Source organism: Lycorma delicatula, chromosome 1, assembly GCF_047948215.1.
Source record: "Lycorma delicatula isolate Av1 chromosome 1, ASM4794821v1, whole genome shotgun sequence".
Taxonomy (NCBI): domain Eukaryota; kingdom Metazoa; phylum Arthropoda; class Insecta; order Hemiptera; family Fulgoridae; genus Lycorma; species Lycorma delicatula.
In genome coordinates, this window is record NC_134455.1 from 222,458,714 (window position 1) to 222,602,892 (window position 144,179).

Consider the following 144,179-nt stretch of genomic DNA (forward strand, 5'->3'; position numbering starts at 1 on the left):
TGCCAAAATCTTTCAAATATCTTTGAAAGGATAATGAGCAAGCTTATAGGCCTGTACACGTCATTTGTGGTTTTAATCGGTTTCAAAAGAACAGTGAACTGCGATACCTTCCACTCCGAGTGGAACCTTATAGACTGGAGTACCAAATTAAACAGATGAGTTTTTTAAAGCTATCCGAAGATAAACTGGAAGCATACAGGAAGCGGGCTATCGAGAAACTCAAAGATCTCTTTGACAATCGTGTGGCATGAACACATTGCATAGGTGAATGACAAACAATTCCGCCTTTTGGCTGTCACTGCAACCCCAACCTCTGGTCCCCCTTAAATGCGTTACCAGAGTTTCTATGGCTTCTTGGTTTGCTGTTCGGTGATTTTGGCTATCAGTTGCGTGTGTACCTTCTGATAGTATCAACGCTAACTGACTGCATACTGCGGCTGCTGTTCAGCATAATTTATTGTAGACTTGTTACTTGCTCCTCTCTTACGGTGTATAAGGCACAGATTTCTGCAATGCACCGCGGCTGAAAGGTGGCAACGACTTCTGATCGTTACACCCCGTAAAAAGTAAGGAAATACTCCCTGTTGTCGTACTTGCCTTCTTTTTAGAACGAGGGCAGTAATCTGTGGTTATCTTATAACTGATCCAGAAGCGACTAAGAGGTACAAAGAGTGACAGGAGAATATGTCAGGTTTCCAGCTCCCCGTACCCGTTGCGGGCAGTCGTCCCACTCGTGGGCTTGCCAATTCCAGTGGTAGGAGGAAGACAGCGAAAGTTAGTTAGTCATGCCTAGTCAGGCTAGGGAAACTCCGGCCGTGCAAGAGAAAGGATTCCAGTTAGTCGTAAAGAGGTCCGGGCGGAAGAGGAAGCTGGAGTCTCTTTCTTTGACTTCGTCGGAGGACGAGATTTCCGACATGAATGCAAGAACATCCAACCGAGGTAAACCAAATCCTGCAGTTAAGGTGTTTGAAAAAGCAAAGGGCAGGCCTGGAAGTTCTGCCCCGCTGATCAAGGCAGCCCAGGGCGACCTGCACTACCTGATTGAGTTTCTTGAGCTCCCGGGCAGTGTGGGCTCAGGTGCGAGGAAGACAATTGTTCCTCGCTTGACGAGAATCAAAGAGGTCCTCTCTGCTCTGACAGAGGAGTACGAGACTTTGGCCTCTAAGCTCAAAAAGGTCAAGGTGCTACAGAAAGCGGTCCTAGCTCCAGCACAGACAAACCGCTATGCTTAAGTAATACGTGGCAAGCGTGAAGCCAGTCAAACCAAGAAACCCGAGTTGTTTTTCATCAACAAGCCGGAGGGCTCTACCAAGACCAGTGCCGACCTCAAGAAGGAGTTTCAGGCTGCTCTTCACGACAGCCGAGAAAGCTTAAAATTAGGGACACAAACAGACCTGCAAGGGTCTAGTTGTGGTAGCCGATAACAAGGAGACAGTCCGAGTCATTCAGGGCTCCGAGTCAGGCAGAAGCCTAAGGTTAAGGTTCACCCCAAGCGTAGTCGTAGGTCCCGTGTCATAATCTATGACATCGACCGCAGTCTCTCTGATGAAAAGGTTCTGACCCTGATTAGGGATCAGAACACCAACTTGGATGAGGCTGAGTTCAAGAAGGAATGCAGGCTAATCTTCAAGACAGGAAAGCGTAATGCCCCCACGGTATCACAGAATGTTCGAGTTAGGCGCTGGTCTCTTCCACACGAGGGTAGAGTCTTTTTGGATTTCACATCCTGCCACGTCAAGGAACACCTCGACGTACAGCAATGCTTCAAATGTTGTCGCTTCGGCCACAGGGTCAAATTCTGTAAGTATGCGTCGGTCTGCGCGCATTGTGATGAGGAGGCCACAATTGTGACGATTGTCCACAGAAAAAAGAGGCTCCGACATTCGTTAACTATAAAAGGTTGCGCAAGAGTCATAGGTACTCCGTAAATAGCAAGGAGTGTAGTTGTTACTAGACAGCAGTCGAGATTTATTTCAACTCTCTTGATAGTTAGATTCGATCAACTAAATCGATCAATTTGCCACCAACGATGGTGGCAAATTGATCGAAGTTCCGTCGCGCAACATCATTTTGACGTTTTTAATATAGCTGGCGAATTGTCTACTTTCACCGGTTCAGTCGAAGGGCGAACGAGCTTCCGTGGTACCAACATCGATGTTACCATTGGTAAGGATTTACCTGGTAGGATTCAGAACTGGTCCGTAGTCGATGATTTCGTGAGTGATCATCTACTATTTTTTTTTTATTTTGTAGGCGGGTTGCTCGATGTCTACAGAGGGTACGTCCCTGTTCAGCAAGAACGCTTTCTGCACAGGCGGGCGGATTGGCCCAAGTTTTCTAATATTCTTACATCTCGATTCCCCCCCCCCCCGAGGGGAGAAGAACCCACCTCGTAGCGTGTCCGGTCGCTACACCACCCCCTTCGTTCCTAGCCAGCAGTGGCTTTAACGGAGGACTTCTTCTCGCCCTCAAACTGATTGTGCCACACAGCTTTCAGTCTAGGCCCCGCTGAGAAGCCACCGATGCAGATGCCCCGAGGGACATCTACATCGGTAAAAGTTCACCCCGAGATAGATTTATGTGTTTATGCCTTCAGAATGAAGACAACGGACACCTGCAGCTACCACGTCGCCCTCAAGAACTAAGCTAGGAAACCTAACCGCGGAAAGAAGACCCCGCGCCTAGATCCTACTATAAAGAGCCACTTTCTGAATGTCTCAGATCCGCACTAACAACCTCATAATAAACTTCCCACTAAAGTTTGTACATCGAAATTTAGACCTAGTTCCCTTAAGAACCCCGCTTAATACTCAAAATGAGTTACTATCTGACTCCGCTCCGGTCTGCCCGGGAGAGGAGATTTAACGCCTACCCCCGCACAGCGCCATCGCGGAGTCCCGCGTGACATTCACCATCCTTCGCAATTGCCGTCGAGACTCCCCTACGTACCGCCTAAGCAGCACCCAGAGAAGCCCCGCCGACAGTGATTTCGGCTCAAAAACGCCCTCGTCGGAGCGCAACCGCACCCGCCGGGCAAGAATAGTCCGGCCCACCGACAACGGCCGCAACTCCGCCGACAGCCTGATTCAATGCATACCACAAATACTTCTAACCGAGGCACGCTGCCTAAGCGCCTACCTTCGGCCAGTCAACTGCCCAGGCGGTCCCTAGCCACCCAGGTTCCTAACACCTACTAAATTCCTTCGGCGGTCCTGCTCAGGGCGAGGAAGCGAAGGAAGCCAGCAACTATTTTCCATTCACTACGAGTCCTCCAGTTGACTCGTAGATCCAAAACTCTAATATTCTTACAGCCAAGATCCGCGATTTTGCTTGAAGACTGGACAAACTCCCGTTAGATAACCTGGTAGAGAATTTCTCTTCTGCGGTAGTTGAAGCCGCTGATCAGTAGATTCCCAGAGGGACGGGTTCAGAGAGAGTAGTTGGATGGTGGACTCGATGGACACGATGAAGCGAACTATGGGCCGGCTGAGGAGAGCCGCACAGCGTGAGGGTAACCCTAATCAGCGTGCAGCCTTGCTTGCAGACTATCGTCGGAAAAGGACCACGTATTTTCACAAGGTTAGGTCTTCTAAGCGTGATTCCTGGCGCTCTTTTGTACAAGAGCAGGGAAATAATAACCCCTGGGGTAACCCCTGGGGTGACCAAGAGTTCTTGGTCATAAGAAGAAAAAATACATTCTTCTGTCGGATCTCTCGACCCAGGATTGTGTTGTAATAGACAAAGATCGTGTTCTTATTCTTCTGATGAACAATCTGCTTCCAGATGATACTGAGGTTGGTGAAACCTCTTATCATCAACGTATTCCAAGGTAATTTGTAGGTTTTTGCTCTGAGAATCAGTCTTCTGAGATTACTGAAGCGGAAGTCCGCCAATTAATTTGTAACCGGCTAGGAATAAAGGCCCCGGATATGATTGTATCACAGTGGAACTCCTTTTTCGCTCGTTGCCAGTGATTCTTGGTCTCCTGACTTGGGTTTTTGACAAGATCCTTTTTGCTGAATATTTCCCAGCGTGTTAAAAACGTGGTGGGTTAAACTGCTTTTAAAGATGGCGACAAGGACCACTCTGTAAGTTCTTACCGGTCTCTGACGCTCTGCCTTGTAGTAGGTTTTCGAGAAGGTCTCGTACCTCCACATTAATAGCAGGCTGACTTCAAATCCTGTGCTGATTGACCACCAGTTTGGTTACCGTCCTGGCAAAAGCATAGAGGATGCTATTCTTAAGGTAATGGATTTGGCTTTGACCAGCCAGTGCAAATATGTACTCACATTCTTTTTAGACATATCCGGAGCCTTCAATAACTTGTGGTGGCCCTCTGCCTTGTAGCAGCGTGGGTGCACGCAAAATGAGTTTGAGACTCTCTCGAGCTATTTCAGCAACAGAACCGTCGTCCTTCGTGACGGCGCTTCGGAAGTAGGAAAGACCCTGTCAAAAGATTGTCCAACGAGCAGTATTTTAGATCCCCTTGTTTGGGTTATTGAGTTCGACTCTCTAATGCGGTTTCGGGTGCTCAGTGGCTGCCGCATCGTGGCTTATGGCGACGATGGGTTGCTACTGGTCGAGCGTAACTCGTGTGCTGCGATAGAACTCAAAGAGACTCAAACATGTAAGGTAATAAGGTTGTGGAGTCTTTAACATCAGATGGTTTTCAGTGCAAAGAAAACCACTATGATGTTTCTTAAAGGTCGTCTAGCCGCAACCCGTCACCCGTGGATCGCAAGAAGGCGGCTGTAGATGCCTTCTTTGGTGTTCTTTGAGTCATCCAATCCGATTGGGGGTTGAATTATCTTACCATGCGTATTCTTTACAAAGGTGTCTGCGAGACCACAATGTTGTACGTTGCACCTTGAACTCATCGTTTACAATTCCAATGTTATAAAGACATTTTATTGCGAGCCATACATCTTCTATTGTTAGCTGTTGTCGGAGGCTACAGAACTGTCTCGAGAGAGGTGGTCTCTGTAATCGCTGGCATAAAACCCACTGACATTCAAGCTACGAAACGTAGCAAGCGATATGTTTCTAAGAAAGAAGGCCTTCAAACTTCTGGGCGTATGCGAGAGATTGAAGACCAAGGTTTAAACTCTTGACAAGTTAGGTGGAACGATTCTTCTATTGGTTGATACACGCATTGTATATTTCCAAATGTTAGGGAACAGAGAGCAATTAGGTGGGTTTCCCCCAATCGTTACACAACTCAATTCCTTTCACGACATGGTGCGTTTAGGAATAGTTTGCCTAGGTTTGGTTTGACTGATTCGGGCATGTTCCCAGACTGTAGGATCGATGACACTGTGGACCATGTCCTTTATGTTTGTCCCCGGTACGAAGCTGAACGTACCAGAGTTGTTAGACCTTGGAAGTGTGGATTTCTTTCTTGATCTGCGACTCAACTGGAAGACACGCAGAGAATGGACTATCGTGGCTGGCTTCCTCCGTTTCTTCGTCCTGAACAGAACGACTGAGGGAGTATAAGCAGAGTAGCACCCCGGGTGGCTAGGGGGGTGGCTAGGGACCGCCTGGACAGTTGATTGGCTGGAGGTAGGCGTGTTGGCATCGAGCCACGGTTATTCAGAATAAGTAATGTTGATTATTATTATAATATTTTCTGTCGGTGAAACAACCGTCCTGCCAAGGATATGGGTAACCATGCAGCAGTGAGATGTAGCGTCGTTTTGACGACGACAGTAATTTTTGAATGAGTAAGCATCACGCTCGGCAGGGGACTGACTTCACTGCCGAGGGGATAGATTCCCATGCAACCGTGATGTGTAGCGCCATCTCGACGATGATAGTAAAGTGAAAGTAAATGTCACGTGGGACTCTGCGATGGAGCTAAGTGAGAGCAGCAGATCTGTCCACCTCTCCCTGGTAGATCAAACCGGAGTCCATAAATGAAACCAAGTCAGGGATATGAACCAAAGTTAAGTTCATTCAGGAAATTAGGAATAAATTTCGTTGTTTCGAACAACATTTTTGGTTGTATGTTATTTTATTCAATTGTCTCGAATATTATGATACATTTACACACAAATTGGGGCGATCTTATAGATGAAGATGACACCGGTAGCCTTTGAAACTTCTAGTCCTCCACAACGAATATTTACCTCCACCTAGAAGGGATAACCCATCGACATAGTCTCTAAGTTTGCTTTCTGACTGTCCTCAACAACCTCTTAAGTTTGCGGGAAGACCTGTTTAAGAGTATTTCTGTCCTCAGACAGAAACAGACACTGTTTTAGTACTCTACCACGGATAGTTAATAGTATAGAGCTCCAGTGGACGTGCTTTTCAATCCAGTCATCCCCTGAAATGAAGCGGCCTCCCAAGAAACGGGAATACTCAGTGAACATCCCATCTGTGATCATGTGAAGAGGGGTGGGGGCAGTAGATCGCAGAGAAGTGGCCCAACCCAAACTGTCAACTCAATTGTCAAGTCGCTTGGATACGGTTGTCCCAAAATGGCGGGAGTAGAATGTCTTGATCCCATTTCTAATTAGCAGCGTAATTCTTCCTGCTCCCTGCAGTATACGGAATAGCTACGAATTAGTTGCAATCGTTGTGATGCGTCTCAGAGATAACAATAACGTCGAGATTAGTCAGGACAAACGCCTCTAATTCTTCTTTTCTGTTCAAAATGCAATTTATGTCTCACGTTGCAATCTGCAAACGCTTCGCCATCACCAGATTATTTTATGATCCCCCTTCGTTAACAGATGTAAGAAGTTCCCACTTTGCTGCATCAAAACTTCAATGTTCGTTGACAAATTATCAAGCTTATCCAAATTAGACGAGTTTTAAAGTTTGTCACTGACCACCGCTTCAGCGAATGATCGCGGGCGACATTGGATTATTAGCTGGGTAGCCACATGTACCCAATTGATCTATACCTCAATCAGGCGCAGTTGTTATCATCCAAATCGGGGAGCCGCAATGCGGCTCCCTCGATCTTATAGATCAGAGGAGGCTTAATAATCGGGTAAAGAGTGCCCTCCTCCTCTGATTTCTCTTTAAGATTTCCTTATTAACTTTGCAACCCTTGTAATTCGCAGAGTAATCTGAGTAGCACAATGCACACGTTGCTGGATAACTCCCGCAGCCTTCCGGCAGTAATGCTAGAAACGGAAGAAAACGCTATAAACATGAAATATTTTATAGAGCTGTTGAACTGAACTTCATTCAAAATAAATGAATAGATAATGAACAGTGCAATTCAATTTTTTTTTTTTTTTTTTGTAAATATCTTTTAAAATATTAACAGCCGCTAATTTGAAGGGATAAAATTAAATATTTTAATTTTAAATGTAATTTACTACCAAAAACCTATTAATTCTCCCACAATTTCATTCACAAATTTTTAATTCTTTTTTAGTATTTTAAAAAGCTGACTCTGTTCTAGCGTAACTCTTTAGTATCTAGATGAAAAGCAGTTTCGGCTTATTTTAGAGATCGATCCAAACCAGTTGATTAATAATGATCTACTTCTAACTTGGTTAGATGTAACTAGATCCTTCTTGATATAACCTAGATTCACTCGATACAACTAAATATTTTATTTCGTTGAGTTGATCAGTGCGTATTTTCTTTACTGACGACGAGACAGACAGTTATAAATTTCGGTTATTTGTAATGGGAATTAAATTATTAAATTAAACAGAATGTGAAAGTAGTTTTAATATCAAGCAACCAGTAAAATAGCAAAGTTAACTTTCGAGCCTTATGATAAAGAGAAGGTGGTAAAACTTGGCGTTAGTAAAAAATTGTACTTACTTGAGTAATAGTTTAGGTAGATCGCTCCTTTATCGCTATCCACCCGTTTCTCTTTTTTCCATCTTTTATCTCCACCTAGCAGGGTTCTGTGAGTTTTAATGGATCGTCTTTAGGTTACGTGGAACGTTTTTAATCATTACGTTCTTAAAATTTGTGATTACAAAGGAACGGTTCTAATATGGACTTCCCTGGGATTCTTCTTCCTACCCAGTGACTGTACAGAAGGCCCAACCTGGGGTTCAGAAGTTTGTCGGGTAAAGCCAAACCATCTAATAAATAAAATACCAATAGTCATAATAAAAAAGCAGCATTTACAACATTATAGAAAATAAATACCCACTGCAGTAAATAAAATACAGTAAATAAAAAACAAATAGAGTTGAAAAATAATTTATCAGTGAAATGATTTTAAAAATAAATATAATATTAAAAAGAAATAGAAATTAGAATAGAATATTTAGGTTAAACACTCTTAATCATTTTACAGACTATATATATATATATATATATATATATACTGCAGAAGTATTAACTAAAAGTAATTATTTATAGTCAAAGAATCCGAATCACTAGATAAGCAAAAGACAATGTTGACATAAATTTTTGAAAAATTAATAACATAAATTGTTTTAATATTTATTATATAAAATATCATGTTCAAATAAAATAAAGCAAATTTTACACCGTAGTACAAATAATGCATAATGAGAATTTAGCGTGCAATAAATTTAACAATTTTTGAAATAAAACACCACGTAAAATCGGTTATTTGAATAATTTTCCCATCGTAGTTTTTATCAGTCAAAAGAACAATAATTTTAATCTTAAGAACGAAGCAATACGAAACACGCCGATCAAAAACATGGAACACTAAATAATTACTTTATTAAGTGTGGAAAAACATCGAAAAAAAAAATAAAAAGTTATTACCCTTTTAAATCAAAGCTTTGTTGTATGTAAAAGTTGTAATTCGAAGTAAATACCTTTTACGCGTAAGAAGGTTTATTTTTAATTCAAAATAATAATGCAGAATATATGTTATGCATTATTATATTTATTTATACTGCAGAATATATATTATCTCAATTTAAATTATAATTAGTACGCCTTAATACAGCTACATACAAAAGTTTTGTGCTTCAAGTTAGTGATTTGCAGTTAATTATATTCGTCAACAGAAATCCTCTGATCCATAAATCAGTTATATATTAGCAAATTAAAATTCCTACGATCAATTCAGTATCATGTTTCTTTTATTCTAATCAGAAAATTAACATCAATGAGAGTCCATTTTTTTAAACTTAATCTGAGTGGGGATATAAAGCTAGAAGTGTAGTTTTGATTAATGAAGTCAACTTAAGGAGTGTTTCTGTTTCTACTACTGAAGAGCAAAGCCGTTTTTAACCTCCGGCGCCCTGGGCACTTCAAATTGTTACGCCCCCCACTATTTAAAGAGCACCCCCCTCCATCAGTTCTTACCTTTAAGGGAGGGATTTTCCCTTAACTCTCTTACACTTTTCCCTTTCTTTGTTTTTGCTCTTTGGAGAGTCTTTCCATTATCCACCACCTATGGACCCGCCGTGTCCCGGATTGGCAACCGGCAGCCGTAAGGAAAGAATAGCGGCATGGTTTTGCTATTCTTGTTAATTTCTTACCTTACGGCATCGCGAACCAATTTTTTGTAAATTATACTGTAAATTAATGAAATCGTTTTCAATTACAGTATAGAATATACATTATTATATGAACTGTTTTCAACATGTTAATTATTTTTTTCATCGCTTATCGCTTTACTACCTTTTACTTTTAGACATCCTCATTCTTTGTTGAGTAACTGTCATTGCACTTGTACAACAAATGTTTTCTCCGAGCTTTGATCATTGCAAAATCATTAATGACATCATTGTAATCAATTTCCCTTCTAATATCATTTTGAGTGCATAGCAGCATCAAACCGTTAACAGTTTTTTTTTCATTTTATGGAAAATGAAAAACTTAAGCTCTTCATTTTCCATGGTAGATCTCATTTCAGTCTTTACTCTCTTAAGGGCAGAAAAGCTTCTCTCTGCTGTACAGTTTGTCACAAGAAGAGTCAAGTAAATTCTCATTGCGACTTGTAAATTTGGGAAGGTACTTCCCAACTTGTTTTTCTTGATGTAGAAAGAGATTCCTCTTGTTGATATTTTTTTCACCTTCATATAAATTTTGAAATGTTGATACTCTTGCACAAACTGTTCTTCGTCGATGTCTTTGGGGTAGCTTTGAGCCAAGTATTTCGCCTGTTTTATGACATCTTGGGCCTTTTCATGAAGATTTCTGAATATCTTGAATCTTGTGTTAAGACCTTCGTAGCAATCCCTTCTTTTGTTTAATTGTGTTACAAAATTGTCAATAATTGGTAAGAAAACTCCAACTCGAAATATCTGTCTTGGAGTCATTCTCTCAAATCTGGGTCTCTTTTCTCATCTCAAAAAAATTTCCTTTTTCTGATTTTTTCATAGCTGAGCTCAGGCACGTTAGCTAGTTGCCTTGTAATCATCAAAGTTTCTTTCTTGCCTTGTAATCATCAAAGTTGGATCTTTTTTCAGATAAAAACAAAGATAACGTCTGTAACTCCTTAGTAGCGCCAAGGAGATCAACCTCTTCCTTCTGTAGTATCTCACTGGTTTTGTCCACCCTTTGTAAGATTTCTTCCCAAATCACCTTTAACAAAGTAGTCTCAAAACTTTCTAGTGTTTTGCGGAATCCTTCAGCTGTGTCAGGTGTCTGAGTATTATCTTCAATTAAATCTTCAAGGTCGTTCTTGATTTCGTTACGACTGTAACTTGAGCTCTGAGAACATCTACCCTTGCAGACCATCTAGTTTCACTCAACGATTTCAACATAATAAATCTACGTTCAGTTTTCAGCTATTTTTCATTGCTTCTTTGTACATGATCTCTTAATACATTCCATCTAAGAGTAGATGACGAAAAAAACCGTAAAGTCCTTGTACAAAAGAAAAGAACACAGTAGCTTCAGTGCAGGCTTTTTCCGCAGCAAAACAACCAGCTAGGTTTAAGGAATGGGCTGCACATGGTACAGACTCAGCAAGGACATTTTTTTCTCGTATTCTCGACTGAAAACCTGAGTACACTCCCGACATGTTTGAAGCATTGTCATAACTTGCTAGCCAAAGAATAATTTTGTTGAAAGTTTGCATTTAATTTTGACGCCTTCATAACAATGTTCAGAATTAGAAAAATCTGCTTCTAAGTCTTGATTTAAATTTGAGTAAAGTATTTTGGATACCTGTACACTGTCTTTTGTATTCCATATACCCGGGTCCTCCAGCACGAAGCCACTGTCAAGAAGAATGTAAAGTGTTATAGGCTTAGTAGTGTCAGAGAGTCTGGGACGTTGATGGTTATTGTTTTCGTTCCGGGTTTCACTTCTGCCAGATTAACAATTTTGATAATGTGAGAGTTCAATTTCAGTAGACTCACGATTTGAAACAAAAAACTTGTTAACTTTTCCTTTTTTCTTCTTTTTTCTGATTTTTAGCTGCTCTTTTGCGGAACTCTGCTCCACTGGGTTTTTTCTTAAGACTCATTTTGTTTTATAAATATACTGTAATGTCCGTAATAATAGTCATAAAATTAAAAAAAGTGTCTGTAAACTGAAATTCGTTTACTGTGTGTATCAGCAAAACAGTGAAATCCAATTTCTTTTTAGTACTATTATTTACGATTGCTAGTAAAAACACACTAACAAAACTGTTCGACAGCCCCCTTTACTTCGACAGGGAAGTAAAAATACATTACATAAAATACAATAAACAACAATGAAAAAAGAGACTAGCTCAGAGTCAAGTAGCGAAAAGATGGTAGTGATTAGGGATGGCCCTTTGGGTTGGTGGAGGGGAAGGTATTATACCATTTTACAGATATTGAATGCTAGAGTACATAGTAGCCATTATTATAACCCTTACTACTGTTCAGCGTGAAGTATGTAGAAAGTAAACCAAACAGTTATTATCAAAACAATAGATAATTTTAATATAGAAATTAATGATATTAGAATAAATACATATGCATAAGAAAAGGAAATAAAAACGTGTTATAAAAATTTAACTTTCCTTCAAAATCGTTATTAAGAATTTTAATTAATAATTTAATAAAATTAAATTAAAAAATAAGTATCATAATAACATAGTAGAATAACCTGCGTTGACATTATGGGAGCGAACTATGTTCAACAGAAAATCTTGACAACTTTAATCGAATAGACAACAAAAGTAATCGGTTTCAGTTTCGGAAAACCATGATAGACTCTGGAAAAAACGCCAAGTAAGGAAAACATCAATCCCCCATAATTAAAAAATGAATCAGGCAGAAGAGATAAACATTTAATTTTTTTTTAAATTAAAGAAAAATAAAGGGAAGGTTTTACTGCCTGATTTAGGAAAAGAAAATAATGATAGTGAATTGTTCGTAAACAAATCCATATCCCCTGTCAATCAAGTGACTAAAACTAAAACTTTTCAACGTGCATATATGGGGCATTCTTTTACAAACCGTACAGATTTGGTTGAAAATTGACCGACACATTTTTGATTTAGCTAAAACTTTTTTTACGTGTTCTATACGACAAAAAAAGACATACCTATTCGAGGATTTTTTTTCTTTTCATTTTTTTGGAAAATAGAAAAGATTGAAAATTTAAGAATTTGGTGATTTTTAGCTTGTAGTATATTTTTTAAAAATTCATAACTCTGATTCTATTTGAGCTACAGATTTCATTTTTTTTGCATTTTAAAGGTAAAAGAACGAGCTTTAATAAAAAAAGTACTTGAAAAAACTTATTTACAAATTGAAATTGTTATAAACAATTAAAATGTTTAAATCGATTTTTAACAATTGCCCCCCCCCCCCGCACGTAACAAGTTTTTAATATTTCTATCGTGTTCTCTGTCAAATTTCCTTTCGAAAACGCTTTTTTTATCGATGGGGAAATAATTATTACTATATGAAAAAAATTAATTAATCTAGCGCGGTTCGTCACATCGGCGCGCGGGTCGCAGCGCGTATTGGCCGTTTCCGCTCTATCAGTACTCCTCGTGCGATTCAGTAGCTTTCGTCAACAGTTTTCGTCATCTTGTGTTTCTTTTATTCGTGACTGTGGCCTTTTGTGTGTAAATAAAACAATGCCAAAAAAAGTGTTAAAAACATTATAAGGAACAGGCATTCGTTCTGATAGATGTTTTAATCCTTTTAAAATAATTAGTCATCCGAAGAAACAACTGTCAAATTTAGAAAAGTGAATGAGCATCAGTTACGAGCACTTAATTTACCTAGAAAAACGGAGTCATTACAACAGCGAATTTGCGATTCCTGTCGCCGTTGTATAAAAAACAACGAAGAAAATATTGACGAGATCACAAATGCTGAAGTTGAAATGGTATGCATAAATTTATTTACAAATAAGTTAACAAAAGCCTGCGCATGCATAATTGAATACATAACCTTAAATTGCACAAAACATTTTGGCGGTCGAATCACATCTGATTTTATAGATAATCCAGGTACATAATAAAAATACAAAAGTAACTAGTTGTTGGCGCGAAAATTATGAAACATTGGTTTCTCAATTTTTAAATAACCGAGTTGTAAGTGTTATTAAACTACCTTCTTGTTTGTTAATATTGTGTATATTGTATTGAATATAAAGCATCTGAGAAAATAATGTTTATAGTTTTCTTTAATTGACTTTCCATCTTATGTTCCGCGACGCCACACTTTAACGTACGACTACCTGCGCACCGTTTTATGCGCGGGAATTTTGAAAAAAAGTCGTAAAACAGTCTATTTACTTTGCAATTATTTTGTGTTTCGATTGTGTTTATGAGTATTAATCGTAAAGTATTTTATTTTTTTCAGCCGAAAAATACAGAGGAGCCGTGTAACGAAGAATCAGACAGTAACACTGGTAGTGGAGAAACTTCTGTACTGTCGAGTGAAAGTGCAACGTTAATAAATGATCGCATTGAATATTTAAATAAGGGATTAGGTGTTTTAGGATCTTCACCGATCAAAAAAAGAAAATTGACTCAAAAAAGATATTCTGAAGAAAAAGTAAAAAAAATTACCGAAGTAATCAAGAAAAAAGTTTTTCATATAACTGACGATGGTCCAGACGATCTTGATGACGATGATGATGATATTGCAATTTTGAGAACTTTACAAGAAAGTTTTAACACTACAGAAGACCAAACACATAAAATTCAAATTTTGACTATTTTTAGAAATTGCTACTGCTACTCGACACATGATAACTGTTGCAAAAAAAAATTGCTCAAGAAAAAGGGATATTAAGTGGTCCAACTCCTAAGAGCTATCAATCTTTACAAGCAGATGTCGTTAATTTAATAATTACATTTTATCAGTCTGATGATTACACTCAGTTAATGCCAGGCAAGAAAGATTTCGCCTCCATTAATGTGAATGGCAAAAGAATTCAAATGCAAAAACGTCTACTCTTAAATAATTTAAAAGAATTGTATAAAATATTCAAAATGAATAATCCAACAGCAAAATGTTGTTTTTCGAAATTCGCTACCTTACGACCAAAACACTGTGTGTTAGCAGGATCTGCTGGTACACATTCAGTTTGTGTCTGCCCGATACATGAAAATGTAAAATTATTAATTGATGGGGCTAATTTAAAATCAATCACAGCTAATTCGCCGAGACCTATAGTAAATTATCATGATTGTTTGGATCGTATGGTATGTGATGAAAAATTAACAAACTGTTTTTTAGGATTATGTAATAAATGTCCTGGTATAACAAATATTATTGATCAATTAGAACAAAATTTTTTCCAACCTAACATGGGAAAGGTCCATGTGATGGAATTGATGGCACCTTGAAAAGACTTGCTGCTAGAGCTAACCTACAAAGAGTAAATAATCCTATTAGTACACCTGAAGAATTATTTACCTGGGCGACAGAAGCTCTACCAAACATTACATGTCGTTATTCGACAAATGAAGATTATAAAAAAGAAGAAAAACAGTTGTCAGCTCGCTTTCAAAAAGCTTTAACAATAAAGGGAACTTTAAAAGATCACTGTATGATTCGACTATCACTTCAAGAATTGGAAGCGAAGCAATTTTCATTGTACGAAAAAAGTAACATTGTAAAAATTTTTAAGTAAGAAATGTACATATTTAACACCATTATGTAATATAATACTGGACGAGGTGCTTGCTCACTGATTATGACGTATCGAAATATTAATAAATTAATTAACATTTTTTAATAATGATGTTTTTTATTTATTTATTTATTTCCTCAAATTGTTATAAAGTCTTCTTGGCTAACAAATAAGATCCTATAATAAGTTCCTCCAATTTACACGAAGATCTAACGCCGACCCGATAATATCGAGCCGGCAAATTGTCTCCGTGTGCATTAGCTCGTACTTAGAGCATACGTAAAGAACATGATAGACATCGTCCAACTATCCACATTGTGAACACATACCGGAGTCCACCAGGCCGAGTCTCTGCAATCTGTATCTGAGAGCGTCATGCTCAGAAATAAATTGTGTCATGTACTTGTTAGGGTGCACCGAAGAGGCGTCTCGCAAACCAACAACATCTGGAAAGAGATCATCCGTATAATTCCCACTCTCTGTTTCATCCCATCTGGCCTGCCACAAAGCATTGCCATGTTATTCAATTTCCCGCACTTTTTCTGAAGTCAACTCACCGGACTTCTTAGCAACATAACGCTGTTGCTTCTCAGACACAATCAAATCTATCGGTTTCACGCTTGCAGTCACCTAGATTATCTCCCGTGAAATTGTACGGTAACCACCTGCTACCGTTAACAATATAAGGCGTTGAGCCCTCAATAATATATTCCGATTGCTTTTGAATTTTAGCCTATCTGCCCAAACAGGCGCTGCAAATAGAAAAATAGCCCCTCATACGCCCTTATACAAGATTCTCATGGTCTTGAAGTTAAGACCCCAATCAGGATTGACCACACGTCGTATTCCAAAGAAAGCACTACAGGCCTTCTTAGCGACGTACTGAAGATGCTTCTTAAATTGCAATTTCTCATCAAGAAATACCCCCAGGTACTTTTGAATCTGAACATACTTGATACGCTGACCTGACATCGACTCCTGTAATAGTCCTCACCATTATTTATATACTTTAGCGTTTATCTTGTTTTTGTCAACAATGATAAAACTTTAAATATAGCTGCCATGTAATTAATTCATAAATAACACATTTAGTCAGCGCCACATGAATACATCAAATAATAAATGAATCATTCTTTCATTATTTACTGTAATATAAGAAGAGAGTTTTATAATTTCCACGCGTAATATTTTAAACTGTCTAATTCAACGCCTCGCGGTTTGTTTACAATTGAACAGCTCTTAAAGTAAATCGAGTACAGCAATATTTTCTTGACATATATATAAGTATTTTCATGTATTTTAATTTTTGAAATTTTTAGCTGAGGCTCTATAATATTTTTATGGAAAAGAAATGTTATTTTTTTCTTGCTTTTTTTACAATCAATCGACCTCTTCGGAGACAAAAAATAAAACCGTGAGAAAAACTCACTAAAAAGTATTACATTACTAGAACTTTAAATTCCTACTTTACGATGTCCTCTCCAAATTAAAAATAAACTACCAATAATTTACAAAAATTAATCTGGCATTGACTTCAAAATGAGGCATTTAAAACAGCTAAAAAGAGTATTTTTTTTATTTTTTAGTGTTTTTTTTTTTTTTTTTTTTTATTTATAGTGCTATTTTTTTATTCGATTTTATATTTCATTTTAATTTATTTAATTTAAAAATTACTAGTTTATTTAAAATTCTGATAGGCTTACAAGAATGCATTTCCTAGTGCATATTATAAAAGGCATGAAACACACTTATTTATAAAAAATGTGCAAAGGAATGCCAGGATGCAACGTAAACAGCGTAAATCTATAGCTCTCCAGAATCCAAATTATAAATATTTATATATTTTTTCGCATGTTCGTGGTTCGACAAGGATATTGAGAGATTAACAGAAGAAAAAATATTTTTATAAATACAATTTATTACTCTAAAAATAGGAGAAATAATAATAATAAATATATACTTGTATAACATACAAAATAATAATTTAAATAAAAACAAAAGATTGATTTAATGACAATTAAATTACCACTATAAATACCAAAATTCAGTCCAATTTACTAAAAACGTTATAATGACTAATAGAAACTAAAATTTCACAACAATAAGATAACAATATAGAAATCTAAAATTCAAAAATTCATACAATTCACTTTTATTGTTTACAAAAGTGAATGAATGAATAGAATACCCCACATTATGAATGAATAGAATACTGTCACTTTCACTCCTAATTACAAATAACTCACCGAATGGTTTATTGTTTCAGCCACCGTCCAAAATGTAATACTCCTGACGCACTCTTCAATCGTTACCACACGCTTATTGTTATCTGACCCCACTCCGAACTCGGTGTTCGCGCTTCCGCGGACTCGGTTGGCTAGTTCAGAGATGATATTGTAGGAAAAGAAGAGTGAAGATGTCCGAAAGAAGCCTAAAGCGAAGGCGTTGGCTGAGATAATTATTTTTACTGACGTAAATGCCGAGGGATTTGCGTCGGTGGCATATTTCACCGCGTTGATTAATAAACAACAACTCGTTTACCTCAATATGAAATAAAAAGAGTTTAGGCCATAAAATATCCACTTTCTCTGGTTAAAAAATAAATCAATTTTTCATTAATGTGTAAACAAACCTGATATATATCCTTTGAGACATCTTTCTTTCGTTTCGGAGGTTACTGCTTGTATACGCGGTACCATACTTATTAAATACCAAAGCATCCAACATAGGAAAATAAACAAATATTTTTTCCCCGCAGCTCACTGTAACAGAATACATAAAGATTAATTAATAAAACAGATCATATTATTTTTACATAACATAAAGGATTAAAAAATGTACTGTTCAACAGTACATAAAAAAAAATCCTCCGACGGTTCAATTCAGACTATCACTATCAAGAATATGAAAAATGTTACAGTCCTAAACAAAAGAATTAATTAAGACAGAATTTGTCTACAAATTTTTCTTTAATAAATTGATATAAAATATCAGCAACACCATACACTTTTACCCCCTAAGCTAAATCCGTAGCATGATTCTATTCTCTTCAATTTCCAATCAAAATTTTCGAGTTGCTGTTACCTCCCATTTTCTTTGAAATCGTCAAATATTATTTTCAATCTCCTTTTCTTCGCAATTCCTTCTAAAAGTATTTTAATCAATTCTCCTCCTCTCATAATATTTTTCAGTCAGTTATTTTCTATTTTAGATCCCTTAACTATTTAAGTATACTTTTATTTTCATTCCCTTTCCACAATGGTTCTTTCTTGTTACGAAAAGTGAAGGAATATTATCTATTTTACACTCAAAAAATAAATACTTTGTCTACTTAACATGTGTTTTTTGTTTGTTTTTTTTTTGCGAAGAGACCATCACAGAACACGCGAATATAATTTGTTATCTTTTTATTTATTTCTTCTCAGAATTTCTTTATCTTTTCTGATTTAATTTTTTTTATCTTATTCAGCTCTTTTCCTGCAACTGGGCTTTTTCTGTTTCACAGGTCTATTGAAATTGAACAAAGACTTTTTAAAGTCATTTCTGTTTGAGAAGCCTTCATGATTTAGATTGAATTTTACATCAATTATTTGATGTAACCTTGATAGTTTTTGTATTTCCAAATTTTATCAAAGATTTGTTTGTTCAAACTAGATTCATTCATTCTCATCATATATCCAAGAATTTCTTAAAATTCTTTGTGTACTAGATTCTTATTTTTCTAGTGTATTGATATTTTGGTAAATTTCTTTATTTTATGTTAACTTATAAGTATTTTGGCCCTTTTTAGGTTCATATATTTTTCTCAGGACTCTCCTTTCTATTTTTAACATTTTTTCTAGATCATTAAAGATAAATGGTTCCATATTCTAAAGAATGACAGGTTTAATTATTATTGTATTCGAATATCTAATTTGGGAGTTATAAATAAATCTTTTTTTTATAGACATTTTTGGTTAGAAATGATAATTTTTCTAATTTTACCAACTTAGTGTGTGAGGAATTTTTGTCTGTTCCATTATTGTTGACTATTTCTCCTAAATATTTAAAAGTTTTAGTTTCTTTACATATCCGTTTGGTATGGACTACTTTCTTGTAGAGATTTTTTTATGTTTGTCATGATTTATTTTATTTAGATATTCTTTCGACGATATATTGCATTGTCCATTTAATATACTCAAATCCCACATATTAAACTCTTCTACATCTGTCCGTTCCTTTTCCCCGACGTCTATACATTTCACATTTATTCAGGAATACATGCCAAAAAATTCATAAAACGTTCCTTCAAGTCTTAACTCCGTCTTATTATATAGTAACTATTTCTTATTATTAAACTCTTTCTTAGACGTTGCTATTTTGCTTTATAATTTATTTTCTCTTTTGTAATCATCTATTTACAAGCTTGTTAATTACGTTAGGTTCCAAGTGCCATGGTTTTAAGTGCCATGTCACCAACTCAATTCTTTCTTAATTTGTGTAAATCTTCATTAGCTTCTTATTTCCTTTTCTACTTTCATTACTGCTGTTATCATCATATCCAGATACATTTTGACGTCAAAAGTCTTCTAATTTTGAAATCATCTGTGGTTTATCCTGTACTTTATATTTTAAAAATTCCATGTATCTGCAAATTGTACAATATTCTCCTTCCTCTAAATGCTGATACCTTAATCGTTTTCTTGAATGTGCTTTTTTATATCTACAATATTCTTAATGAAATAACAAGATCTTTAGCTCAAAAACCAATGCAAAAACTAAAAATCGCTCTGGTTTTTGCCGTTTTAATTTATGTTACTGGAAAATTCTGTTTCTTACATGGACCAAAGAAAAAAAATCCACGAAAAATAATCAAATTTTCACTACTAAGAGAGAATCTCAACTTTCTTCATAATTAAAAGATCAAATTATCAAAGGCTAATCAAATTAAAGAATTATTTTAATCTAGTATGTGAATTTTTATCTTTAATATTTTTTAAAAGTGTACCTCCAATGAGTATATTCTATGATTTAAAAAACACTCCATTTACTTATTATGTTGAAAAAAAAACTAAATTCTATGAAATTTTTCTTCTTTTAAACAGAATAGAAGAAATCTACAAATCTTTAAGGCCAGAAAAAACTTTGTGTTATAAAAGTTTTTGAGCTGCTGTTAATTAACTTATTACTTAATTCAGGATAAATGAGATCCGTATGTGGACTCTATCGCTAAGAGATTGTCATTATGTATCAGGCGATAAAAACTGAGCCTAACTTTCAATCTATCTAGCTGAAAATGGTGTCTTTTACGAATAAGCAGTCCGTACGCTTTTGCGGCATATTACTGCAGGGTAGCTCGTCTACTTCTTTAAGTAAGTAGATAGTCATTTAACTATAGTAAGTAGATAGTCTTTCCAACATTTTAAGATGCAGCAAATCTAAACAATCCCGGCCCTTACGCATTTACGTAATTTTTGTTTAAATATTCAACTAGTTTTAAGTAACATGAAGGAGAAAATTTGAGAGCAGAATATTAATGTTTACGAGGATAAGAAGATTTTTTGTTTTGTTAATTAGTTATGTTAATTAATCAAAGTTATGTTTTATTTTTCAATTGAATTATTTCTGTTTTTTTTTTTAACTCTGTATTTGTTATTTATTGTATGAAAACCCCTGAAAAAGTGCTATGTCAGTTTAGGGATCAAATAAAAATGAAATATACATTTAAAAAACTAATACTAATACTACTATGAATAATAGTAGTATTAATAATATTAATTCTAATACTATTACTGCTTCTACTACTGCTACTGTTTGTAATTCTATCAACTACCAAACGCCGAACGCTTGTAATACATGTACATTTTAAATCTATTACAATAAAATCTAACTTAACTATTTTATACGTAAATAATCATATAATTAACCACTCTGATTACTTCTCTTAACACGGATCTTTGTTTCTTTGGTGATTACTTTCTTAAAACATAAATTTGTATTTGAATTGAAAAAAATATAAACATACTAAAACGTTATTTTAATTGTAAAAAGATTATTATAAATGTAATTAATGTACCCGTGCGGGGAGTTGGCAGTTACCTCCATCGGGCGCGTTCTGTGGGAATCAGGGATGCTTACTAGCTCTATAAGATTTGAGCCAGGAGGTAGTGGTGAAATAAAATAGTCACTGTGAAACATAAACCGCCCCTGTCCGGGACAGTCCCACCCTGTGTAGATTTTAAGGGAGCAGATGGGCGTTCCTACCCATCAACCTGGGTAATACTCCCCACCACACTTGTGTGGTGAACAGGTTTCCTGCACCTTTTTCCGATCTTCCTTCTTACTCCTTTAAAATAGATTTCCAATGGTCAATGGCTTCGACGGTGGTTGGGGAGAAATTCTCAACTGTGGGGAAGGTGGAAGATCCTAGGAGGTGGGACTCCGAATTTTAATCCCAGAGCAAGTTCAGAATCTTTAAGATGGCAGCCTCATCACTGGACTACCCTACAAGGCGTTGGTAACACCTTTAGGGGAATTAAGAATTACTACATCTCTGCTTTGTAGACTATGATAAGGCATTCAACAGGGTATGAAGAGGTAAAAATATGTATGCAAAGATATCAATAGTAATCGTCTGTGATGGGAGGATGACTGAGGAAATTGTTGTAAATAGAGGTGTACGGTAGGGTTGTCCTCTTTCTCCCTCTCTGTTTAATATATATATTTTTTTTTTTTGTCTTCAGTCATTTGACTGGTTTGATGCAGCTCTCCAAGATTCCCTATCTAGTGCTAGTCGTTTCATTTCAGTATACCCTCTACATCCTACACCCCCAACAATTTGTTTTACATACTCCAAATGTGGCCTGCCTACACAATTTTTCCCTTCTACCTGTCTTTCCAATATTAAAGCGACTATTCCAGGATGCCTTAGTATGTGGCCTATAAGTCTATCTCTTCTTTTAACTATATTTTTCCAAAAGCTTCTTTCTTCATCTATTTGCCGCAATACCTCTTCATTTGTCACTTTATCCACCCATCTGATTTTTAACATTCTCCTATAGCACCACATTTCAAAAGCTTCTAATCTTTTCTTCTCAGATACTCCGATTGTCCAAGTTTCACTTCCATATAAAGCGACACTCCAAACATACACTTTCAAAAATCTTTTCCTGACATTTAAATTAATTTTTGATGTAAACAAATTATATTTCTTACTGAAGGCTCGTTTAGCTTGTGCTATTCGGCATTTTATATCGCTCCTGCTTCGTCCATCTTTAGTAATTTTACTTCCCAAATAACAAAATTCTTCTACCTCCATAATCTTTTCTCCTCCTATTTTCACATTCAGTGGTCCATCTTTGTTATTTCTACTACATTTCATTACTTTTGTTTTGTTCTTGTTTATTTTCATGCGATAGTTTTTGCGTAGGACTTCATCTATGCCGTTCATTGTTTCTTCTAAATCCTTTTACTCTCGGCTAGAATTACTATATCATCAGCAAATCGTAGCATCTTTATCTTTTCACCTTGTACTGTTACTCCGAATCTAAATTGTTCTTTAACATCATTAACTGCTAGTTCCATGTAAAGATTAAAAAGTAAAGGCGATAGGGAACATCCTTGTCGAACTCCCTTTCTTATTAGGGCTTCTTTCTTATGTTCTTCAATTGTTATTGTTGCTGTTTGGTTCCTGTACATGTTAGCAATTGTTCTTCTATCTCTGTATTTGAACCCTAATTTTTTTAAAATGCTGAACATTTTATTCCAGTCTACGTTATCGAAAGCCTTTTCTAGGTCTATAAACGCCAAGTATGTTGGTTTGTTTTTCTTTAATCTTCCTTCTACTATTAATCTGAGGCCTAAAATTGCTTCCCTTGTCCCTATACTTTTCCTGAAACCAAATTGGTCTTCTCCTAACACTTCTTCCACTCTCCTCTCAATTCTTCTGTATAAAATTCTAGTTAAGATTTTTGATGCATGACTAGTTAAACTAATTGTTCTGTATTCTTCACATTTATCTGCCCCTGCTTTCTTTGGTATCATAACTATAACACTTTTTTTAAAGTCTGATGGAAATTCCCCATTTTCATAAATATTACACACCAGTTTGTATAATCTATCAATCACTTCCTCACCTGCACTGCGCAGTAATTCTACAGGTATTCCGTCTATTCCAGGAGCCTTTCTGCCATTTAAATCTTTTAATGCTCTCTTAAATTCAGATCTCAGTATTGTTTCTCCCATTTCATCCTCCTCAACTTCAAGGATATCAGAAGAGAGTTAAAAGTTCTACCCATGTACGACACAATAGTACATGGGAAGAGTACATAGGAAGAGGTGGAAGGACCATGTTAATAGGATGATAGGATGGTAGTAGGAAGGTTCCCCAAGGAAATAATCTATCGACCGAAACTAAAACTATCGACCGAAAAGCAAACGAAGTGGGACGGCCAAGAAAGAGCTGGTAACCCTTTGAAACTGGAACAGATGAATCGCCTATACCGTGATGGAAGAAGAAGAATTAATGTAATGATTTTTCTGTTTTATTTCTCTGATATTTTTTTCTGTTTTTAAATGTAAATTAAGATAATGAAGATGTATATTGAAATGTTTGATGGAAATTAATAATTTGAAAAACCTTGAATTTTATCAGCAGCAGACATCGAGTAGGAAACGTGGCAATTCTCGTAAAATTTTCTAAAATAAAAATAATAACATTAAATAACTATTACAATTACCATATTCCAGTAGTCATGATGTTCTTCATTATTATCGTAAACGAATTTTCTTCTTTTCAATACACTATTAATAATAGAAACATTTGTTTTTAAATATCGATTTGTAAAATTAAACATGAATTTCAAAAATATAATTATTTACACTTTATAATGAGTTTAACTGCCCAAGAAACTTAAAAACAAAGTTATTTAAATTCCGTTCTAAAGTTGCGATATTAATATTTTTACGCCACCGCTTTTTTCTAGACCAATGTTTTCAAGGGATATACTGCAGTGCAGACAAGCGTTGTTCCATAATCCACAATGATAAATTCGAACCCCTTGTTTTCATCATCGTTTCGGGAAACTACCCTCGTATGTTTCACCTATTGTTATTAATTATCGTCTTGAATTTATTACTAAACAGCAATTTCGTTATTTTACTTACAACCGCGTATGTTGTAACAATCTGCGGTCTGCCTTAGGATTATGCTTATTTTATAAATGCCATATAAATACTTCTGTTGTTTCAAAATCCATTATTATTACCACTATTACAGTGAAATATGGGAAAATCCATATTCTAGGTTGTTTTTAGAAAAAGTGTTTTATAGCCCGTAAAAATTAAGCTAAAATTCTCGTAAATCAAATTTATTTTATTTTTTTAAATTTGAAACTAACAACGAAATCTATCAAACCTCATTATCAATCTTAACATTTCTACCAACAATTTTATGCAAAGACTAAGGAACATATCGGGAGATTTTGAAAAGTTTAAAAACTATCGGTTTGTGTACGGTCGTATTATTTCTAAAAGAATAGATTACTTTGACGTTCTTTATATAGCAATCTATAGTACTCATGATGTGTTAACGTATTACAGAAATATTAATTTATTTATACTTTCAGCATTATTTTTTATTTATATCGCTAAGCCGGTTGAAATTAAAAAATAGTATTACCTAATAGGCCCCTCTTCTGATGGATATTTAATTTTTTTATTATCAACACACGATGTAAATAGTTAGATTTTCAGTCTGATTTAATATGTTGAAGTGGCGGTAAGTTAATAAAATATATTTTTTTAAATAATAATTTTAAAAAAGGTTTTTTTTAAAATCTTCGAAAAAAATGTTTACTCAGCATATGTTTTTGAACTCGTCGAGAACCAGTTTTATGTTAAACGAATAATTTTTTTTTTAATTTTTTTTTTTTTTAATTTAAATTTTAATTTTTAAATTTATTGATTGAAGAAAGGTTACGATAATGTCCCGCAAAGATGACGTGGTGTACCTTGGAGGATTGTAGATTGAATCCGGTGTTTGTAGATATGTTACGGTAAAACCCCGAATACCGGTAAATCTTAAGTTTTACCGGTAAATTCTAACATTTACCAAGTCACTTGGTAAAAATCCGAAAAAATCTTGAAAATACATTTATTTCGGCCTTTTACCAAATAGTTTTGGTCATTATTGACATTTACCATAGACTGTTGGTAAAAGTTGACAATTCTGTAATGAAATCACTCAAAAGTATGAATTTAAAAATGCTCTTCCCAATTTCGGAATTTCAGTGCACTGCGGGTGAAAAATGAAACAGGTTTTTTCAAAAGATTACAAAAAACTTTATTTTGCTATATAATACTAAGACATTTCAAAAACTTTACAAGTAATTAATTCATATACACTAATATTCAGGAATGAATAATTTTCAGCAAACTTCTACAATGGTAAATAGCAATATGTTCGTTGTTATAATTAAATGAATCCTTAGAATGGTTTGAACGAACAAAATGACTGTATTTAATGAAAAACGTTCAGTTGGGATTCAAAACTTTTTTCCCGCAGCAAAAATTGAAAATAAATTGGGTTAAAAAACAATCCGGTTGTTAGACCTAGACTGTACATTTAAGAGTTAACTTAATTGAATAATCAATTCTCACGTTTGAAAATGATTAATTTTAATGCAATTTTTGAACTGAAATCCCGAAATTGAGAAAAGCATTTTTAAATTCATGCTCTTTCCTATTTAGAAGTGATTTCGGTACAGAATTGTCAACGTTTACCAACAGAATATGGTAATTGTCAACAATGAAAAAAACGATTTGGTAAAAGTCCGAATTAGATGTGTTTTCAAGGTTTTTTCGGACTTTTACCAAGTAACTTAGTAAGTGTTAGAATTTACCGGTAAAACTTAAGATTTACTGGTATTCAGGGTTTTACCGTAATAGATATAGGCTGAAAGTAGTTTATAAGGATTATGTCGGCCGGGTCAGGATCGAAAGTGAAATTTCGGATTTCTTTGGGTACTCGTAAGGTTTGAAATAGAATCGTTCGATATCCCTGACTCATTTCTAAGTTTATTTGGTTAAGATATTAGAGGAATGCAAAAAAAAAGGTTTGGAAGTACGAATGTATTTATTGATGGTTTTTATTCCGTAATCTATTCTTTCCGGACGGTCAGCTGATAACGACTACAGGTGGCTAGACACATATAAATTATATGTTTAAATGCGTGGAGTTTATCAAATTTTGGAGATAAATTATGAAAAGACTAAATAGATGTAGATGTGATTATCATCACAGAATCCTGGCATACGAAATTGTGGGAGTCTGTAATGAAGGCAAACATCTTGATATCACAATTACGAATTTAAATACGGTTGATAAAAGGTAAGTAATAAGAGACTAGAAAAGAAAGACGATTCAGATATTGAATTCAGTGTAACGGAATAGATCCAAACAGGAGAAATTAGCAAAACAGGAAAAGGACAGTAATTGAAAGCATAGTGAATTAAGGATCTCAAATATGGGTGTTGGGTGAGGGAATGCATAAAAGATCGATAGCTATGGAATGAACTTCTGTCGTAGATTTTGTGGTATTTCAGGACCAGCAGGATGAGGAATGAAGTAATAATATGGACAATGAAAGTGAATTTCTTTAAATATTGATACCATAACTAAAAGATAGCTTACTTATTAAACTTAAAAGTAAGCTACTTAAAGTTGATTACAATGGACATAAATAGAATATCAGATGAAAACTGTCACATATATTATCTAATTTGAAAAAATATTATTTAAAAGGAAAAAAGGGAGGCCCCGAATGAGAGTGTAAGCAAGGTACTGAAGAAGGAAGATCGAGATTTGCTGGAGGGTGATTGAATGATAAAAAACTGTAGATGTTAATAAGCGTTAAATAGCAGATCTTGTGGAAAGTTGTGGAAGAAACAAATATCAAAAGATACGAACGCTCATAAATAAGCGCGCGCGCGCGTGCATGTGTGTGTGCGCGCGCGCGTGCGTGTGTATGTGTGTGTGTGTGTGTGTGCGTGTGCGTGTGTGTAACAGTCACCAAATTACGCTTGTAATAATACAAAATAGTAAAATATTGAGTTTTCACCTCACAAATATATTTTATACATCCTGTCCTCCGTAGGGGTAAACATCTACCTTGTGACGATCCCGGTAGCCGCAAAACCCCCTTCGTTCCTAACCCTGATGGGCTTTAACGGAAGTTGTCTTGTAGACGCTCTAAACTTGACAAGACAGCACAGTCATCAGTTTGGCCTCTGTCAGGATGCCACCGATGGACCCACCGCGTTGGTCTAGTGGTGAACGGGTCTTCCCAAATCAGCTGATTTGGAAGTCGAGAGTTCCAGCGTTCAAGTCCTAGTAAAGCCAGTTATTTTTACACGGACTTGAATACTAGATCGTGGATACCGGTGTTCTTTGGTGGTTGGGTTTCAATTAGCCACACATCTCCGAAATGGTCGAACTGAGAATGTACAAGACTACACTTCATTTACACTCATACATATCATCCTTATTCATCCTCTGAAGTATTATCTGAACGGTAGTTACCGGAGGCTAAACAGGAAAAAGGAGGAGGATGCCACCGATGAAAATGACAATTCTATCAGTGTATTTACACATCATATCGTAACATTAGAGAGAAATATGTAAAATATTTTGTCTTAATTTCCAGCGTAATCTTCAGAAAAATAGAATAAAATGCAACACAGTTCAATCCTCATTAAGATAGAAATATCCTGAAATTTTTGTTCGCTATCTTTGATCCTTTTATTAAAGAAGATAAAAGTAAAATTTGACATCTGATAATTTCAACAAATTTCACTTTGACCTAAGGTAAAGATTAAAAAAAAAAATTACAGCGATTAACTGTAGCTCATTTTGACGGATATGCTTCGTTTTTATTTTCTTAAAAAAACGCCTAAAACCTTTTTTCAGTTTTTCGACAAAACGACTGAGTGATATTGAATTTAATTTAAAGTTAAATTCAGATACAATTTTTACATCGACCAAGAAAACCGAATATTACGAATCACCATTATTTACTTTCGAGGGGTATGAATGACGTCTCTGCTTTCATTCCCTATTGTATATTCCGATAAGTTTATATATATATATATATATATATATATATATATATATGATAAAAACTGATCGGAATATATATATATATAGAGTGTGTAATAAAAACTGAAAAAGGTAAAAAGGAAAGTGGTAAAAAAAGGAAAATGGTATAAATTTGTTGTGTATATATATATATATATATATATACCATACAACCACGAAAAAGCTTCAAGATGCAAAATTAATTCTAAAAAGTTAATTTCTTAAATAATTTAACAGACTTTTACGTTTTTATTTAAGCTATTTTTATTTACTCTACATTATATAAAGCACAGTGAATTTAAAAATTTACTTAGTTTTAATAAATGAATTATTCTAATTTTATTCTGCACTAATTTTAATAGCCGATACTAGAAGCGAAATTGAAATGGTACTCCATCTGTAGTAATGCTCGGGCAATTTTTCAAGTCTATGATTAATTTAAATGGATTAAGAATAATGTTATACTTTGCGACTTCATATCATACTCGTATTTCTAGTTCATTCACACGGCCAAAGACAAGCATAATCTTGACAAGACTATCCGTTGAAATTTCTCACCGTAGCGGTATTTAATATCCTAGTACTATTTCAACATCCGATATAAAAGGATATTCACACTCTTATTAGAATTCAGATCTGTAGTTCAGTTGTGAAGGTTATTTTCATTTAGAGAAAACATCGTAATAAAACAGCAATCTATATTTCGCAGTATGAAAAATTCAATATACTACATCAGTAGTATGAACGACGACAACAGATCACGATGGTATTTTATTTTCAGTATACACAAACGTTGATTTTTATAGCCTGAATTATTTACTCTTTTACTTTTCTTACATCCCGTTGCGTCGGGAATATTTTATAATATTACTTCATCCTTTCATATCATCCTTCAGTAAAAGAATAAGCTCATCAAACCAACACAAATGTACATTCTAAAGCCCGACATACTTGTAGAACGGAAATATGGAAAAATAATAATAATATGGAAAAATTTGTTTATGTTAAAAGCAGTAAAAGTAAAATGGAAAGAAAATATTTTCCTTCAAATAATATAACACAATTCTCTTATTTATAAATAATAAGATATTACAAAAACATCTTATTCTGTACGTAGAATGAAACTAGAGATACAAACAATTCATAATGCCTAACTTACTAGTTAGGCCGTTTTACTATAAATCCTTACAAACGGGTAAACCGAAATTCGATTTTAAAATATTAATAGTGCTAAACCTTTAGATACAAATTTTTCTGTTAACCAGAATCTGTCATCAGTAAGCCGCATCCTACGGCTAATTTCAATTAGGTAATGAAATAATATCGGTTTTTATATTTCTGCAAATTCTGAAATTCGATCTTAAAATTGAAAAAACAAGGAAACCTAAATTTTAGTGAAACTCAATCCTATAATCTGACGGGGAAGCTTATCGATCAAGTTGCTTAAAATTATTTCCTGTCAGAAGAGCAGTAAAAAACTTCTTAAAAAAATGGCATAGACAGTCAAAACAATAAAACAAAAGATGAGTACTACACGCAACTACGCTTTTCGTTTATTTCTAATTTATTATTGTCAAAGATCATTCCATACTCACATTAGAGATATGAACGCTGACATTTTTCCTAGGTTACAAATAAGAGATGACTTTCAAATATTACTATAATGTTTTATTTTTCTGACAAACTGTTAGCTGATACTTAAAATCTGCTTTACTTGATTTTACGTGAGGTCGAAGATCTTTTAACATTTTAATAGTGTAACGCCTAAACGTTTTTTAAACCGTAGCAATTACGATCAAAATATCTTTCGCAGAATAACATTATCGCTGAAAGTACATTAGTACTCGTTTTATGAGTCCCGAAGATTGTTACTCAATGAATTAGTTGTTTCACATTTTTCATGAAGCAAGTGTATGGCTGAAATGATTTAACATACATCTCTATTTAATTTACATTTAGAATAAAATCGAAAACTAACGTTTCTACTTGTAATTCATGGCATAAATTATTCTTACCACTAATCGTTGTCATGTGTATGATTTGTGTGCTTGTGCGAATTGGATTCTTTACTGATTATCTTATTTTTATAATACGATATTTAGTTAAAAATATAATATTTACTTAATTTATTTATACGATGCATACATACGAATTTATTTTACTTTATCATTTACACGGACTTACTAAACGATTATTATCTTTATTTAAGTAGATTCTTCTGAAATGTGTTAACCTAAAAAATAGAACATTTCATAGACATGACCGCATATACATTGCAGACAAGTCTCAGTCAAAAATAGCATCACTAAAAAGCTAAAATATCGCCTAAGAATAATTTAAAATTTAATTCTGAGTAAAATACAAATACACGCACACACACACACACACACATATTTATATATATATATTATCGTCAATTGGCTTCGACGGCATATTGAAATTAATAACCTTATGGTAGCCCTGAGAAGGACTGTTTTGTCGAATGGCTTCGACGGCTCATAATTTATAACCTTGTGGTGGCCCTGAAAAGGACTGTTTTTTGCGTTAGCTCTGAAAAGAGCTGTTGGGTCCAGAAGTTGGTCCCCGGCGAAGTCGGGGAGTTGTGGCTCGTCCATTGAAATCAAACCGGGCTTCCCCTCAGCGGCAGTTGGGTCCCCACTACAGCGTGGCAGTGGTAGCCCCTAGAGCCCCGCAGTGTCGGATCGGCATCGGTCGTCTTCGCCGGCGCGGCGGAGGCGGTTCTCCCCGAGCGATCCCACGCTGGGCCGGCTCCTGCTCCGCCGGCCAGGGCGATTGAAGCCCGGCGAGCAGGAGCGGGAAGGTAACGTCTGCGTCCAGCGGCTTCCTCGGCGGGCCGGCCAGGCCTGCTGCTCCAGCGGGAATGTTGGCATCCGCGGGGAGGTTCCACGTTGAGGAGGCCAGGGAACTTCTTGTCTTCTTCCATTTTCTTCTTCTTCTTGGTCTTCTGCAGGTGGTGGTCGACGATGAATTAAAATTTCACTCTCGTGTACACTCTTTTATTAGAGCCTGAGAGTGATGGGTCCGCAGCGCCGCTGTGGTGGGAGAACTGTGCGGTCATTTGTGCGGCGGGAGTGATGCTGCATCAGCGCGTACGTATACTGTGCTCCAGCCGACATCTTAGCTGCTATCGTGTTCGTCCGCCGATATTAAATTAGGCATATATGTGATAACAATTCCCTCCCTCCACCCCCGCATACACAGCACATACAGCATATCTACATCTGATGGATCTTGCTGTAGTGAGTTGTCAGGCCGTGGTGTGCAGATTTCAGCCTGGAGACGTGTACCTTTAGCCGGGTGTCTAAAGGTAAATTTCATAAACTTGCCCTATTTGTTGAAGGACAATGTACGGGTCTTCCCATGGAGCCTCGAATTCTGCACGTCGACCATCGCAAGCAGGGCCGGCGAGCTGTCTGACGAACACTTGGTCGTCTTTTTAACTGTCTTCCAATGAGCAGTTCGCTTGGTAGCGTGCTGGTCGCGGCGATAGCCCGATTTCTTAATGCGAACACCACTCGTGGCATACGAGTGCAATCCCAGGTTAGATGTTGGACATCCTGCTCGAGTGCTATTCTCAGTGTTTTCTTTACCTCCTCATTACGACGCTCCGTGGGATTCGCCCATGGATGGTACACGGGTGTAGTCCAGTGTGCAATTTGTCGTTGGCGGCATAACTTCTTCCACTTCCGGCTTGTGAGCGCAATCCCGTTGTCTGTCAGGACGGCCGCAGGATAGCCCCAGCGCCAAAACACTTCCTCCTCCAAACAGATGGTGTCCGTCTTAGCTCGAGGAACGCGCCTACCCTCTTCCCAGCGGGAAAAGGGTCAATCGCCACCACTAGGAACCTGCTACCTCGTTTCTGGGTATGGACCCATTAAGTCACCCGCCACATGCTTTCAACAAGCTGTAGATCTCCGGGATCGCTGATTGTCGGTGGAGTGTTTGGCCCTCGTTTGTAGCGGGCGCATGTGTGGCTCCCGTATGTACTGCTGAACGTCCTTCGTAGGGCCTTGCAAATTGTAATACTGGCGGATCGCCCACCAGGTCTCTTCTGCTCCAGGATGACCGGCTTTTGAGCGTGGTGGTAATGTCGTATGACACCACTCCCACTGATTGTGGTCCCTCCCTGTGCTGCGTCCTGCTGTCCATATGATGCCGTCTTCGTCCACTCAGAGATGGGTGCCTGGAGCCGAATTTGGATCCTGGCGTAATCGTTGGCACTCTGGGTCGGCTTTTTGTGCTTCCCGCATCTGTTGGAACAGAGAAGTAGTAACGACTTCTTGCAGTCGGGGAGTAACCGCTCTCTCTTCTTGGCCGCGTTCAGTCGGGTGTAGTCTATCTTCATCCCGCACCATCTTAGTATTTTTTTTCTTCCGCCGATTCTCTTTACAACAGATCTGGTAGTTCATTCTCCAGACTCTAATCTAAACTTGAAACTTTCAATCAATAAGGCCCAGCGAGCATATTTTGTTTTCTGATCGGTGGCCTGCCTTAGCCATGTTGCCCGTTCTGAGGATGAAAGTTCGGTCTTCGACGTATGATCAATAGCGTTTGACTGCCCACATCATGGCGAGACATTCGAGCTCATTTGAGTGATATTTCTTCTCTACCTCTGAAAGCTTCGTGCTGGCGTACGAGATGACTTCGCTCCCCGTTTTCGGCTTACTGGTAAAGCACAGCTCCCAGCCCTCGCTGGCTGACGTCGGTTTGCAAGACAGTAGGAAGCTCTGGATCCGGCCAAAATAACGTCAACGCTCTGCTGAAGGCCTGCCGAGCAGCTTGGAAGGCTTACTGTGTGGTTTCTCTCCATTTCCAGTGTTTACCCCGCAGCAGATCAATCAGCGGCGAGGAAATCTTTGAGAATCTTGTGATGTATTATCGCACCCAGTTACAGGTGCCGAGGAACTTCTGCAACTCTTTTCTTGACCTAGGATTCTTGTGTTCGATGATGGCATGTAGGTGTTGCTGCTGCGGAATATTGCCCGTGGGTGTGATTTTATGGCTCAATAATGACACCTCGTCTCGGCTAAATTGGCATTTCTTCAAAGAGCACGACAGATGGTGAAGTTGTAGGCGTTCAAGAACCAAATCTATTTGGCGTAAGTGTTCTTCCCAGCTACTGCTGTAAACAATAATGTCGTCCAGGTAGACCAGGCAGTACTGGCGGAGGAGGCCAGTGAGAACGTCCTGCATTACATACTGGAATGTGCTAGGTGCATTTTTCAAGCTGAACGGCATGACTCGGAAATGGTATCGGACGCCATCTGGAACAGAAAAGGCTGTAAAACGTTTGGCTGATTTCTCCAGGGGTATCTGCCAATAGCCACTTTGACGGTCGATTGTTGAGAAGACGCGGGCGCTTCCCACGTCTTTAATAGTCACATAGATCAGTGACAGTGGTGAGTCCACATCTTCCGTGATGTTGTTCAGGCGCCGGAAGTCTACACAAAAACGTGGTGAAGAGTTCTTCTTCTTTACAATGATTACTGGAGAGTTGTAGGGCGATGTCGACGGCTCTATCACTCTTTCCTCAGCATCTCTTCTACTTGTTCTCTTATAGTCCGTTTCTTTTCTTCGATGTACCGGTAGATCGGTAAGCGAAACGGCCAGCTTCCTTTCCGAAGTCCGATCACATATACGCTGACCGAATTGGTTGCAAGGGAGTGCTGGAAAATCCTCCCTGGTGTCGCTTCAACACCGTCTCCTATCTTGTCTTTACCTCAGGGGGTGCTGTACTTTTCACTGCCAACCAGTCCAGTTTCGATGTCGCAGGTTTGGGTCGATCGTGCCAAAAATCGGTTTTTCGCGTTTCCCTATCCAAATAGAGGCAGCCACGACTGTAGTTCAACACGGCTTGGTGCTTCTTCAGCCAGTTTTGTCCCAAGTTGATTTCTTCCCGCAGTCCCGGAACTAGCAGAAGCGTTGTGGGCATTTTCGTGTCGCCGCAGAGAAGCTCTATTTGCACCACTCCCGTGGTACGGCAGGAAATAGAATTCAATGCCAGATCTATCTTGATGTCTGTGTTGGAACTGGCTTGCCACGGTAACAGCTCAGCTCTTCCTAAGGTGAAGTTGGCTGCAGAATCTATGGCCGCTTTCGTGAGTCGTTCTGCTACTTCGACAGTGCTTCTACGGATTTCTGAACCTAGTTGAGGGCCCCGGTTGGCTTCACAGCCAGAACCCTTACTCGTTTCCCTGCTGCGACTTCCTTATTGGGCAGTCCCTGTGGAAATGGCGCTCCGGGCAGTAATGACACCACGGAGCCAAGATGCTTCTACGTCAAGTTGCTTTGTCATTTGTTCTAGCCAAAAAAGTATCTGGTTGAAGCTCACCTACTCTGTCCAGCGAGCTCCGCCAGAACTAACGCGGATTTTGTGAGTACTCTTTAACATTGTAGCTTGGATCTCCTGTTCGTCTGCTTCAATGATGATGGCCCGATGCAGCAGGTCATCAATATCATGGATGGTTGCCACGATAATCTGTCCTAAAGATCCTCACAGTTATTTTACCCCTCAACGCAGCATATGCAAACAATTATCTCAACAATGTACTACAACCCCCATTTCTTGGCAGACTAATCAAACACTAGATTGTAATTAGATGGAAAAGAATATTCATTGTCCATGAGTTAATTTCAGAACATTACTTAGAGAATTTCTGATTCTGGAATGATAACTAGAAGTTTAAAAATTAATTATAAGCAGGCAAATCCTACTAAAACAATTATATACTTTTTCTAGTGTTCCCTAAAATGTAACCAAATAATTTTTTTATATATCTACACTACAAAGTGACACTGTAAATCAGATATTTTTAAATAATAATGATTGAACTGTAACATTTATAATATATGAAACTGTTCTCATAAATGAATATTAATGTTTTAAAATTTTTATTAGATTTTCATTTACAACTTTCATGTAAAAAAATATTGTAGTGTGGGCATAAAGAAAAAATACTCATTAGATAATTGCAGATTTCCTTTATAAGTTCCTTGGTGAGTTAATTACAATAAAACTAAACCTCTTCAAAGACGATCATTGCCTTTATTCGTTGAGTGAAAGGGGTTGAAATAAAAAGGTTTAGAAACTCAGAGGAACAAGGATAATAATTACACATTCTATGATGCTACATTCCTGTATATTAAAATATAAGGTAGTACTCCAAAAACAGAAAAAAAAGAATTAGCATTCAATTTAAATAACTTTGAATTGCTCAAAATATAAAAGAAAGCAAAAAACATCTTAAATAAACATTTATCATAATAAAAAGAACAGTATTACTGTTCAAGTAAAAATAAGTATAGACATCTATGATGCATATGCACTAAAAAAGAATGAAGGATTTTGAATTTGGATTCACAGAATAGGAATATTAGTGAATAAAGTCATGTAGTCGCTTCCGGTAGTGTTTTTAACAGATGACTGTAGTAGAATTTTCAAAAGTCATGCTCCTCTTGCTATGAACACAACTGATATTTTTAATATATTTCCTTTTGGAATACTTTTGCCTTTAATAATTATTATTATTATATTAATGCATTGAATATTTTTTTGTTAATTAAGAAAATGAACACAATGTGTATTTTTATTTCCAAAAATAATCACTCCTGATTAAAATAGTAGTGCTTGAAAATGATGTTTTATTGGAAAATCATGCTTCAACAATTTAAAAAGATATACAGGAAACAAATGGTTAGTAATTAATACGTATATTGTTATTTTAGAAATTTTTGGGAGATTTTTCATGGATGTAAATCTGAATTGCTTCAAAATATTTAAAAAATAGGGGGCTTTTCTTCAGTTCTCTTCAATTTTTCAATCAAATTTTAGTATTTAAATAAACTGCTAGCTGACAATTTACAGGAGATAAAATGAGATCTCTCTTGATTTTTAAGACATGAATTGAGTTACTAAGCTCCAGACCTGTCAATGATATAACATGTTTATAATAGACTGAATAAAGTGAGACCACCTTATCTTACAGCTCAAGCACACATATTTTAAGAGATATGAAATGAAACAAATTTCTTCCATATATTAATATTTATACTTTATGTTTATAAAATATTATTTAGGTTGTAATATTTATATTTTTAATAGCTTTATTTTTATTTTAGACTAATTCTAATGACAATTCCACCACCACAGTATCTACCTACATTTCTGGTCCTATAAATCTGATCATACAACATGTAATACTTGCAAATAAATAAATTGACATGTAATTCTGTATTTTTATGTAAATAATAAATGTTTTTAGTACTCAAATTAAAAATAAAAATCACTTATCCTTTATTTATTTAAATCATACCAGATAGGTTCATTAAGATAATACTTCCAATTACTAAAAGGAGTAGCTGTCTAAAAATAAGCTGTGATCTGTTGGGAATCACACCCCACTTCACATGAGTTTACGTTCATTCCCTTAGAATCATGATTAGTAATCATAGGATTAAATCATTAACATATTCACCTAAATGGAGTCTGCAACAAACTTTAGCCTTAAAAAAGCAATGTTAACTGAAGTTTAGCAATCTTAAAACTGACAACTCACTATTAGCTTTATTTTCTATTTCTTATTGAACTACATCCTAAATGAGTTATAAATGTGCAAATGGAACTCACTATTAACTTTATTTTCTATTTCTTATTGAACTACATCCTAAATGAGTTATAAATGTGCAAATGGATTTTTAAACAAATCCTGAATACCACTACTGTTTAGGATTGTTTTTAAGCATTCCAAAAATAAAACTTACTTTCTCAAATTCAAAGGATATAGTATAAAAAAAAACATGATGACAATCCAAGAATGGAGTCCAGTATTTAAAAAAAAAATCTTGGGATCCAAAACCGTCACTGTTAAGCAATAAATTCCAATAAAATCCAGTATATCCAGTAAATTGTATCCAGCTTAAGTGTAATGAGTAGATTCATTCTTTACATCTCCTGTTAAATCTGTATTCTATCCAATCAAAGCAATACATATTTGTTGTAAATAAAAGGATCAACAGTAGCAGTCACTACAGTTTAATCTCATCACTTCTGGGCTATATTTTTATAGTATGTTTTTTCCTTAACGTAGTTTTATCATAAGCTGCATCATCTCGTACACATCCACATCACCTGATAACTGCAATACAGAACTCAATACAACTAAACATATAACAAAGTTTATAACATGTGTTATAGCACAGACATATATATGAACAAGAGAAGTTTCTATCTTTTCTTTTATATTAAAACCCTGAATAATATTAATATATCATTAAAAAATCATTATTATTAACTGTAACAAAAAGATACATTGGCAAACCTGACATAGCATGAATACGAGATGTAAATTCTATATAGACTGCTATTGACTCAGAACTGTTCAGATAAATGAAAATAAAAAATTAATCAGCAATCAAAAAAAAAAATTACCAATAATTACAATCACAGAAATTTATTAAAAAAGTGCATGCAATTTGTAATTAAGTTAAAGAAATTGCAATCATTTCAATTCTCTATTGTGAATATATTTTATGTTTAATAAATTTATGAAATGTATTGGTAGGTACTACAAAACTTGTAGGATACCTGTTTTGAATTATTTTTTTTTTATTATTTCTAAGAAAAGATGATAAACCCAAATGTTAATTATTGATAATAAATTAATTGCAATGAAATAATAATGACGTACTGTTGTGACTGAATAATCTGTCATAATAAATTACTTATTGTTACAAAATTACCCTGTGTATGTGATATGATTTACATGCAAAACTACACTTGTTTGCATACATTGAGTTGCATCCATTGAGTTTCTCAGCTTGCTTAATTATTCATACATAAATAGTTCAATTCCTTATTTCATAATAAAAGATTATCTAATTCTGTTTCTTTTTTGTTTTTCTTATATATATAAATTACATTATAACCTTCAAATTAATCACACAACATAAAACTTTAAAAACTATTAAAAAAATTTGTGAAAGAATTTTAGACAATTTCATTTTTATTATTTTCATAATTATTTTTAACACTACTTTCATATCATCTACAGTCTTTTTACTAACAGGAATCCACAATTACAATTTCAAAAAAGATTGCTACTGGCATAAAAACAAAAAATTAAACACATAAGCAAAGCTTGGAGTAAACTTGAAAAACTTATGAAAAAATATTACAATACTTTCAGGCCACCAGTTCTTAAAATAAGAGAGCACCATTTCAGTAACTCAGCAAGTACTATGTGCCTATAGAAATAACTTTTGTATACAATGATAAATTGTTTGATGAAAATTCTACTTTGCATATGTTTGCAAATTTGCATAATTTTTTTTTATTTACCTAATTTTTAAGATAAGATGTCACAAAACAGTTCTTCCTCTACATGCTTAAGAAAATTGGACCAAATCTAGCTTCAGTTAGATGGATTAAAATAAAATTAAAAATCTAATGTTAAAAAATACAAAATTCTTAAAATCAAAAATCACACAAAATTTTCTGTTTTCAGGAAAGAATTTCTTCACTTGTAGTTTACCAACTATAAATATAGTTGGTAAACTACAAGTGAAGAAATTACTAAGTAAAATTACTTAGGGGAAAACCCCTCAGTGTAAATGATTGTTGTTTTTTATGTATTGCTTTCTAAACTAAAAATAATATATTTAAGTCAAAACAGAATAATGAAGAGAATAGTGAAAAAATTTTCCAGAACTTATAAGTCGAGGTAAAGATCAATTATTATATAGTTTATTTGAATAATTAGCTGCAAAAAAATCCAGTTTGAACAAAACCTCCTCCAGTAGGCTGATAATTTTGTAAATTAAATTGAAATCAAAATTATAATTTAATTGAAAATGAAAATGAATCAAATCAATGAACGATCATTATTTTCAAATATTTGAATACATAATTGGTCTGTTAACCACAATAACCACAAAATATATAATCTAACTGGTGAGAAAACATAAATATTGCAATTTATCTTATTATGACCCATTTTCTTACTTATCAGTCACTATATATGCAAGTATAAATTAATCAGTTTATACTCAAAACAATCGTTTGACAGATTGTAATAGACAATTGAATAAAAAGGACTGAGTTCTTTCAATAAACTGTTAGCTCTGAAAATATCATATAAGGTAAGTACAGCATACTTAAAGAATCATATATGTTCTCAACATACATTTTTAATCATATATATAAAACACTACCTTAAGTTATGAAAAATATTTAATTACTTTTACATATCCATCTATTAATGTTCTGAATGTAACATTTTTTTTCATTGACAATAATTAATTATTATTGTAGTACTGACTACATGAATTTATAAAACAAGCACTTTATTTAATCAGATTCCATTCTTTTATTGAACCTCTCTTAAAGAGAATTATAATAAATACATCATTAACATATTATAAACCAAAAAATGGAAAAAATAAAACAAATTATAAACAGTTATTTTATTTTTATTCTGAGAAAAAAATGTTATTACTAAACTTTTATAAGCTACTTTAAAGTTGCTAAACTTTGTAAAAGTTAGTTTCTGAAGTAGGTCATATAACATTATAAATTGTATTCTAAGAAATATTCAACAATATAATGTTGAAGTAAAAAATTACTTAACGCTTATGCACTGAAGTGTCTGTGCCTTTCTAAAAACTATTATATATTTCTCCTCATAAAAATTTTCTAGGTTTATTAAATAACTTCTTTACATTATAGACAAATAGTAAAATTCCTTATAATTAAAAATGTTAAATTTTTATTAAATAAACAAAATAATTACTGGGTATATTATTTTATTTTAGTCTTTCAAACCAGTATAAACAAACCTTTTTAAGAGTTATTAAAATAAAAGATAATTCATTAATAAATACTACAGAAATATTTTAAAATTACTATAAAATATGTAATTTAGCAAGTAAAATATGTCATACCAAACAAATCCTGCTATTATAATGATAAACAGTAATATAATTAATGGTTGATGAAAATTATTTAAAATACCATATTTATTTGGTTAAAATTTACCTGTATAAATATGGACCATTAGAATACCAGGTAAGTGTGATGCTAATTTAAGTTTAAATATGACTATTTTAATACATGTAGTGCTTTCTAGCTTGTACTTTTAGTTTATACCCACTGCATTACTGAAATATTGTCGCTTAAGATCAATAATTGCAAAGGTAGTAATTGTCAAATGAAGGAAATATAGAAATATTTAAGTGGAAAAGCTTAAGTGGTTCAAATGCTAATAAAGGCAGTTATTTTTACATGGATTTGAATACTCGATGGTGGATGCCGGTGTTCTTTGATGGTTGGGTTTCAATTAACTGCACATCTTAGGAATGATCGATCTCAGATTGTACAATATATCTTATTTTTTATATATCTTATTTCATTCATCCTCTGAAAATAATACCTTACGGTAGTTCTGGAGGCTAAATAAAAAAAGAAAGAATTAGTGGAAAAGCTTATAGTTGATTTATATTTATAAATTTTGGCAAGAGACAGAAAAGAAAACATTTATAATTATTACTGCTAATGTGCATGAGCTTGCTATCATAACATTAAGGACACTGCCATCACCAAATTTACAACCAAAAAGTTTAACATGAACTCTTTTAAAGAAATACAGGTACTATAAATAACTCTTTTTATAAATGATTAATCTTAAAATTGATGTGTTGCAATAACATTGTTTGCTTATTCTTTTAAGATAGTAAAGGGATTAAAAAAGAAACCTGTTAAAATTTAAGCTAAATGAATTATATAATAAATAATTTCATCAGCTTTATAATTTTATCACTTTTGCATCTGTTAAATTTTCTGTAGATTAATATAAAACTCTTGTAAAATATCACATTTACAAATTTACTCCTCCACTACTGTAATAACTATCTGCATTCCTTCTAACCACTCAGAGTATGGAATACACTAGTACTCATGAGAAGAATAAAAACTGTTACAATCATCTATGAAAATTTTTATAGGCATTCAAAATCTGCTTATACCTATGCTCCCAGGTTCTATTATAATGGTCTTGAAGCATGGTAATTTGTTTTTATTCTACATACTTATTTAATAAATGTCTAATTATGAAAAATTTTAAGTTATTTTTCTTTTATTAAAAAAAAGGTGAATTTTTTTACAAATATAATGTTATATTTCATAAAACACATTTTTATATAAAACTGGTTATTTCTTATTTCATCAGACAATATATTATAGTACAGTACATACTTTCAAAAGTTTTAATCTGCAATTTCAGTTTTTACAGACAACTTTATAAAAATTTTAAGATGAATTACTTCATATATTTCTAAATAAAGTGATATACAAAGGCCATTATAACAAACTTTTTTAAGATATTTCGTATGGATATTTTTATAAAAAACCAAAAGCAGTTCATAGGATAAGCATGAATTTTTGCTTGCAAAATAACTTAAAAGAAAATATGGTAGATGTGTGGGTTGAAAACTACACTTATTTTTTAAACAATATTTATCTTATTTCTGAAGACCAATTTTCAAAGAAGTTTACTCAGGTAAACTACAATAATATCCAATGAAATCTAAATTTCCAAGTTTCCCACTTTACGCATTCTTTATTAAAATTTTTCACCTTTACTTCTATTTTACTCAAAAGTTATTGCATTTACAGAAACAACAAAAAAAAACTTCCTCTTTTACATTATTATCTCAGTCTATATTATTTTATTTCTAGAAATACTTACAAAAAATAAAAAACACTACAATTTAGCCATATTTTTTAACACAATGTCTATAGCAATATTCTTCAATTCTTAAGATAGAAACAATTTTATCTACAGACTTTTATATATGGGTAGATGTCTGCTTTAATGAAAAAACTCAAATTTGATTGAAGACAAACAATGAGTTGTGGTTAAACCACTCAGTACTGTATTCCAAGCTTAGTTACATAAATGTTATGGTACAAGATACTCTGAATTATTCACCATCAAAACAGAAAGAAGCACCATCGTAACGAATGAAACTTTTTTTCATCTTCTTTATAAGTTATCTGACTTCATAAAAAAAAATTAATTTACACCAATAATTCAGTTATTGTCAGACAAATTTGGTTTCCTTCTTTCTCATTAATCATTTAAAATACCAGTGTTCTTTAAATTCAATTTGAAAGCATTAAAAGTGGTTACTTAATACTTTCACTTATTTGTATGTGTTACTCATAGTCAAACAAATGTAACTGAAAATGAAAAAGTTTGCAGATGCAGACTTATACTATTTTTTTTTTATTTTAATTGTTTAAATTATAACGTAATGTATATTAATTTTATTTTAATGTAACGCATATAACTTCACTACATGTGAATTTTTATTTCACAAATGGAATTAATTTACTTTTATTAAATTTTTATGCAGAAAGATGAGTGTTCTGGAAGTAGAAACATTACATATGTATCCACTTGAAAATGCCCAGCGACATCATACAGACCTATATGAATTAGTTCACAGAAATAAGCCAACTCCAGTACTTCGCAGAGGACAGTCATTCTTCATCGTATTCAAATTTAAAGATCGTAGCTACAATGATAAAGTAGATGTTGTACGATTAATTTTTAATTATGGTAAGTGAAAATTAAATTAATTAAAATAAAAGAGTACAATATTAGCTCCTTATTTGGTAGTAAACCAGTGATTTTGAATTACACTTGAAATAATGCAAATAATCAAATTTCATGGGGATTTATCTTCAAGATATCAATCATTACCTATGATCATCTTCCTGAGATCAATACTAATATGAGGAGGTGATAGTAGCACATGATTACCACACTTACAAAAATCACACCACTCTTGGAGAAATTACACCCTTGTCGGCTCCCAAGTCCTAGCAAAGTTACAAAGTTAATTTACTTAAAAATTGTAAATTGATTTCTTTTCTAATAATGACCTTCTCAATAAAATTTACAGAATACTTATGAGACAGAGATTCATTAAAATAAATATCTGTTATGACACTATAAACTATATATTTAATTTAAAATTAACTATTTTTTCTATCAATTCCTAATTAAGTCATCACATTGGTTACTGTTCACATGCCCTAGAAAATACACATATCTTGAGTTACCAATTATGTCCTGAAGAGAACATATTTCAAAAACTGAATTTATTCCTTTTTTTAAGCATCTCGACATCCATTTCTAAATGCCTATCAACCTCAATGGATTGTTGACATAATCTAAGTTGAGCATATTCTTTAAAAAGATTTATATTAATAAATTACTTCTAAATATAAAATATCCAGTTAAGATAATAAACCCATCATAAGAATCCTTATGGAGTCATTTTCAAAGACCAAGAAAGATATTGTTGGGTTCTTCAATAAGAAACCTGTAAACCACTTTAAGAACAGGATTCTCCAAAAATTCTTTACCTTCTAAGAAACCAATTGTTAGACTGCTGTTTTAGCTCATGTCATGCTGTCTCTGCAGGTTGACTCAAGGCCAATAAACGTCACTAAGCATAGTCTCTTCTACTTTAAAGTCAGCCTTCTTTTAAATGAGTTAGCGATTCAGTGAAGTTCAGCCAGCTTAATTGAGCTGGTTTGAACCAACAGCCTTACTTCTGGCCAAAAATGTATCCAAAAATATCCAAAAATGTGATTATACATCTAGCAACACATTTATTCAGACAACAGTTATACGCATTCAGTCAAAATTTCATCAATTAAGTTATTTAAAATTTCATATTAATATGCTTCCAGAAAATCTTCTTGGAGCTGTAATCCATCTGCTTTATTGTTAATGAAGTTGGAGGCATTGTTATTATAGCATCTCTTTAAGACAGAAATTCTATAAATAGAATAAATAACTGTTAATGATATTCATACAAAAAATAAACATAAATATAAATTTCAGGAACAAGACCGGTAACTAAGTTTGGTTTACCAGTTAGTGAAATCGGTGTGGCAGTATTAAACTCAAATGAAGTTAATGAAGATATACATGACTGGAATGTTCATATCAAAGGTCGTGACCCAGATGCAATAACATTAGAGGTAAGTACATATGCCAGTTAAAGAAAATGAATACATATATTTCTTAAACAATTAAAGGATTACAGTAATAGGGTCAAAATAAAATATATTTGGATAAATTGGTGAACAGTTTCATGATGTATAATTATGCTTTTTAATTACTGATTAGATAGCTGATTTGAAATTTACCAAATCTCATTCATTGTATTGCCCACAACCCTAGTAATATATAGGAAGTGCATTATTAAACAAAGAATTCAAAAGCATTACAAGACTGGCATGCATCACAATGTAACAATGAATTATTACATGGATAACAAACACCACACATATGTGCAGCCATAGGAAGATGACAGAGAGTTAGGAACAGTGGAGAAGAGGAAAATTGATTAATGATAGACAGACCCCGTGATTGATTAATGCAATAAAACCAAGACTAGAATATCTCTAACCCAGCCTTTCTGAACATAAAAAGGTTCAAGGTAATCACTTAAAAATTTTGCAAAGCTTATTCCAGTTCAGTCTGATAAAAGACGTTTCATTATATTTTTAAATTAATTTACGTACATTATTTTAATTATTGTTTTATTAAATGAAACAATAACAATAAAGTTGACACCCAGTTACAGTTAGTTTTCTTCTATTTTTATGATGGATGAGAAATAAATTTTTTTAACTTGTGAAAAATTCCAAGCTTGGCCAGGATTCAAACCAAACCTTCCAATCTCTTTTTTCTAGATGAAAATAGAGATGCTATCAAACCACCATGAAGGACAATTTAACAGTTAGTAGAACTGGTTTGGCAATGAAATTCAAACAATGTGAATAATATTTATGATAGGATGTTTGTATCAAATGTTGTGTTCCAGATGCATTAACATTAGAGATATAGCATTAATACTGCTCATTCTTCAATTTAAAGGAGACTTAGGAAATCAGTGATTATTTTCATTAATAATTCCAAGAGTTATTTTTTTTTTTTTTTTTTAATATTATCCATAATTTTTCAAATAAAATCTAGTTTGGTAGGATTTTTAAAAACAAAAAAATGGTTTGTCAGGAAATGGAAATTTAAATGAAATATTAGATTTTCATAAAAAAATTTTCTATATAATTTTTTACATTTGTTTCATACGCATTACTTTCTCTACAAAATTGAAAAAAGTAAAGAGATTTTCAAAATGTCAAAAAAGTTGTTCATTTTATAGTTTCTTATATCAATTCATATTATGGTATTCTATCTGATACAATTAACTAAAATGCTTTTTATTTTTTTAATTAAACTGAGAATTTATCAAGCTGTATGATTGATTACCAGAATTATAAGCAAACTTTAAAAACATAGTTACACAGTGATCCAAAACATAGCAACTATGCACATTTTTAGAAGTACAGCCTCTACTTAGAACTAAAAGGTTTCTCAGTAGTTTATTCTAAGTATCAGAATTTTAGCATTACTGAATTATTAGAAGAAAAGTTACTATACTACTACTGTTGTCATTCCAGCTGACAAATATTAACTTTTATAACAAAATACATGCAGAATGTTAAATTTTTTTGTGTAAAATATTTTTTTTTATTTTATTAAAACTCCAACGATGAATACTAGGATTCAGAAAGGCATAGTTTGAATTAAAAAATATTTATTATGTATTGTTAAGAATATTTATTTATGTATTTTGTATGTAGTGTTTTTGTATTTTAAGTGGTATCATCATAAAGGTATATTACTAAAGTATTTTAGGCATGATTTTCACTGTGTACAAAGATTACCCACATAAAAATTACAAACAATTTAAAAATATCTAGAAAACTAACAACTACAAAAACTAACTCACACTTTAAATCACTTACCTACTTATTAGCTATTAGAACTGTTATCCACCATCTACTTAACTCACCCATGAGTTCATAGAAGAACTGAACAGAGAAATATGTATACCAACATAGTCTCTTGACTATTTAAAAATCAAAACAAAAAATTACCATTTACTTATAACACAAGACTTAAAAAAAAGTTATTTTAAAAAATTGTAGATTAAAATTGCCTGATTTATTTATAAAAAACAAGACAAAGCACACAGAAGACATATTACGAACATATAATAACCCTGGAGTTCATAAAGTAAACTAATCTGACTCACTGAGCAAATAGAATATATATAATGAAAATACAAAACCTCTCTATAATAATATAAATGGAATTTCTCTACCATCTTATAGAAACAGTTCACAAATGCACCATCATTAAAAGCAACCTGGACATTTCTTATCCACACAGAAAGTGGATAAGTAAGGTGGATAAGTATCCACATCTTGATACTTATGAACATTATGAAGTATACAAACTACAATTAAGATGTATTATACAAACAGGCACAGTCCATACCCAATAATTTTTATGATCCTAAATTTATGTTTTCATGACTGAAACAAAAAATCACACACAATATAATTTAGCTGACACTACGATGTAATAAAGCATACATTACATCATTGATAGTGACTGAAGCATTAGAAAATGAATTGAGAAGATTTTTAACCTTAATCTTTTTTTTTTTTATTTAGATAATAATTAAAATCATTTATGTACATAAAAAAATATATGTTCATCAAAAGTAATCAAGTAATAATGTAAAAAAAAAAATAATTAACAAAAGAATAATAATAAACAATAGTTAAATGTTTTATAATATGGAATTTAAAAATAGAAAAAAATAGTAAATATGTCTTCATTTTCTTCCAGTAATCTTAGCAGGTAATGGATTGTAGACTACTATTTTGTTCTGTCCCTCCTCTACAACCAATTCCATCATTACAACCCTACTTGTAATATCCAATGACTGTTTGAGGTGGTAATACTAAATACATATAAGAAATCACATACACACACACACATACCCACCCTGACTCCATAGGGGAAGACACCCTCCAAGAGGCAGACGCTACCCCCTCTGTACCTAGCCCTTATGGGCTTTACCGGAGATCATTTTCAAAACCTTGACCAAGGCTCTCAGCCTTGTTCTTGCCTAAGTCAGGATGCCACTAATGTGAATGCCACATGTGACATTCCCTTTGGTGTACTACTATCATTAAGGACTCTCAAGAAAAGAAAACAAAATACATCTAAACTAAGTGTCTCAAACAAGACTGATTAACAAAAATAAGGAACTGAAATCTACTATCTACCGAAGTAAGGAGCTGATTTCAACATGAAATAACAAAGAATACGAAAACATAAAAACCCATGAATACAAAACAACAATAAAAACATAACAACAATGAAAAACAAACATAAAGCAGGAAAGCCCAAGTGATACCTTAGACCCCCTCAACAATCCTTTCTTTTGCCAAGTAATTTATGAAGTTCTCTAGTATGACCCATTCGGCTGGTTTCGTCAATTAACACTAAATTCTAACAACAACCCAATAATATCGAGCCAACAAATTGTCTCTGTACACATCAACTCATACTTGGAGGATTCATACAAAACATGATAAACGTCATCCAACAATCCACATTGCAGACACATTCCTGAGTTCAACAGGCTGAACCTCTGCAGCCTGGCCCTAAAAGCACCATGCCCAGAGAGATATTGCGTTACGAACTTGTTCAGGTTTACCCAAGAGGCACCCTCCAAACTAACATCTGGAAAGAGACCACGCATATAATGCCCACCCTCTGCCTCATGCCATATCTGGCCTGCCGCAAAGCATTGCCATATTGTTCAATTTCCCGAATTTTTTCAGAAGTTAACTCACCTAACTTCTTGACAACATAACACTGTTCCTCTCTGACGCAAGAAAATCTATCGGTTTCATGCCCACAATCACGAAGATTGCCTCCCATGAAATTGTGCAGTAGCCTCCCACTTCCATTAACAATATTAGGTGTTGAGCCCTCAACAATATATCCCAATAGCTTTTGAATTTTGGCCTATCTGCTCAGACTGGTGCCGCATACAGCATAATTGCTTCACAGACGCCCTTACACAGAATACTCATAGTTATAAAGTTAAGACCCCAATCAGGATTGACCACACGTCAAATACCAAAGCCACTTCTCCACACGGGGCTTCTCCATGACGTAGTGAAGGTACTTCTTAAATTGCATTTTCTCATCTAGAAACTCCCCAAGGTACTTTTGAACCTGAACATACTTTATGCACTGGCCTGCTATCAAACCACAGACTCACTGCCAAACAGCCTTTGAGGAGCATCATTGTGGTCTTCTCCAGGCTGAACGTCATCTTATATTGATGACCCCACAGCTTGAGTACCCTGCAATCCTGAGTGGCTCAGAGTTCTACCTCCCTCCATGAGCATTCTTCAACCAGCAGAAGCCCATCGTCAGCATAAGCCACAATGCGACATCCACTGGGCAACCTCAGCCACAGAAGAGAATCAAACTCCATCACCCACAACAGAGGACCCAACATGCTGCCCTGGGGACAACCCTTGGACAGTGTCTTGCCTACCTCATGGCTGCCCTCACGAAGCAGCACATCCCAATCACTGAAGTAACTTTACATGACCTGCAATTCACTCACAGTGCATTCTCTTCTTTGCAGTTGATAAATGGTTGAGGACCACCACAGATTATTAAATGCCCCAGAAATGTCCAAGAGTGTTCCTAATCACAAACACACATGTGCATGTGCGTACACACACACACCCTTACTTTTATTCATAAGTTTATTCCATGTCAATCATGAAAAGGACAAAGCCATTAACGACACTGGTTAATAATGATTTTCTAACATGGTCAATATTTGACCATAATGAAACTTATGTATTTTTGAGCAGTAATTCCAAATACAAAGTCAGAATTTTCCTCAGATTTTTACATAACTGTCCTTTCTATTTTCCAGTAAGTACATGTGCATGAACAATAAAAATACAATATATTATTTATTTATTGCAGCAGTTAAGTTGCTAAATAAACTATAATATATTTGAGTTGATAAAATAGCCATGAAAATAAGTATTATTATTACTTTACAATAATTAAAACTACAAATGATACTCATCTAATTCATGTCAAATTTTTCCTAAATGTAATTATGCCACCCATTAATATACATTAACACATACAGTATTGAGACACTGCACAGTGTATATTAATTTTTTTTTTTTTTTGTGACTCAGTGCTGGATGTAATACTGTAAACAATAAACAATGTATCATACTGGCTAAGAAAATCTCATCCACAAGATTGTAACCTCTTTATTGTGTAACGTTTAGTGTACAGCTACTTTTCCTACCAATTTGTGATTTTATTTTTCACTGTAATGTCAATATATACACTACATTATTGTGTGCATAAAGTGTTTAAATTTTCTAATATGTGTTTGTGAGTGTACTGCTGTGAAATTTTTAATAAAACTGGCACACAGTTGCATAACTATCCAGAAATTTCTGCTACATTTGTGGAGATGTAATATTACAGTCTCAGAGGAAAAATATAACTCCACTGATAGAATAAACTATATGAGCTATACATTGGGTGTAAAGTAAGTGATCAGAGTCGGTCCGGGGCTCTTCATATTTGCTGAAATTCATGAGTAGCCCTGTTGGGTGAATGGATCTCATCACACAACATTTGCAATTCCAATGGTTTGGAAAGAATCAAAGGATCTTTCATGAACTGCTATTTTAGTATAACAAAAATATCAGGGATAACAGCTAAGACTAGACATACTGTTAAATTTCCTAATATTCCCTCTGCTTTAAGTCCAGTGCCTCACAGTTCATAGTTTCCAATTCACTAGCACCAAAAACATGGGGATTAGATGAAGCTGAAGTTATTGATGTTGAAGGTTATACAGATTTATCAGATTATAAACAAAAGAGAGACCCAAATTTGTTAGAAAATACAGATATTGAACCACACTTAACTTTTCAGTCAAAATTAAATGATCTCATTTCTAAATTTATCCAATAATCAAACAGAAATTCTCCCATCATAACTCAAAGAATGGAATCTTTTACAACACAATATTAAAATAAGTGCTTTCCTTGAGAAGCAATGTGAATTTGAAGTTTCTTCTTCCAGTATGAGGACTTAGTTTACGATAATGATGTGGAATCTTTACTAGAAGCTTTGGGACATAGCACCACCCTGAATAGCATCTTTTTATAAACTTCTTAAAAGCATATTTTGAAAGCAGTCCTTCATTTAGAAATAACATCCCATCAATCCCTTTAACTCGTACAGCTCACATAAAGGAGTCATATGAAAATATGAACCTTGTATTGGATATGATTCAATATGAGAAACATTTGTGAAGACCTGCACAAATGCTGCCAACAACAGTGCTGCAAAGCACTATTACTTGGTTTAAAACTTGAGTATAAAAAATTTTGTTGCTTCTTGTGCAAGTGGGAGAGCGGAGATAGTAGGAATCATAATGTTAAGAGAAAAAAAGAGTGGCCAAAAAGAGAAACATTGACTGCAGGAGAAAAAAGTAGAAAAAAGGAGAAAAGTTCAGCACTAGTAAAACATGAAAAAGTTTACCTTCCACCAAATATTAAGCTAGATTTAATGAAAATTTTTGTTAAAGGAATGAATCATGATGGGACTGGATTTCACTCTCTAAAGAACAAGTACCCTTAAGATAATAATCCAAATTAAAAATAAAATTATTCAAATAACAATTAAATTATAATATCAAAATACAGTACTGATTTACTAAAAATTTTGTAATAACTAATAGAAATTAATTAATAACACAATCTACAATCACTACATCTACAATTCACTTTGCAATTATTCACTTTTTACTGTTTGTAAAACAACTACCCAACCCTCTATGAATGACTATCACTTTGAGTCCTGTTCAAAAATAACTCATCAAACAGCTTCTTGTTTACAACAACTGTCCAAAATGGAATACTTGTGACGCACTCTTCACTCCTTTGTTACCAAACATTGACTGCAATTGCTTTCATCGCACACCGCACTGAACTCAATGAAAAACTAACTGTCTTTCTGCTGGTCCCTGGCAGTATTTATACCTGCTGGCCTGCAGAACCAGTATCCAACCTTCCTTTTGATTGTTCAAGTGTAATAATTTTGATTGTCCAGCCTGCTACCACTTTTTCATAAGTCCTTTTCTAGAAAGAATTCCTTTGTTATTTCTTCTAGATTATTCTTTTTTTATTTTTTCTCTCTTTCTTCTTTCTGGAAGCTTCTCTACCCAATCATTGTATTTGTTGGACTGCAAGTAAGAAAATTAATGAATGATATTGAATTTGAAGACACTTTGAATGGCTGTAAAGTTGCTGCATGGAAATTTTTTTTAAATGTTGTAAACAACCCTTGAAAATCACAAGGCTGATAACTATAAAGAACTTATAACAGAGCTTCTTAAAAACTATAAAGCACTTGGATGTAAATGAACTAAAGATCCACTTCTTAGAGTCTCATCTGAATTTTTTCCCCACCAATCTTGGAACGTGAGTGATGAACATTGAGAACACTTCACCAGGAAATATCCACCAAGGAAACATTCTACCAGGGAAACTGGATCCCAAGAATGCTGGCTGACTATTGCTGGAATCTCAAGACTGATGTAGTTACAGCAAACTACACCAGAAAATCCAAAAGAAGCAGATTTTAAGCTTATAGAAATTGCACGTATAATATTGTTATATTACCAACATAATCCTTTTCTCTTACAAAAACAATGGTAATTACAAAAAACCATGACTGATAGAAACTACTTACATTTCAAATCGGTATCAAAAATACTATATGATTCAGTTATTAACATTCTCATAACAAACAAAAAACAAAATTCTGTTGTCCAATGCAATCACAGGTTTTTCTTTGGTTTTTTCAGCTCAGAAAGAATTTGGATTTTAAACCGGCACATAATAACACAATACAATGTATGTTATTATGTGGTACATTTATTACCCACAGTGTATGGAAAAACAATGTTATGTTATCCTATGGAAAAAAATTTAAACAGCAAAAATAAACTTTTAGTTTATCAGGTTTTCCAAATTTTTAATATTCAACACAAAATCATAAATTTAAGTTATAAATTTTAGAATAAATTTCATTTTCAGTAAAAAGTTACAAGAAAATTTTAATCAAAGGCAAAAATAAAATGTATACAATGGTCTAGTCTCCTCTAAAGCAGCTTAGAAAATAGCTGTTTTTCTGTTTAGATCTATCTGATCAGCCCACACTACAGTTACTCAGCATCATACTCTCAAAGACACAGATCAAAAACATCATATTATTCAACACAGTAAACTTACTCATTTATATTGTAATTTATAAACCATTTTTAACTATAAATCATAATTCTAGAAAATCAGTTATTTCCTATTATTTCAGGACAATAATTAAGTTTTAATTGAAACAAAAAAGTGAACAGCAGCAAAGAAAATGAGAAAAAAATAATGGCACTAAACAAAAAACTCTATCTTCATCTCAAATTTCAAATGAAAAATCAAGTTATAAAAATATTAACAAAAATTTATTTTCAGCAAAAATTGTTTAAATTTTTAAATATCAGCCCAATGCTGATGTTATACTGACACTACATAATTGTTTCCTGTTAAAAAATGAAATTCCTTCATGTAATCTCAAAATACAGTGCATTCAGAAAGTTGCTGTGCAATAGAATTATGGAAGTGTAATGACAAAACTTTCTTAATTATTACTTTGTATTTTATTTCATTATTTTATGAAAATGGATATTACTGGAATAGATTATAAAAGGTATTGAAAATGACCTCCTCCAACATCAATGCAACACTGCACACATTTTAATTTGTTTTCAAATACTTTAACCAGGTGATGTGGTTGAATGTTATGTACATATATCAATATTGCAGTTTTGAGTTTGTCAATTGTGTGTGGTCTATTGTAATACACTGTTTGTTTTGCTGCCCCCCCCCCCCCATAGAAAGTAATCTGGGAAAGCCAGATCACACAGTTGTGCACTCCTTGAAATGATTATTCGCTCACTAAAGACATTTTGTAAAAAAGTCATTGACCAGTTAGCTGTCTGCACCATCTTGTTGGAACCAACTATGATTGATTTTCAGTTCTGTTAAGCGACTAATGAAGTTTGTTAAAAAAAAAACAAAAAAATTGCACAATAACGATTAGTATTAACTGTATTTTCTAAAAAGATTGGACCCACAATGCGCGTTCTACTCACATTGACCCAGCCTCCAATTTTCGCTTCAGGTAAAGATTCTACATGCAATTCATGGGGTTAGTTGTTGACCACAATCATGTACTTTGTGAAATAATATACCCTTCCAGATGAAACCAAGCTTTATCTGCAAAAAATATAATGTCTACAGAATTTTGGTCAATAAAATATTTAAACTATTGACAATAATTTAGTATTTTGGAATGATCTGTATGTTTAACACACACATTGCTTTGCAGGAGAAAAGTTTCAGTTCTTTTCTTACAGCTTTATGTATGGTAGCAAATCTGATATTTTGCTGCTATACCAACTTAAACATTGACTTTGATAGACTTTCGACCATAGCATCCGAAATATCAAGGAGCTTCTGTTCGTTCAGTTTAGTTGGTCTTATCAGCATATTCAATAGACCCTGTTGCCTGAAATTTTTCAATAAGAGTCCAAACTTCATTGGGGTGAGGAACAGGAAACTTTTCAGAAAATTTCTGTTTCATTAAATCAGTATATCTGTCACCTTCACGAAAGACGTGTTCAACAAGAAAAATGTGTTCCTCTACCGAAAGAACCATTACATCTCCCCCAACTACTGATTCTGTTAAATGAAACAAAATGAAGTAGTACATTCAATCGCAACTCAACAGCTGATGTCTTGGTTTATTACTGAGCAATACCCAACAAACTCACAGGACAACGAACCTAATGCCAAACGAACAGAATTCTAAAGCGTACTAAACAGCAACTTTCTGAACATAGTCCATAAATGTGTCGGTTACTGTATTGATTAATATACAGTTACACATTAACATATACTCCAAACATACGTTCCCGTTAATCAAAAAAATTCAATGTACATACAAAATTCAGTGGTATAAGTGATTTAAAAGGAGCAGTCAATATTAAAAGTAATGGTATGTTTTGTATTAAACAAGCCTTTAGCATTAAACATTGTATTAAATAAGCCTTTTTTTTTTTTTTTGTTTAACCTCCACCATTAAGCATTGCTTCAGAGGATGAGATGAATGATTTGTAGCGTGTGTGAAAATGCCATGCCTGACCGGGATTCAAACCCAAGACCTCCGGATGTGAACCTAGCTGATTAAAAGATTACTGTTCAGAAAATTAGAAATATATTAACAATGTAGAACATGTATACCTGTATATGAATTAATATAATTATTTCTGGTTGTAAATCTTTTAAATGGCAAGTAACTATCTATAATCAAAAAATAGTCATAACTAAAAACATTGTATAGTACCCCTATTCAGAACTAAGCAGAATTTATTATTGTAATAGATAAGATTGTACAGATCAAGCTAGCCTCAGAAATAATTATACAGTAATATAGTTATATATAACAAACTGAAAAAAAATTACAATCATAAAACTGCACTAATCATGCTAAAAACTAGTCACTCACTTTTTAAGAAGTATGAAATGAATTAAAAAAGAATTCATTAGATACTTCTGAAAAACAAACAATTTTTGGGGGGAATTGAAAATAGTAGTAAAGAACTTTAAAAAATAATAAAAAAAGGTTTCCTTGTTTCAGGCCTAACAGTAGGTTTCATTTCAAAACTTACTATTGAGGGATATTTTCTTCCTAACATATCTAACTATATTATTACATTGTTGAAATCAATTTCTTACAAGTATGTTTCAGTAGCATTTACCTAAGTAATGATAAAAAAAATTTCAAAAATGGATTTTCCTGTTCATAGGTACGAAGTCCAGTCACAGCACCAGTTGGAGTTTGGAGACTTACTGTCGAAACTAGTGTAATTACTTTTAATAATGCCGCAAAGCAAATTTATGAATATCCTGAATTTATCTACATATTATTTAATCCATGGTTAAAAGGTAATTTTCATCACTACCATAAACTTTACACTCTTTCATGTGTATTAAATTATTCAATGAATAAATGTGTATCTATTGATAATGTAATAACATAAATAAGGAAATAATCCTACTTATTTTACTTTAAAGTAGAAAATTATACTTTTCACCAACACAATGAGTAGTCTGTTGCAACAACATAACAACTATTCCCTTGAGTCCCCAAATAATTGCCAAATAATAATGCCTTCACGGTATTATAGGACAAAGTCAAAAACATTTTCTTACTTATGAATTCTCAACTTTTGTGAATAATAAACATGTTTAACAGCAGGTAGTTTTCACATGAATTTGATTTTTTTAAAAACTGGTGTATTTTTTCCACCAATCTAGTAGATTATGCCAACCCATTAAAAAATTCTACCAATATATTATTATGACCTATCTAAACGTATTAAATAATGGATAAACAAAAATATCTTTCTTTTGAAAATTAAAACCAACAAAACAAGCACTCAATCTAAAAATTAATGCTTTGTATCTTTATTTGATTTTAACTATTACTGTTTTTTATGTTTTTATTTTTCTTAAAAAATAGGTTTATTTTAGTTTGTTTTTAGCTTATTTTTATCTGCATTATGGGCAAAAATCAGCCAATATGAAAAAAGTAATTTGCATGAAATGAAAAAAAAGGAAGCAGCATTTTTATTAAAGTAAGAATGGAATGCACAGCAATTATTTAAAGTCCATCATTGTGCTTAACTAACTCTTCCTGAAATTCAACAATATGAATTATATTTCTACTGAATTTTGACAAAAATAAAAAAAGGATTGCTGAGAAACAATGTATTGCAACTTCTGCTGTGCATAAACCAAGAGTCTCAGGAATGTTGGAGTACATATTAATGTTTACATACCCCCCAGCATTCTACAACAGCATTTTACCTAAATTTTCCAACTAACTTTCTTGAATTTTCATGTAAAAATAGTTGAATATCAGAATGTCAGGAGGCTGTGTATGATCAGGCTATCACAATCCAATAATAAATGACATAATAATAAAAAAGAATTAAAAATATCTTCATATATTGTCTAAAAAATTACAGCCAATAATGAATTTTTGTGAAGGAGCATTGTCAACATTCCTTTTCTTAGTTTTCATATTCAGTAGAAATATAATTTGTATTGCTGAATTTTAGGGAGAGTTAGCTGAACACAGCAATAAACTACAAAATTGCTCTACATTCCATTCTTACTCTAATCAAAATACTGCCCTCTTTTTAGCATTTAATGCAAATATATTTTTTTCATGCTGGCTGCATCTTTGTAGGCCTACCCATAATGCAAATCAAAATATGCTAAAAATTGAAAGTAAAATAAAGATATTTTGATTTTTTATTAAAAAGTCTTCCACTAGCAATGTGGAAAAACTTACATTAGCATCCCCAGATGAACTTTCCCACAAAATAGAAAAAGTATCATCAAAATTGATCCAGTTAGTGAAAAGTTAGATTTGAACATAATGAAAAAAAGTAAAATGAGAACCTTCTTTTTAAAGTTAAATGAAAATATGTAATCACAGCTAACCATATAATATATCGTTATTAAATAACCATATATTTATATGGTTATTAAATAACCATATATTTCTCCTTCATAAACAAAAAATAATCCACACAGAGAAGATCTGTAAAAGAATAAAGACAACTGAATTTTAGAATTTTGACCAGTGTAAAAACTGAATTTCAAATGGAGACACTAACTTATTTTAAAGTTCCTAAACATGTTTTTTAACAAGAGAGAAGCATATAGATAGTTGTTAGATTTAATGGTATCTAAAACTTAAATCACCAGATTAAGTTCACTCAAACTTTGTGTATATAATCAAAGACTCCATACTAATTAAGAATTTTTTTTTTATTTTGATCCCAGTCCAAATATTCAGGTTCACAGTCAGAAGGAAATTTTTTGTTTCATTTTTTTCAGTTTGTGTCAGTAAATTTACAATTTTGTTATTAGCTGAAATAACTAGGAAGGATAGTATGTTTTAATTTTAAGTCATAAGTAAGTTTTATAAAAAACTTATATACAGCTGTGGGATACAGAATCAAAAAATCTATGATATATTTAAAATTGTTGGTATTGAAAAAGTCAAACAAGATTGATTTTTACTGTTACCTAATTTGCATTCACAAGTCTTAAAGGAATAAATAAAAAAAAATACTTTTTTTAAAGTTTTTAATTTGTAAAGATATTTTTTATTTGTCTTATTTTGTGTTGTAAACCATGAGTAAGAGGTATGAATAAGAATGAGCAAAAATAAACTTTCTTCATTTCTTAATAATGTAATTAATTTTTTTCATGTAGAGTTTGTCTTCTTTTTTGATAGGCAACAAAATAATCAGAGATTAAATATGGTACACTTAAATTGCAATAAGGTTCAAAGCAATTTCACTTTCAAACTAAGACAAAAAGAGAATCAAAAATTTAATTTTATAGTCATTTATAAGTTACTAAGTTACCATTAAGTTTTAATATACTGTAAAAAATATAGCTTAATTCAATGCTTTATTTTTAAAAAAAGTTTACTAAATGTTATTTTTATGTCTATGTCGTTTTTATACTACTGGATTGAACAATAATCTAAATAGAGTACTGAAATCTGTCCAAAATCACCTCAACATTAGCAAAGCAAATTATGTATTTTTATTTTATCTTCTTTTTAATATCTTTTCAAATGTTACAGAGGATCTAGTTTATATGCCGAAGGAACAGTTATTGGATGAATATGTACTGAATGATGTTGGTAAAATTTGGGTTGGCCCAATGGGAACTACAAGAGGTAGAGAATGGGTGTTTGGACAATTTGATGCAATTGTCCTTCCAGCTGTGATGCTATTACTTGAACGCACAGGTTTGCAAGCAAGTGCTAAAGGAGATCCAATAATGTTGACAAGAGCAATATCAAAACTTGTAAGCAATAAACATTTTAACTAACTTTGAAATAAAATTAGAAATATATATATATATATAATAATCTGAGAATAACTCAGAATTACAAACCAAACCATTCTAATATTCTCTGGAATACTTTACAGTTTTTGAGGCTACAGTTTTACTTAGCATCTTGTATGCAAAATTTAGGCAATATAAACATTTAAAAAAAATTTATTTCCAAACAATAACTATCTTTACAGTTTTTAGCACAACCTAGCCAAGAAGTTAGTACCATTTATTAACTACTTTTTAAAAAGGAATTCTACCCTGATCCTTTAAGCTATTGACACACCTACCAGCTAGTACTTGGCGTGGTAAAGTATCCAAAAGGAAGTAACTCATGTTTGTATGTTATTAAATAATATGTTATATTACAAAATATATCATAATTTTCAAATTATTAAATAAACTTCTGCATTTTATATACATAAGACAGGAGTAAGAATGTCTTTAAAAAATACATAAAGTTGAAAAAAGCACTTAGAAAAATTAATAATTAAACTGCTGGAGAATTAACCATAAGTTAATAATTATATTTTAAAAAACCTACTGTAATTAAATTTACTACATAATTAAGAATATGCTAAATTAATACAAAATTTGTGCTGCCATTAAAGGAATTAAAGGTAGATTATGGTTATTGAAATTAACTTCACCGAAAATTAGCCAAATTTTATTATAAACCATGCATTATTTTTTTATAATTCTAATTTTATTTTTTTAACAAATTGGATAAATTATTTAATTTTTTTTTTTTACTTTTAGTTAATTATTAAATGATTTTCCAATAGTTTAATTTACAAAATTTGTCTTTTAAATGAGAGTAATTCTATAACCCACTTTTATTTATTTGTATGTATTCCAATTATACAATTATAAAGGAATGTATGTATTCCTTTCTATACAAACCCCATTTTCACTTACACACAGATATAGTCCTAATGCTTGTCCCTTTCTATACAAACCCCATTCTCACTTACACACAGATATAGTCTTGTTTTCCGTTGGCCAAAGGCGCTGAGCAAATCAGTTTCTTTCAGTTATTTTAGCAAATCTACTATTGTCTTCTATATTGCATAAACTACTAAAAATGTGATCGTTTAAGCACAGATTTCACTTTAGGGAAAATAAAAAGCCATCTAGTTCCAAATCTAGCAAATGTAGGAGATGAGAATGTATCAGTATAGTAATATGTTTGTCAGTCAAAAATTGCTTCACAGAGAGTACTACATAAGCATGGGCATTATCCTAAAGAAGAATGAAACAATTTTTCCATAGTTCTGGTCATATTTTTCTTTTTTCTCCCAACTTTGTTAAAACTTCCTTATAATAATTATGGTTCATTGTTGTGCCTTCTTGAACCCATTCTTCCAAGATTATGCTCTTGACATCATAAATACAATGTGCATGGCTTTCAATTTGGATTTACTTTGGCAAGTTTTTTCATTCTTATCAATTCATGACTGTCACTTCATCTCAGAACCACACTGGAAGATCCAGGTTACATTGATAGTAATAATTTTTTGACCATCAGTTTGCTGCAGGTTGTCAGAGAAAATTTCCTTCCAGCATTTGTTTTGCTCTGGTTTAGAATACTTGGGATCATCCTGCCACAATTTCTTTTTCATTTTGAGATTCATAATCAAATCTTTTACAGTGTCTTTCTCAATGTTCATGGTTTTAACTATCAGACACTGAATTCGCAGTCATGTCAAACAACCTCATTAATTTTTTTGCATTTTGTTTGGTCTTTGAACTGGAAGGTTGTCCTGGGTATTCATATTCATCATCTTTCATGTTCTGACATCTTTCACTAAATCTTTTGTGCCTCTCAAACACACAGCTATGAGACATTCAGTCTTCCTCATAAGCCTCAATAATCAATTTAAAAAACTTTTGATCAGTTTTATTAATAATTTCAAATTGATATGTTGCTTAGCTTTTAAATTCAGCATTATTCCAGCACAAAACAGAAAACACAAACATACTAAATGACGATTCACTACCAAGCCCCACTCACAAAAATTCTATAGCAACATTTTTAGAAATTTCTGTCAGGGGTAAAATCACATTTAAGAACGTTTAAAAAAAATAAAAATCTGTTACTGAATACACATTTTGATCATTAAAAATTATTACTAAGTGCAAGAAAATTAATAAAATTAAAAATAGAAAAAGAAACATTAAAATATTTATTTATAAAATCATCAGCATGACATAAAAATTGAAGCAGTTATAAAATTACCTGTATTTTTAAAACAAAACAAAAACTCTGTAAATTAAAGAATAACACAAACTCTTCTGAACAGTCCAAGTTCAGAACAATAAATTAGCTTACAAGTGTAGTCTGTATCAACAGTTCCAAACTTAAATTTCTTGTGACTCATCTTCAACAATAGATTATCTTCGTAATAGTGGCAATAGTTCATTTTGTTTGCCTCTAAATATATTGGTGCTGGTGACTGGGAATAATGGCATATATATATGAGGATAGGATAGGAAAGGAAATGAGATGGGCTTCTGCTGCCTGCAGAATTCACACCCCCAGGCAACATGTGTGTATTTTGCTCCACTTTGGTACTGCAACAGAATATTCCTTAACTACATATAAAATACCCTTTCAACCTATGCGAAAACTACACTTATAAAACTTAGATTTACTGTAACTTGTTTTAAATTTCATTAAATAACATAAGGCTAGATTAGATAGTTCATGATATTCCAATAACTTTTTTTACAAAAGTTAATTAAAATTTTTACATCACACCAAATTTCTCTTCATAATTCAAAGTTTGGGAATTGCTATCTATTCCATCTAAACTACCTTCACGCTATCTCTTCATGTGAACTGATGATGCTCCAACCTTAGCATCAGTCAATAATCATTCTCATCAGGTCACATAATGGTCAAACCTCTGTTTAAAGTCACCTTACACCAAATAGGATGAGATAGAGATTATCTGCTATAGCTGTAAAAAAAAATGCACTCTTTTTAACATTATAGAAATAGCTCTCTTATTTTAAGAAAACTCATACAAAATAGTTTATTTAATGTTCTAATGACAGAAATTCATAATTTTTTGTTTAAATTGTCAATTCTAAAGCTTTTTTAGACAATGACTCTACATCATTATTAAACAATGAAGTTTTCTGACATTGTTAATGAAGTACGTTTCCAATTCTGCAAGGTTATCACTTATTTCTGTGTTCTTCCATCATTTAATTTAATTTTTTTAATTTAGACTATACAACACAGCATTTTTAAAAACCAAGCTTCTGTTTTCCTTGGACTTCCCAGTAACTTTCTCTAAGCTTCTATTTATTACCAAAAATAATGTCGCTCCACAAAAGTTGAATTCTCTTAATTGGTTTATTTATTTGGTGGGTTTATTTCTTCTTCTTTTTTTTTTTGACTTTTTTATTTCTAGGATGGGTCTCTCCTGTTTTTACTTCTTTTGTGGCCATGTTTTCTCCTGCATACTCTTCTATGCTCGTAATAGTTTAATACTATTACGAGTCTTATCATATCAATGATGACTATTGAAATACCCATCTTTGTTACATTTCTAACCTTACTATTTCTTGTTAGGCTTCAGTTAGTCCCCTAACATCCATGAGTATTGCTTTCAACCTTTTATTTCTGTTTGTTTTAATTTCTGTTAATTAGGGAGGTAGCACACCTCCCTATCATATATGAGGGTTATTTTTTCTTCAAGGTCCGATCGGTCGCAAAATAAAAACCTATGCAAAAATTGGATGAACCTTTGCGCAGCGTCTCTAGTATGGCCTTCAATCACGCCGCGCCGTCTCTAGTATGACCTTCAATCACGCCGCGTCACTTCATTTAGTTCTGAACACACAGCTAGCACATAAAAATGTCTACAACAATAGCATCTCCCACCAAGTGTGAAGTGCATGCAGTAATTCAATTTCTTCAGGATGAGGGTGTAATGCAGCTATAAATCCATTGATTAATAAGTAATGTGTATGGTGAAACTTCAATGAGTGACAGCAAAGTGCAACAATGGTGCAGGAACTTTAAAGCAGGATGTACAGATGTTCATGATGCAGATGGTCAGGGAAGGAAGCAAGTGTCAACCAATGATTTAGTTGAGCGAGTGGATGAGGCAATTCAAGAAAATCGTCGGTGCTCAATTTCTGTATTGAGTGATTTGTTTCCTGAAATTTCAAGGTCAGCTCTCTACACCATTGTGAGTGAGAGGCTTCAGTACTGTAAACTGTGTGCGAGATGGGTTCCCAAGATGCTGTCCGACCATCACAAAACAATGAGAATGGATGCCTCCCTAACGTTTCTCCAGCGCTACCACAATGAAGGAGAAGATTTTTTGAACAAAATTGTCACAGGGGATGAGACATGGGTCCATTTTGAAACTGAAGAAATAAAAGAACAATCCAAACAGTGGATGCATTCTCATTCTCCCAGTAAACCAAAGAAGTTCAAGCTAACCTTCTCCAACAGAAAGTGTATGGCTACTGTGTTCTGGGACCTGAATGGAGTTCTCTTGGTGGAATTCATGGAACATGGCACGACCATCACTACAGCCTCATACTGCATGACTCTTCAATGTCTATGAAGGGCAATTCAGAATAAGCAGAGAGGAATGTTGTCATCAGGCATTTTCTTTCTCCATGACAATGCTCGGCCGCACACTGCAGCTGTAACAAAGAAGCTCCTGCAGCATTTTCGTTGGGAAGTGTTTGATCACCCACCATACACCCTGGAATTGGCTCCAACCAATTTTCACCTCTTTGCTCACATGAAACGCTGGCTAGGAGGACAACATTTTGGCACAGACATCGAGCTGCAGACCAGCGTAGAAACATGGCTGAAAACACAGGCGACTACATTCTATGATGAGGGTATTGGAAAGTTGGTACCATGCTACAACAAATGTCTAAATTGGAGTGGCAATTATGTAGAGAAATAGTGTAACTATGTAAGTACTTGTTAAAAATTTGTGGTTTTAATTTCGTGACCGATCGGACCTTGAAAAAAAAATAACCCTTGTAATACACTACTTTCTGCAATGGCTTTATATATACTGTCTTCATTTTCTTATCACTAATAACATGAATGAAGACTATAAAGGCACACAGAACTGAGCATAGCTGTCTAGTTGTCACGTAGGCCTTCCTAATCACCTTTTTTATGTCTTCTCAACTGCCTTCTTTATTTGAGATTACTATTCCTAAGTATGTGTAGTTCTGACAGCACTTAACCTCAGACCTATTCTCTATAATCACATCCAAATCTGTTTCACTAGCAATTGAATATTCCACTTTTTTAAATCTTATTTGCAGTCACCAATTCCTATACAGATCATTTAACTTTATCACCATGTATTATGAACCATCCTTGTCTTCAACAAGAATTACTTGATCATCAGTAAAGTATAAATATCATGTCATCAAGCACTTTTACACCCATGTTACTACATTTTCATCTTCACTTTTCAGCACCTCATGTAAATCAATTTTAAACATGGTTAGAGCTATATAGCAATCACATTTTAATACTTTAATCAGATTACAATGACATTCAAATCTTTATGCAACTAGTATACCCAGTATGTAACCTTTACACAGTTTTTACATAAAATTTACTAATACCGTATCTTTTTGAAGCTTGCCTTACAGATACACTGTTATAGGTCTTGTGTAAATATACACCAAATAGGATTCTTGGTCATGAGTTCACCTTTCATCTATTACCTAATGAATAATACAGATGTCATCAACATGTGAATACCCAATCCCAAAGCCTCCTGATACTTCCAAATCACTTATCTCGCATTCAACCTTAAGTGAAAATTTTGCTGTAAAGTCTACCTATTGAACTTCATACTTAATGATAATTAGAGTGCTCATCCTTGTTTCCTTTTTTATGTATAAAACACTACTAAACCCCTTTTTGAAATCTACTGTTACCTCATTATTTCTCAAGATGCACAAATTTAACAGTTATGCCAGTTGTACAAAATTGCCATCTGAAGTTGTTTTTATAACTTCACATTTACCCCACCAGTGCCTGAAGCTTTCTACTTCATAAGAGTTTTTTTTTTTTTTTAAATTTCACTCAACATTACATTCTCCACATTTTTTTTTCAATCACAGGCAATTTGTTTGTCTTCTACCTGATATTTCTTCTCTTAAAACAATTTCAGTTTACACTTTGGATGCATGGAAATTTCAAAGCTTATTTACTCTGTTTTCTTCAATTTTTTATTAGATTTTTTAAAACGTTTCAGGCCTCTCATGATTTAGTTCAGCCAATAAATGAATTCATTTCATATAAAATGCCTTTATATTTGCATTCCCATGTTTCATTTTTAACATTATCACCTATTTCCTAATTTCTCAATTATTTGTATTATATTATATATGTATATTTCTATAATTCTTTATATGTAATAATTCTTTTATATCTAATGACAATGGTTGTTTAGTAATTGAAGTACACATTTAGTTATATGTTTTTACTATTGCTGTTTATTCTTGTGCATTATTATGCAATTATATTTCAACAATCACCTTGAACAGCTCTTTGTATTTATAACTGAACTCAAACCAACTTTAGGAAACTATTCTTTACCTGATTTCCTCACTCACAATGCAGAACACCTATGAAGCAATGAATTCTTCATTGAATAACATGTTGAAAAATGAAGGCTTTTAATAATAATTTTAATAAAAGATGCATCCTCCATCTCAAAAAATACAGCAGCTAATATATATTCAATCAATAATGATATATTATTTTGGTTATATGACAGTGAGAGAGAGCCTTTACTGAGCGTACCTTTTGCCTGTTATTACATATGAGAGATAAAAACTCAGGTTTAGTTTACTGCACAATTTCACTTGTAGATTTTCTTAAATCTATTTTACATATTATAACAAGATTTTTATTTTGTGACTTAAAAGTTCAGTTCACTGAAATGCAGATGTCTTTTAATTAATTTTTAAGTTATTCTAACAGTACAGTTTTATTCATTTTTTAAGTCATTATAACACAAACATCTATTTCATTCATAAATTGTGGTTTAATAAGCAGTTTTCTCCAAAATAATTTTTTCTGGGAAAACTAACAGTCTGTTTTTCATACCATTTTCCTAATATTTTTTCTCTATGTAAACAAGTATTATTAATTCAGATACTTTTTTTATTGATCGCATCCTTCCTTTTCCATTTGATTTTCCACCATTTATTAATAACAGGATCGTTAGATAAGGAATGGTACCTACACAAGCAGTAATATTAGAAGAATTGAAAAGTTAATGCACAGTTAACCAATATCTTACAAAACGTTATCTAAAATACTTATCAAACACTTGAAATTAACAATTAAGGATCTCTTTGGCAGATTGGTAGTATCTTGGTCTTTCATCTGGAGATCCTGGATTCAAATCAGTCAGGCATGTAATTTTTCATACACCACAAAATTCAATTTCTACATTCGCACAGATAAGCCTTAGGCTTATGTGTGAAATTAATTTATCAGTCAAAAAATACAACAGTACAATAGCTTTGTTAAATCTTATATATATATATATAAAAATGTATGTTTGTCCGATATGCATTCCTATACCATTCATCCAATTGCAATGAAACTTTAGTGAGCTGTTGTGCACACGCCTGCAAAGGTTTTCGAATTAGTTTGGAATTAGCTAGGTGGCGCTGGAAAAATTGCATTTATGGTCCGATTTGGCTCATTTCAGAATATACATTAGTTATGTAAAAAGAAATATTTTTGCAAAAACTATACCTTCTGGGTGGCATCGGTGTAGAGATATTTACAAAACAAACAAATATATTAACAGACTTTCATCTTCAACATATATATGTCCATATGTATGTTCATATGTATGTCCACTATAGACTAAAAAAATACTGGACCAATTTATGCGCAGGGAAATAGGGGGAAAAGGAAAGTGGCATCAGATGATCGTGGTAGCCAATTAATTGGTCCACCACATCCAACCCAGTTTAAGAAATTAGCATTCAAATGATTTCTAGCTACTAAAGAAAACTCAGCAATGCACCATTGTGCTAGAAAATCATTTGCAATCTAGTTTGTAAAGGTACATCCTCCAAAAGAGTGGCCAAATTATTTTTCAAGAAATGAACGCATGCATCTCCCATTAGGTTTTCATTGAAAACAAATGGTCTCAGAATTTTGTCATAAATAATGCCACACAAAACATTAATGTGAAATATATGTTGGAAACTAGTAACATGTGGATTGTTACATGTGGATTAGTAACATGTGGATTGTCTTCGCTCCATAAATGACTATTTTCAGAATTGAAGACTCAGTTTCTCATAAAAGTGGCTTCATCAGTAAATAAAACTGAATTTACCTTGTCATCATTGTCTAGAAGCCATTGATAGAAGTTTAACTGCTGGGGGGTAATCTGCTGGCTGCAAATTTTTAACCTTCTGCAGGCGGAAAAGATAAAGATTTTCTTTCCATAGGATGTAACCACACTTTTTTTGACAAACCAGTGCAACATGAAATTCACCTTGTACTAATGCCTGGACTAAGCTGAATCACACAATGTTCATCATTAACACGATAATTTATTTGGCGTTCAATATAAAATGAACACGTTGGAAACGTTTCGTTCGTAAATGCTGATACACCGAAGAAATATTTTTCATATTTGGATTCCACTTTCCAGGAAATCTTTCCTGATGTTCACGTCAAGCAGCTTCACTATTTCTGTTTCAAATCCAATAAACAAAAATTATATCGGCGTAATTCTCATTAGAAAATTGAAACTGCATTTTTACACTAGGATATGATAACACTTCACTTCCTTTATCTGTATGATAATTTATGACAACACATTCAAAATAAGTAAATTTTATTGTTGACTACTTCTTAGAAGAAAAAAAATTAAACTTTACCACTGAGAACACTAATCAATTCTGCTTCTAAGTATACAACAGCGCAGAAGATAAATAAATGGTTATGAAACAGTATTACCTGTACATGATGCAGATTAGAGTGAGAGGACACTCTTCTGGGCTGAGCTTTACTTAATTGTATGTCCAGCCCATGGAAGTAGAAGATATACAAGATGCCAATTAATAAAACTACAAACAGAAGCAAACCTGAAAAGTACTAATTAAAAATAATGAATACTAAGAAAGCAAGAGTGTGAAGAGTTGTACCATATTAATATTACAATGAATCAACAACGGTGGAAATCTAAGAACAAATGACACAATTTACATTGTAGCAATGAGTTAGGCCTTGTATTCAGTAGTTTTGTCTTTTTATGAAAAGGTTTCCATTGTAGTTAAATGTATATAAACTGGCGATTTCCAGTACATTTAAGGTTATATCATGAGGAGGGATACCTAATCCAACCATTTCCTAGGGATGGCTAAAGAAGTGATTTAGAGGGCATAGTAAAAAATTCATAAAATTACAATTTATACATTTTTAGTATAACTACATCATTTTTAATTATTACTTATTACTTAATTTTTAATTATAATTACTATTACTACAAAAATGAAAATTCTTAAAACCAGAAAATTTTTAACTTCTGCTAACCAATATTCTGACTGACATTTCCTTTCTTTCTTTTTCCTGTTTAGCCACTGGTAATTATCGTTCAGATAATACTTCAGAGGATGAATGAGGATGATATTTATGAGTGTAAATGAAGTGTAATCTTGTACAGTCTCAGTTCGACCATTCCTGAGATGTATGGTTAATTGAAACCCAACCACCAAAGATCACCGGTATCCATGATCTAGTATTCAAATCTGTGTAAAAATAACTGACTTTACTAGGACTTGAATGCTGGAACTCTCAACTTCTAAATCAGCCAATTTGGAAGACGCAGTTACCACTAGAAACCCCAGTGAGTCTGACTTGACATTTCCTGAGATTCATACTCATTAACTTATTATTTTCTGTTTGTAAAATCAAATCAAAGCTCAACCAAATGCATTAAAATGAATAATTTTAATTCGGTGATAATCATAATTGATTATCATCAGTCATTTATTGGCGATATTATTATTCATAATAACCTATTGATGATCATTATACCTGAATAATAATAAAACAATGTCACTTCATATGACAACAGTTATTTGTGACAATTAGTCAGTTATTTGATTTAGGACGTTTACTTAAACATATTATTTTCAAAATTTATTTATTTATGGAATCTTTCTGCTCTGCCTTTTACTTCTTAAGAAATTGTTCACGAAGTCAATTTTGAAAATGCCTCCATTTCTTTCAGATCTTACACCTTACCTAATTTTGCAGGTTAATTCCAATGATGATGATTTAGGAGTTCTGCAAGGTAAGTGGGATGGAGAATATGAAGGTGGTACTGCTCCAGCTGCATGGACAGGATCAGTTCCAATTCTAGAAAAATATCTGGAAACTAGAAAAGAAGTTTTGTATGGTCAGTGCTGGGTATTTGCTGGAGTTGTTACTACAGGTAAGTAAACCAATAATTATTACAATTTATGACTTTCTGACATTGCCAAATGAAGTTAATAATTAAGTTAATATTATAAACTATTAAATTATAAACTAAGTTAATAATTATTACAAATAATTTATAATTTACTAAAGAAACTGTGATGTAGTAGGTTGTGACTAGCAAAAAGCATTTGACAGGCTAGGCTCCATGAAATCAAAAAAAATTGAACTTTCTAATCAGCATAGAAACTATGCTGAAGGAGAAGACTCTTTCAGGTAAAGAGTTTAATATTTCCTGTCAAATGGAAGTAGGTTGAAATACTACAGCACATTTGCTGTAGTGCTGATGCACTACAGCAAATTTTGTTTTTATGCAGCCATGCATTTATGAAATAGAGTTCTTGTGGACAGCTTCACAGACACAAAAATGGCGATTTGCAAACCCACTACTAAAAGCAGTTTAAAGGTTTAAAACATATTCTTTTTAAATAATCTCTTTAGCAGCCACATACATAAACCAATGACAAACACACAGGCAAAGTAAAAAGTGAATTTAAAAAATAATTTTCACAATTCAACAAATGAAAATTAATTTATTCAATCGGTAGAAGCGGGAAAAAATTAATTTTTACAATTAAACAGGAACTGAGGAAATTGTAAAAAGATACCTACACCAAACCAGTTAAAATTTTCATAACAGATTTTTCATTAGTTCCTAATTTTCAAATAATTATGACTATAACTTCAGTTACTTTTCATTAACACAAATCATTTCAATTAAACACAATCTTTCTTTTTTTTTACAGTATGTAGAGCTCTGGGTATACCATCACGTGTGGTATCAAATCTTGTATCAGCTCATGATGCAAATGAATCATTAACAATTGATCGTTATTATTCATCAAAAAATGATCCATTACCCTTTGATCCTAATAACCCATTAGGTGAGGATTCTATATGGAACTATCATGTCTGGAATGATGTTTGGATGGCAAGACCTGACTTACCAACAGGATATGGAGGATGGCAAGCTATTGATGCAACTCCACAAGAGGAAAGTAAAGGTATAAAAACATCTAAAAATTCTAATACTAGTTTATCCATATTTTCAAACAAACAAATTATTCAACACAGATGTTTTTCATCACAAATAATTAAATTTTTATTCAGTGATTTAGCCAAACTCATTTTCTATCACTTTATATAAATGACACAAACAAAAAAAAGAAATTTTTTCATTAGTAATTTTAATAATTTAATGACATTTTTGCATTCCTTTCTACGGCCTTAATGTTTAAATTTCAACACACCTAATGCATTAAACAATCTGAGCACCCTATATATTCTAATCCTTATTTTCATTTAGTCTTTAATCTTCAACCTTCCTTCACAACCAAATTGACTAATCCTGGATATCTTAATATATGATCCAATAACTGTTCTTTTTGACAGGTTTATTTTACAACTCCCTCTTCTCTGATTTTTCTACTATTTCTTCTTCATTAACTAATCTAATTTTCTACAATCTTCTACTAAAACTATGGCTGCAAAATACTTTATCTCATAGTCTGTTGTATAATAGTATCTCAACTATTTTATTAATAAATATTGAAAGATGCAGCTAGATTTTTAGGATTAATGTAATCCAAGCTAATTATTGTATGTTAATTTCTTAATTCACACTCAAAATGCTTTACTTTTTCAATTAATTCTGACAAATTTAGATGCTTAATGTCAGGAATTTTAAATTATCAATAACTATAATCTGTCTAAATATTATAGTAGCATTTCTTTACATATTATATAATTAGCATTTCTGCGCTCAGTCTAAAGGCTTGTTTGATCTACTCCAAGCTACAATCAGCTACTATACAAAGCTTTGGTATTATTGTAGAAAATACTAGGCCAAGAGTTTTTTATATAATTAATTAGACTTGATTCTATAATTAGAGAAATAGATTAACAAACACTTTTTTGTGTGAATTATTTTGTTTGCTGTTAATTAGTTACAGCCCATTTTTAAAATTCCTTTTTCAAAAAGTATGTACAAGATTTTTACACTAATGCAATCACATAAATTCAAAAATTCGCACAGGTGCACATGCACAATACACACACACACACACACACACACACATACACGTACAAACACAGCCTGGAACACATTAGAAACCAAATAACATAGAAATTATGTACTTCACCAAGTTAACAGATAGTAAAAAAAAGCACTACAACCCATTCAAGAGTACACAGTCCACAGGAAAATATCCTATGGGTTAGATGAAACTAGTCAACAACCAAATTAAACAATTATAAGTAAAGATTATTCGTTTATTATTCTCAAGTGTAAAATTGTAAACTATAGATATTCATAAATTTTTCATATTTTATATATTTTCCTGAATATATAAAATAGCGAGTTTACTACCTCATCACGAGTTGTACAAAATGTAATTAAAGTTTGAAAGTTGTTCTAGCCCAGTCTCAGGGCGCTTTAAATGGGACTTGTAAATTTACTTGTCATAAATTTAAATGTCCAAATTAATGATGTTTTTTGGTTATTGGGGTTCAGTTTACAGCATAGTTTCATGAATGGTTGACCTGAGACTGAGCAAGACAAACTATTGATTTGTAACAATGCCTGCAGCCCTTTGTGAAGCATCTATTCTCAAAATATATCTAATAGTTGCCAAGACCACTACAGGTTTGGTGATATGATGTGAAACACTCACTCCTGAAAATGACAAACTCATTCTCCAGAATAACAATCACTCTATGATAGATATCATGGCAAGTAAGGAGAAAAACGGTTATTAGTTCCTTTCTTTACTAATATGAATATACTGTTAAATTATATCCACAATAGAAGTAGCCCATCAATAAACAAGTGGCATGCTTCCTATGGATCATATTACAAGCACATAACATAATATGTGAACATACCATATAAGGATAAGTATAGAGAGTAAAAAGACTCTAAAGAGGATGAAGACAGAAAACTATATCATCTCTTTAGAAATAAAGTTAATGAATTATATAAAACAGCAAGGGAAAGATATTTGATACAGAGATGTAGATAAAGTAGAGGAAAATATGAAAACTGGGAAAGTAGATGCATCATATACAGAATAAAAATATGAATTCAAAATGTAACTTCTATTTATAGTTTCCTTCTGAAATTAAAAAGTTTCCTTCTGAAACTAAAAAGTTTCCTTCTGAAACTGATTCAGGAATCGGTGAAGGAGATACATAGAAGTAATATAGAGATTGATGAATAAATTTGAGAACAGAATAAAAATCCAAGAAGAAAAATTTGAATGAGTAGATTATCTGATAACATGGTTCTTTTGACACCAAAAAACAATAGTTACAGACATTCTGAATGACATGAATTTATTGCTTGAAGAAAAATTCAGAAATTTCAGAAATTCATATTGAGAGATTGACAGTTGAAAATGTTTATATAATTACAATTTATTGGTTTAAACACATAAGTAAAAGATGACAAATCAATAATAATGACAATAGTAATAATAATAAGCGACAATAACAAAGAAACTCACAATAATAATTAGAATAATGACAATACATAAACAAATAATGATCGAAGTAATCACAACCACAACAATAATAATAAATGTCAATTATAATAAACAGTGGTTACATACAAAACAGAATTTAAAGTAATCTTCACGATTTATTCACAGGTAGATAAATAGATGGAAAAGCAAAATTCAGTCACATTGACAAAAGACATTAGCATGATTGCTAGTCTTAAGACTTTTTAACCACTAGTCTTGAATTAACAACAATAGTACAATAGATAAGACAGTTATAAAGTTCCTTTGCTGTTCACAAATAAAACTACCCTAACAGTTTGTGAATGAAATTTAGCACATTATCTCTTTCACTTAGTCTTACAGGAACTCACCAAACTGTTTCTTGATTTTATGTGCTGGAATTACTTGAACGTCACTGTAATCGCGCTGAACCTAAACTAAAAATTCAGTCCTTCACTGACCTCCTCGCAGAATATTCTCACTGACTGATATCTTGTGAAACTCATTTCTCACAGACTCCCATATCACAGACTTTTTCCTTTCTTTTTCCTGTTTAGCCTCCAGTAACTACCGTTTAGATAATTCTTCAGAGGATGAATGAGGATGATATGTAATGAGTGTAAATGAAGTGTAGTCTTGTACATTCTCAGTTCAACCATTCCTTAGATGTGTGGTTAATTGAAACCCAACCACCAAAGAACACCGGTATCCACGATCTATTATTCAAATCCGTGTAAAAATAACTGGCTTTACTAGGACTTGAACGCTGGAACTCTCGGCTTCCAAATCAGTTGATTTGGGAAGACACGTTCACCACTAGACCAACCCAGTGGATTCCCATATCACAGACTGAGATCATAATGTCTCACTCACCTAGACTGATTCGCAGAACTCACATCTCACAGGTCTCATCTCGCAAACTGACATCATAAAGTCTCACCTAGACTGATTCGCTGAACTGATTTTTAACTGGTCTTCCCTGGAGTATTTATAATCCTATCTTCTTTACCTGTTGGATTGGACTCAACTCAAAGCGTAAGAATGATCATCCACCCTCACATATTCCCATGAAATTCCAACTCTGGTCTGGCAACCTTTCTCATGGTAGAAACATTTCTTTAGCTTTGTCAATGAGCAGTATTACAAACGACAACTGTTAAATTGACCTGTTACCTTTACTAAAAGGGTTTATTTTACCCCCTTTCTGGATTCCTCCCATTATTATATTTTCTGCTATTTTCTTCTTAATTGGAAGAATCCATTACTCACGTCCATTATACTGATCTTGTTACTATATATATATATATTTATATATGTACATAACGGAGAGAGAGAGAGAGAGAGAGTGAGCAAAAGAGAAGAAAAAATACATAACTGCAAAGGTTACCTTAAATCTCTCAGTCACAAGTAATTTTTTTATTAATATGCATTTTTTATAATGTTTTGGAAGATATATATTCAACTCTTTTAATCCAGAAACAATAAAAATTAAGTAAATAATAATCAAATCATCAAGAAATTAAAAAAACAATTCAGAAGTAAAGAATTGATCATTTTTACTAATATGCCATCCAGTACAAAGCTATCTAAATAGATTTCAATTTTTTTTTTAATTTATATTTAATGATAAACAATAAGCAGAATATTGTTAAATATTTGTTTAAATTATGTTTAGGTTTTTACCAGTGTGGTCCAGCATCAGTTGAAGCAGTAAAACATGGAGAAGTTGGATTAAACTATGACACTAGATTTCTTTTGGCATCAGTAAATGCTGATCTTGTTAGATGGAAAGAGGATCCAGATAGCCCAGTTGGATTCAGAAAAATAGAATGCAATAGATATCAGTAAATATGTTTTTTTTTGTATAATGTTATAATTTAGAGGTTTTAAACAAACTTCCAATCATGTGTAGGAATGCATGAGCCCATCAAAAATAAAATTCAAAATAGATACATATTTCTACTGGCAAATTATTTTCTTACTAAATAAAATTTGAAAGTTGGATTGGTGCTATGGTAAGCACTTATCTTTTCACGTGGGAAGTAGACAGTTCAAGGCCAGAATGAATCAAGAGGATTATTATTAATACTAATGGGTTCTTGATATTGATTTCCAGCTATCAGGTCACAAATCCAGAAAGGTTCCAAATCCAAAAATCTGTACTAGTCACCTAGGATTTTCCAGGAGCCCGAGCTGGTCTAGTGGTTAACTTATCAGTGCAAATCAGCTGATTTCGAAGTTGAGAGTTCTAAGGTTCAAATCCTAGTAGGAGTTACTTCTATATGGATTTTAATACTAGATCATGGATACACCAGTGTTCTTTGGTGATTGGGTTTCAATTAATCTTACATCTCAGGAATGGTCAACCTGAGATTGTACAAGACTGCACTTCATTTACATTCTTACATACCATCCTCATTCATCCTCTGAAGTAATACCTTATGGAGTTCTGGAGGCTAAAAAGAAAAAAAGGACTTCCAGGAGACCACACCAAGTAACATTCACTGAAATGTAACTAATCTGATGGCTCAATTATCTTGCAAGAAGTTATTATTTGAACATCTAATATAAATGAAGAATTATCATAAAAGAATGGTGGGTTCTAAGGAATGAATTAAATAAAACAAAAATACTTAGTTATGTTGATTTATTTTTAAAATTCTCAATCTCAAATAGTTTTGTTACATAATCAATAAATCTCAATATGTGCGCCCTTTGTTGTTTGGCAAAGGTCCAATTAATATTTAGTTTCTGTTCAAATACAATGTAACTGATATGATTATAAATGCTTTCTTAAGTATTTCCTTTAAGTGATTCAGGACACATAATTTTTGTGAGTAAACAATGTTTTTAATGTATCCCCATGAGAAAAAACCACAAGGGATTAGATCCAAAATTCTTGGAGGCCAGAATATAGAGTCTTTTCAGCATATCTACACACATATCTGCAAATTTTTTATACCAACTCTGGTTAATGAGTGCATTAAAGTGTTGGAATGCACCACTTTGTTGAAAATAAATTCAGTATATATTTTTGAGTTCATCTAGTTGATGAAAGCAATAGTTATTTAACAAACAAAGATAAATAGTTTCATTAATAGTCTTTACAGCAAAGAAAAATAGCCTGAATACACAATTTTACATTAAACTGCACAAGAAATATTAGCATATACATTTAGATGTATCACGTGCATTTTCAAAAAATTCATGTTGGTTTTCAGTTCCTATATTCATAATTTTTTGTATTAAAACATCCATTAAGGTGAAAAGTAACTTGAACCTCAAAAATAACATCATTAAAAACTGATTTGTTTTCACTAATTTTGATAAAATTTCAAAAGTAATCTGGAGATGAAATTCTGTAGCAGGTAGTTTATTTCTTGTAGTAGCTGAATTTTATATGCTTATAATGCCAAACTTTTAATGTAACTTTATAAATTGTTGTTTTGAAATTATACCTCGAGACTGACAAGCAATGAATTATAAGGATTACTAATGGTAGATTAATTCCTTACATTTTTTCTTCTACTGTTGGCCGTCCAGGTGATTTCTGTTTGAAAACAGAAATCTTATTTCTTTGAACTGACTGAATCAGAGTCCTACATTGTGAACAGAAAAAATATTAAAGAAAGAAACACAGCTCAGCAACAATACAGAGACTGATAAAATTGTTAAAATGGATGTTACATAAACTTTTCTGGTGGAGACTTCAGACCTACATAATTTCTTAAAATGTTACTAATGCCTTGATCTTTTTTGTCTGTTTAGCCTCCACAACCACCGTAAGGTATTATTTCAGAGGATGATTGAGGATGATATGTATGAATGTAAATGAAGTGTAGTCTTATACAGTCTCAGGTCAACCATTGCTGAGATGTGTGCTTAATTGAAACCCAACCACCAAATAACAGCGGTACCCATGATCTAGTATTCAAATCTGTAAAAAGTAATTGCCTTTATTAGGATTTGAATGTTTTCAACTGTTGATTTGCAATGACATGTTCACCACTAGACAAACCCAGTGGATTACTATTAATACCTTGATCTGAGCAAGTGAAACCCCACCATTTTAAGATGATTCCCTATACTGCAACACATACCCATCTAGCATGCTGAGATACCATAGACACAAAAGGAAGTTAGTATTGAACTATGTTGTCAAAACTTACATGAGAATTCTTTTCCAATCGTCTTTGTACCAGAAATAAATTTTTACTGTGTTTCTTGAGTTTAACACAAAGATTTTTACCAGAATACATGTCCTGTTAGTGATAAAGACAATATACTTATGATTACGTTCAAATCAGAAAGATAAAACAAACAGATATTGGCAATTTTAACTAAATAAAACCAATCAAACCCACTGGTAGGCTGGCTGGGAAGGAATATACCTCTGCCCCATATTCATAAAGTATAATTACTAAATAGTCCTAAAAAAACATTTTATTATCAATCATTATTCCAACAGAAAGTTTTTTCTGTTTTTTTTTTGAGAATGGAATCATGAAGTAACTCAGCTAACAAATAATTTTTCCTAAATCCAACTACAAAATTAAATCCTGAAGTAAATTATCTGAATAGTATTTATTTATCTGAATAGTATTTATCACTACGTATATAGTATTTATCACTGTTGTGTAAATTTCTGTCACTGAGCCAGTTATCTTCTAATTATATAATGAATATCTTACAACAAGATTTATTCATTTAAAATTAATCATGAAATACAATTACAATACCAAACTACCCAAGATAGAGGAAATAGATATATCAGATTCTCAAAGAAAATAAATAAATTATGCATTATTCGATATTCATTATCACATACAGAATAACTTTATATTGCATAATCAAATAATTAATCATAAATATTGATTTACTATTCACGTACTGAAAGATAATTTGTAATGACAAATGCCTTTTACTGTGAAGAGAATGTTTGAAAGAGAGTTGTGGTAGCTATTTTAGCATTTTATAATATTATTTTGGTGTTAATATTTTCTAATATTGTTTTAAAAAAATAGCAAATGGTATTTTAATATTTTATAGTTACACTGTTTATTTTTTCTAAAATATTGTAAAACATAATCTTTCTATCAATCACTTATAATAAAAAAAGTATATTTATAATAACTGATTTTACAATTTTCCATTTGAAATTAAATTCATACGCATATGTGCTGCAATTATATTTATTTGAGCACATATGTGTGTGTGTGTGTGTGTGTGTGTGTGTGTGCATAATTTTGTCAATTTTTTGGTGGAATTGGCACTGCTATGTCTGGACCATGAGGAACCAGGCTTAAAGCGGATGGCATATTTCGATAGACGATTCTTTTTTTATTCTTCAAATTGAGACCGTGAACACCAGTTGAACAAAAGTAACAATCATTGGTGTGATTTTGTGGCTCTCGCCACAGCATTGAAACTCCATATCTGAACACTTCTTGTTCATCTTTTGACCGCCATCTAAGTCCTTCAACACATATGTAGCAAACAGAGTGGGGTGCAAATTTTGAATTGATCTCCTATTTTCACTTCTAAATACGTGAGGTGCACTTGTTGAACAAAACTTGTTATATTTATTTTTTTCCTTTCTACCATTAATTCATCACAAATGTCACAAAAAGAATCTGCAGAATATTTGTAGCCTCTTGAAGCCATTTTGAAAATGGAAAGTTTGCTTTATGGCCTGAAAATATATTTTCCACCGACAAAATTGCATTTGATAATGGAGGACAGAAAAACTTGATTTTCGCACACTGATAGTTGAAACACCACTGATAGTAGTTGGGGCATGAGTGGTGCAGGTAGCTGCCAATAAACAAATTACATCTTGTTAAGTCTTGTCACAACCTGTCAGCCAAACTCTCCCACTGTCTCGTCATCTTCAACCCAAACTTCCCCTTCAGATCATTCAAGGTTTAGCTATAAGCCAAAAAAGTTAATATATTATAATAATCTAATATAAAAAAAAAAAAAAAAAAAAAAAAAAACATTTTATGTCATAACATTTTGTGTATAATTATAGCCATATTCTCAACAAAAATAATAAATATAGACGAATGACTAATTTCCTAAATAATAAATATCACATTTTCACAATTTTTCAAGTTTTTATAACTTTTGAAATTTGCAATTTGTGAAAATTCCTGACATGATGGGAAAAAATGAAGGTTATTTTCAGATTCAGCGCTAAGAAATACATAGGACTCAATTACAAAAGTTAGAAAACATTCCACAATCCAAATTTTGCAGACTTGTGGTATTATGCTTAGTGTGCAGCCACTTACAAGAAACAAAAACCACAAGTCAATCCTCAGGCAGCCTGTTCCTAAGAGATACTAGCAATGCATTGACTCTTCAGTCTCAGCATCCTCAATATAGAGAACTCAGCACTGCCAGACCAGCAACCACAGAAAAAGTAATAGAAAATAATGAGTGTGAGAAAGTATAATCTGCTCATTAGGATAGTTTAATTACATACCAAGGACCAATAATTAGCATGAAATACATAATCAAGTGGCATAATCTCAATCCTCACTGAAATCACCATTGATTGTATAGTAGCTACCATACAAAAGTAAGCTAATCATATGAAAATTGTTAAGGTAAATAATAAAAACTATTTCTTCTTTTGGTCATGCATAATTAATTATGTTTAGAATGTTTATGTTCCTATACCATCTGTATTGCCAGTAAGCAAGTTTCTTTTACCTCTGTGTGCCAATCTAAGCATACTCTACAATGGCCGTACTGATTAACTTCCTAGGTCTAAGATTAGCATTACCACTACACTGGTGTTGGTCAACACATTTATAAAATTTACAAACCTCTTTTATCAGTACCTCAAAAGAAATTAAATAAAACCAACAAAAATATTTTTATGAAGCATATATAATTTAAAAGACAATTTATTAGATTTACATAAATTTTTCAAAAGTTATAACACATTCTATCATGCAAATCACTACATTCATTTTAGTTAAACAATCAGAAATGTGAAATTGTAAGTTATTTATCGTTGTTCTTATAAAGACTGTTATTTTCAGCATAGGTCGAATGATTATAACAAAACAACCATACATATTTGATCCAAATGGGGATGGTGACAGACAGATTATTACTGAAGAATACAAGCCTAGTGAAGGTAATTACTTTTAATACTTTTTTTATGTCCATATGCATATAATAAATCTTAAAAAACTGCCAAGCAACTTTCTTTCTTTTTAGTTTGAAAAATAATAATAACTTACCACTTGATACAATCTCCAGCCAGTTCTCTCTATATTTAAGCTAAATCAGTTTTCACCTCTATTTAACACTCTGCTAGTCAAAATGTACTTTAAATGTAAATAATCTCTACATTTCTAGCTGTATATCTTATGAAGAACTAGTTAGAAATACTAAGCCGATTAATTATGATAAATTTTCACAGCAATAGTAGTAATGGTGTACTTCACCATTATTGCATTAATTTAATTTGTTTGATTCATGGCCTACTATTCTTTTTCAGCTTACACTGTCCATGAAAGCTCACTGCATTAAGCTCACTAAATCCACTCCATTAAAAAGTAAATTTTTTTGGAGTTAAAATACAAAATGAACAAAATTTCAAAGAGATAAGCAATTTTAATCAACAAAATTTGAATTCTTTGATATTTAAAATAGAATACACAAGTTTTGGTGATGATTCATGAACTAATTATTAATTGTATTATTAATTGTTATTTTAATAACAGGTTTTTTACATCTAATTCCTTTCTGCTATGTGTATACATTAAGGAATTTTTATATTTCAGAAGTTCAGAATATTTTTGCTATTTATTCAATAATAATAATATGTTGCTATTTACTGAATAATAATCAAGTTATCTACAAACATACATGAGGTATATGCCTGAATGAGAGTACACAATTATAATTGTCAAGAAAAAAAATCTATACAAGTATATAAGCAGGCCACACAATGAAGTAAAAAGTTTTTTTAAAAACAATTCTTTACATACAATTTTTTGCACACAATTCTTTAGTGCAAATATTTAGAAATTTGATACATGATTTGTTTTACAACTTGTTCTTTTTTTAATCTTTTCAAGTAGAATTACCATTATGAGTTGTTTTAGAACTTTATAGGTATTAATAAAGCAAAGAGGCATCCCATTTTTTAAATATTTCACATTTAAAACCATGCACTGGTATAATTTTCAGTACAAAATAATATCAGTTGTAGTTCTTAAATCAACTGTGTCTTTCAGTGAAATTCTGAACAATATAAATGCAATTTTAATATCTAAGTAAATATCTGTAATTAAATAAAACTAAAATTAAAAAATTGACATATTGCATGACCCAAAAGAATAAAATTAATTAATTTTGCTGAAAAAGACATTAAATTTTTGTAATGTAAAAGAGTATCAACTACCTTATAGGTTGTGGCCAATTCATCTGAAACATGAGTTTAGCATTTTACGCCTCATATAAGAATTTTAAAAATTCAAAAAAATAATTTAACAAGAACTATTATTATCAATAAAAATACATACTTATGAAACAGTTTCCTGCCTTCATCTGTCTCCTACATTCTTCAATAATTAATCCATTAGTAATTAAAATATTCTGATACTTTTTGAACTCTCTGTACTTTTCATAAAGTAATTCTTTGTTGATAAAAACAAAATATACAAATACAAACACTCTTGGAAATAATGTTCCACTGATCAAACCAGAAAAGTCTAGTTGTTCACAGTTAGACTGTGAAAAATCTGGTTATACATATTTACTTTTTTTTAATTAATTATTTTCACCAACTGATTTTTTTGTTAACTCAAGTATTATGAGTTAAAAAATATAAAAATTATTATTTTTTTTTAATGTTTGATTTTGTTTATTTTTAAATTTACAATTATTTATGACCATTTTTACTCTATTTATAACCATTTTTGGTTGTTAGGTGTTCATTAAAATAAAGTTGTTCATTTAATTCTTATCTATACAGTTTAGGATTTTATTAACAATATTAATAACTTCCTACTGTTTTGGTGATATGAATTTATTATTAATTTTTATTGACAACATTGGATATTGAACAATTAGATATTAGATAGATATTCAGATTAAATTATTTTTTTTTTTATGTTGACATCTAAAAATTATGCTACTTTAAGATCTATTTTTAAAGTCCATTCAATATTTGTATGTAGTTTATTTGTTTTTTTTAAATAGTATATTATGTTCACTCCATTGACTTTCTTATTGTATTTATACCAGAAATTCATCAATATAGATAATCTATAATTTTATTTTATGAATTTTTAAAACATTGGGTGAGGTATTTAAAAGTATTTAAAACTGCCAACCACTTATAGGAAAAATTATTTCAGACCTTATGTTACCCAAAGTTGGCATAGCCCAGTGTTCAACCTTTTTTACTTTTTAACTAATTATCACTAGTTAAATCAAAAATAATTTGATTTTTGCAGTGAAAGTCATATTATTTCATTGCTTTAATTCAATTCTATAGAATTGAACACAGTTTTAGGCTTTAAATTAAATTTTATTTTTAAGTGGAGAGAAATATAGAGAGTTTATAATATAAGAAAGATCAAGAAGCAATTTTTCTCTTAAAAATTTAAAAGTTCAAAAAGTGTAAAAGCTGAAAGATTGCCATGTTTATACATTTTTCATTTATTTATTTTTTTTTTTTTTTATTAAATCTTTACAGTTTTTTAAAGTATAAGTTCTACATTACATTTATTTTTTAAATAATTTTTTCATAGTTTTATTATTTTACAAATGAATCTTTACTTGAATATGTATGTGAAACATTTACTTTCCTTTATTTGACTTTTTTATAATTTAAAATTGTTTTTAAAGTATATTTTTAAATATTTATATTTTTTTATTTCTGAAATATTTTGCAATATCAAATTTATTTTTGTTTAAAATAAAATCATTTCAGTATAAGCAACTTTTATATATTAATAACTTGTTACAAATTTCCAGGAACTCCTGTAGAGAGACTGAGTCTTTACAATGGAATAAGAGGAACTACAAGAGCAAAACGATTTTATGAACTTCCTGATGCCGCTGAAAGTGATGTAACATTTGAACTTGTAGATATCACTAAAATTAATATTGGAGATAACTTCAGTATAATTGTTAAATTGAACGTAAGAAAAATAAAATTCCAACTTACCTGACAAAAACTTTTAAACTATTAGTTGAAAGATGCATTGCTATATATATATATTTTTTTTTTTTTTTTTTAATTATGAAGTAATCTTATTTCATAACAACCAACTTCTTCTCTTTCTACTAACTTATCTTGCATTATTAAAACAAATATTTACTTATGTGAGTATTTATTCTTTCTGAGATTAGACAGCTGTTTATCAATATATTATTATTACTATTAGACTGAATAAATATTGAAAATAGATTTTCAATTAATGTATAAGTACAGAATATTCAGTGGAAAAAATTTGCATATTTACAGTAGTACAATTTTTTCGTTATTACTTTCTTTAGTCTTCATTAATTACATCTGAAATTGAATCCATCAGTAGAACTTAAATAAAATTAATAACATGGACATTCACTCCATTTACATACTCACTTTGAAAAATGTCCATCATATTTTGAATTTTAAAAGAATATCCTGTAACTGAGTCAGTGGATCCTAAGGTTAACGAAGCAGTAAAAAAATCCAAGAGTACTTTTGTCATAAGTTTGCTTCTATCTTAGGCCTATCCAACTGTTTTCCTGAAATAATCATCAAAATATAGTTTCATATTCACATATTAATTATTGTGTGAAATCGTCAACTCCTATAATTTTTTCCAAAGTATGATTTTTTACAATTTTTCTTGAAATAATCAAAATGTAGTTTCATTTCAACATATTAATAATTTTGTTCAATCTTCTGATATTGTGTGTAACTTACTTAATTTATTTTCTTATATTTTTTCCAAAGTATTTTTTTCTACAATTTACAGCCATATCACAAAAAAATTGCTACACATAGCTTTGTTAGAAAAAATGCATATAAAAAATAATTGAAATCAATATTATTTTGAATATGATGCATTATCATGTTTTGATTTTTATCACAGCCATATAAAATAAAACGAAATAAGAAACATAGATAGATATACTATATGTCTGTACATAACTCACAAATAACAAACTCAAACATGGAAGTTCTTCAAGAAAAAATATATCAAGTAGTTTAAGACTACTTGTTTCAGTTAGTACACAGAATGAAACAAGGAACTGGTGTTGATTTATTGAACCAGATACATAATTCCCAATTAGCCTCATAAGGCAAGATTCCCAATTATGATGAAACATTGATAAAATATTACTAGAATCTGGCAACTGGGTGTGTTAGAATCTCTTCATTACAAAGCCTTTATGCAGAAAATTTGATTCTCTTCAGACTTCATTGTAAAAAAAAATTAATTAAATTTTGTTACCAAACATTTGTGACTGAATGTTTATATAATATTTTAAAAGTTCATTAAATATTTAATCATTGTTTGTGCTAATTATCAAAAATATTACAGAATACATCAAATGAAGTTCGTAATATTCAAGTAGCATTATCTACTGGAAGTGTTTTCTATACTGGAGTTAAAGCTCATCAAATTAAAAAAGCATCTGATTCATTTAAGATGCAGCCAAATTCAAGTAAGTATTTTGAGTATACATGTTTTGTTATCAGTTGTTTTAAAATAAATGTAATGGTTGTAATGGACATTAATTAAACTGTAAACATAAGGAAAAATTACTTATTTTAAATAGGTAGCTATGGTACATCAAGATTGGACAGTTGGTTAAAACAATTAATTTTTCAGACATAAAAAACAAACAGATTTTCAAAACTATTATGTATCACTTAAAATTGCTGTGATTAATACATCAAGAGAGGATTTTTTTAATGCAAGTTACAATTTCTGCACAAAAAAAGCTACTAAAAAAACTAATTAGAAACAAATTCTTAAAAAAAAAAGAATGATTCAGTGACCTGGAATAGTTCAAGAGGAAGAACCTGTCAATTCTTAGTTTAAAACACAGCTTTAATAAATTAATGGTTTTATTTTCCTTTATTTTCATAAAAAACTTCTTTGAAAAACCATTTCAAACAAAAGTCATGACATTTGTGAATCACATAATATTTAGACATTGTTAAAGATATAATCTGGATCTATACAACCAAAATTTCATAACCAATTCATCTGGAAATAATATTTAAGATAATGAATACTGTCATTTCCATTGTATGGGAAACAGAAAATTGTTCTAATCAAGCACTTGCTTGTTTTTAAAATTTAATTTTTTTTTAAAAAGTGGGCAAGATAATATTAAATAGCATTACAATTACAATATAGAAATCACATGTTGACGCGTTTCATATATATTCCATTTTCAAAACTTGCTGTACTCAAAATTTATTGCTAAAGAGTACAGCAAGTTTTGTGAATGGAATTTATCCGAAACACGTCAGTATGTTTTTTTAACTAATTGCAATGGTTAAAATGATGAAGTAATTTAATTACATCAAATGATTTAGTAGGCAAAGCTAAAGAACATAGATAATTGTACTCAATATAAAATTTATGACAATCTTAGCAGAAAAAAAAGTATATATATAAATTAATAACTACAATGTAGAACCCACTAAATTAAATTAAATGTATAATATAAAACCAAGTTTAAATAATACAAATTAAATATAAAAATTTCTAATCAAAAGAGTACCATCAGAAATCATTAGAGGTTATCTTCGTGTTCTTTAATGATAAATATTTAATCCTAACTCTTTCTATAATTTTTTAATGCTGATTAGTAAAATGAGTAAAATAAAATTGACTGAAATGAAGTTTCAATAGTTAGGTTTTTTAATTTTTGCATCCTGCTCTTTATGTAATTGGGTAGGTATTTATGTGATTGTCTGAAACAGAGAAGGCATACATCATATTCAGACAAAACTGTCACCATATTTCACCAAATATGTTCTGGTGAAATATGTTGTATGCATACTGAAAAGCCAATGGAGACAGCTTGAGAGAAAGCAAGAGATAATGCATTGGCAGAGAAAATCTAAACAGTACATAACTTCAGAAGACGACTAAACGGTACTAGCAGAGTTCAAATAAGAACTGCGTGTCATGATAGAGGAAAGTATAAAAAAAAGGAGAAAGAGTTTGGAATAAATATAATTAATAGCAAATTAAAGTGACAAGTCCTTTATTCAGGTGAGTTGAGTAAAATGTGTAATTTTACAAAGAAAAGAAAGCTGGAAAAGGTACATAGGTTGAAGTATATGGGAAATTTTGTGACTAAATGAAAGCTGCAAAATGAAGTAAAACAGAAACTTATAGAAAAGTGAGTTTTTGGAAAGGTGAAAGGATTGTTAATAGCTATCAGAATATTAGCAGAATTGAGAAGAGGTTGTTAACTAATTATCTGACTTAAAAATACATATTCTAAGAACTTGATAGGATTGAGGTTATATATCTGAAATGTGAGCAGCTGAGAAGGAAAAATACTTAAGGCTTTGAAATGTAGCTATGAAGAATAATAAAACAATTGAAATAGAAATTCTAAATAAGGGAGTATTGTGATTGTAAAAGTGGAAATTAAGGAAAAGGATGAAATTATTTGTACTATCCACTGTAAACTGAGGAACTAACCACTGAATGAATTATGGAAGTAAGAGAAGAAGATAGAAGAGGATTTAGAATATTAACAGATAACAAAATTGGAAGAAGTTTTTAAATTATGGATGATACTCATAACAAGAAGATGGGAAGGAATGAGTGCAGAGTTTTCAGTTGATATTTACAAGACAGATTTGTAGAAAATCATCTCATCTTAAAAGTCTAATCAAATTTCAAATCTCAAAAAGTTCTAATCAAATGATCACTCACCTGACTACAACAGGTTACATGCTATTTTTATTTTTATATATTTTTTTAACACATATTTAAACTGATTTGCTGTAGTGAGCTATGCAAATTAAATGTATGGTAAATTCTTTGCAGAGAATTTATTTATCATTATAAATTGGACTTTACATGTAACTCAAATGTTGGTAAGATTTTTATCCAATCTTTTTGTTTTTTGTTTTTTTAGAAGAACAATTAAAACTTAATGTCACAGCGGAAGAATATTTGGATAAGTTAGTCGAATACTGTTTGTTAAAAATGTATGTTATTGCAACAGTGCACGAGACAAAGCAAACATGGGCTGGAGAAGATGACTTCCAAGTAATTGTCCCAAATATACTTATCACTGTAAGTGAGACAAATTTTAATAAATTATAATAATTAAGAAAACCTAAAAAATAAAAAATGCAATCCAAACCAACTTCAAACCTTGATAAAATAGATTGTAAAATAAGAAAGTTTTTCTTTAAAACTGCAATATAATTTTTCCTAATGAACAGTGGATATATAAAGCCACAATATCTACAATGTTAGGAATCGACATAGGGAAAATTTGCTGATCCCACTCACTGTGTGTCTGTATGCGTGTGTGTTCAACTTAGCTTATCACCGGAATGTACCGATCACGTTAAATCCCGGATTCATTAGTACATGTCTCGTGTTTTTCATATTGTTAAATTATATATCGATATATGTACGAAATATATATTAATATTTTTTTATGCGATTGTTTTTCTTCATGAAGTCAATTATTTATGTTACGATTCAGGTTTCATTTCCTGCTTTTTTTATTTGTAAAAATAAAAAACTCTTTCTTTTACTCTTTGTAAACTCTCAATTTTTGTTCTCTTATTAAATGAATCTGTCTTAAGCTCTATTGTTAGTCAGTCTTGTAATAATTATAAAATAAATTTTACTACGTAATTCATTCATTAAATATCGTAGCATATCTTAAAACACAACTATTTTCAATAAATAAAAATTTTCAGTATAAATAAATCTATACTGAAAATACTACCGATTATCCATTTAGAATCGTATTATTTTTTTGCCTTGTAGTTTTCTTTTGTTTTTTTGTTTTTTTCAACTTCCGGGACCGCCGTTATATAATGCGTCAGAGGATAAGATGGATGATTTGTAGAGTGTGTGAAAATGCGGTGGCTGACCGGAATTCGAACCCGGGACCTCCGGATGAAAGACTACGACGCTACCACTCGCGCCACGAAGGCCGGCCAGCATTGTATTACAATGGCCTAAACATACATATAGGCAAAACACGTGGGTCAAATCATATGGTAAACAATAAAGTTCAAAATTAGAAGAATTTTTAATCCTATATATCCTTAGTGATTTATAGATTTTGAAGTCAACATCTCTTTTGTTATTGTGTCAAGGAAGGTTACTTTCGTATTACGATAATTTGTTTCGTAAATTGAATATATTATATAAATAATAAATTAATTTATATTTAAGCCTACAACTCGAATTGAGTGAATTTGAAAATTGATATTATAGATCTTGATTAAAATGTGGAGTGTGCAATCTTTAAAAGATGAACCGATATAAACCAAACTTAATCGGGAAGATTTGCAGATATTTTTTCGCTTTTCCTCGATTAATTTTCTTCATTAAAAAAAACCAAAAAAAAAAACCTTTTTACACACAAGCTAATCAATTTTGGACAACTAACAATAAATAGTATTCCGAGACGCCACCCGCCAGGCCTAGCGCGGAGGCGTGCCGTAGGCGCTCCCCGCAGCTAGTAATGTTAATAAACAAGTACAATATCTTTCAATTGAACGCAAGTAGAATAAAAATTGACTTTTGTAAAATAATTTTTTTTACCAAAAGTCTTTCATAATTTCTTCTCTAATTTATTTCTGCTCTTTTTTTTTTAGTTTACGTAATTACAGGTTGACTCAGAAATTTCGAGATAAAATTTAATTATTTCTTCTGACCTTGCTTGCACTGAAGTTGTGTGCTTTATCCTTATTTATTCATTTATAATATTTTGCAATATATAATTTCACTGGTTGCTTTAACTCCTAATCATTGTTGTCTAGATTGTTGAATTTTTTAAGATCCTCACACATCTTTTTACACACCAGATCCATCAATCTCAGTTCATTTTCCTTTCTGATAACTAAACTTCTGACTGAACTGTAAGACAATAAAATATGTTAAACTAAGATGTAACAAAATATTCCACCAGATTCTACAGCAACCATTTAATTTTTTCACACAATATTTACCAAAATTTTCAGAAAGTAAATTAAGTTAATATTTACAGCTTCTTATATTAATATTCATGACTGAAACTAACAATACTGTTCGATCATTGAAACCTTTACCTCTTTTTTATTATCAAATTTTTACCGTGCAATTCCTAGACAGACTAAAATAATTACATTCCATTAATTTACTACTTTTTACGTTTTTTATATAAATATTTGAGGATTTTACTTATTAAGTGTTCAAAACCTATCAGACCAAAAATTTATTATTTCTTAATTATTTATTTTAATTACAATTATGAATTATCTTTTGCTTTGGTAATACTTATACACTTAATGTTTTAGATCAACAAAAGAATAATATTTAACCTGGGAGAATGTGTGTGCCTCTGACTTCCTGTAGAAAATACCTACAGTCTTTTACACCAGTTACCATTTTTTTTTTTTTGCAAATGCTTTTCCTTGTGACTATAATTTTGTTTTTTTTTTGTGCATTGTCTTTCAAATGAATATTATTTGTTATAATATTCTTAACTATCTTTAATCATCTTTTGTGACATTTATAGTTATTAGATCTATAGGTGCAATATATACTTTTCTCAGAAATATCTATATAAAATTGATCCCTTAAAATAGTCTAATTTTAAGCAACACTATTTATTACTCGTCATGGTTTAGAAACCTGTTTCTAAACGTTCAATCAGAGTGTGGGTGGATTGCTGGACTAGCAACTTCTTCTACCTGTGACATCTTGTCCAGATAAACTATCACTTCCACTGAGCTATTAGCAGTGCACACTACTTCAGACACCACAGATAGAACTACCACATATCTATGTGTTTATAATTCCTAAACTTTGACAAGTAATATCTCAGTTTTAAAAAAAATTAACTATTAAGTTGGAAAACTACCTACAAGGATTGTTTGGGATGTTTTGATAATTAGCTTATACTAAAAAAAAAAATACTCAACACACATTAACTAAAATCAACTGATAAATACTTATGAAACTAAAGTCGACTATTAACATCAGAAAATAAAAACAGGCAAATACTTTTTTTTTAAAAACAAGTCAGTGAAAAATTAATATTTAATAAAAAAAATTACCCTAATTTAACTTTTTTTGAATTCTTATTTCTGGTGGCAAAAATAAATTAGTAGAATTGATGGGAATCATATCAAGAAGCCTAACAATAGTAATTAGATATCAAACTTTGAAAAATTTCTTGCAAAATAAAAGTTGAATTATTTTATACAATAAGAATTTTATATATATACACACAAATAAAACCCATGTATAATTAAAACTGCATTAATTTAAATATCTTTATTTTAATAACAGGTATCAGAAAATGTAGAACTTGGAATTTCTACCACAGCAATATTCCATTTCAAAAACCCATTAAAAAAGAAACTCACTCGCTGTAAATTAACTTATGAAGGAAGTGGATTATCTAAAAGTACATCTGTTGATTACCAGTGAGTAGTTAGATAATTTTTTAATTCCATTTTGTAGAATGTACAAAGATTTATATTTAAAAGCAATGTTAAATGCTTTAACTGAAAAACGATTGTGCAACCTGACATGAGATAAAAATTTCAAGACATGTTCAAGATCCTCAGATTTAGTAAGGAAAGTGATGAGAGAAGTTGTTTCCTATTTTCTTCACAAAGCCAAATGTGCTGTTGGATATTGACATGTCAAGCACACCAAAAAGCAGATGTTTAGCTAACCAAGCAAAGCCTTCACTGTCTTCACCACAGAAACTGACTATTTAATAAAAATCATTACTTTCAGAGAAAGTGTCTGAAATTAGTGCCTTTAACATCATGCATGACAAACACAGCTTTAAAAAAAAAACCGGACAGATAGCAAAAAAGAACTCGCAATGTATATCTACTACAAAAATACATTCTGTTTCATACATTGCCTCTGTACTCAGCAAGAAAGTGATCAAGTATTGTAAGAATTTTAGTACATCAATTTTGGTTAACCATTTACTAATGGAGATTAAGATCCAGCTGATAAGATTGGGAAAGATTTTATAAGTTTCAGAATAATCCTACATAAATAATATTCATGTATTTATTATTTGTAAAGTCCGTTGACTTTGAGAATTTTCAGTTAACTCTACTTATTACTGACAGCGTGATATTTGATCAGCAACATTAGCATTCTTAGCAGTAGTATAAGTTATCAGTCAATAACTAGCTTGATATCCTTCAGTGTTACTATTATCTGTTAAATCCCAAGCTTTAATGTGATCTAGGCCTAGAGTTAAAGAAAATAATGATTATTTCTTTGCTCCAGAAGCTTAACTACTGGATGAACGATGGAAAATTATATGCAGTACTTCTACATTGTCAACAAGATCTTAATTTAAAAATGGTAAATGTTATAAATTTTAATTGATTGTGAATGACTGCACTACTTAATTAGGCTATTGGAGTTGAATTAATAGTTTTAGGTTTTCGTCTCACTTTGAATAGCCTTAAAAAATAATCTACCTCAGATGACATACGTCTAAATTAAAATGTGTCCACCAGTTTAGCTCTGTTTGTTTAGGACATCAATTCTGAATGGGTTATATTTTCAATAAAACTTTAAGATTGATTTAGTTATGACCCCCAATCAAAGTTAGATTATGCAGTATTTTTTAAATTTGTTGAAGGTAGTCAAGCCAACTTGATCAGGCACAGCTTTTTGTTGTTTTCTCACTTGAATTTTACTTTAATAAAATATTAACAACATGGTTAAATCTTCATAAAATTTTGAACTATTTTTGTCCACAATATGAAGCTTTCATTTTTTCTGTTACATAACTTTGCTTATGCCATAGGCTATAAAAATCCTCAATGATTACCATCATTTGACTATTACATCAACCCATCCTTTAAATGAGTAATCAAAATATTTATCACAAAATAAAAAAAGGAAGAAGAAAAAGTATTTACTAAGATTTCTAGGTGGCAATGGTTATAAGGGATGTCATATCCACTAAGTAATATTTTTAGTGTTATTCACATAACTGAAAATGATAGAACTGTACTCATGAAAATTCATATTTCTTAATAACCACATTTATTTAACTTATTTTTTAGTTTATTTAAATGTGTTTTTTCTTCACCACTGATCAATAACCGATTAATTTATTAAAGCATTTTCGGTGATTCAGTTTAAATTAATTTGATTATCAACCAGTTTACTTTAATTATTTTTAATTAATATGTGCAATAATTTTGTTACTCTTTTTTTTGTGTAGATAACACTGTGAGGAACTAAATAATTTATATATTGCATATCCACTTTCCTATTTAAGCTTGATACAAAACAAAACAAAAATAGCTTTATTGTGTTTTTTCTTTGTAAACTTCTAACAGTTTTAGTTTTATGTTTTGTAATATTTTCCAAATTACTTACAAATTACCTGTCTTCCACCATTATTAAATACACATTTTATTATCCAATTAGAACATAGTTGTGGGAGCCAGCTGCAGTATCCCCATCATATATCTAGGCTTCATCTAAGAATGAATTTTGGCATTTGTACCTGATAATATGTTACTCAGTCCATCACATTACTCCTACATGCATGCATTTTTATACATAAATAAATAGTGTATCCAATTATTAATAGACTCAATAAAAGAGCTTACTTGCTTTGGTTCAGAGGTTCAAAATTTGGCATAGTTTCTTCAGAAGAATTAGACATAGGTGGATTCTCCTTTTAGCGATCTGTGTATGAAGTAAATATGTGTCAAACAAAACTAAATAATCATATATTTTCTTATAGCTAATACTTGGCTGGCTAAAAAGATTTCTAACAATAATTATTTTATATCTTAAACAGCACTATTCTCTGATTTGTTTTTAATTTGGCTTCAGAACAGGCACCAAGAACTAAAAATAAAATATAATTGTATAAATTAAAGTCCCATTTAGCAACAATTTTCAAAATTATTTCCAAGTACTTTCGGAGCCATTACTACATCATCAGGGATTTCTTGTAAGATGTTAATTCAAATGTATAATAAAATTTTAATTAAATTAAAATATATTTTTAAATTAATTACATTCATAATAGTCGGTCGTCAAGAAATAAAAAATAATTTGTATGCCAATAAGACTGTACGTTATGTCTGTACGATGTTTACAACTATTATGCTTAGCATAATAGTCTGACTATTATGAACACAACAATTTTTAATTTAAATATTTATTATACATTTGAATTTTGAATTAACATCTTACAAAAAATTCCTGATCATGAAGTAACAGCTCCAAAAGTGTTTGAAAATATATTTTGAAAATTGTTGGTAAGTGGAACTTTAATTTATACAGCTGTATTAATACCAATGGTGCCAAATCCTTAGTAAAGTAAAATATAGCCTCTTTCTCAACCAGCATTGTTTGCATTGGTATTTTCCCCAAAAATTTAGCACTATTACGTATACAATAAAGCTTACTTTGCAATCGAAAATACTAAGATTTGCTCATGATTGTATTTTTATATTGTAAAAGCAAATAAAAAATAATATCTGAAATAGTGTCACAAATTGGAAAAAACAGTGATTCTTTAGTCCTGTTACCCAATTTTAAATGTAATTTAAGAAAGGGAAATTTAGGTGGAATCAAAAGACATATTTGTTACTTACAAAAGAGATTTAATAAAAAGCTATTACTTACATAACTGTTAAACAATATGTTCAAAATGCCCACCCCTTGCGGTTATACACGCACGGACTCTTTTCAGCATATTAACAAAAACCTTTTTAAGAGTTACATTGGAAATATTCATTCATGATTAAGTCTGTAATATTGACTTTAAGTTCATCAATAATATGAGGATTGTTTTTGAAGGCCTCTGACTTAACATAGCCCCACAAAAAGTAGTCAGGAGATGTGAGGTCTGGGACCTTGGAGGCAATAAGCCCTTGCTTATTCGATCATCAAAGAACTCTTGCAAAAAATCCATGGTTTCTTGAGACGTGTGGGATGTAGCGCCATCTTGCTGAAACCAGCAATACTGTTCTTTAGGTTCCAGGAGGGACACAAATTGGCGCACAATATTCCTGTATACTTCACCATTTACTGTCTGTTCGAAGAATATGGGTCCGACTATACGATGATGAAGATATCGCACACCACACACCAATTTTTTCAGGATGCAAAGATTTGTCTTGTAAAGCGTTAGGATTTTCAACCGTCCAAATTCGACAGTTTTGACTGTTCACATAACCATAGAGATGGATCCAAGCTTCATCACTAAAGAAGACTGTTTAAAAATTTGATTCCATCATTTACGAGAGTAGATCTCTGGTAAGATCTACTAATGAGGCTACCTGCAGATCATTCTGGAGTCTTCAGTTTGAAAGACACACAATAAGCTACACAGTTATGATTTTGTCAGAGAAGGTAAAACCTCTGAACCCCTATAAAGAACAAATATAATATTAGGTGAGAAATGGGTTAACTTTTTATCTAACCAAATTAAATATTCTTTGAAATTATAACCTGACAAAAAAATTGAATGCGGGTATATTTCTTACATGAAGAATCCCATAGATTACAAACGTGGATTGTTTTTTAAAGAAAAACAATAATTGGTTTCCTACTGACTACTAATTTCTCAGTAGACCTCAATCTTTCAACGAACATCACTTCCACCACTTTATTGAAACAACTGACTCTGTTTAGTCTGGGTTAGTTCATTATTGTTTAGTTTACAATTATTGTATTCACTGGCATTATGTTAAATTAATTTTTTTTAAATCTATTACTTTTTTCCTCCATTTCCTTCAAGTTACAATAGAAATTAATAACAGTGGAGACTTTTTTTATAATTATTTTTTAACACCTCATAAATAAAGTTATTTTCTATGGTTATTGTTAAAATATTTTATAAAAAGATAGTGTAATGCAATGCATATTTTCATTTCCTTTTTAAATAATTAAGGCATTCTATGAACTTTTTCAGTGATATCCCACCTCTAGGTGAATTAAAAGCAGAAGCACAAATCACTCCATTCAAAAGTGGAAATAGAAAACTGATAGCAGTACTAACAACAGCAGAAATACGAGATATAACTGGTTCAGTCAGTATCACAGTCATGGAGTAGTACAAGAATAAAGCAATTTTTGTTTGTAACGCTCTTGCTATTTTTTATTTATAATATTCACTTTCATGCGACTTGCTTTATGTATGCTTATTTTAGAAATAATTTTTATAAGTAACTTTTATTTTTAATAATATCCATTTTTTCTTGATTTATGTTAATAAATGTTTTTTAATAACCGATCATTGTATTTACTTTTTTATTCAAAAATTGCTATACTTTAATAAATTTGTTCTTCTCAGAAGCTATCTTTCTAAGTTTATTTTTGTTAAGAGATTGATCATATACCACAATTTTGTAGCATCACCAGAAACCGATCAAGGAACTACATTAAATATAAATAATTAAGGCAATTTGTCTCTTTTAATAACTGAAAGACAAATTGATGTAGAAAAAAACTGTATTTTTAATGAAACTTGTTCTACTTCTCAAAATAATCCCTACCAACATTAATACAATTGTCCCAACAATGAACTAGTTTTTTTATACCAGATACAATTATAAAAGTCTTGTTCGAGCCACTTTCCCACAAATTCTTTGACCTTCCTCGTTATTGCTGAACTTTTTTCCACATGCCTCCATGAGTGGACCAAACAAATAAAAAACAGCCGGAGCCAAATCTGGACTGTAGGGAGTTTGTGGTAGTATCTCCCAACCCATTTTTCCAATCCTTTCTTGGGTCAGATGGGTGGTGAGGACGAGCATTGTCGTGTAGCAATATAAACGTCTTTTCTTTGAGATCCATAACATTTTTCTCTTATTATTGGCTTTACTTTTTTCATCAGCATGTCTGAATAGTAGACGCTGTTTATTGTATGCTGATTTCCCAAATAATGATACCTTGGGCATCCTAAAAGATGGTCATCAACATGACTTTTCCCACTGAAGCTTGCGTTCTGAAATTCTTTTGGAAAGGTGAGCTACTAATCCATGCTGTCTTTTGGACTCTGGTTCAAAATTGTGAACTCAAGTTTCATCACATGTTAAAATCTTGTTTAGAAGAGTCGCCTTCCCTTTCATAGTGTTCTTTCAAGTCTGCATGCACTTGTCTTCTTTTCTTGTGTTGTTGCATTAACTCTTTCAGGCCCCACCTTGCACTTGTTTTGCTGTACTTGAGCTTGTTATTGATAATGTTATGAACTGTGCCAACACTTACTGCAACTGTTTTCGCTATATATTCAACTGTAATACATCAGTCCTCATGAATAATGTTGTCAATGTGAGTTTCAAAGCAAAGGAGTTGACACTTCAACTGGCTGGCCAGGACGTTGCTTGTCAGTCACTGAGGTTCAACCATTTTTGAACTGTTCTACCCACTAATAAAAATTTCTGTAGTTCATACAACTTTCACCATAATGTAAAATCATTCGAGAAAAGATTTTAGTGTTTTTCACCTTCAGAAAGCAAAAAACAGATTACTGAACGTTGTTCAACCAATGTGGAAACTTCAAGCAGACACGCACACCATTGTTAAATGCAATATTGAGGTTATAAATAATTTTTATCAGTTAGCTCATTCCAGTGATGCCAACCTTATAGTCAAGAAAGTAATAAACTCCTACAAACCATTTATTTCAACATTAATTTCTCTCTAATTATTGAACGTCCCATATAAATTGCCACATATATTTTATTTTTACCTCGCTAATAAAAAGTAAAAGTAGCATTTGCAATAATTTTATATAGGAAAATAATTTTCAAAGCACAATTTTCCCGATTTAATACTATACCATATGGATTCAACTTTATTTATATTCAGTTAAACTTTACATTTTCACATTTACAAAATTAAAAATAAATACCTATAATAAAATGCAGTTTTTTTCAAAATTTAATATTTCTGTTGTAAAACTTTTTAATACATTTACAATTATCAAAAATGGTCAAAAAAAATTTTGAGATGATTCTGTTAAGACTTAATTTCATTCATTTAAAAACTTGAGCTTTATGGTGACAAAATTATTAATAAAAATAGTTAAGATGTTTTGCACATACACATGAGAGAACATTTTATATTTTATTATTATAATTTGTACGTTATATGAACAAGGCTGGCCCATACAGAAAATTTGCAACCTCGAAATTGTCTGATGTTATTAAATGGTACTCACCACAATTAAGCATTTGCACAAGTTATGTTCATTATTTAGTCTGAACCTAACTTTCTTTAGATAATTACTGTCAGAAAACTGTTTCTCATATATTTTACCTCAAATTCTTTTACATTATATTAATACATTTACAAAACTGTAAAACACATCACCAGATTTTTATTCCTAAAATAATTGACCCAGCAAAGCAAGGTCCATTCCTAAATCCGACATTATGGTAATTTTTGTGCTGGGAGACAGTGTGGCTAAGCACACTTGCAAGTTATTTGTAAAATTTTCCAGTAAGGTCCTATTGAGAAAATTGTGTATGTGTTCCATGTATGTTTCAAAGTGACAGCACTACCTTTCTTAGACAATGGTGGACAGAAGGAATTTTCTGCCACCAAGCCACTGTTGCTAGACTGAACACATTAACTGTTCTGATGGGTTCTATTCTTAATCACACACAATTTCCAGTGGCTCACTGCAGCTGTATATGTTGGATGCAATATTTTTATTCTCATAAAAAAAAAAAATTCTATTTTACTCTACCTAAAAACCTCAACCTTCTTAATTTTCATCACCATGTCTTTCTCAGAACATTACTGAACACTTCATCTTATTAGTTTTCAATCAACAATTAAAACAGAAAAATGAAAAAATAAAAAAAACTTGAAATAGAAGGGAATTTACCTACAATAATTACATTGTGAACATGGTGCTTTTAATAGTGAACATGTAATTTGTGGACTCCCTACAAGTAATTTCATTTTATAATTTATTTCAATTTTGCACATTAACTGAATCTGCTAAAGTCAATAAAAGATGAACACATTTCACGGACTGCTAGTTATACAAACGCATTCAAGAGCCTCGCTTAACCATAGCATTGCAACAGATTTTTTTTCCCATGCTTGCAGTAAAGGAATTTTTAGATATATTTGGCACCATTGGTATTAATACAATCTTATAAATAAAAGTTCTACTTAAATTTTAAAATAGATTTCAAAGTAATTTAAAGACTCCCATCATCAGGGATTTCTTTTAAGATGTTAATTCAAAATTCATGTCTATCAACATATAAATTATTTCTTGACAACAGACTATTATGAATGTTACAATTTTAATTTAAATATAATTATACATACGACATATGAATTTTGAATAAACATCTTATAAGAAATCCCTGGTGATGTAGCAACTGCAAAGGTATTGGAAATATTTTTAAATTGTCAGGTTTATCTAAACATTTTGCTATTTTCAAACTTATAGATGATACTTGAAGCAGCTACATTTAGAAGAGTCTGAACAAGATGCAGTTTCAAAATTACTCTACAAGGTGATTTCTGTCCACAATTTAACCCTTTTTTTATAAACTACCAATTTTTAATTCATTTTTGCATGGAAAAAAAGTCTTGCAGAAACAACTTTTTTCAAACTCAAAATAATGCTATATATATAACCATAAAATATGATACTTTCAAGTCCTGTTATCCACTAAACACAAACTTTTGTTTTAAACCTTCATAAGGAAAGACACCCCAGACCAATAACACTAACTGAAATCACCTCTATAAATGCAATATAAGTATATTTGTTTAAAATAATAGAAAGGCAAATATGTGAATGCCAGTCAATGGTTATCAGGTTGGATTCTAAATCAACTGGTTTTGATTACAAGCAAGGGTCTTGCATTTTTTCTCTTTTTTCACACTTCTATATTTCTCATTAAAATGGAAAGTTCTCTCAGATCTATCTTGAGAGCGCCTGCCTCCTAAAATCTACCAACTTGGGGAATGAATGATTGTTAGACAAATCAGGATTACATGGTGAATGCTGAATATCACCTAGCTAAGGAAGGTAGTCAGTAGGATGTATGCAACGGAATACTGTCCTGGGATTGAAAAAATACATTAACTACGAATTTCACATTCACAGTACACTTTGGACTTCTAGTGAAAAATAGTAAAACACATGTAGAGGTATTATTGATGATGACGGTGGTTAGAGATTCTAAGTATGGCACTGGTCTTCATTAGAATTTAAAGTTTTTTGTCATGCTTGACTGTGAGAAGACTTTTTGCAATTACCATAAATTTTATTTTTTGAAAAGTAGGTACAATTTTCACAATAACATTCCAGATACCTTGATGAAATTTTTGCCACGTTATCACTCCTGCTCTATACGGTAGATAAAATCTATCAAGTTAAAATAGGCAAGAGAAAATAATTGCACAACCCAATTAAACATCTTACATAAACAAAAATTCAACAATTGCATAGATATAATTGTTACTACTAGGCCAAAATATAATTATGTTGCTTACTAATATATAATTTAACTGCTCTCATGCAGCATTACATACCATTAATTAGCAAACTTATGAATCTATAAATTCTTAATACATATGGTGTAAAAAATTCATTATTAGTGTTCTATATTTTGGTTTAAGAGACCATTACTTTCTTTCAGTCAATGTTTATTTATTTTTTTATTCATTTAATAAATGATTTTAAGGCACTAGCACGAGTAGAAAATAACACTATTTAAGCTCAACAATATTTTTATTTCTTATAAATCATTGGTTTTGGAAATACAAATAAATAATATTCACATTTTAATGTTATTTAAAATGAGAGTTCTATTTACTAAAAATTTTGAATACTTATCAAAAGCCAATTCAGTAAAAAAAAAAAAAATAAATATAGAGTAAAAACATTCTTCACAGAATATATAAACAAGGAACTTTAAAAACCACCTCTAAGACGGAGCACTAAATGCAGAGTAGACTCCTTTTGAATGTTATAATCAGAAAGAGTACGACCATCTTCTAACTGTTTTCCAGCAAAAATCAAACGCTGTTGATCAGGAGGAATGCCTTCTTTATCTTGAATTTTAGCTTTAACATTTTCTATGGTATCGGAGGGCTCAACTTCTAAAGTGATTGTTTTACCAGTAAGTGTCTTAACAAATATCTGCATTCCACCTCTGAGTCTTAATACTAAGTGAAGAGTAGATTCTTTTTGGATATTATAATCAGACAAAGTACGTCCATCTTCCAACTGTTTCCCTGCAAAGATAAGCCGTTGTTGATCTGGAGGAATTCCTTCCTTATCTTGAATTTTAGCTTTAACATTTTCTATAGTATCACTTGGTTCCACTTCTAAAGTAATTGTTTTGCCAGTGAGTGTTTTTACAAAAATCTGCATACCTCCTCTAAGACGGAGCACCAAATGGAGTGTAGATTCCTTTTGAATATTATAATCAGAAAGAGTACGACCATCTTCTAACTGTTTTCCAGCAAAAATCAAACGCTGTTGATCAGGAGGAATGCCTTCTTTATCTTGAATTTTAGCTTTAACATTTTCTATGGTATCTGAGGGCTCAACTTCTAAAGTGATTGTTTTACCGGTAAGTGTCTTAACAAATATCTGCATTCCACCTCTGAGTCTTAATACTAAGTGAAGAGTAGATTCTTTTTGGATATTATAATCAGACAAAGTACGTCCATCTTCCAACTGTTTCCCTGCAAAGATAAGCCGTTGTTGATCTGGAGGAATTCCTTCCTTATCTTGAATTTTAGCTTTAACATTTTCTATAGTATCACTTGGTTCCACTTCTAAAGTAATTGTTTTGCCAGTGAGTGTTTTTACAAAAATCTGCATACCTCCTCTAAGACGGAGCACCAAATGGAGTGTAGATTCCTTTTGAATATTATAATCAGAAAGAGTACGACCATCTTCTAACTGTTTTCCAGCAAAAATCAAACGCTGTTGATCAGGAGGAATGCCTTCTTTATCTTGAATTTTAGCTTTAACATTTTCTATGGTATCTGAGGGCTCAACTTCTAAAGTGATTGTTTTACCGGTAAGTGTCTTAACAAATATCTGCATTCCACCTCTGAGCCGTAATACCAAGTGAAGAGTAGATTCTTTTTGGATATTGTAATCAGACAATGTTCGTCCATCTTCTAACTGTTTGCCTGCAAAGATAAGTCTTTGTTGATCTGGAGGAATACCTTCCTTATCCTGAATTTTGGCTTTAACATTTTCTATAGTATCACTTGGTTCCACTTCTAAAGTAATTGTTTTACCAGTGAGGGTTTTCACAAAAATTTGCATACCTCCTCTAAGACGGAGCACCAAATGGAGTGTAGATTCCTTTTGGATATTATAATCAGAAAGAGTACGACCATCTTCCAACTGTTTTCCAGCAAAAATCAAACGCTGTTGATCAGGAGGAATGCCTTCTTTATCTTGGATTTTAGCTTTTACATTTTCGATAGTGTCTGAAGGTTCAACTTCTAAAGTGATTGTTTTACCAGTAAGTGTCTTGACAAAAATCTGCATTCCACCTCTGAGCCGTAATACTAAGTGAAGAGTAGATTCTTTTTGAATATTGTAATCAGACAAAGTACGTCCATCTTCCAGCTGTTTGCCTGCAAAGATAAGTCTTTGTTGATCTGGAGGAATACCTTCCTTATCCTGAATTTTGGCCTTAACATTTTCTATGGTGTCACTTGGCTCAACTTCTAACGTAATGGTTTTACCAGTGAGTGTTTTTACAAAAATCTGCATACCACCTCTTAGACGCAGAACTAAATGAAGTGTGGATTCCTTTTGAATGTTGTAATCTGAAAGAGTACGACCATCTTCCAGTTGCTTGCCTGCAAAGATAAGACGCTGCTGATCTGGAGGAATACCTTCTTTATCTTGAATTTTAGCTTTTACATTTTCAATAGTATCAGAAGGCTCCACTTCTAAAGTGATTGTTTTACCAGTAAGGGTCTTCACAAATATCTGCATTCCACCTCTGAGGCGCAAGACTAAGTGAAGAGTAGATTCTTTCTGGATATTGTAATCAGACAAAGTACGTCCATCTTCCAGCTGTTTACCTGCAAAAATAAGTCGTTGCTGGTCTGGAGGAATTCCTTCCTTATCTTGAATTTTGGCTTTAACATTTTCTATCGTATCACTTGGTTCTACTTCTAAAGTAATTGTTTTTCCAGTCAGGGTCTTTACAAAAATCTGCATTCCACCTCTAAGACGCAATACTAAATGGAGGGTTGACTCTGAAAAAAAAGATTAATTATTAGCATCAAATGAAATGACAATTCTTAAATTTAACTATATACTCTATTCACTTAGAGGAGATAAAGAATCATATGGTACTTACGTATTAACACCACCGCAGCTACAGCTTTATTTAAAAACAAAGTCAATCAGATTTCAGTGGAAAATGGGCCAAAACAGAATGTAAATGGTTATTTATATTTATTTATTTTATAAATATAATTTAACCAAACTTAACCTACGCTCACTTCGCTCGCTAACCTTGACTAATTAACACTAATTTTTTGAGTATTTATTTAATAAATTCAGTAAATATTGTAATTTGATTTAAATAAATACTCAAAAAAATTACAGTGCTAATTAGTCAAGGTTAGCAAGCGAAGCGAGCGTAGGTTAAGTTTGGTTAAATTATATTTATAAAATATAAATATATTTATTTATGTTAACTCATCGGCCAATTTTCCACTAAAATCAGATTGACTACTTTGTTTTTAAATAAAGCTGTAGCTGCGGTGGCGTAAGTACCAATCATATAAATAGAGGTGAGGAAACTGTCACTTAATACATTTCTACACTAAATTTCACACTGCAGTAAAAGTTTACTATTACAAACTACTGCTACAATATCTTGCATTGAACAGTATACAAAATCAAACTATAGATTATAAATGCAGTACAGCCATAAAATGTTTGGAACATATGATTATTTAACACTAATCACTGGCAATTAAGGAATTTCATTTTCTTAGATGAAATATCTATGAATACTAAATAAATGCAATGTTTTTCACATCATAATTTCTTAGTAAAAGATTTATGTCAAGAACTTTATCAGTTGTAACATTCTTAGATCCACATCTTACAAATAGTACTAATTCTACAATTTCAAAGCTTACAGAAATTGAGTAAATTTATAAAATAAAAAAAGGCATTAAAAAAATTAATGCTTTTGTACTACACAACTTCTATCCTGTACAAAGTTTACCATGAAAAATTTAACAAGATGCAAATACATTTTAATAAAAAATGAGAAATTTAATAACACTTTAATTTTTAAAAATTATTACTGAAACCCAATTTCACAAACTTGGAAACATTAAATAACAAATTTTAACAATTTTTAAGTTTCCCAAGTTGTTGGAACTGACTAATTAAATTAAAACATCTATACTGGATGATCTGATGTACTTATTTGTCCATCTTATTCAACATATTTAACTAATACCAGCAATACTTTTATAATAAAACCATTTTTATTTTTTTTAATAGTCAAGTTACATTCAACCGCAGTTTAGTATTATTTCTCTTGAGTCAACATTTTTTCAAGAGTACTCAGTTGAAAGTTAAAGTTGAAAGCTACTATTCTGAATTTAAGTATGCAGTCACCTCTCTCCTAACAGCCTGCAAAGGGCTCATTTTAATCTAACTGCTGAAATCTGACCCCTTGCCCTTCGTATAAATCACAATTCAACATCATAAAGGTACAGCTTTAGAAAGATGAGCAAACATGTTCAATTATAAAACAAATACATTCTGTTTAAAAATTAGTGAATTAATCCACTAACTCATTTCATTAATAAACAAGCACTAACCTTTTTGAATGTTGTAATCTGAGAGAGTACGACCATCTTCTAATTGTTTTCCAGCAAAGATCAGACGCTGCTGGTCAGGTGGAATACCCTCTTTATCTTGTATCTTTGCTTTCACATTCTCAATGGTATCTGAAGGTTCTACTTCTAAGGTGATGGTCTTTCCTGTTAACGTTTTAACAAATATCTGCATTCCACCTCGAAGACGTAATACCAAATGAAGTGTAGATTCTGAAAAATCAAATAAAAACATGACAGTAATTACAGACTACTTTTAAGTAATCAGTTACATTGAAACTCATGGTAATACTCTTTACATCAAACCAATATTAAAGCAAATTACCATTCTTACTTTAATCCCAGCGATGGTTTAATACTATCATACTAAAAAGCATATATATATATATATATATATATATATAATATAGATCAACCAAAGTACCTACACAATTTACTTGCATCAGCTGCATTACATATTCATCTCAGATGATTATATTACTTTCAAAAAATTATAACACATCATGCAATTATTTAATTTAAATCCTCTTATCTCTTTATTTCAAGAATTTACACTTTTATTCAGTTAAATTAGAAATTAAAATTTAATATGAAAATTTTCTTTATTTAAAATTGAATTTATGCCTTGACGTCATATTTTTACATAAGTAAAAGATATTTCTAATTTAATTTGTTTATAAGTTTTAATTAATTTTTCCTATTTTCAATCTTGTTTTAACTATTAATTTAACTGAAGACATTAAATCCTTAAATATTAAAGATTTAAGATTTTAAATAAATAATGCAGTTATATTTAATGAAATTTAATTTGAGAAAGATATATAATGCAGCTGCTGCTGATCGGAAAAGTGCTCCTGCATATAATTGAATAAGGTAAATCATCATACTTTATTTAGTAGTTTGGTTAATAAGATAAAAAATATATATATATATAATCTCTAATGCATTGATACAATCAACCCTATTATTCATTAATTAGAAATAATTAGCACTAGCTATATCACAAAATATATTACCTTTCTGTATGTTGTAATCTGAGAGCGTACGTCCATCCTCAAGCTGTTTGCCAGCAAAGATCAATCTCTGCTGATCTGGTGGAATGCCTTCTTTATCTTGAATCTTCGCCTTCACATTTTCTATAGTATCTGATGGTTCTACTTCTAATGTAATTGTTTTCCCAGTAAGTGTCTTAACAAATATTTGCATACCTCCTCTCAATCTTAAAACCAGATGGAGTGTAGATTCTTTTTGAATGTTGTAATCTGAAAGAGTGCGACCATCCTCCAACTGCTTACCAGCAAAGATAAGTCTTTGCTGATCAGGAGGAATTCCTTCCTTATCTTGAATTTTGGCTTTAACATTTTCAATTGTATCACTAGGTTCAACTTCTAAAGTAATGGTTTTTCCAGTAAGTGTCTTGACAAAAATTTGCATTCCACCTCTCAGTCTCAAAACAAGGTGAAGAGTAGATTCTGAAAAATTTAAATAAAATTACATCCACCATAATTACTATGATTCATACATCATTCATTGCAGCAAATAATCTCATACTCCTTACTTACTATCCTAACGGAACCATTATAAAATTTCAAGGACCTAACATATGAACCAATAATTATGAAGACATTTATAATGTAATATAAAGACAAAGACATTTTTCAATTTGCAATACAGGCATCATATCTAGCACGTTAACTTAATGTTATTAAGAACCCTATAATACGCATAAAAAAATTGATGATGTAGCTGAACTACATCATATTGATGATGTAGCTGAACTACATCATCAAAGGTTTATCAGCAGATTAAAATACTGCTTTCTCTACAACTGCCACTTGTTAATTTAGCCAAACATTTACAAACTATTAGAAAATTATATCAAATAGCAAATGTAACTAATATGGTAAATGTAAAATAAAAATTACCACACATCTACATTTAGTCATTTCAGACTAATTTATGAAGAATAAGCAATACAAACTGCTTACTATGAAAGATTTAAGTAACTATTATCTAAGTAAACTGGAGTAACAACTCACTACCTGAGAATCCGTTACAAATCAAAACTAATCTAAAAATAAACCCCACTGTGGACAATTAATACCAAAGTATAATAATTGCCCCATTCAAAATCGATGCAATGTGAAAAAAAATTATAATATTCTTGTGTATGCAATATTTATATAAAAATAATCTAAGTATTACATAATGTATTCAATATTGTCAATTAAATCTATTTAATTAAAAGATCAGTCTTACTTGATAATCATAATGTAGCCAGTAAATAAATTAAGCAGATTTGAGTAAACAAAGTATAAGTATAGTGGCAAAATTTACCTTTTTGGATGTTGTAGTCTGAAAGTGTGCGGCCGTCTTCCAGCTGTTTGCCAGCAAATATTAACCTCTGCTGATCTGGAGGAATACCCTCCTTGTCTTGAATCTTTGCCTTAACATTTTCAATAGTATCTGAGGGTTCTACCTCTAATGTTATTGTTTTTCCCGTTAAGGTTTTAACAAAAATTTGCATTCCTCCTCGAAGACGCAAAACTAAATGAAGAGTAGACTCCTTCTGAATATTATAATCAGACAACGTACGGCCATCTTCCAGTTGTTTACCAGCAAAAATTAACCTCTGCTGATCTGGTGGAATCCCTTCTTTATCCTGGATTTTTGCCTTCACATTCTCAATTGTGTCAGAAGGCTCAACCTCTAATGTGATAGTCTTGCCAGTTAATGTTTTCACAAAGATCTGCATTTTGCTGTAAATAAACAAAGACACCTTTCTTAGAACAGAATACATTCAAAAAATAATAATTTATTCATACCATAACTTTGATAAATATAGAATTCTTGTTAAATATTCAGTAAAAAGGAGTTATCACTGCAAAATACGATTTACTACATATTTTTATTTTTTAAAGAATTTAAAGGTTATTTAATTCTACACTGTAAACGTATCACTGTAAAAGCACTGAGAAGTGTCAATTGTAATTTTATTTGGATTTTTTCATTTTTATTACTTAGGAATTTAATTGTTTAAATACAAAACTATTATACTCTTTCTGTAGTTTTGGAATTTAACCAACAAAAATCCAATTTATTCAACAAAAATCCAAATTTTATTCAACAATTAAAAATCATACGTATATAAACTAACCAATCTACACTTTCTTTATTCACTAATGTCAAATTAATGTTAAATATACAAATTACATACAACAATGACAATTTTAATGATTGCTAATAGTTGATTCTTGTTTATATGAATTTCTATGGCATCACAGACGTTAAGGATGAAAATTTCTTCAATTCAATAACATACTGAAGTATCATCTTGTAGTATAATTTTCGTTCAGTTCAATAAGTATTGCATTTTATAAAAATAATTGAATTTTTACTTATACTCTCGTTTCTCTAAAATAATTTACATATCATTAAATATACACGTCACTAACTTTTTTTATGGTCAAAATCTCAATGAAACAAAATTTATACAACAGTAAAATTATAAATTTGCAGTTTCAATACCTTTAAATTAGATCTAGCAAATGAGTGGTAATTTGATTTATTCATAAAATTTACACTATTTCAAGTATGCTGTAATAACTATAACATCCTTATTCTTGTTCATATTAGGATAAGCAAATTTTCAATTTATTAGAAAATATTTTCTAATTATTTTAAATGTTTCCAGAAAATTTCTACTTTTCAGGATGCACTAAAGACTAACACTGTAATGACCTACCTAACCTTAAAAAAATTTACAGAAAATTTAAAGGCATAAATAAAAAGAAAAATAGAGAATATAAGTTCCACAAACATTTGTATAATTTTTTAATTAAAAAAGTTCTTAATTATGAATAAAAATTCTAATCACAATAGTAATAAAATTCATAATACTTTGATCACAAGATAATTTTGTTTTTTGCTTTTTTTAATATCCAGCAGAACCACTTATACGCACATAATTAAAAATAATCTTCTAATTATAAGGATAAAGCATAAAATACAATTTCATTTACAAATATGATTTAATCATCTTTGCATACTTTGGCTCATAACATCAAGACGACAATAAATTAAACTTTTCAGAGGCCTGTTAGTTCTTCACTCGCTAATGATTTTGTTTATAAATTTCCTTTCAGCTGAAATTTGAAAATCTGCCGTGTACCGAAGAACTTCAAAATATTTAGAAATTGTAATGGTATCAACACAATACAATAAATAAGGACTATTTTAAAAGTTTTTCAGAAAAAATATAACTATTAATTATAGTAAACGTAGAAACTTTTAAGGAAACTCCCTCTGTTACCAAACACAAAGTCACTGTAATAAAAAAAAAAATCCATTCCAAATATTAATTTCATTTCTTGGCCACTCTACAATTAGCGAACTTTACATACTTTCAATGTCAAAGTATGAACAGCACTAAAATATAACAATGGAGTTTGATCACAATGTGTACATATTAAAACGGCCACGTTTCATCAAGTCAACTATGATCAGCAACTTTCATATAAAAATTAACAAGTAATCTCATTTCATAAAAATTAGAACTTGATCAAATAATGAAATTTATTAAATTCTACAATCAAATTATAAAAACCCACGAAACTTAGAGGAACAATAAACTACTTTCCTCGAGCATAAAGACAAATATCACCATGCTAATACGGCGAAAATTGAACTTCGCTTCGTTACGCAAATTGACGAACAATTTAAACCCATTAGAATGAAACGTTTAGAAATAGCAATGCGTTCGTATTTCTAAGCTATTAAAAGAAAAAAGAAAAAACTTATTTTCATTTCAACTAACCAAATTAATAATAGAATTTATCTAAACCATTTCGTAATCAACAAACACATTTCATCAAAATAAGCAATTTCATATTACTGTATATAAATTTAAAAAAAGCAATTACCTCACGGCCTCACTGAAATTTTTAGCCACGCAACCAATAACATACTAATGCGGAAGAAAGTCAACTCAAATCTACCAACAATGACACGCCAAGAAAAAAATGGCGCATCATTGCAGGCGTCTAAATATATTTAATATTATTCTCATATTAATTTCAATCTTTCTTCTTAACTACTTAAATCATAAAAATATAAAAACTGTCACAAATTAAATTCATTAACTAGCAGCTACTTACCTAAGCCAACAAAAATTTGGCAAAAAATCTGGAACAACACGATATTAGTACAATTCAATCGCAACCAACACAGTTTATGAAGCAGGAATGCTAGGACGAGCCCTAATAAAACAGTTCACAATCAATGACAGTATCACATGACTGACGTTACGGTATCTGATTGGTGTTCAAAAACAACTGCAGTTTTGACGTCATTAAGTACCAACAACACCTTTCAGAAATATCCTAAATTTCCCTGTAAAACAAAGCATTTTACACTAACATTAAATATACTTAAGTTGGTCACGGAAAAATGAGTTCATTGCCAACTCTGTAGCTATAATCTCTTCCGCCATGTTGTTTTTCTTATATAATCTGTTAACTTTTTGAGACACGTCACACACTTACCTAAGTAATTTTTTTTTAAAGTTAACTATGTACTTTAGAACTTCATGTCTTTAACTTATTTACTAGATATTTCAAACTGTAAACATTTAATGACGTCTGATTTCGTTTCTCCAGTTCTAATGAATGCTTAATAAATAAATATCTTTTAGACTTACCTTAATGTAGATAAAAGAAATATGACTGTGCCGTTATTTACAGTTGTTAGATGTTACTGCGTTTTGTTTTTGCCTGGCCAGTTTCTTTTCTGGCAAAAAAAAATATTCACTAACCAAACTTCACAAAATCACTAAGTATTTTGTTTATTTACTTACTTATTTCCTCTGCAGTCCAGTCAGAGAGGAGGCCTGTAGCTCCTAAGATGTAATTTATCAAGAACATTAATGAAGGTGGATTATTTTGCTATACATTTTAATAACCAAAATGATATTAGAAATAAATAATACACAATTTAGAAAGAAAGGAACGATCAGCTGATATGAAAATATATGAGCTTGAATCTTCTTCTTTAGTATTAATAAATTGCTGATGCCAATTATGTTGTACATCATGGTGGTCAAGTGATAACGTTTTTTAGAAATATAAACGAGATAACTACATATAAATATATATATATAAAAGAAAGTTTTTGTATGATTTTCTAGCTGGAAAATATTACTAAGCAAAGACATAGTCGCAACTAACAATTTTTTTTTATCTTAACTGTAATTTGTATTTGGCCACTGGGCTTTGCAACATTTTTCTGTATAAGCGTTTAAAGAAAACGGCAAGTTTCTTTTTTTTTTCAAAATTTAGGTTGATATGGATTATTGTTGTTAAAATATTTTATTCTTATAGTAATGAAATAACCTACTTTGCATAAAATATTTATTTTTAATCATATGATTATTTACGTCCATCAGTCAAATTCGTTAACGGATTATTAGGAGACGAATTTTCCACCTCCGAGAAATGTTTTTTAACCAGCGAGTTATGTAACCTTTTATCATTAAAGATTCGTATTTTTCTAATATTTTACCAAGGTGTGCACTATAATACAATAAAAATTATCTTATTTGCTTAAGCATTCAATGTAAAGAATAATCCAGAACAATTTTCTGTAAACTGTCACTAGTATAATAAAATTGTTTACAGATACATTTATCGCCACTGTTCTAGTAAATTCCTTTCGTTATAACTGCAAGCTGTATCACATTTTCAACGTTAGACGCAATATAATTAAATTGCGCAATACTGCATTTTATTAAATGTATCGTACATTTATATAAAAATTTAGTAAAATTTTTACAACTTTCAATGTCGATAGAGAATTTGGTGAAATATTTTCTTGTAGCATATAAATTATTTTTATAATACTACATTCTACCGTTACCTTCAAAACATTTTTAATTATGTTTTATAATGACTATATTTTTTATGAAATTGTAAATAATTTTAAATAACACAAAGATTCGATCAGATTATTTTATTCTATTCTTTTTTTCTCTTATATTTTTAATAAGTTTCATAATTTATTTACTCTACTAGTTGATTTGATTTTTTATGTATCTCCCAGATTTTCATTGTTATAAGCATTAAAAATAGCCATTAAGTATATAAAAACAAAACTAACTTATTGAAGAACACAGGCCTAATATTTAACATAATTTTCTCATTATGTGTAGTTCACATGTATGTGTAATTTTTATTTTAAATACCATGTTTATGAATTTCAGCACCTGTTTGTATGTTATGTTATTCTGCCGACTTCCTTTTAGATAGTTTTAGATTTATTTATTATATAAATATATATTTATTTGGTTATCTCATAACCGAACAGGCAGATATTTATTGGATATTTATAGTGGTGGTCGTATAACCCATGAGACCCTATTTCGCTAGTTCAACTCCTGTACTCGGAAATGTCCTCATCCGAATTCTGAGAAAACTTATTAAATCATTCACTAATTATGATTCATCTAAACTAATAAATTATTCCAAGAAAATGAACTCGGTTAGTTACTTCGTGTGTATTGTATTCATACCATGAATAGCTGGATATAAAATGATTTTCAGTGAAGATATGATTGAGGTACACTATAAATATATATTGAATATTCACGAGATCTGTAAATAAAGTAATTAGAATAGTTTTTTTTTGGTTACATGAACAGCTGATTTATATTAGTTATTAATATATTTAGTCTATTGTTGACACGTGAGACGTAAACAAACTTTTTGTGAAACGATTTTTTGTTGTGCGTTACAAAAATGAGTGATGCTAATTATAAGCAACGTTGTGCAATCAAGTTTTGTGTTAAACTCTGTGAGAATGCTACTGAAACTTTTTCAAATTTGAAAAGGGGGTATGGAGATACGCCCTATCACGAGCCCAAGTTTTTAGGTAGCCGGGAATCAGATGCGGACGATCCACGCTCTGGAAGACCGTTAACGTCAAAAAGTGACAATGTTGAGCGAATCAGAGACTTGATACGGTACAGCTAGTAACGTATATATATATATGCATTCCTAAGTGCTGAGGACATCTTGTAGTAGCCTAAACTTTGTAAACTTGTGAAGGTTACATCGGATGATACGTCTTTCTTTTCTGTTTAGCCTCCGGAACCACCGTACGTTATTACTTTAGAGGATGACATCTATGAATGTAAATGAAATGTAGTCTTGTACAGTCTCAGGTCGACCATTCCTGAGATGTGTGGTTAATTGTATCGTCGGTTAATACAACCCCATCTTCGGGCTGTGATCGTACATGTATCTTCTTAAGTTTAAGTTTCTATATTTTGCAAGTAATCTTACATTTAATATTTTTAACTAAATTAATATTAATTATCGTTTCTTTTTTATGGTTAGATAGGGAAAATATAATAAATAAAGACAGCTTTTCATTGTTATATTTAATGAACATTTTCTCATAATATTCACAAACAGGAATATTTTTTTATTGTTTGAGAAGTTTTTTATTCACACAATGCCTTTTATTTCTTGTTTGGTTTATATTATGGTATTATGATTGTCATAATATATTAGCTTATAATTATTGAGGATCTGCACAAGAATTCAAAATCTTATAAGAGAGTTAACTGTAAAATATACCTAACGACCTAAAAGAATGGAAACAACTCGAGTAATAATACCTGTATTTTATATTTTTCATTTTTGTGATGAAATGGTCAGAAAACGATCAAGAAAATATTGAAGTGGTAGTAAATATGAATTAAAAATAAAATGGAATATTTTAACGCTTAACTAGTAAAAGTTTCTTCTTTACATCTAGCGTAAATCAATTTAATTGTGAGGTATGACGTCATGTACCGAAAAACGAGTAGTTAACTGTGGCTGACACAGTTTTTCCCTCCTACTGTAACGGTTGCTGGTGTTTGAATCGACCTCAACGAGACGCTTTCTAAAATTTAGTCCCTTAACAACTAAAGTATTTCACAAGAAAAAATCCTTAATTTAATTTTTTATACTGTAGTAAAATAAAAACTAATGTTACGCTTTGTCCCATAAAACAAATTGTTTTTTTGTTTTTTATTTGTTTGTACACTAATTATTCAAAACTACCAGTATTCATTTCAACAATTCGATATACGGTTAATCTTCGTTTAAGTTACTGCCAGTAAATTTGTATTGAAACATTTATTTATAGCTAAAAGCTGTTGAATATCTTTAAAAATTAAACAAATATAAGATAAGAAATTTATTTCAATCTCTTTAACCAAATTAACCATGTCTAGTTTGCATTTCTTTTTGCCTAATAAATACTTTCTAATGTAATTTTCTTAAATATATTCCTACATTACTAAACCAAGTATTTTATAAATAAACACTGCTCAAAATAGCGTTTTGAAGTCTCTCTGAACAATAAACTTGCAATCAATAAATGCTATACGCTATTGCGTGATTATGCCGAGCTCGTCAAACTCCGGAGATAATCAGTCTTGCAAATGACATCTTCACTTAGTTTATCGCAGAGATATTTTTTCTGTTTAGTCTCGGAACCACCGTACTACATCAGAGGATGATATATATGAATGAAAATGAAGTGAGTCTTGTTCGGACTCAGGTCGATCATTCTTGAGATGTGTGGTTAATTGAAAAATCAAACACCAAAGAACACCGTTATCCACGATCTAGTATTCAAATTCGAATAAAAGTAAATGCCTTTACTTGGATTTGAACCATAGATTCTCGACTACGAAATCAGCTGATTTGCGATGTCGAGTTCACCACTAGACCAACCCGGTGGGTTTACCGCAGAGACTGGATTATAATAATTAACATTTCAGAAAAAGTAACTATAATTACTAGTGCTTCTTCACCTTAGTTGCTTTATATACCTCTAAGATCTAAACTAACAACCCACCAGGTTGGTCTAGTGGTGAACGCGTCTTCGCAAATCAGCTGATTTCGAAGTCGAGAGTTACAACCTTCAAATCCCAGTGAAGGCAGTTACTTTAATACGGATTTGAATACTAGATCTTGGATACCGGTGTTCTTTGGTGGTTGGGTTTCAATTAACCACACATCTCAGAAACGGTCGACCTGAGATTGTACAAGACTACACTTCACTTACACTCATACATGTATATCCTCACTCATCCTCTGAAGTAAATACCTGACTGTGATTCCCGTTGGCTAAACTGAAAAAAAACTTGAAGTAACAGATTAAAGTATGGAAGCATTACGTACAATATTGTTAGTCAGCAAACAAATTAATCTAATTATTTAATTAAAATGATAAATTATTAACTATTAAAGATAAATTATTAACTATTGCAGATGCTTCTACAGGACGGTAGCACTAAGAAATGAAAAGACTGCTTACAATATCAACAGGAAAGATAGTGCACTTAATTACGGTAGGTTGTAAGACAATTTGGAATTCTTATATTAAAATATTATCTAATATAATATTTAAATATCTAATATAAATTTAAATTAAATAATTTAAATTATCTAAATAATATTTTTTAAATCTTTTCTTATCGGTATTTTTCTGCTAACTGGGTAAATTATTCGCTGCAAAAGAAAAAGAAAATATATCTGTCATAAATATCCCATAAAAAAGCCTTACAAAAATGTAATTATTTATTTATAGTTACTAAGACTGACCACTAGCCTTATTTTTGTAGCAATGTTTTTATTTTAAAGCAGGGATTAGAATAATTTATTGTAAGGAGGGAATTTTAATCCACATTAATTACTCTTAGCTCCCCCGGCTATAGCTAAAAGATTTATTAACAGTAAATATATGAGCCCTTTGGGAATTAAATTTCCTTCACTAGGAATTAAATTCGTTAAAAAAATTTAACGATGGTTAAATAAATTTAACGATGGCACCAAAGATGGTGCACCTATATATAATACGAAAGGTAAAGTCGATAGATGGGTGGAATATATTGAAGAGTTATACGGAGGAAATGAATTAGAAAATGGTTTTATAGAGGAAGAAGAGGAAGTTGAGGAGGATGAAATGGGAGAAACAATACTGAGATCTGAATTTAAGAGAGCATTAAAAGATTTAAATGGCAGGAAGGCTCCTGGAATAGACGGAATACCTGTAGAATTACTGCGCAGTGCAGGGGAGGAGGCGATTGATAGATTATACAAACTGGTGTGTAATATTTATGAAAAAGGGGAATTTCCGTCAGACTTCAAAAAAAGTGTTATAGTAATGATACCAAAGAAATCAGGGGCAGATAAATGTGAAGAATACAGAACAATTAGTTTAACTAGTCATGCATCAAAAATCTTAACTAGAATTCTATACAGAAGAATTGAGAGGAGAGTGGAGGAAGTGTTAGGAGAAGACCAATTTGGTTTCAGGAAAAGTATAGGGACACGGGAAGCAATTTTAGGCCTCAGATTAATAGTAGAAGGAAGATTAAAGAAAAACAAACCAACATACTTGGCGTTTATAGACCTAGAAAAGGCATTCGATAACGTAGACTGGAATAAAATGTTCAGCATTTTAAAAAAATTAGGGTTCAAATACAGAGATAGAAGAACAATTGCTAACATGTACAGGAACCAAACAGCAACAGTAGCAATTGAAGAACATAAGAAAGAAGCCATAATAAGAAAGGGAGTCCGACAAGGATGTTCTCTATCTCCGTTACTTTTTAATCTTTACATGGAACTAGCAGTTAATGATGTTAAAGAACAATTTAGATTCGGAGTAACAGTACAAGGTGAAAAGATAAAGATGCTACGATTTGCTGATGATATAGTAATTCTAGCCGAGAATAAAAAGGATTTAGAAGAAACAATGAACGGCATAGATGAAGTCCTACGCAAGAACTATCGCATGAAAATAAACAAGAACAAAACAAAAGTAATGAAATGTAGTAGAAATAACAAAGATGGACCACTGAATGTGAAAATAGGAGGAGAAAAGATTATGGAGGTAGAAGAATTTTGTTATTTGGGAAGTAGAATTACTAAAGATGGACGAAGCAGGAGCGATATAAAATGCCGAATAGCACAAGCTAAACGAGCCTTCAGTAAGAAATATAAGTTGTTTACATCAAAAATTAATTTAAATGTCAGGAAAAGATTTTTGAAAGTGTATGTTTGGAGTGTCGCTTTATATGGAAGTGAAACTTGGACAATCGGAGTATCTGAGAAGAAAAGGTTAGAAGCTTTTGAAATGTGGTGCTATAGGAGAATGTTAAAAATCAGATGGGTGGATAAAGTGACAAATGAGGAGGTATTGCGGCAAATAGATGAAGAAAGAAGCATTTGGAAAAATATAGTTAAAAGAAGAGACAGACTTATAGGCCACATACTAAGGCATCCTGGAATAGTCGCTTTAATTTTGGAAGGACAGGTAGAAGGGAAAAATTGTGTAGGCAGGCCACGTTTGGAATATGTAAAACAAATTGTTAGGGATGTAGGATGTAGAGGGTATACTGAAATGAAACGATTAGCACTAGATAGGGAATCTTGGAGAGCTGCATCAAACCAGTCAAGTGACTGAAGACAAAAAAAAAAAAAAAAAAAAAAAAATTTAACAGCCTAAATAAAAGTAATATGTAACCATATTTTCGCAAATTTCATTTCATTAATTTTTAGAATAGAAAAATACAAATTTTTTTAGGTTTTTAGATATTTGAAAAAACTAATGCGACATAATGTGTTTAAAACATTTCTCAAAAGAAAAAAATGTGCAAGAATTATTTCACTAACGTTCTGTCGATCCATATCGTAACGAAGTCAAGTAGTATGTCGATTTGGATTTAATATTTCATATCAGCTGTTCAAAAATATTCGATAATGTAGTATAGAACAGATAAAATTCAACCGGTTGTAGATAAATTCAACTTAATATGGAAAGTGGAGGAATAAGACCTTCAAACTATACATAACCACAAATTCTACCATCTGATCAGAACAAATTTATAACGGTTTTAAATAAACAAGGAATATAAGATTAATTTTTTGAATTTCTTTTTCATTTTATGTAAGCAGACGAAATCCTCGAATATCTCGGGTAATTCTGCCAGAAATTGGATAATTACTAAATATTTCCTAAACAATAAAATGAGATCAAAGTTTATTTTAAACTTCAATAAACTAGCGTTGCATTTTGCAAATTCAGCTACCTTCAAAAAAATATTGTAGATAAAATTTAATTAGTTTAAATAGTGTACAGTAATCAAACAATTTTACAGTAAATATTATTGCATTTATTGATGCAGTGTGTAATAAGAAAGTATAAAAACTAGAAAAAATGTAAGATTTACAACCATGAATAATTTTATGATATAAATACGTAAATAAATTGAACTAAATGAACATTTAAAAACTAGAAAAGTTTTGTTTAGTGTACATAGGAAACAGGAAAAAATTTAAAAAATATAAATAGGTTACATTTATTCATTCGATAAAATATACATCTTTTAATATATAAGCCGACATTTTTTAAAGTGGTCACGTTAAATTTTCCTTCGGTAACTGGTCTTCTTCATTAATAGTTAATTCCTAAATTTCTATTCAAATGTATAAATTATCCTATACGTGCGCAATCCCTGGTAGATTTATAACCGTTCATTCTTTCTTCCTGTTTAGCCTCCGGTAACTACCGTTTAGATAATTCTTCAGAGGATGAATGAGGATGGTATGAGTGTAAATGAAGTGTAGTCTTGTACATTCTCAGTTCGACCATACCTGAGATGTGTGGTTAATTGAAACCCAACCACCAAAGAACACCGGTATCCACGATCTAGTATTCAAATCCGTGTAAAAATAACTGGCTTTACTAGGACTAGAACGCTGTAACTCTCGACTTTCCAAATCAGCTGATTTGGGAAGATGCGTTAACCACTAGACCAATCCGATGGGTTAACCGTTCATTCTACTAGATCATTTGCCACACGTTCTACAATTACGTTGAATTTTTTTACCTTGATATAGACAGTAAGCTTGAACCTTGTACGTGAGATATGGAAACGAAATTTTGTAGCGTATGAAAACTTTTTTGTGCGTAATGTAAATTTTCCCATAATTTCTTTAAAACTTTTAATTGACGTCGGTCGGTAATTGAGCTGTAATCACAAACGATGTCATATCAGTTTCATATCTAAAACAAAAGGCTTTGGCCTTTTGTTTTAGAATCCTTCTTATTTCGATCATATTTTTCTGTCCTTTATTTATATTCCTAATTTTCCTCTTTCCCTTGGCTTTAAAAATAAAACTTCATGGAGGTAACTATTACAATTCATGAATACTTCTTGATATTAAATTTTACAGTTTGTATTTATTTCACTGTTCGTCAAAGATTGCGCAATCAGTTTGAAGGCGAGAAGATGTCCTCCGTTAAAGCCACTACTGGCTAGGAACGGAGGAGGTGGTGTAGCGACCGGACACGCTACGTTGGCGGGATCATCTCCCCTCGGGGGGGGGGGGGGGGCAATCGAGATGTTCGTCAAAGATAACCCGCCAGGTTGGCCTAGTGGTAAACGGGTCTTCCCAAATCAGCTGATTTGGAAGTCGAGAGTTCCAGCATTCAAGTTCTAGTAAAGTCAGTTATTTGAATACTAGATCGTGGATAACGGTGCTCTTTGGTGGTTGGGTTTCAATTAACCACACATCTCAGGAATGGTCGAAATGTACAAGACTACACTTCATTTACACTCATACATATCATCTTCATTCATCAAAGTATTTTCTGAACGGTAGTTAAACTAGATAAACAGGAAAAAGAAAAGATGTTCGTCGAACATCATTATTATATCATTATTCCCTAAATAACAGTGTCGGGCTCGCTAACAGGTTCCGCCAGTTATAACCAACGACGTATATACATACGCCGTTGGTGTAAATCTCCACCCATGGATTCCCCTCTTCCTAGTACTGCTTATAAAGCATTACATCAGGAAGGGGGAATCGCCCGCACACAGTCATAACAAACCAAGAGGATGTCATACACCTCACAAGCAGCACCACTGGAATCAACACATACAACACAACAAATACACTCACCGACAACAACAATACATCGCACAAGAACCATGCTGGAAACAGGATAAAGCTTCTCACATCCTCACCACCCACACAGCAGTCAAGAAAGAAATCTCAAACAACCACTCTAGCATTCCAAACAGTCAAACCACCACCACCACAACACACAGTTACCAGTTACCACCACTGCAAACAGTCACACCACTTACCAGTACCCACCATCAGACGCGCAAGCAGAGTGTTCCTGGCCTCATCGCACTCAGGCGACCCCCCACTCGTACGGGGGACCTCCTAGGCACAAAGCCGAGAACCTGTCCGCCCTCGTTCCATCCGGTGCCTTCTCTTCTGCGGGACTTCTCATTCCTTACGAATCTTTCCACAGTCTTCCACTGTGTCTCACCTTGTAATAGGATCCGTAGGGTATCCACAGGGTGAAACATGCGCTCACATCTCAGGTTGCCCAGCATCTCTCTGCTCTATATGGCGAATCGTGAGCATAGAAAGAATACATGTTGGGGGGGGGGTGTCTCTTCTACTTTGCACTCCGAGCAATTTTCAGGCAGGTCGATCCGAATCTGTACGTATAAGACCTGATTCTCCCGTGACCCGCCAGGAATTGTGTAACTCAGAACTCAGCGTGCCATGGGTCCTCCGCCACCACCTCCTGGTGTCCCCAATAAAGTGATGGGTCCACCTACCCTTCGTGGCCCGATCCCACCGCTCCTGCAATGTTTGTGCGATCTCCTCTTCTAGATCTTCAGCAGACCGCTTCCTTTCCTGTACTTGGAGTGTCCTCAGTTCCCTAGTTCTGCTACGCCGCATTATCATCAAGTCTACAGGCGGGAATCCAGCAATCACCTCAACCGCCTCCCTGGACACCGTCCTATAGGCAGCCGCTACTCTGATGTAACATCTCTTGTGGATGGATTCCAATTTACCTTTATACTTTTTTCTTTTTATTTTAAAGAGGTGGAGGAACCCCATTTACGGGCGTCTAGGTAGTGTCGGACTCGCTAACAGATTCCGCAAGATGGTATTAAGTGCGAATGTGTGGCTGCGCACTACCGACTAAACCTCCACCCCTGGCTAACCACCCTTCGCTAACCACCCCTCATGGAAACCGTTGATGTGGAATTACTTCAGGAGGGGCGTAAAACGCCCACACACTCAATCGGACACCACTAACATATCTGAAACCCATACAATCAACAGAAGACCAGAATAAACAAGAAACAACCACAAACATCACACGGCACATCATACAGACACAACTCTATCAAAAGCAAAGGAAACATCCGCAGCAATCACAGACAAAAATCACACCTTCATTGTACCTAAATTTACCTCTGTACTTGGAAAATCTAACAACGCCCGCCCACAACTAAGCGCCTTATAACAGGGCTGAATAGGCCACACCAGTAAGCAGTTTACTTTTTTGTTGAATGACTCTCTTGTACTCGGGAGTAGGCTAGCAATAAGCCTCCCTGTTATCTCCGCCTTCTCACAAGCCATACGTGAGTACTAAACCTTCTGGAGTCAACCCAGATTCCCAAGTATTTTATGGCCGCCCGGGACACAATTTCTCTGCTATCAAGGATCAGACGTAAAGTTGGCCTCCTCCTGGCGGCAGAGATCACCACCATCTCCATCTTTTCAGTAACCAACTCCAGTCTAACCCCTGCCATCCACTCAATAATCCTTGTATACGACTCCGCTAGCAACGCTATATCATCAGCGTAGCCAAAAAAATATAACCGATTGAAGATCCTACTGTCACCTCTCCTCAAGACTCTCGTCGCCAAATCGCAGACAGCAGCCACGGCATCGAGGGCGGTTTTACCCCTGCGAAATACGTACTGATTCGCAGAGAGCCTGCCCTGCTATTCCAGTAAACCAACTATCCTTTGCCGGAGCATACGCTCCAGTACCTACGCCAACTCATCGATCATCGCCAGCGGCCGGTACGAGGAGGGAAGTGCCAAATCCCTCCTCGGTTTAGAAACTAGCACCAGTCGCTGACGCTTCCATCTGCCAGGAAAAACTGCCTCTTCAAGGCAGACGTTGTATGTCTCTAAAAACGTTCCTGGCTCAGCCCGAGCCGTCACCCTGACAACCGTATTAGGCAGAAGATCCGGACGTCGCCCTGGCCGACGGTAATCGTGTGATCGGCGCCTCCAGTTCTGCATCGGTAAACAGCGATGGAGTCCCGCCGCGCCTCCCTTCTCAAGGAGTAATTTTTCCTCCGGGGAGAAGAGCCCGTCAACTATGTTCAGCAATTCTTGCAAACACCTCGAAACTATAGCTCTGGTTCTTACTGCTTTCTTTACTAGAACCGCATAGACCCTCCCTCACGGGTCCGTCTCTACCTCCTCGATTAATTGAGCCCAACATTTTCTCTTTGACTGTACGATTAGCTTAGCAAGCTCTCCCCTGTTTTTTTTTATACAGCTCAGTGTATACAACTTTCACCGAATGCAAGTACGCCCTTGATATACGCCTCCTGGCCCTGTGATATTCTTATCACTTGCTGGCTATATGGGCAGCCCACTAATATGCAGGCGGACACCTCCTACAAACATACGTACGTGAGAGGACTTCGCAGGCTTCTTCAAAACAATCGGCGAGACATGAAGCTTTCCGCTCCGCCGTGGAGATGTGACGTAGTACAAGTAGGTCAAGCCGTTCGTTAAAAACACCAGGGTCGAAGTTCCTGGTGCTCCAGCCCGTAAATATAGGTGGCCCATCACCACCAGCTCCGATCATCATCAAGATCGTTTGATAATCGCGGCCAGCGATCATCAAACGATGATCGCCTTTCTAGTCTGCAATGCGAGCAGCAAGCCCAGGGGAGGCAAACGTCACGCGATTATAGAGCCCGAAGGCCCTCTCCGAATAATAATTATCTTTGGGAATATTTGAAAGAAGAATCAAAAGAATATGTAGGAGAAGAAGAAGTTGTGATGGATACATTTGCGAGAAAAAGTGAAGGACAGGGTCAACTGAAATTGCAATTTGTTTACACTCTTTAGTTAGAGACGTCACTGCAAGGAATTGCTCTTGAGCAATTCCTTTCAATCACAAGTTCTGTTCTGTCGTGAGTTAAATAAAACACATCGTAACGTATTTCTTTTCTTGTAGGGAATATGTTCTGGCATTGTTGATGCCCTTTCTGAATAGTAACGGTACTCAATACGCTAAAAAAGTATCAATTTAATCTTTTGTGTGGATTAAAGTTATGAAATCATCATACTCGCTATTGGATTTTTAACAAACGAGAAAAAAAATCTGAGATGGATGTTCTTCAAGTGAGCTCTGTTGAATGATATGAGGAGCGTATTTGTGTAAAATAGCTGATATTTTCTTGAGAACACGTTAGGGCGAATAAAGAAAGATTATCTGTGTGATGGTCCACTAAGTTTATAGTGTCTTCTGTGATCGGCTGACATTTAACTGAAAAAATATCTCGCCCATGTTTTTCTGTTGCCTTTACGTGCAAATAAAACATTAAGGTTGTTGTCGGTATTTGTCATTTGTATTTCTATTATCTTTGGTAAATGTTATTGTGGGAAGCATCGTATTTATTATCTGTATAATAAAGTTCCGTTCCGTTTATCGGTCGATCTTGGTTTAATGATTGACTTTTTTTGGGTACAGTTGTTTTGTGATTTTCCGATGTTACATTGCATTCAATTTTTTATTTATTATCTACTTTCTTTCACTGTGTGTATGTTAGTGTTATGTATTTTTTTTTTGTCTGAGATCTTATTTTATTTATTTAGTATTACAGTTTATTTATTAATTATTTATTGTATTTCATTTATTTCGTAAAGGAGTGAGTCACTGAGTGTGCAGTTATATTCAGTAGAACGTATTCGGTCTAAAGGGCTCTTTAGTTCTTATGGTATGATGGACACAAAGTATACATACGTGAACCCACCGGTTGGTCTACTGGCGAACGCGTCTTCCCAAATCAATTGATTTGGAAGTCTAGAGTTTCAGCCTTCAAGTCCTAGTAAAGGCAGTTACTTTTATAAGGTCGTGGATATCAGTTTTCTTTGGCGGTTGGGTTTCAATTAACCACACATCTCAGGAATGCTCGAACTGAGATTGTACAAGACTACACTTGTACAATCTCAGTTTTACAGTCATACATATCACCCTCATTCATCTTCTGAAGTAATTCCTGACTGTGATTTCCGGAGACTAAAACAGGAAAAAAGTATACATACGTGAGTACGCGCGTATGTGTAAACACAAAATATAAAAGACATTTTTATAACAAAATGAATATGAATTTTCACCTAAGAAGGTGTAAATCACCGAAAAATTCATTGTCCGATGTGAGTTTTCTTATTAGGAAGAAAGTTTGAAATAAAAATTAATAGTACTCGCTTGCAATTTTGCGTGTGTTTGGAAAAAAGTCTAAAATAAAGAATAAAATTTATTAAGATTAATTTTTATGAATGGAAATGAATAAAGTTCAAAACATAGATTAAAACAAACATTACAAGTACGTAGTTAACATAACGAGAAAACAAAGAATTGCGTTGCATATCCCAAGAATAACTCAGCGTCTTGCTGTCTTCTAGCACTTTGTTGGCGGGAGACAAAAAGTAAATTATTTGCCAAGATTTTACAAACAAGCTACTACTGTGTTTGTTTTCAATTTTAAATTATAATTATTGACTATCGTATAATTCCACGACAGTACCGTACCAAACACAATAGTTAAGTAACAAATAAAAATAGAATTCGATTCGGTAAATATTTTGTTATCTTGTCAGTACTTTTAGGTTTCATTTAACTACTACTACTAAAGGGAAGCCTGTAAAAGTTATCTATCATTCATTATAGCGTTAAATATTTATGCTGGTTAGTTTCTCGATTTTTTTACACTTTCATTTTGTCGTTTTTGTAATCTGATAATAATTACATATTAATATAAATAATTCGAAGTATCCAAATAGATCAGTTTCATGTAGGCCATTGCACGCTTTAATCGCTTTTGAAAATAAAGATAACGAATCGCTTTCGCCGTTTAATCAATTCAAAAGAATAATATAAAGTTGCCCGCTGCCAATTGTATAACTAAGTACATAATATTTTCCAATTCAACTAACCTTTCGAATTATATATCAGGCGAGAGAAACTTCAGCGTTGTAAGTGAAAAAATTGAGATATACACAAAAACGATCAATTTAAAGATTGTGTTAGAAAAGCGAAATTAAAACAACTCGATATTATTTAAAAAATAAATTACTTTTTTTTCATTATGTTGTAAAAAACTAAATAATAGCATGTCGACACACAATGGGAAAGATCTGAATAAGATTCTGTGATAAAACTTCAGTTATAATCGAACATATTAACAGCAGGAATATAAATAAATAGAATAACTATATGCAAACAATTGTCATGAAACAAGTAAAAACGGATTTTTCTCCACTATTAAGCCAGCATTCGATAATGTTAACTAATGAGTAAGCGTGCGATAGCCTGCGTGAAATTGATCTAGTATTAAGATACTAGATAAGCAGTCTCTTAATAAATCTGAGCAGAATACGTTAGATAGTTAAAGGTATGTGACTGAGTCTTCAGAAAATTAATTATCAATAAACGCTTTTCAATATAATTTCAGAATTACATTCTGAACAGTGATAAATATTTCCGGAAATTCGGAAGTCAATTATGGACGCCTTATTGAAATAACTGAGAAAGCGGCGATTTGCGATTTGGTTATTAACTGTTACGTTACACAGAATACAAAAACAATGTAATTCGACTGGAATATCCGTGAGTCCTAGCAGGTTTTAGACTTAATTGACGAAAGGCTTAAGAACTGTAAAAAATATTTAAGTACTGCAAACTCTCGAGCACAAAATATGAAACGACGTAGACAAAAATATAAAATTTATGAAAGAACAAAACGTTTATTACTTTTCAAGAAATTTTTTATTATAAAATCGATAACTACTGACTGCTGAATGCCATTTGTGTACAAGTAAACTTAAGTATCATTTCTCTAAAAGTAACTTAGTTCAAGTTTATTTTTAATGCATGGGAGTCAAAGGTTATCTGCTCAAGCGCATCATTATTAGCGCAAGCATTCTTTCGATAAAGAATATAAATATAAATATAAATATAATATAATATAAATATTATCTTTTATTTACCACTGAAAATTTAGATGTTATTTTATAAAAGTTAATTTTTTTGGTATATATTTATTGACGTAAAAGTAATTCTTAGTTTTGGGTAAATTAGCAGATTATTTTACTAAAATAATTTTTTTTTTTCAGCTGTACCTAATTTCTCATTCTTAATGGTCCCTGGTCCCTGCTATATTTGTCAGTTAGATTATTTAACAAAAATAACAGTACTATAAACTTGATCAAAAACAAGCGAATCATTAACTTTGTGAAATTAGATAAGCGCTATAAAAATAGTATAATTAATAATCTGTCGTATAAAAAGTGACAAAAATGTTTACAAATAAAATTCTTCAATGTGTAACATAATTCTGAGCAATTCTAATATCAGTGTCAGCCAGATCAGATATTAAGTTAAAAAGTATTACATAAAAAATAACTGACTTTTTAAATTGATACTCCTTAATATGCTTTTATTATTTTAATAACTTATTCATATTGATGTATACAGTAATAATACCAACTCGTCCCCGAATGATTATGTATTCGAATCCCGACCGCGCTGCATTTTTCGCATGTTACGTATTTAATATCATTCTTGTCGAATAAAGAACGATGTATAATCTCAGTTCAGATTTTTCCGGACACTTAGCGCTTGTGCTACCTCAAAATGTTTGTTTAAATTGTAATCTTAATGCCTAATCTCTTACTGTAAAAAACAAAGAAAAAGTATTTCTTGACATTTCAATGCCCCGAGTTTAAAATTTTAAAAACTAAACAATTCTCATATAAGAGCGCTCGTATATGCCTTTCGGCTTCTTTGGCTTTATTTATCATGAATGGTTTAATATAAAATTATGGATTTTTTGGGGTAGTTCATGTATTATAGGAATTGTGATAATCACTGATATAAAAATTTTGTTCCAAAGCAAGTAGAAGTGGTTTCTATATGTATTTTTCTACTTCAATTCAAAAATGTTAACAGAATTTGTTTATCACTCCTAGTTTTCAAGTTACATTCTGTTCAGTGTTATATAAGTTATCGAAAGTATGCAATTATGTTATGGTATTACTCATTTATAATACATAAATGAATTGTAATCACGAAAAATTTAGTTTTTCATATTTCAACGGAAATATCCATTTTGACCATCCCTGAATCCATTTTGACTAGTTTCGGCGTGACGTTTGTTCGTACGTATGTAACTCGCATAACTCAAAAACGATTAGCCGTGGGATGTTGAAATTTTGGATTTAGGACTCTTATAACATCTAGTTGTGTTCCTCCCCTTTTGATCCAAAAAATTGGATTTTAGACTTTTTCTTAACTGCAGTAATAAGCTCTCATTGAGAGAGAGCTTTTCAACGGTATATCATAAATGGTACTTATTTTCAATGGTGTCAGAGTTGTAGCCAAATAAAATTTTAATTAATTAAATATTTGGATCTTAGGGGAAGGCACATCTAGGAGCAGTCAGCGATGAAATAGTGATTGGTTTCATCATGATTTCAGATGTGGAAAAACGGTACCAGAGTTATTTGAGGGGGGGGGGTCGGACCATGCTGGCTGACTATTGTTGGACCCTAAAGAGAGTGACGAAAAAATATCGTAAAAAATCAAACACAACTACTTTTTAGACAAGATTTTATTATACTAAGAATGCATTTTAAATATGTAATGTGGTAAAATTAAAAATAGTTCTTTTTAAATATCCTTACGTGATTGACTAATTATGAAACCATATTTGAATTCAGCGCGAAAAATGCTAAGTTCAACCATTTTCTCTGGGACAAAAAATAAATAAAATTTTGTATACCATTGTAATTTATTGAATAAATCGTATCAGAAGAAGAGATGTTTACGGGTTGCTATATTTGGAAGATGGTTGGATTTCGTGGAAATTTTACTAAGAATTATTTTAGCGTATGTACAAGTATGTCGGTGATGCAGATGGTCAGCACTTGGCTTTATGAGTGGAAAGGTTACAATTCGAGATTTAGTCGGACTAGTTATGTTTAGGACCATCTCCTCCTCCTCCACGGTACAATCTCTCAGCCGTTATTCTGTGGTTGGGTTCTAGTTTATATATTAAGAACTGCTTTCTTGAATTAGATAAATTATCTGATCTCAACGAGCTCAGTTTAATTTAAGTAAACCTCATGGAAAACAAGCATTACACGTTCATCATTCAGAGTAAGAAACGTTTCCAAATTCAAGCAAAAATAAACAATTTAAGCTTCAAGGCGTTTTCTTGAATTAACTTAAAACCAATATTACTAAGTTTATACACTGCACAGTGTATAAATTGTTTTCTACTGTAAAAGAATTATCTAATACAGTAAGTCCTGAGAAGTCTGAAAAGCTCCAAGTTGCGTAACTAAAACATTGATCACTTCGTCAGATCAGTAAATACGAGGAAAACACTCCCGTTAATAATTGCAAATTTATGTCGGTATCATGGATTATTTCGTAAATTTTTTAATTTTCTGAAAATAAACTATCACGAGAATGTTGGCTCAGAACTGTTAAATTCACTTTCTTTTCACTTCCCAATTATAAGACCCATCGGACTTGAACAAATCAGACAAAAAAGTATTTTTTAACCACGACGGAACTGAGACAATGTCGCGTTTGGGGTAAGAGGTTGTGTGTATGTCTATTAACATTTTTCTTAAGAACTACTGGACCGATCTCGATGCGGTTTTTGCATTACATGGTATCACCTCAGAGCAGGTTCTTAGATTAGTTTTACGGTTATAAGCTGTCAGGAGACTCTGCAGTAGATATGTTTCTTCAAAACGGCTTTTGAATGTTTCTAAGTATCTGTAACTCCAGCAAGGCTACCTATTGTGTGGATTATTAAATAATTTGCGCTAGTTAAGTATACTAAACTTTCATCATCATCATCAGCCTATAAATGTACTAATCTTCAAAACGTAATAAATAAAAAATTACATTAAAAACGTTAAAAAACCCACGACAAAAATTCCTTAAAAAACGTGAAATAATATAACTGTATTTCTATTTTACAAACGTCTGTGAAATTGTTTTTAAGACAATAAAATTTAAGATTTTGATTGACCGTCGTGTGCGTGACCGTAGGCTGCATGGATAAGTTTTAGTTATCATCGTAGTCAAGCACACGATGGTTAATCAAAATCTTAAATTTTATTGTCTTAAAAACAACGTCACAGAGGATTATATGGTAAAAATAAAGTTATTTAATTATATTTCACGTTTTTTAAGGTTTTTGTCGTGGGTTTTTAAAATTTTACGTTTTATTTAAAATGTTATTTTAATGTTTGACATAAAAAAAATTATCGGCCAGTTTAAACTAAAAAAAAGAAACTTAAAAAAAAACACTTTTAATTATTAACACTTTTTAATTATTATTCAGATTTCTAATTTTTGAAGCTGCCTTAAATTAAGCCACTCTTTTTTTAAATTGTAATTAAATAAGCTCAACATCAATATTATTAATAAACCCTAATATCGGTTTACATACAATCATAGAAATAAAAAAAAATGTCGTAAGAGGATGTAAGTATTTTTGGTAGGTTCTTTTTTAAATTACCACACAATTAAAAAATACTAAATTAAAAAAAATATATAAAGTATTAGTTTTAGTTCTTTGAAGAATATATACTAAATATTTAACTTTTTTTTAATTCCAGAGAAAATTTATTATGAAGAAATTTTATAAGAAAAAAAGGATTTTTGTTTTAGCCATAAATAAAAATAAACTGAATAATATGGCAATTTATTTAATTCTCCGTTTTTTTTGTACTTAGTGTAAATAGTTTTTCGTCTTATAATCCCAAACAAAGGGCCCCACGTATGCAATACTAGGATGAACAAAAAATTATACATGAAATATAAGCAACGGTTTTAATTATTAACAGATGATGCTTGATGACAAATTATAATTAGTTCACATTTTAATGCTATTTATGATACGGCAAAGTATTCATGACTTCTTTTCTATTTTCTTTTCGGTACTAGAAAATTTGTAAATGTCACGTCATGAAGAGAAATACATAAAACTTAGTGCCAGGGCTTGACAACGCCGATCGATTTCTTCAAGCGGCAAGCAGTGGTGAGGCGATCAGATAAGCAAAACTTGGCAACAGTGCAAAACCTGTTATTACAAACTAGACGTTGCTACTAACCTTCCTTGAAATCAAGAGGCTCCTAATGGGTTAATTTTATGTTGCACATAGTACACTACGTCGCACTTTATTCTTAACAAAACACACCAGACAATAGCCTAATTATTACGTTCCTTTTGGGGAAGTTTGTAAATTTTTATATTTCACTACTAGTCGCTTAATGCTATTTTTTTTCTTAAAAAATGCTAATCCCTTTTTAGAGATTAAAATAAATTTTATCTAACTACTAAAAAAAGAAATCATCTATGTGAGGAGTGTTGGTTAAATACTACTTCTTTCTTTACGTGTAGAATTTTCACATTAGTTATTAACAAACGTTACATACGAACATGTATGTAACATATGTTACATACATTTTTTCCATCACATAAGTTTGAAGTTTATGATTGGGATATGGTACGTTAGTTTACTTATTGAAATAGATTTTATTTAAATCTAAAGAAATAAGATTTTATTCTATGGATTATTCAAACATTTTTAACTAATGTTGCACATAACAACCTCAATAGTAAACTGCTGATCATCAATTATTGTTCATTAGCTTATTTAAATATTGTTTTTCAAAGAAAGGAGAAAATCGTCTAATATATTTTTTATCGACGTATTAAGTTACAATATATATAGGCCAAATATAACATATTATTTTAAATAGGATAATAATTGGATTCAATGTAATTGTGAACTGTAGTTCAATAATAGTCATTAATGTACTCTTATTTTATATGATGCATACACAGATGTGGGTTTTTTTATTTTCCTAACGATTAAAAACACGCCTTTCATATAGACTATATAGAGTAAATGACAACAGAAAATAATTCTTGTTAAAAACATTTAAGATGAATGAAATCGTAATGTTTATCCATACAAGCTGACAAAAACCGTTTCTTATGGATAACACTGAATTTTGTAGTATGAAAAATGCCAATCTCACGAAGACTGATGAATAATTATTTTGACTACAAATTTAAAATGAGTAAAAAAACTCGCATAAATTCCCGATACACATTATGGCCAATCATAAAGACATATGCTTTTTGATGTTAAATTATGGCTCCGGAATTCTACACCACTTCTATTAGATAAAGCACAAAAATTTTATGTGTAATTCCAAGATAAATAACAGATAAGGAGCGACCCAAATTATATGTACATTGTGTACGGAGTAAACAAAAATGTTCAATAATTTATGTTTTGATTATAGCAGTTGGGCAGTAATTAATGATTTACATCTTTTGTAGTACATTTTAAATTGATATCAACGTAGATACAAAATCTTGATTAATATTTTTAAAAAATCAACCATTGCTTTAATTAAGAGCAGATGACAGGAGTTTAGTTTACCTTGTTGGAAGTTTATCCTCAGCGGTTTGCACAGGTTTATTTAGTAGCAGCCATTTAGGGATGAATGGCTACTTTCTAAAATGATATTGCAATAGACCTGCATGAAATGAATTAATTAGCTTGCAACTTGATTCTAATGACAGCTATTTCTAAGGATAGAATTAATTAACATTTTTCATTAATAAATTACAAATTAATAAGTTATGGAAATACTATGTCCAAATACTCGATCTAGATCGGGAACTGGGTAACCTAACGTGCATAAAGTCGATGATTAATAACTATTATTTTTTACACTACAATGCCTTCGGATCTTCGGTTATTTGTCCCATTATCAGGTTACTTACAGTAGAGGTTTAACCTGTAACATAATATTGAACATTAAAAATAACATGCAAACAGCAGCCAATATTACACCATATAAAAAAAACTGAAAGAATAGAATTATGGTTAGTGATTTTTATGTTATATATTAGCTTTGGTCGTAACATAATTACACTAATTATTACAGTAATAATTAATTTTTAAAACATCAATTTAAATTAAAAAAGTGAGATAACTGTATGCCCACGTCACTTGAGATACCAAACAAATGAGGCATCTCTAAATTAACAACGGGCAGTTGCTTTCATTCACCCATCAAATGAAACTTATCAACTCGTTACTCAACGACCATACCCAAGGGTGTCGTCAAGCCACACTGAAAAATGTGATAGAGGATGCAACAGTTTCAACAGACAAGTGAATATTAAGTAAAAGAAATCAACAAAAAATCAATTTCTCCCCATTTAGGTTAGGTTAAATCCTCCGGCACACAACCGAAAGGTAATGATTACGCCTCCAGCTGAGGCAGAGGAATGACAAGCAACCGCAAACACGTCGATATACAAGTAATGGGAGGGAGAGAGCTAAGGTGGGGGAAAGTATTGACTACTGCAAATTTCAATATGAACTACTTAGACGATACATTTTTTTACTTAATTACTGCAAGTTGCGTGTTATAATGATATTTAGTAAACTTCTAATTACTGTTACAAATACATAACTTATTATAAGGTTTTAGATTAAACTAATCTGTTAATATTTATCAACCTCACTTAGTTTTCCAAATGCCAAATCTATTTAAATTTTCATTTATTATCTAAGATTAATAAATTTTGCCTGCTAATTGTTTTAATGATGTGAAACCATAAAATATGTAACAAATTTTTTATTTTTTTTCAATGAAGAAAATTTAAGGCGTTTGTAATTTTCCATAATGCCAGTAGATAATGTTTAAAAAAATGTACATCTGTATTTCCACCCTTACTGATAATTTTAAATCATAATGATCTACTTTCAGAAGATATGTTTTAGCAAAAATGTTAAAAGAAACAAATTGAAGCAGATAAAAATTAAAATAATATAGTTTTGTTTTTATATAATCAGTGTAGAATTTCCAACAGGATCATCAGATGGCAGGATGTAATAGGGTCATGACATTTACATGAAACACAAAATTACATTAAATATAACATTAAATACATTTAAATAAAATACACTAATTTCTGGACAATATCAAATTAAAAAAGAAGTCGAAATGAAGAAAATGCTCAGATAAAAAGGTTCTTCATACCAGATATCTGCAGTGAAACATAAACAAATCTTTATTTTATTGAATATTTACTACAAATTAATTAATAATCTGCTGGCTTGAAGGTAAGCAGCTATTGTTTCTTCTTAACCTTTTTTTAAATCGGCACCAATATAATTTCTTACTCCATTTCTTTTTCTGAGTTGCCATACATTGTACACTCTTCAAATAGATGTTTAAACATGAGCCGGTTTGTTATAAACAACACACACGGTCTTTCTTTGTATTCTTAAGAATATATGATTTTGTTATTTGACTGATTCTGTCTTGTTAACACCACTTGTTCCCAGTGAGCCACTATAGCATCACTCTTCCATTTACATGGAATAATTTTGATTGTATTTAATTTAGTGTTTAATCTCCAGTCTTTGCACCAAATGTTTCTAATAATGTTGTTTTAATTTTTGATGTCTGTCACTCAAATAGAGATTACATCTGAATTCCCACAATTTATTGTCATTCTGGTGGCTTCATCTACCCTTCACTTCCTGAAATATTAGGATTCTCTGGAGTCCATTTAAATACACATCACTGTCTCATTGATATAATATTTACAGAATGGACAATATGTTTGTGATAAGGGCTTCTCAATGTATTTGTTTTGAATAGCAGCAGTTAACACACTTTAATGATTGGAACAGATCAGTATTCTTCTTCAAAAAAATTACTGTGTAGAGAAGAGCTTGCTGTAGAAGTTAGCTCTGATGTATAAACACTGGCAATATCTGGCAGTCCCCAAAAGTGAGCTTCACCATTAATTTATGTAGTGCATGCAATACCATACATGTTTTAGATTTATCAGTATAAATTGTCATATATCCTTCATAGCTGCTGTGGACTGAAGAAACTTCCTGTTGGATGATCGTGCTGGTTTCTCAAAGAGAGATCCAATCTGATTGTTATGTTGGGCAAAAGCCATTTCCCTCATTGAAATTGCTAATCTTCAAGCAAAGCAACTTTTTGTTTGTTGCTAACTCATTGTACTGTATTTTAGCTGGTTTAGAATAGATAGTGTGGAGTTCATATAAAGTAGTCAATGAATTATTATTAAAAGATTTATAATGTATGTAGGCAGGATAAGCCTGTAAATTTGCTACACATCTTAACAATAGAATCTCTCTTCTATAATGTAATAATGGCATTATGTTGACTTCAGACATTAGACAATCACTAGGCTTGTACAAAAAACACCTGTGGCATACCTAATTCCATGTTGTCTGTCACGTCCAACTTTCTTAGATGCGACCTTCTAGTGGATGACTAAGCGATATACACGTAACTGAGCTTCGATTGAATCAATGCTATACATAACTGTAGTAATGTCTGTTTATTTGAGCCCCAAATGATATTTAATAAACATTTAATAATATTGAGGGCTTTCTTGCATCTTGCTTTCAAATCCTTTATGCGTGCTCTCAAATTCCAAGAATGAGATTAATAATTTTCCTAAAAACTTATATTATCTTTGTATTGAATTAAATAGCCATCAATGATCAAAATAGGACTATGATGTGGATTTCTCCTACTGCAGAAGTGTACACACCAGATTTTCTCTAGTGAAAATTTGGATCCATTATCTTTCAAACTTCATTAAGGGCATTTATCATTCATTGCAGTTGAAACTTCATGCTTGTTACAGGCATATACAATTTTCAGATCATCGTCATTTGCTGATTTTCCCTATGTCAATTAAATTATAATTAACATAATAACATGTTTATAATCTAACATTTTTAATGTATAATTGAAATAAAAATTCTTTCGCATTGACAGTTCATACTGTTGGAATGAAGGAAACTTATGTCATTCATTTTAAATGCTGTCAACCATGATGGTACATTTTTGGGTCATCTGTGGTGACCTCAAATTTTATTGTCTTTCTTCTAGGTCTAGTGGTAGCTTTAAAAAGTTTAGTTTTTCTTGTGTTTATAGGATAGTTGAGCTAAAAATAACCATTATGTGCTTGAGTGGCCAAAAATAAATAATTCCAATCAAGGTTTGCCAAACATTAAGTATATTCTGCTTATCCATGTTCAAAATGTTATTTTACCATCTTTGCATATAAAATTAGGGCTCATGAAAAAATTTCTAAAAGTTTTAAACAAAGTTTTAATTTTATTCATTTAACAGAAATTTTTTCATAGTTAAGTTAAGCTAAACTAAAGAAGGAATTCACTGGACCACATATTAGAAAGATTTATTATGATCAAACAATTGAAATTAATTGAATAATGACTTAAGTAAATACTAATACAAATATTTAAAGATATAATATATGGTTTTTATTGTGGATTAAAGGTAGAAAATAATGAATATTTTAACAGAAGATTTCCTAACTACAAAATTCTAGATTGTTGAATGAATGTCATTGAAATTCATTTTCCACACTCCCATTTCAAGTTTATCCACCAAATATGGGTGCTGTGAGTGATGAGCAGAAAGAATTTTTCAATAAGATTATTACAGATGGAATAATACTATAAAGGTAAATGGGGCATATCTATTACTGATACAAATATAATATTTGTAGTACATGGGAAAAAATAATTTGTTAATCACACAGTCTCTTAATTTATACAAAAAATAAAGGTATATTTTGTTATTTAATACTACTACTACTACTATTATCTCAATTATTAATTTTCTGATTTTATTATAAATAAATAGCTGTAAGCTTATTGTCATTATGTGGGTTGTATAACTTTAATTAATATATTGAGATCCCAAAATTGAATTTACAATTTATACTATCATATAAAAATCTAACAAAAAATTATCTAATTTTCAATGTATAAAAAAAGATGAAAACACATTTATTTATATTTTTGTTTCAGTTTTTTAAATTTATTTTTAGAATAGTATTATTTTTACTAGTAGTTTTGTGAACAATAGTCCCAACTCATTTTGTACTGAGTTTAACAAATTGACAATTTGACTTTACAGCGAAACTGAATTAATAAAGTGAAAATTAAAATAAAGCATATCATTCATAATTGAACGTGGAAGGTTTAATCAGTATAAAAAAAAATAATATTATGTTATAAACTACATTTCTCATATTTATTATATTGCTAATAACTGTATTGCAAGCACTATTTTCAGGGATACCAGATCTTAGTAGATGATGAGTGTTGAGGAGATATTTCCAATATATCCCCATGTTATTTTTCAAATTAAAAAAAATTTCACTTTTTAAACAAGGTATTGTGGGGGGGAAAATGACAAAAAATAAGTTGAAAACCAACCTAAGTAGTTAATAATTACTGTAAAAGGCATAATGCTATGCAGAAGTAGAAGAATGATCTCAGTCTAATTTTAGGCTTAAGATGAAGTAAAGAGAAACAGCGACACATCTAGGTCAGTCAGATTAGTAATGGGGGGAGACCATATGTGCAGGGTGTGGTAGCAGTGCATTGGGAATGAAAACTTTGCTGCCACTGCAGCTTTGGTCTATGAAAGATAGCAACTGCCATTTTAAATGAACAATTTTTGGAAAAATCATTATCTACATGTCATTCTTCTTAATAATAAGGGATCTTCATGCAAAATTTTATAAAAATCAGAAAACACTGGATAATTACTGACACAAACATACAAACAAAATGATGAATGATTTAGTAAAAACAAAACCTTGTTTTTTTCAGTCATTTGTTATTATAATGGTATATGTGTTTTTTAATGAGAAAGATGTGATGAAAAAATGATGGTAAAAATATCACACTTCTCTGGGAATTGAAGATCAGCTAATTTAGAAACTGCATGCTGATCATTAAACAAACAAGCTTCTTATTGATCCAATAAACAATTAACAAAAACTGAAAAAATTATGAAGAAATTCAAACAGAGAATAATTATCTTCATACATCAATCTAAGCATTGGAATGCTGCCAAAAGATCTAGAAGTAGTTGTTCAGGTGTACACGCCAACATTGGAGTGTAACAATGAAGATATTGCAAAGATGTACATTAACATTGAGGAGTTGTTTAAAGATGAACAGGATTGCTGTAAAATAATTATGGGAGACTGGAACACAGTGAGGGGAGTAGGTGAAGGAAGACAGTGGGCAAGTTCAGATTGGGAACACAAGATGAAAGAAGAAACAGGCTGGTTGAAATGCCAAGAGAAGGATTTCTTCATTACGAATACAATTTTTAAGAATCATAAACAAAGAAGATATATTTGGATGAGACCAAGGTAGATCATTTTTTTTGGTTTTGGCAGATACAGGAAGTGCTGTTAAGAAGGCAAATGGGCTTCCAGGCAGCACCGGCTCTAGGGGTGGGCAACCTATGTTGCCCGCCCAGACAAATGTCTGGCACGGACATTTGTCCGGGGCGCCAGAATTTGGGGGGGTGGCATTTTGGCTGTAAGTGCGAGAAAAATATTGATGTGTTAAATACCCAATTAATAAAAAATGTCACATATCAATTTTTTCGTTCGCTAAAAATTTACACCACGTAGCGTATTTATGCCTAAAAGCTTATATTTACACTTAAATGAAAAATTAACGCAGAATTTATAAAGGACGCTGCTTGAACTTGTTTGAACATTCATATACGTCTCTGAACAGAATAGCATTAGCACGCAAGCAGAGTGGTGCTTCAACTTGTGTTTGAAAATGCATTTATTTTTTTTTGTCTTCAGTCATTTGACTGGTTTGATGCAGCTTTTCAAGATTCCCTATCTAGTACTAGTCATTTCATTTTGGTATACTCCCTACATCCTACATCCCTAACAATTTGTTTTACATACTCCAAATGTTGCCTGCTGGACAAATTTTTCCTTCTTCCTGTCCCCCCAATATTAAAGCAACTATTCCAGGATGCCTTAATATGTGGCCAATAAGTCTGTCTCTTCTTTTAACTATATTTTTCCAAATGCTTCTTTTTTCATCTATTTGCAGCAACACCTCTTCATTTGTCACTTTATCCACCCATCTGATTTTTAACATTCTCCTATAGCACCACATTTCAAAAGCTTCTAATCTTTTCTTCTCAGGTACTCCAATTGTCCAAGTTTCACTTCCATATAAAGCGACACTCCAAACATATACTTTCAAATTTTTTTTCCTGACATTTAAATTAATTTTTGATGTAAACAAATTATATTTCTGACGGAAGGCTCGTTTCACCTATGCTATTCAACATCTTATATCACTCTTGCTTTGTTCATCTTTAGTAATTCTACTTCCCAAATAACAAAATTCTTCTACCTCTGTAATCATTTCTCTTCCTATTTTTATATTCAGTGGTCCATCTACATTATTTCTAATACATTTCATTACTTTTGTTTTGTTCTTGTTTATTTTCATGCGGTAATTCCTGCGTAGGACTTCATCCACACTGTTCATTGTTTCTACTAAATCTTTTTTACTGTTGGCTAGAATTACTATATTATCAGCAAATCATAGCATCTCTATTTTTTCACCTTGTACTGTTACTCTGGATCTAAATTGTTCTTTAACATCATAGTTCTATGTAAAGATTAAAAAGTAACAGGGTTAAGGAACATCCTTGTCGGACTGCCTCTCATATTACGGCTTCTTTCTTAATGTTCTTCAATTATTACTGTTGCTGTTTGGTTCCTGTACATGTTAGCAATTGTTCTTCTATCTCTGTATTTGAACCCTACTTTTTTAAAAATGCTGAACATTTTATTCCAGTCTACATTATCGAATGCCTTTTCTAGATCTATAAATGCCAAGTATGTTGGTTTGTTTTCTTTAATCTTCCTTCTACTATTAATCTGAGCACTAAAATTGCTTCCCTTGTCCCTATACTTTTCCTGAAACTAAATTGGTCTTCTCTTAACACTTCTTCTACCCTCATCACAATTCTTCTGTAGAGAATTCTAGTTAAGATTTTTGATACATGGATAGTTAAGCTAATTGTTCTGTATTCTTCACAATTATCTGCCCCTGCTTTCTTTGGTATCATGACTGTAACACTTTTTGAAGTCTGAAGGAACTTCCCCTTTTTCATAAATATTACACACCAGCTTGTATAATCTATCAATCGCTTCCTCACCTGCACTGCGCAGTAATTCTACAGGTATTCAGTCTATTCCAGGAGCCTTTCTGCCATTTAAATCTTTTAATGCTCTCTTAAATTCAGATCTCAGTATTGTTTCTCCCCTTTCATCATCTTCGACTTCCTCTTCTTTCTCTATAATACCATTTTCTAATTCATTTCCTCTGTATAACTCTTCAATATATTCCACCCATCTATCGACTTTACCTTTCGTATTATATATTGGTGTACCATCTTTGTTTAACACATTATTAGATTTTAATTTATGTACCTCCAAAATTTTCCTTAACTTTTCTGAATGCTCTGTCTATTTTACCAATGTTCATTTCTCTTTCCTCTTCTGAACCCTTTTCTTTAATCCACTCTTCTTTCGCTAATTTGCACTTCCTGTTTATAGTATTTCTTAATTGTTGATAGTTCCTTTTTACTTTCTTCATCACTAGCATTCTTATATTTTCTACGTTCATCCATCAGCTGCAGTATACCATCTGAAATCCAAGGTTTTCTACCAGTTCTGTTTGTTCCGTCTAACTTCACTTCTGCTGATTTAATAATTTCCTTTTTAACATTCTCCCATTCTTCTTCTACATTTTCTACCTTATCTTTTTTACTCAGATATCTTGCGATGTCCTCAAAAATTTTCTTTACCTCCTCTTCCTCAAGCTTCTCTAAATTCCACCAATTCATCTGGTACCTTTTCTTCAGGTTTTTAAACCCCAATCTACATTTCATTATCACTAAATTATGGTCGCTATTAATGTCTGCTCCAGGGTAAGTTTTGCAGTCAATGAGTTGATTTCTAAATCTTTGCTTGACCATAGTATAATCTGTCTGATACCTTGCAGTATCACCTGGCTTTTTCCATGTGTATATTCTTCTATTATAATTTTTAAACTGTGTGCTGGCTATTACTAAATTATACTTTGTGCAAAACTCTATAGTCGGTCCCCTCATTCATTCGTTTTGCCCAGTCCGTATTCACCCACTATATTTCCTTCCTTACCTTTTCCAATGCTTGTATTCCAATCTCCAACTATTATTAAATTTTCATCTCTTTTATGTGTTTAATTGCTTTGTCAATTTCTTTGTATACACACTCTACTTCATCATCATCATGAGCGCTTGTAGGCATATAGAGACTTAACAATCTTTGTCGGTTTAGGTTTTGATTTTATCCTTATTAAATGATTCTATCGCTATGCATTTTGAAATACTCTACTCTCTTTCCTATCTTCTTGTTCATTACAAAACCTTCTCCTGCTCACCCATTATTTGAAGCTGAATTAATTATTCTAAAATCACCTGACCAAAAGTTGTTTTCCTCTTCCCACCGAACCTTGCTAATTTCTATTACAAATACATTTATTCTATCCATTTCCCTCTTTAAATTTTCTAACCTACTGACCTTTTTTTAGACATCTAACATTCCACACTCCAACTTGTAGAATGTTGCTTTTTAATTTTCTGTGACCCCTTCATTACTAGTCCCCACCCGGAGATCCGAACAGGGGACTAGTTTACCTCTGGAATATTTTACCAAGGAAGGCGCCTCCATCATTTTTATATGAAAATGCAGAGCTACATTTTTTTGGACACAAAGCAGCTATAGTTTTCCATTGCTTTCAGCTGTGCAGTACTCAGAGGATTGAGTGATGTCTATATGACTGTTTAAGTCGACCTGACTTATGTCCTTAACAACTACTGAAAGAGCAGCTGCCCTCTTTCAGGAATCATTCCTTAGTCTGGCTCTCAACAGATACCTCTCTGATATGGTTGCACCTTCGGTTCAGCTATTCTGTATCACTGAGCACTCAAGCTCCCTCACCAACAGCAAGATCTCATGAGTCATAGAGGGAGAATGAAAATACATAGACTTTCTTATTACCTCTTTATCTCTTTATTTGAGTGGTTTCATTATACAATAGCATTATTCTTGCTGTTATGTCAGTAGTGATAACAAGTGATGTTAATGTAATTTACTCTAGTGAGGTTTCTTAATTTTTAAAGGTAAGTACATCATCTATAAAATTAAGCTGTTGTTTAGTTTGATAGATACTAGCTTATCGTAAATCGATTATCGAATCGAAACAATGAAAGCATTTTTAAATAAAATAAATATTTTATTTATCCAAAAAGGCTGCTTATTTAATCAATAAAATATTGTATCAAATTTAAATGCATTGTATAGGTATAAAATTTATATTTTTGTTTTATGAAAATACTCGTAATTATTTGAATCAATAATATAAGACATTATATAATAATATTAAGTTCATTGCTTCAATGTTTTATAATAATATATTTGAATAATTGAACTGAATAAAATCTGAAAATCAAGAATTATAAATTTGTTTTTAATGACTACATACCTAATACAGTAGGACTTTCTTTATGTTAACAGGATACGAAAAATATTTTGTGTAGCGCATAAATATTTTTTATGTCAATTGACTGGATATAATTTTGAAGTTATGTTAATTACAGTTTTAGCTAGCTTATTTAGAACAAGGATAAATCTTTATTTTTTTTTTTAATATTATTTTATAGTTTACATTGATTAATTTGAGTTATGTGGATGCCTCTTCCAGAATGTCTGATGGTCAAAGAAAACTGTCTGGTTACTAGTACAAAAAAAAGGCTGGAAAAGGCTGAAAGGCAAAAACAAGCTGACACCTTAAAAAATTATATCCAGAGTTGTACCAAAACAAATGACACTGAGAATCCAACATCAAGTCCGGTTATAAAAGAAAATATGGAATCGTCTGAGGATGATGATGATGATGACAAACAAATGGATGAGATTTCTAAATCAATTGGACCTGATGACATTGACTTTACCATCACCAGATGAAAGCATTGAAAAAATTGATACCAACGTGACATCCACAGAAAGTGTTCTACAAACTTTGAGTAGATATCCAATATTGTGGCCAAGAATTTTAGGAGATGCCGAAAGAAGTTTTTTTATAAGACAAAGTCCACCTAAATCATTGCATAATTACAAATTTCCTTCCAATGACACTAATCTACATTTTAGCACAAATTATTGCACATGAATTTTAAGCAATGGAGAGCAAGTTTTATGAGACTGGCTAATGTACTCTTTTTCACAAAACTGCATTTACTGCTTTTGTTGCAAACTTTTGGCTATATAGTTAGTTCTCTTTCAAAGGAGGGTTTTAAAAGTTGGAAGCACCTCTGCGAAACTTTAAAACAACACAAAATTTCCAAAAATCATATTCAGGCCCAAAAATCATTGCTAGAAATGAATCAAAGGTTAAAGTGTTGTAAAACTATAGATGCGGCCGCTCAAAGAATGCAGAATTAAATCATTGGAACAAGGTGCTTCTAAGAATCATAGCAATTACAAAAATGCTTGGTAAAAGTCGTCTGGCTTTTCAAGGTACAAGCGAAAAGTTGTTTGAGTATAATAACGGTAATCTCTTGAAAATAGTAGAGTTTGATCACATTATGGCATCCATACAGTGCTCAAAAAGAAGAGATTAAAGCTTACTATCTCAGGAAAAATTTACAAAATGATTTAATAGATCTGCTGCATCAAAGTATAAAGTATCATATTATTGATGAAATAAATAAATCCAAATTTTTTCCATAATTTTATACTGTACTCTGACATTATTAAGGTAGAGTAAATGACTCTTGTAATCAGATATGTTTCAATCAATAAATTTGACGCTGATGTTGACATTAAAATTAATGAAAGCTTTTTAGGCAGGCTTCTTATCAGTCGAAAGATTCACAGAAAAACAAACGTCTTATATTACAATTGGAGAACTTAATGACTTGGGTTTAAATCTGCAGGATTACAGTGGGCAGGAATAAAACAGCATGTCCAATATGAAGGGCGATAAAGCAGGTATGCAATCTAGAAATAAACAATATAATTCGTGAGCATTCTATGTTTCGTGTAGTAGCCACTTTCTCAATCAATCTTCCTTGAAAATCATCCTTGGAAATCACTAATTTCTTCAACATGGTCCAGCATCTGTTTTTCAATGGGCAATATTTATAAAACTTGTTCAAGGTTTAACTTTGAAACCATTGAGTGACACTAGATGGGAAAGTAGAATAGAGGCCTTAAAGCCTTTGAGATTCCATTTGGGATACGTGTACAATGCCTTACTAAGTATTTATGAAAACCAAGAAATTCATAATTTAATAAGAGATGAGGCCTCGGGTTTATTAAATTGTATTAAACAAGTTTTTGTATTCATTAGTTATTTGGAATAAAATACTAAATTCCATTAATCCAATAAGCTAGTTGATGCAAACAAAAGATTTTGATCTAGCCTCTGCACTTGATCTTTTACAAAACTGCAAAATATTTTTCAAGAATTTTCAATTGGATTCGTCCTTTGATGAAAATATTATTGATGCAAAAGAACTTGCTACCGAAATTGACGTGGAGGCTAATTTTGGATCAACAATAACATGACACCATGTAAGAAGAAGAAAAAGGAACTTCTCATATGAAGGATGAGGTGACTCCATCAAAGATCCAGAAAAATATACAATAGATTATTTTTTATTTTACAATCAATCAAGCAGTAAATGCATTAGATGCTAGATTTGAAGAACTTGGTAATCATGGTAACTATTTTTAATTCTTATATAATATAAACGATTTAAACACTATGTCCAAAGAAATGCTATTAAAACACTGTAAGAATTTAGAATGTACAATCACTGATGGTGATTCTGTTGACATAAATGGGGTAGAATTAGCAGAGGAAATTTCAGCAGTGTCTGCACTTTTGGGCAAAAAAAAAGCCTAAGCATTGCACTGAGCTTAATTACAAATTTAAATTTTGCCCCAAACCTTACTATTGCTTTAAGAATATTGCTAATGATACCAATAACTGTAGCAAGTGGCGAAAGGAGTTTCTCTAAGTTAAAATTAATTAAGAACTTTTCACGTTTGACTGCTACACAAAATTGTGTTGGTTTGGCCATTTTGGCAATTGAGCATGAAATTGCTGATCAAGTAAATTTAAAAGATGTACTAAAACAGTTTGCAGAACTGAAAGTGAGAAAAAAGTTTTTTTGTGATTTTAGCGTAGTTGATGTTACCTTGTTTTATTTTCAAAATAATAGTATTTTGATTGTTTGTGCAATAATACACATTTTTAATAGCATTTAAAAATGCAAAAATTATATGTTAACAATTTGTGGCTAGGTACAGATATTTCTTAATTAATTTCTACTGTTTTGTACTGCTTTATTATCAATATTATGTTATGTTACATGTTTCTTTCTAAATATATGCTTTTATTAAAATTTAAATAAACTGATTTGATTTTTATTGAAAATAAAAAATATGTACCTTTATTTAATATATATTCTTAAGGGGCAGCAATTTGTCTTTTTGTCTGGAGCAACGTAACCGCTAGAGTGGGTGCAGTTCCAGGAGCCAAATAAGCAAGTTATCACATTCTGTTAATAATAGAGATGAAAATAAGATTAAAAAGAATTTGAAGGTGAACATGAAAAAATGGTATATAGAGGGTCTAGAGGGCATAGAGAGAAATGCTGAAAAAAAGCATGGTGAAATGCTGAACCAAGATAAAAGGGAAAATGAACCAGCAGAGGAAATGTGGTCAAGGATAAAATCATCTATGAGGGAAGCTGCAGAGAAAGGAATCTGTTTCTATGAAGGCATTTGAGCAAAGAAACCTTGGGTAACACAAGAAATAATACAAAAATAAAAGATACAATAGAGCAATCTATTGAAGATTGAATAACTAGTTAAAGAGAGAAACATAAAGCTAGGGAAGGGTGGCTAAAAGAAGAATGTAAAACCATAGAAGATTTAGAAAAAAAAGGAACTATGATATATTGTATAAGAATTTTAAAAATGCCACATGGGATAGAAAAAGAAAGATGATAAAAGTATTTATAAAGAAATGATGGTAAGAGGATATAGAGGATCTGTATGTATGGAGAAGGAAATATGGGAAGATGAGGTGGAAGAAGTTATGGAACAAGAGAAAGGCCCACTAATTCTGAGATATGAAATTATTCAAGCTACTAAAGACATGAAGAATAGGAAAGCAACAGGATTAGATGAACTTCCAATAGAACTCTTTTAAATGTTTAGAAGTTGAGTAGATGGAATACTCTCAATGTGCAATACAATTTATGATACTGGAGTATGGCCAGAAGATTTTGTTAAAACAATAATTATACTGATACCTAAAAAGGTTGAACCAAAAAATGTGAAGAACCAAGAACTATTAGCTTAATACCACATGGCGCAGAAATAATGCTGAGAGTAATGAATAGAAGGTTGATTACAGAAATGGAGGAGAATGCTAGGGAAGAACATTTTGAATTCAGGAAAGGAAAAGGATAAGAGAAGCTGTAGGACATTCAGAATGATTGGAAAGAGATGTTTTGAAAGAGGGAGAGGATTAAGCTTGTGTTTTATAAATATGGAAAAGGCAGTTGACAGAGTATAGCGGGAAAAGTTATTTGAGATTCCAAAAGAAAAATGAGTTGATTGGAAGGATAGCAGACTGATCAGAGAATTGTATGTGAAGCAAAAAACAGCTATG

General features: G+C 31.9%; 2 protein-coding genes and 1 long non-coding RNA gene across 4 annotated transcripts; 1 reads left to right on the top strand and 2 right to left on the bottom strand.

Moving 5' to 3' along the window:
- Nucleotides 1-39,121: 39,121 nt before the first annotated feature.
- Nucleotides 39,122-94,685, top strand: LOC142328982 (hemocyte protein-glutamine gamma-glutamyltransferase-like). 2 transcript variants are annotated; one of them, XM_075373211.1, is made up of 14 exons: nt 39,122-39,259; nt 42,533-42,738; nt 44,035-44,174; nt 55,052-55,190; nt 57,916-58,142; nt 68,479-68,656; nt 69,447-69,704; nt 73,876-74,044; nt 79,253-79,350; nt 82,206-82,372; nt 83,768-83,891; nt 86,340-86,500; nt 89,729-89,865; nt 94,365-94,685. In XM_075373211.1, the coding sequence occupies exons 2-14, from the start codon at nt 42,537-42,539 to the stop codon at nt 94,504-94,506; spliced, it is 2,142 nt and encodes a 713-aa protein (XP_075229326.1). In that variant the 5' UTR covers nt 39,122-39,259; nt 42,533-42,536; the 3' UTR covers nt 94,507-94,685. The 2 variants fall into 2 exon arrangements, with proteins under 2 accessions (XP_075229326.1, XP_075229333.1); XM_075373218.1 differs by lacking the exon at nt 89,729-89,865 and having other exon boundaries at nt 94,365-94,503.
- Nucleotides 74,856-91,904, bottom strand: LOC142328995 (uncharacterized). Its single transcript, XR_012757400.1, has 3 exons — nt 91,808-91,904; nt 82,819-82,964; nt 74,856-75,799 (listed from the first exon to the last, which is right to left on the bottom strand). It is a non-coding gene; the product is annotated as an uncharacterized LOC142328995 (long non-coding RNA).
- Nucleotides 94,686-99,139: 4,454 nt separating the features above from the next.
- Nucleotides 99,140-108,588, bottom strand: LOC142328975 (polyubiquitin-C-like). The gene is made up of 5 exons (XM_075373200.1): nt 108,430-108,588; nt 105,611-106,032; nt 104,290-104,745; nt 103,259-103,486; nt 99,140-101,665 (listed from the first exon to the last, which is right to left on the bottom strand). Exons 2-5 carry the CDS (start codon nt 106,026-106,028, stop codon nt 99,342-99,344), a joined length of 3,426 nt encoding a protein of 1,141 aa, XP_075229315.1. The 5' UTR covers nt 106,029-106,032; nt 108,430-108,588; the 3' UTR covers nt 99,140-99,341.
- Nucleotides 108,589-144,179: the final 35,591 nt, after the last annotated feature.

What these genes read in the sequence shown, in the direction of transcription:
- LOC142328982 (XM_075373211.1), top strand. Translation starts at nt 42,537, where the DNA reads ATGAGTGTTCTGGAAGTAGAAACATTACATATGTATCCACTTGAAAAT. An exon ending in GTATAATTGTTAAATTGAAC is followed by an intron (nt 82,373 to 83,767) that starts GTAAGAAAAATA and finishes AAAATATTACAG; the next exon opens with AATACATCAAATGAAGTTCG. An exon ending in TAAGATGCAGCCAAATTCAA is followed by an intron (nt 83,892 to 86,339) that starts GTAAGTATTTTG and finishes TTGTTTTTTTAG; the next exon opens with AAGAACAATTAAAACTTAAT.
- LOC142328975 (XM_075373200.1), bottom strand. Translation starts at nt 106,028, where the DNA reads ATGCAGATCTTTGTGAAAACATTAACTGGCAAGACTATCACATTAGAG. An exon ending in AGACTACAACATCCAAAAAG is followed by an intron (nt 104,746 to 105,610) that starts GTAAATTTTGCC and finishes TAAATTTTTCAG; the next exon opens with AATCTACTCTTCACCTTGTT. An exon ending in AGATTACAACATTCAAAAAG is followed by an intron (nt 101,666 to 103,258) that starts GTTAGTGCTTGT and finishes CTTTTTTTTCAG; the next exon opens with AGTCAACCCTCCATTTAGTA.